The following is a 128,583-nucleotide window of genomic DNA, read 5'->3' on the forward strand; positions in this document are numbered from 1 at the left end:
TACAAGAAGTATACAGCGTGAATATCTACGGGTGTATGAAAGATGTATCTATCACAGCTGCGACTCAAAAACCTGTGCTACCCACGAATGAGAGCAACGCGCTGGTGTTTCTGCTACTTAATGTCTTCAATACTTTAGGCTGCATGCACTGTTTATTTCAAGCAAGATTATTCCTTACTTTTCCCCATGCTCATGCGTGTTTTGGAGACGCGCAGTTCCTCTGTTAGCTGGCGGGAGTATTGATTTCCTTTACACTTGGACTGGTGTCTTTCATAAGCCCGGGATTTCAATGTTTCCTCCGCGCTTTGTTTATGTTCCATTCGCCTTTGTTATTTTTTTTTTACTTTTCAACTGCATTCTGCGCCGACAGCTTTTTATCGATCCTCCATTGATCTATTTTCGTATCTCACAAGTCCTCTCGCATGCATCTCTTCCATCCCTTTTTCGGTGCGCATCTAGAGAGATGAGCTACCTCATCAACTCAGCCTTCTTCCTACCTTAGAAGATGCTGCATGCGGGAGACATTTTTCGCTGTCACTCAATTTATTACTACGCATTTGTTTATTTTACGAAGCTGGCCCAGCTGCTTTTGAAACTTCTCCGATGATTAGACGAATGAGCGGAATGATTCACACCTGAATGCCACGTAGAAGAACCAGTTTAGCAGAAGCCTCATCGATCTGCAAGACTCGCTGGTAGACCGTTTCTATAGAAGCCAATGCATACGGAGCGCCGAGACGGCGCTACTGCGCTTCATGGATGGAGTAATACAATCGTGCTACAGGAGTGCCTGCTCACGTGCGTGCATCGTTTTTCAAACACATTAGACCATTTTCGATCCCCCACTGCATACTTATCCTCACTAAAACTTGGAGTACGCTTAAGCTTCGCCCTTATAAGTGGAACGCGATAGCGTTGCTGGACGCCGTTGATGCCGACACAGACACCGTATTTTGTGCGACATGGGGCCCGATGAAAATTTAGAAAGGCTCGGTTTTCAACATTCCCCTCAATGTTGCCTAGAACCAAGGTGCAGCGAAACACTATCAGAATCGGAGGACGCTTAAGCTTAGCCTTTAAGAGTGGAACGCGATAGCCTTCAAAGACCCCTGGCGGCTCATCAGGCTTTTTTCTCGTATATTCAAATTACAATCCGACGCTATCGCGCCTGTACGTGAGTTGTGATCAAGTCGTACTTTACGATTTTTCTGACGGATTTTACTTTGAGAAATTCAATTTTTGTTCACTAACGCCTTGCGCCACGCGAAGAAAAAATGCCGAACCACATCAGCCCGGTCGGGGTGGTTCGGGATGATGTGGTTCGGCATGATTATTTCGCCGACAACGACGCCGACAACGACGCCGGATTTTCTGCGACACAGGGCCCTTAACGCTATCGCGTTAAAATGGCAGACAGTGTAGTAATAACCGATACGTGTGCTGCTTTCTAAATGATCATTGTCCCCGTTTCAACATTAAAAAACAATCTCTGTCTCATTAGGAACATAAAAGGATTGACCACTACTTGTAAAGAAAGTACAGAAATGAAGACTTTGCAAAAAAAAATTAAATTATGACGTTTTACGTGCCAATACAATTTCAGGCATGACAACTTTGGAGTTTCATTTTGCAGGACCAACTACGGTACCAAACAACTAGCATACTTAGGTCCCATCCTTCATAAGTGCACATCCTAGCACGATCACTATTATGCAGAACTTCAGATCATTGAACTGTTCTAAAAGTTCTATGAAAAAATATTTGCTTTCCCTTTCTGATTGCGACTGTGCTGATTAGTTTATTGTGTGCTTTACGTACAATTGTTTTTTAAAGTCAGTTTCATATTCTGCTTGTATATATTTATAAACATTTTTCTTAGACATATTACTCTGTTGGACCTAAACTGTTCTTACTTAGAAAGCTGTACAATGATACGGGTATTTAATGCAGGTTTGTTTAAATGTATGCTGCGTAAGTGTAATTCATGCTACTGGTATGTATATATACTATATTTTATGCTATGCTACCTCATTGTTGAACAATGACAAGGCCTTAGTCAGGCGGACAATGTTCTGCCTTTAGCCTCGCCATCCAAGACCTTCACTGTGTCTGAAACAGTGCTAAATAAATAAATAAAAGATCACGATATGATTATGAGGCACGCCGTATAGTGCCTTTCTCCGGATTAACGTTGACCACCTGGGGGATTTTTAACGTGCACCTAAATCTAAGCTCATGAGCGTTATTGCATTTCGGCCTCGAGCGCAGCGGCTTATCCACTAAGCTATATATCGGCGGGTAAGCCGACCTAACCATTCGGCGGCTTACTAGGCTTAGCAGGCGTTAGTATGTCATTTCTCGAGATCGACTGGTTTGCGCACTCCTCTAGGTTTGTTACGTTGCACTCACTTTCTGAGTGTTCCCAGATCGTACTCCTTTCCTCTCTCTACCATTTCCCCCTTTCTTTCTTTCTCGCCAAGTGCGCGGAAACCAAGCGGACCAACTAGTTTACAGCAAAACCTCGTTATAACGAAGTAGAAGGGGTGGAGGGGGTCAGAATTACTTCGTTATATTCATTAATTCACTGTATCTCATTACGTTATAATGAGGTTTGACTGTGTTGCATATGAACAATGCTTAAATGCCGAATAACCGGGAGACGGTAGCTAGTAAGCAGTAGACAACGTCAGTTGTAATAGACGGACAGCTTAGAAAAGAGAATCTTCGACAAAAGACAGATGTTTTGGTATTCGCAAAATTAGCAGCGATCCCCCGATGTAAAGTAAAAACCTTCCATATAGGGCTAATAGCCTCTGCACCCCGCATATTTTTACACCATCTCCTTCTCTACCACCTTAGCGATTTCTTATAAAGTAGTTTTATGGATGGACTAGAAAGAATTGGACATCTCGTATATGTAGCACAATCTTCTCACCATGGACATCTATGATTGTTACCTTTGTTTACAACTCTGTCCTTCTCGCGCTGCAACGAATCGGACGTCCACACGAGGCATCACGGCTATTATCATAAAAAAGTCAGTTTTGCCAAAAATGAGGATTATATGAGAAGGTCTAAACAGCCTGCGCAACGCGCTGGCCCCAGCATATTTTTCCCCGCAAGTATTTATCGAGAGAAGACTGTGCTTTGCAGGAATGGGAGAACAGCGTGCTGCAACACATATTCAAAATCTGTGTGAAATTGTTTAAAATGTCAAGATTCAACTCATCCACTTTGCTTGTAGGAGAGATAGGAAAATTCGCGCAACACACAAACGCCACGAAAAAAGAAAGGAAAAGAGAGTACACGGCAATAATATACAAGAAAACCAATAAATCAAAGCAGTCATTGTCACTTTTACACAACGATTCCGCAGGTGGCTGCGGTTGGTTTACCGGTTCCTTTTACTTCGTCATTACATCTTTGACCGAAACAGTGCTTCGGTAGGGGACAACGAACGGCAACCTCCCGTGGTCGATAATCAACGCAGCAGGTATATATATATATATATATATATATATATATATATATATATATATATATATACTGCATCATCCTTCACCGCATCCGCGGCCGACGAGTGGTTTCAGGTCGCTAATGGCACAGCCCTCTCTTCTCTTTCTCGGAGGACACCATCTGCACGTAATTGCAGCTCTCCTTCAAGAGGCGCCGTCGAGTCTCGAATCAAACGTATCCGAGCGTCGCCGGAACGCCAACAACACAAGCCAGCACCACGCAAGCGCCAATTCGCGGACAAACAACGCCGGAGGACAACAAACTGGGCACCGGCGCGCTCAGCCGAGCGCGGAGGACAACAAACCGCGCCGCGCGGTCAAGGTCAAGGTTTGTTCCTCGTTCCTACGTACATCCTACAGGGCGAGCACGAAACGGCAGTCGCGCAGCGAGCCATAACCGCGACTTATACCAACCAGCATGCGGGAGAAAGTCAACGACCAGCGCAAACGGAACGTCAATAAATGCTCGCACTCGGAACCCGCGCCGTCGGCAACAACGCGATTCCCCGGAACACGGAGATGGAAGGGGCAAGAAGAAATGATTGTCGGGAGCTAATTTTAGGTCGGGGATGCCCCAACGTGGTTCTTTCGCATGCGTGACGTGGCCCAGTCTGCACGCCAATAGTAGGTCGGGAAAACCCTCCATAACGCGAGGAGACTCGTGAAAGGGTGGTCCCTGCAAATTGTCGTTGCGTATAGACGGTCCTTCTCGACAGTGCGTGCTACGGACGGCGTGGCGAAGGCAGCTGGCTTCGAAAGGGGGCGCGGAAGTCCCCCGCGTATACGACTCTTCGCAACAGCATCATAACGCGTATACGCTTCGCTACCTGCCGCCTGGACATGCATAAAAAAAAAAAAAAAAAGAAGAAGACGCATGCGTAGTGGGTACCGAGGTTCTCGATATAATGGTGCGTGCTCTGCGAAACCTTCTTCTGGACTTCCACCTTGTTTCACTCTCTCTTAGCGTTCCCACATCTCCTCGTGTCCTCAGGGTGCGTCTAATGGGTCCAGTGAAAACGCCTTCATGCACAGCGCTGCTCGACGCCATGACCATCTGTGTCGTTTACTTAGAGAAAGAGAGGAGAAAAAAAAAAAAAAAACACGGCGGAAAGGGTTACTCGGCGGTTGACCAAACTAAGCTGACCCAGGTTTGTTTTGGTCTGGTGGGGGCCGAAACGTGCGCTGGTTAAGCAGACGGGTTATTTCCCAACGCGCTAGATAGTTAGTTGCAGTTAGTTGCACTAGATAATTAGTGTAATGACAGATGGTTACCTGAAGCACACGCTTTCGTTTTTTTCTCGCTCACTCTGTCTGCGATAACTGCGAAAGTTGGTGTCTAAAGTATGCTCCGCCGGCGAAAACGAGAAAGACGCATGGTCTGTGTGAGAACCAGGTAATTTTCCGCAGCGCCTTGCAGCTCTTCTTATAGCTAGGTAATTTCCAACATGGCAAAAAGCGAGCATTAAAACAAGTCTAGCGGCCCTCGTCACCTGCGCGTAAGCAAAACACTGAGGTTATCGCCTTCAGGAACGAGAGTAATGCAGTTACTACCCCTCCACCCCATCCCGCGCTGCTCTGTTGACTTTTTTAGGAAAGGCGCTTCTGCGCTTCTTGCGAGCCACCGGCCTATCTGACCGACTGTGATTAGAACGCTCTTCCGGCGTGTGCGATTTCTCTTTTGTGCTTTCATTTCTTTCTCTCTCTCTCTCTTTTTTCTAACCCCTATTTCCCTACCACAGATCAGGGTAGCAAACCGGATTCTAACATCTGGTTAACTTCCCTGCCTTCCTCACCATCTCTCTCTCTCTCTCTTAGGAAAGGTTTGTACCTATCTTGTCTCTCCTTCTGCTTCTCAAGGTAACAATTATGCGGTTATTTGCCCCATTGCCACGAATGTTGGAAGACCGGCATTAGCCAAGGTTAGACTACACTATGCATACACTGCGACGATGTTTGACAATTATACGGTATCTCGTCTGGTTCGACGTGTACTTTGGCGTCTGGTCCGGCTATACTGTATTCCCCCGTACAAGAACCGACGCTAAAACATATTTCCTATAAGCTATGTATTACGCTGTGTGTATACGTGTGACATACAAAAACATTCGCGTCACGGTGTTGCAGGTGAGAGGCAGTGGCTCAGGCCTACCTGTCCTCCTTTCTGCCATTAAAGTTCCCATCTGTCTCTCTACACGCATAGTATACTGATAGTCAACTTCTGCGGGCGACGCAGAATGCTAGTTTTCGAAAGCAGTGATGATTATTCCGTTACAGGCTGTCAACCAAGAGGGTCGAGTGATCCAGTGGGTTGCTGATGCCAGTAAGAAATCCATGGTCAACATTGTTTTAGTGAGCAGCGTTTACGCGGACGTCACACATTCGCTGCGATGACAAGCCGAAGCTCACTTTACGTTTTCCGTTATCGTTGAGCGAATGAGTAGTAAAACTCGGGTCAACACAGCGCGCTGACCGAGATGATTATCAGAGGATGCTATTATCGTTAATGAACGTTATCGTTGCTTGCTGCAAGCAGACCTAGCTTTGCAAATGCTGCCGTCAGCACTCCACCGAAGCGCCCACTTACCAAGTGCGGTAGACTGAAGCTCATCACAAAACATACAGTATAGTAACACAAGCTAAGACTAGTGGCTCGGGAAGTCCGCACCAGCGGCGTTAGGTGGCCATGGATGGCCCATGTATTTGTGCCTGTAGACACAGTCTTCCCTCGAGTCGCAGTTTAAAGCGTTAGTGAGAGAAAAGCGCTAGTAGTGTACCTGATGCTGCGGGCAGGCCAGCAACAAGTGCAATCTTGCAGATGCGAGTACCAGTAATCGTTTGCGCTGAAACACCGAGGGAGCTGGAGCACGAGCGTGGAGCGCCCAGGGCTGTCGACGAGCGATGGCTCAGCAGAGGTTTTCCAGTGCCCACCACCCCGCCGGCCAGTGTCTGATGCAGTTTTGATGGCCAGCTGGTGTAACGGTGCCATCGCGGATTTTGCTGTGGTTTGCTTTTCATTGTGAAGTGCGAATAAGAGTAACAGAGACGACATAGAAAGACCACAGTGGATAAAATATAACGTACTTATCGGTTTAGAGCGTTAAGCCCAAGCCTGCAGGCACAAAAGAGAAAGAGAGGGAGAGATGAGGGGGGGGGGGAGGGAGGTCTGGGAGAGACACGGTCCTGGTAAACCCCCTTTTGGGGGCCAAAGGCTGCTTTTTGAGCCCAGACAAGTGAGCGGACAAGCGCGAAAGATATACGAAAAAAAAAAAAAACCTCTAGCATAGTTTACTGTGACTCTCGAGTTTCATTATAGTTAGCACAGGCGAATAAAACCTTTCAGCGACTCGTGTATCGACCGTAGCTCGAGTTACGTTTTTTTTTCTCCAACTCATGTAAGCTTTTGTTCAATGCACGCAATGAGCTCACCCAAGGCTTGAGGAGGTGAGTTTTATGTCGCACTGTTTCCTGCTATAGGCTTGTATACGGCCAGGACAGTACGTCGAGGAAGCATCGTCTAATAAGACGACCGGCACAATGGTCATCACGGCGCAAACGCTGAACCTGGTCGCTGTTGCTGCTCTGTTCGCACGAATATGACTGATTTCCCTTGTAAAATATTTAGAGAAAGTGAATGGCGCGTGCAGCGGCAGCAAGGGGTCACGATGAGCATCCAGTTCAGCGTAGGAACGTGTATCAATCGTTGTTACCATACGCTACAACGAAGTCACTGTATTCTAAAGATAACGCAGCCGCGTTTACTGTACGCTTTCTCACGACGGAGGTCCGCTATTAACTTTTTTTTTTTTTGTCGACCGATACGAAGAGGTGTTGACGAGAAGTGCGCAGCTGAGACAGAGCGTCCGATATTCTGGATAACTTAAAATGACCGCGGACGCTGAAATCCGGGAACGAAGAAGGTTCGCCTGGCGGGGCCGTATAGACGGAGCCGCAGCAGTTGGAGGCTTCGATTGCCTTCTGAACGATCTCGCTGATGCAGGGACCGGGTGGCGATAAGGAGCACTTTGCCGAAAGGCCTTACGAGTTCAACGGGTGCGCGTGACGACAGCGCAAGATGTTGCTGATGACGTCACTCGTAAGGCTTCGAGTGCCTCCCTGTGACCTGGTGATGTGTGAACTACAAGGTTTGGGCTTGAGACTTGCCATTTCCGCATTCACGTTGCGCTATGGTGAATGAGCTCTTCGTGCTGTTCATTTCGTCTCATTCGGTTCGCCACCGCTCAACTGAGACGAATATGCCGCCATTGCTCTTGCAATGTGCTTGCGAAACGCCCTTTTCAGGCGTGAATTAAGTGCGTTTCTTTACCATTCACAAGTCGGTAACGCTTATGTGTGCATAAGGCCGCTGACAAAATTCTATGACCTTCACTCCAAAGCGTACTGGCCGTCTGTCAGCACGTCCAAACGTATAGCATGAGTATATTGTTATTATTGTTCCCAACACCACGGCGATAATACCACGGTCATGCGTGAAATAGTGAAGACCTGTTGAAATCCGCGATCTTCACAGGTTTCGCCGAGATAGGACTATGGAGGAGCCAGATGTGCTTTCAGAATGCACTGGCCGGTTTCGATGGCTCATGAAATTGCGAGAGCTAGATTAGTACTGCTAGTGCTATTTTAAAGGTGCCGGTAACAGTACCCCCGTGAGCCTTTTATAGGTGAGAGTGGTCAAGTGACGTTGCGCGGGGAGAATGGTTACACGACAGCTTGACTGTAATAGCAAACCATGTATAGCAAGGCAGAACAGAACACCAATAAGATATGGAAAATTTAAGTCGAGGCACATCCGTGACATTTCCTGAATACTGAGCTAACGTAGGTTAGCATGGCATGTATTGTTCACAACGAAAGTCAACAGAGAGCGGTAAATGTTGCGGGAAAGGCAGGGAGTTTAACTGAAAGAGAGGTGTCTCATCTTTTACCCTATATACTGAGACGAAACAAAGACGCATCCGCAGTTTGACTTTATAATCGATCAACTTTGCTGACACAATTAGCCGAGATTGCTGAATACACGAGAATGATAGAGAGAAAAAAAAATAGCAATGCGTTAACCTAATGACGAGCGCGAACCACCATGTCGTGTTAACGCCACCGGACAATGTAATGTCCTGTTGCAGTTACAACCTCTTATTAACATAAAGAAAGAAGTAAACCGAAGGTGCCTGGTCACAGACATTAAGTCTTGGGACTCTACATGAAATCGCCAAATAAGAAAACGGTTCACGGTCTCTTCCACACTCCGATTTACCTCCATATTAGCGCTGCTGGACGTACCATTTCAAATAACTACAGTTCTTTTTTTTTTCTTTTTTTTTCTTGCCGACAGATCTCGAGACTACGACAAAGAAAATTCCTAAAGACTCGGACTCAAATCTCTACGCTGCAGTATAGGACTACAAGGCGTCTGAATAGACATCCTTTATTTGGAATGTATCAATAAAAGCTGCGATATTAAGTGCGGTAACCTAAACAAGCGCGTTGTTTAAAAAAAGCTGAAGAAAAAAACAAGCACCCACATCCGATTCAAGGCGATTAGTCCCTGCAAAGCGAGGCGCGGAAAGGTCCACGCGTTCTGTGCGAGGCTCCATTTACGCCCTCTCCATCCCTGACCGCGCCGCTGTGCGCACGATCCCGTCATCCGTCGCGACGGTAGCTCGATGCAGCGACACGTTAACCTCCAAGGCGCGACCGCGCCGAGACGTCCCGGCACGTCGTAGTACACCGCAAGCCTTTCCTTTCCTTTTATTTTATTTTATTTTATTTATTGCCACGGGCAAAAACAGCTACTTCTTTCGACCAGTCATGCAAATTATCACAGCGTCGTAGGCCCTCATGTCGTACGCGAAAAGTTCCGGGCGCTAAAACGCGTCGAGACGCGTTTGCCCATGTCAAAAGAGAAACAAGGTATATAGTGCATGTACCCATGTCTGCATGCTACTGCTGACCGTCGCGCCCTCGCTTCATCTTTCTCTTTCTCTTTCTCTTTCCTTTTTTTTTTCTTTTTTTATTCTACTTCCACGCGGGCACTTCATCGAGGGTGAACCGTAAAAGGTTCTTGAGGAACGGGAAGAAAGAGAGAAAGATGGAAAATGTCGGAGCGAAACAAGAACAAAGAAAAATAAGGTCGGGGGCGCCGCGGAGACGAACTTTCCTTCGCGGAACTGCTGGTGCTACCGCGACGATGGACAGAAAAAAAAAAAGAAAGAAAGAAAGATCACAGAACTGCGAGATGAAGAGAGCAAAGTAAGCAAAAAAGAAAGAAAGAAAGATAGAGAGAGACGCGATAAAGCGGAGAAGAGTGTAGAGCCAAGCAACGTTGGTAGAAGACGTGCCTGGTGGGACCGTTTCCGCTACGCTTCGATGCGTCTCTCAACTCCGTCGCTCTCCGCGCGATGATCGCGTCGCGCAGGCCTCGCGCCATAACCGCGATCATCGAATGGCCGAAGCTCTGCGGCCGCTGGATGACGCCGTCGATGCGCTTCGATACTTTGGCGCCCACGCGATGGTGCTGTTAAAGCGGTAGCCAGAAAAAAAAAAGGAGATATACAGAAAGGACGGCATGTAAACAGGAGTGCTAGGTGTCGGTGACGAGGAGGCGAAAATCGAAAACTAATCGTGTCGGCGAGGCGGGGATGCTGTTCCCCATTAAAATGCAAATCGGCCCGGCTTTTGCTTTGGGCGAAGTGGGAGTCGAGTTGGGCGGCATCGCGTAGGAAGCGCGCATCTTGACATTCAAACTTGATATTAAAGATGGCGGTTTGGAGAGAAGAAGAGGCGTTCGATCGAAAAGTGTGAAATTCGGAACGATCAGGTTCAGGTGCCCACCTTCCATACCTGGAAAGAGGCGCCAAAGAGGAACGCCGAAGCGGCTTAGACCGCGAACCCTATATGAAATGTGTGTACGGGTAGAAACCTAATGCCAATATCATCATTATGGAATTTAGGAACTGCAACAGATTTTGATGAAACGTCTTAAAAAGGGTTACGTCATTATGGATTTGGTTCCGGAAGATTATTAACATCTTTTTGATTGGTTACGAAGGCGTACTGCGTCACGAGCGCTTGTTGTTGAACGAAAGAATGTCATAAGCAATGATAGCTAGAACATGTGACGCGCTTTTGGAGAAGGAGTTATGAAGAAAAGAGCGGATGCTGACAGAATACAGCGCTGAACGCTTGATCAAGACACTAAACGTGCCCATACGTCATTGCAGATGACAGTGCTTCGTCCAAGAAACCGACGACACTTTTTGCTTAATTAACCTCCGCACACACTGAAAACAGCTCTATGGAAATTAAACGCCTTTCGTACATCCAGTGTGCGTTGACCGTGCCTTTTTTGCCTGTCATTCGGAGATCATAACGACAGGCCCGTGACCAGCTTATCATCTTTAGTTTCCACTAAAGCCAGCATCCATCTCTCGGGCTTCTTTACGATCAAGAGCGGAATAGCTTGTGGGGGTCATTGCAAACGCTTTTTGTAGTGGGCTATAGTCTTCACCGGCTTTCAGGCCTTTTCAAGATATCCCGGATTGATGTAAGAACATTTGCATACTGGCGAACTTCAACCTTCGTTGGTGGAAGCAAGACAAAGAATTTCATTAAATGAGCGCGCGTACTTCAACGTAAGCTTTCTAAAAGAAGTTAACCTCCCTGCCTTTTCGTTATGACTTTCTCTCCCTCCCTCTCTCTCTCTCTCTCTCTCTTTCTAAAGGAAGTGAATAATTGCGAAGGGTGATCTACATCATAACAAGGTGAGGAGTGGTTTAGAATGTCTAGCTTGTATATCGCACTTACAAAAAAAAAAGGAAAAAATTAAGAAGACAGGGGGAAAGCGGGAGGGAAGCAGCAGAAAGCACATAAGCATTGCATTCCAAGTTTCCTCATCCAGTGGCATAATTTTTTCGTCAGGGATTCGTTTTCTGGGTGGCTACTGCAATAGCCCTTCTTCAAGCCACTTTACGTTCTCGAGATACATCCTGATGCATTAAGTTCATCTCTGCCTTTGACGGAAATTCTGAGCCAGAATACAGACTTCGCTCGCATGCCAAACAAACTAAAGAGAGAGAGAGAGAGAGAGAGAAAAGAAAGATCGGAGACTGAAAGCTGCTCACGCACAAGTGCTCCTTACGCGACCAGAATATTCAGCCCTGCCAGTGAAATTGACTTCCGGTACTGCAGAGTTCCTTCAGGAAATTTCACTGGGTTGTTGAAGTATAAGCCTTGGTCGCATACGTGAGACGCGATAGGACAAGAATGGCGGTTCGCAAATCGCTGGTGCCGGTATTAATTCAACGGCTTCGCGCCATTTCGACGATAGGGGTAATTTAGATGGCGTCGCGATACAGCGCAGCGCAGAGAAAGCTTTTCGTGGGAGCGCGCTCGATGTATTATTCCGTGGATCGGCCAATTATTTCTCGAAGGAGTCGCGTCCTAAGAGAGAACGGCGCGCTGAATCGGGACTTTTGTAATCGGGCGCGCGGACCTGCACTGGTGAGAGAACGTGCATCATTCGAGACTTGAGTGTTCGCCGGTGGAAGAAATAACGTACGAGGAGATCTGTATCCTAAATTGTGTTTTAAATGGAAGCGATCGGTGCTGTAGGACGATACGGAACAGTATCAAGGATCTAATAATTCCTGATGAGCTTGCTATGCTCTCGAGTAAAGCAACGAAATAGCACTTGGAAGCTAGCATTAGTTCATCCGAATACATCTTGCAATTGTAAGGCTTCGATCAAACGAAGATCAAGTGAAAGTGGAATTTTCTTTTGGTCGATGCTGAGCGAGAATCATAAGAAACCCGCATGGATTTCATTCTGAGAAAAATCGCGTGATATTCTTTTGTAATTTCGAGCCACACTCGGGGTGGATGACAATCTTGCTTCCTGTTATAAATTTTTCTCCTCTACATTGAGGGCTTCCGCCGGACTGATTTGCGATGTTATTTATTTATTTATTTATTTATTTATTTATTTATTTATTTATTTATTTATTTATTTATTTATTTATTTATTTATTTATTTATTTATTTATTTATTTATTTATTTATTTACAAAAAATGCAGAGAATTCGGCTTGAAGTATACCTTGTTCAGTCCTGAAACTATACACTTGCAAAAGAGACGGGGAGGTTAATGAATGATGATGATGTTGGGAGAAGGAGGTGCGTGTACACAAGTCCGTCACGTTATGGCAACTCTAATGCCGTGCGTCTAACCCAGTGGCTTGTAGATTGGCTAGAGCCGCTCGTGCAACCACGGCGCCGGTGTTGGCGTTAGGCCAAAAACCTAAAAGCGAGCTCATCAGATAGTGTTCGTGTGCTTCGAGTTGTCAATTAATTTGGCCTCGCCCTGCGGTCTGCTAGCCTCCTGGTTAGCTCATATGGTTCCCGTAGAACTGATTTGAAATATTGACTGAGAGTTCTTCCGGCATTCACTTTAGCGTGATGTTTCATTTTGCACCCGTCTAAATACAGGGTGATCCTTGTGAAGTGTTATGGAATTTTGAATAATCGCCTGTGGCAGATAGCATAATTCTTGTCCTTGAGCTGGATTATTCGAAGAGGCGGACATTACTAGCACGAGAAATTGAAACACATATTCAAGTAATAAAAAGAATAATTCAATGACCAACTTCTTAATTAATTACAGTACGGCATATATTGCGATTTACGAATTGTAGCCGGTGAGGTTGCAAGTCGTATCCACTTGAAGTGAATTTCCAGAAGGACACCAGTTTCGAAATATTACATCCCGAAGTGTGGAACAAAATACATGGGCGTTCCAGTTAATTTTTGTGCTTCAATGCATGAAACAGCGTTTTGTTAAAAAAGCGAAATGGAACAACGGTGCGTTTTTACGGCAAGTTTGATGGCGCATATTTCCAAATTGTCGTCGTTTTGGAAATTCATGCCAAGTGGATACACTTTGCAAACTCGCCGGCTACAATTCGTAAATTGAAATTCCTGCCGCAAGGTAATTAATTCGAAAGATAATTAGTGAATTTTAGTTAATTAGTTGAATACGTGTTTCGATTTCTTGAGCAAGTTATGTCCACCTCTCTGAATAATCCAGCTCAAAGGACTAGAATTACGTTATCTGCAACAGACAATTTTTTTTCAAATTTCCATAAAACTTAAAAATGATCACCCTGTTGGGGCGGGTCTCGTCTGGACACTATATAGCACCAGAGGCCCAACGCTCACTTGACACCCTCCATTGCAGCGATTCCTACATGATTTTTGTGTCTTTTATTGCGTAAAGCTCAAGTAAACGTACACTGTCCGCTAACATAATGGTTTTCCAGGAGGTGCTTTATAGATTACCAATGCGGTTACCTAACTTGAAAAAAGCAATAAATGGTCAAATAAAGAAGGAAAGAAAGAAAGAAGGAAAGAAAAAAAGAAAGAAAGAAAGCGCGTGTAATGCGGTATAAACAGCGTTTAAAACCATATAAAATCCCTCGAAGTCTAAATTCAGCTCATGGAAAAATCGGCGCGTGGTTCGGTAGGGTTCCCTCTACCTTAACCTGAAACTAATACTCGATTTTTTTTTCATTAACGATACCGGTCGACAAATAGACATTTAGGGTGGTGGTGGTCTCTTCTTCCAAATCAGAGCACGTCCTTCTCCTGGACGGGGCCCACATCTGCCGATGCAGCGCGCGTTTTTGCCCCGCCGACGGAATTCCTCGTCACTTCCTTGCGCCGGAGCCAGCGAGCGAAGGAATCACTGCAACTCGCATACTGATGCCCCGGCGCCCGTGCGCACCCTTGGACTGTCGCCGTGTTCTGTTTGCCCCCGAGACAAAGGGAATAAAAACGATATCGATCAATGCGCATTAAGACCGGTTCCGGTGGCAAAAGTGAAGAGGACACTGCGAAAGAGACACGACTGGCTGCTCCTGCTGCTTTCGTTGCTACTGCTGCTAATAAGTAATATATTATATATAAACCTTTCGCGCTAAATGTGTCGCTGAGGAAGAAGAGAAGTTGCGTGGTGGCAGTTGGTGAAAAACGCGAAGAAAGACAGAAAAGAAGAAGAACCGCCAGGCAACGCCCAGAACGGAGAGGAGGCGTTTTAATTTTAGCCGGAATCAGTAGTCCGAATGTGTCCTGAAAGGAAATCGATGAAATTCTTGCGCTATCGGGCTGTTTTTCGCTCTTCTCATTTCTTTTTTTTTATTTTACGGGCTTTCTGTAGCGCCCGCCCATGTCTTCGGAACGAGCTGACACGTGGGGATGATAGGAGAAGAAAAATTGAGACGCCCGCTTTCTTAGCGTAATTTCATTTGGTCTGTGGAGCTCGGCGTATGGGTTACTTTGTCTGTAAAGAAGGATCGTGCATCGATGCCGCAGGATACTAATAAAATGAAAGCAAGGAGATTTCTCTATTTGCTCGCCAAAGCCATTAATACTTGCCAATAGAGAGGACGGTTGCGGCGAAGTTACAGTATTGCAAAACTCGATAGATGGCCGTTCCTCTTTTTCGTTTTCCTTTTCATTTCTGTGAAACATACATCCCCAGTCGTACACAAGTACAACATCAAAAATGCTGGCGACTCGTTATTCTGAAAGCTGTGGCAACAAACTGAAGCCTCTAGATGTCCGTGCCACGTTTCAGAAATGGGAACGTTTGTGGTGTATACCACCCACTCGTCCTCAAGATCAACGACCTCGATGGGCCAAATAAATGTTTTCTCTCTCTCTCTCTCTCTCTAGGAATGTATACAAGCCTATAGTATAATATGCATTGTACTTTGTTCTAGACGGTGAATTCATGTTAAATTTTCGACGTGTTCTCAAACAAGTTTAAGCTCTTGATCTCAGCTTCGCAGTTAATGTAGTCTTTTCTCGAAAACGGGATAGTCACTGATGACTGCATTCGTTGAGAGTGTCTTGGAACGCCTATCTCATTTGCTCGCATAAGACAGTGAAAGCCGTGACATGTACTGTTACACATTCTTTCACATGTAATCAACGTGTTCTTGCGGGTTCACTTGTACGACGTTTGTTACACGTAATATGGAATAATGTTTAAATCACTCCACTGTGTCAGTCAGTGCGTCATTCGGCACCGTCAGAAATAATTTCTCATAAATCAGTCAAAATTGAGGGAACAGTGACCTCACCGTTCGTCGGCGCACAGGGCTCTGAAGGCGCTATATGATTTGCATTAGATAGACTGGTCTGCGTGATCGTCTTTGATCACGTGACATTTTCCTTGTGACCACGTGACACTTCTCCTTGCGCACATGTGTTCATTGGACGTTCCATTTTTCTCAGTCGTCTTTCTATTCCCTCCTCCCCCTTCCCCTGTGGAGCTAACCGGACGTCTTGCCGGTTAGCCTCCTACCTTTCCCTCCTCACATTCTCTCTTCTCTCTTACATCCAGGTGCCCTTGCACCTTTGCATCATGGTGTGCATGCACCATGATGCAAACGTGCAAGCACTGCGCCCTTGCACCTTCACTCTTGCAATATAATCATCATTATCATGACGATATCAAAACTGTCATAATATATTCACTAGATACAATATATTCACCTTAAACGAAGGGTTATGATTGTGGTGATGTGTGTTATTGGATGTTTGATTATAGACGCCGCTGGGCTTTACCGGTGCATATGGCGCCGGCACGAAGAATACATGGCAATAATGCCTCCCGGCTTGACGCATGCTAGATTGCCTCCCCGATATATATACTGCGGGATAATCGGCGCCAATATGGAGCAACGAGGAAAACAAGATCAATATCGCGAAGCACGCACTTCCGGCGAACAACATTTATTAGGAGCGTGTACCTACAAGCGAGCGACGGTATAACGTCCATGCGTATACAATGTGCTGACGGGAAATGGCATTTCTTTCTCGTGTTTTTTTCTTTTTTTTTCTGTAAGCTTAACCTGATTCCCATATGGTGTCGTTGTTTCTAACGACTTTGCTGAGGAAAAACAGAGAACGCCACGGTTGAATACCGTTTCCTTCTTTCCCCACCTTTTCACCCGCCAGGTTGACAAAGCGGCTATGGCGCTGCTAAGCGCGAGGTCGTGGGTGCGATTCCCAGCAGCAGCGGCCGCATTTCGATAGGGGTAGAAATGAAGAAAACACTCTTGCATTTGGCTGCACATTAAAGAAACCCAGGTGGTCGAAATAATCCGGAGTCCCTAACTACGGCTCGCCTCATAATCATATTGTTGCTTGGAAAATAAAACCCCACGTTTTTTTCCCTTTTGTTTTTATTTTTCTGTGGCAATTACATTGCTCAGGCCCTCCACTACTGTAAAAGAAAAAAAAACGCATTCTCATAACCCGTATATCCAATAACATCATATGACATACGGGAAAAACGTTTTTTAATACAGGATCATATATGTTTCACATCGCGTTATTGGATATGCGAGTTATGGAGCGTATAGGTTTTTTTTTTTTAATAGGTATATCCATACAGCCACAAAGACGTTGGCGTGAAATACCGCGTTTACGTTGTAAACTACTCAGGCTAACATTCTTTACTACTGCATCTGGCAAGATACCGTATAGGGGCCTATTATATATTTACTTTTGAAAAACTATGATTTATGGTGTTCGTGGATACGGGACGTTCCGGCGCCTAGAGATTTTCTCTTTATTTTTTGGTTCTTCGCGGTATAGGGACTAGAAGTACGAAGAGGGTCAACGGCGTGAACTGAAGTCGGCTGCGAAATTTCACTAAACCTATTTGCGACGCTCGAAAATACCACACGGGCACGAATCACGGTTATCATTGCGATGTTTGTATGATACCTAAAGTCGGATCGAAGCCACCCTGCGTCGATCGCGACGCACAAAGCGCACGAAACTCCTGTCCGCAAATTACAAACCGACAGTTGCTTGCCACGTGCACAAAGTCCGAAAAGAAACAAAAACAGAGGAGCCCCGTCGCCTCGAGGACGTAATTAAATTCGCTAACGCGGTTGCCTCACGGAGGACCGATCCGCGGGCCGAATTCTCCTGCGTCCCCCACGTCGTTGCTTCCAGCATCCGCTTCGCTGTTTCACGCGGCATCAGCGGCTAGATACATTCACGGCTTGCATCGTCGGGCACCTGGTGACGACGTCTCTGTTCTAAAACACCTGAGGCACCAGGTACACTCTCACAGCTACAGCTAAGCTTGAACATAGTGGGCCGATTCAGAGTTTGACGCCTAAAAAAAATTTGCCAGGCCAGGACGCTCGGTTGGCTTAGTAAAACTTCCAGGCGATGTGTCGTCGACCTGCGCGGCCGATAACGAAGTGTGGGTCCACTACACTGCTTGTGCCATCACGATAATTAGCAAATGTTTTCTAAAGCACTGCAGTGGCGAATAAAAAGAAAAAGGAAAAGCATGATCAAGTGACACACGTGCTTTCGGGTGTGGAAGGTCGGAAATGGGGGGTGTTCAATGGCAGGTCTATTTGATTACTTGAAAATGACGAGTATTTAGCCTTGTAGCTTCTGGAAACGTACTGTTATCTCGAAATTTGACACCAACTATTCCTGAATCGCATATGATTGAGAAACGTGCCAGTGTTCATATGCTAAATGATCAGAAGTCGAGCACCGGTTTATATCCGTCCTCGCAATCTGCGGCGAAACGCATTGTCCTGGCGACCACGACAATGTCTTTCTAGACGTTTGCCACGAAAAGTGATATTAGGCTTCAGGATTTCTATGCTAAGCGCGGCGTGCTTAATTTGTACGTTAGCTAGCTTCAGCCTCTAAGCTACAAAAGATCCACGGACTCGAAAATAAAGAAGTTACTGAAGATTAGGCTAATAATAAGTTTACCTCTGATTATACCACGAATTCTGGTGACCACCGACTCATAAATATTGCGTTGCCGGAAAAAAAAAAACATTCTTATCTCCACTGCGCCGCCTCCAAGAGGTTTTGTCACATTTTTAGCGGGCACATCCAGCTACAATAACTCTCTCGAGGTATATAGAATTGGAACCGTTCCAATGTGCCACCTTGGCGCTTTATCTGCACAAGAAACTTTGCTGTATCCAAACCATAGAATATGGATACTTAAATTAAGCAACAGACAATTAACCAATGCTCGCGTTTTTATTCTGTAAGCAGTGTGCCCCTATTAGCATTGCTTTGCATATTACGGTTCGATCGCCTCTTATCTTCAAGTTGCAGCTCGTGATTCCGGCTTTGAAAGTTTGGCTTTTCCTGCTGCATTTATTTAGCGCTCACCTTGGTTGTGCCGTTCCCGTTTATGTTATCATCAACAGACGCTGTGCTCTTTCTTAATCAAGAGTACATTTCCCTCCTCACCGCGCCTTCCTCATTAAACCATTGACCAGCTCCTGTCTCTTTCAAAAAAGTTTTCTTTGTGACTGCGGCCTACTAAATTCCGTCTGTTTTTCACGAAGTATGAGCTCAAAGCAACGTACAGCTGCACGAATATGGTCCATCCGCCTTCTTAATTTATTTTATTCTCGGGCTTAAATGGAAGCGTATAGATCTTTAAGAAAGATTGCAGATTTCCTCGCGGAAGAGGCCTGCCTGTGTGGAGATGAATCGCGCTTCGGTGTTGAAAGCGCACGCGGTGTATAATGAGATTCATTGCTTTGTGACTCAGAGAGCATGCAGAGAACGAAATCGCCACGTTGGAGAAACATACGCTGTCCGCGGAAAGCCCCCGTTCAAGAAAAAAAAAAGCAAGGATGAAATCAAGTAAAGAAGAAGCAAAAAAAGCACGATCGAGGATTTATATTTGACGCGAAATCGTATAACGTATGCGGATCAGTCGGATCGAGCACTCGGCGACTTGCGAGGCATTCAGCCTCACGTCAATGCAGTTTTCCTTCGAGTTTTTTTTTTTTATTTTAATATTATTTTGCTTTTCGTTTTCGACGGAGCATTGGGAAAGCAAGCGTACAGCCGTAAGCTTTCGCGCTCAGCGTTATAAAAGCAAGGGATATTTATACAGGCTACGCGCCATACATACACTTGCCTTCAAAAGAGAACGATCGACTTCAAAGAGCCTGCGTGCGAGCTGCTCCGACATGATATCGACAACATGAGTTCTATTTGATAGCCAGACATTGGGGTTCCGTGCTTCGGCGTTGTATGACACTGATCCATCTGTTTTCTTTCTTTTTTTTTTCGCTCTTTCGATGACTCGTTTGAAGTCAGAAAGTTGCACTTTCGGCCATAATGTGATGCATTGACGCGATAGCTGGCGCAATATCATACGCAGTAAGTCTTGGTACGGTTTCGTGTTGTATCGTTTGGAGTAAACGTTCGCAGATGCGCGAGAGCAATTTGTCTCGCGAAAAAAAAAAAAAAACGCTGAAACTTTCTTCAATTTGTTTGAAACCACACGGTATCAAAAACTTCTAGCATAGCACTTTGGGATTCCTACGACGGTCACTGGCGGACACCGGCGCCAGCGGCGGACATCAAAACGACTATAGGGGAGTGAGCCCATAGCAGCTATTGCTGTCAAACGAACGAACGAACGAACGAACGAACGAACGAACGAACGAACGAACGAACGAACGAACGAACGAACGAACGAACGAACGAACGAACGAACGAACGAACGAACGAACGAACGAACGAACGAACGAACGAGACGAACGGACGGACGGAAGGACGAACGAACTAAGAAAGGAAGGAATGTCATTTCGCATTCTTTTAAGTCGTCATCCAAAGGAATCGTCAGAATCAACCCACCGATCGACGTCGTCTTTGTCCTGCGACAAACAGCGCCGATGGTTTACCGCAGCCTGAGAAGCATCATCGTGTTTTGCTGTTTAGCGATAAGTATTCGACGACAAAAAGAGGGAAAGAACGCGGCGGCTTCGTGTTTTTCGAACTGAGCAAACAAGGACATCAATATAAGTATCCCAAGAACACCGACAAAGAAAACATTTGAACAGCACTTGATGCCGGCGCCCGCGCATAGCCGCAGGCTCGCTAGAAGAGAAGTGCGTGGCAAAGAAAAGAAGTAAAAAGAAAGAAAGAAAAGAAAGGTGAAAAGAGGGAGAAGAATAAGCCGACATGCATAACGGATGGATGCCGAGCGAGGTGGGCGTTTGCTAGAACGGACCGCGAACGCGGATAATCAAATCAGCCAGGCAGACTCGGTGGTCTGCTGCACGCGACAGACTGCAGGCCATGCAGTCTGCGCGTGTCCCGAATCTTTCTCTTAGCACCGCGTTTTTGTCTTTCAACAAGTATCTCGCTCTTTCTGTCGTAGTTACTTTTTTTCAAAACTGCTTGATTTTTCTCAATCCCTCCCCCCTCCCTCCTTTCCCATTTTACTCCGTATAGCCCTCATTTCTTTCTTTTGAGATACGAGTTCTCTTTCATGTCCTCATATCGGTTCAGTATTTCCGCCGTGTGTAGTGTGTACACTCCAGGGATGGAAACGCACCTATTTGCGAGGCTACAGCATTTAGACTCTCTTTGTTTTTCGTTCCGTTTTTCTTCTCTTTTTTATTTAGTTATTCATTTATTTATTTACTTTTTGAGCGAGGGGATCCACAGCGTTGTTTGTTTCGCCTTACCTTGAGTATCTGGCGGAGCTATTAGATCACAAGATGTTGCCCCAAATGTGGTCCGGGCGCTCTCGGAACGGTATCCTTATTGCGGCATCCTCCTCCATCATACACATTTGCGGCTGTTCCGCTTGGATCTCGTTAGAGGCGAAGTTCCGCCGCGGCTGAGGCCGGCCTGGGGTTCTTCGTCGGGCGGAGAGCCGGACTCTTCGTTCTGCTTGAGAAGATTCTTTCCAATCGTGACGTGAAAATTTAACTTCGCTATTTTTGAGTGTTTCCTGGATGTATCATAGAAGTTGTTGTTGTTGTTGTTGTTGTTGTTGTTGTTGTTGTTGTTGTTGTTTTTCGAAATTGCAGTGGCGCTTGAAGCGCGCAGCAGCCTAAAAGATATAGCGCATCATTATATGTGCTGTAGGACTGGTACTTTTTCGCGCAGTATAGGTAGAACACATTCGAAGCGACGCGCTCGAGCAACCTTCTATGGTGAGCAGCCGCTTATGGTTCTGCTTTCCTCTACCTCTATCCCTCCCTCTCTCTCTGTTTTATAGTGTCTTTTATTTCCTGCAGGCAGCTTCGTTTAGCTCGTTTTACCTGGCTTCTGGTTTATTCGTGTCTCGCGCGCTTCAGCGCGCAGGCAACGCTGCATTTATCGCTCGCCTTCCAGGCGACGTTGATATAAGATTGATATAAGATCAGCGTTAGACATCTTTTAAATACTGAAGATTGTCCATCCTATGTTTGAAATTTCTCTGCTTATAACATACAGTGAGGTTGTACTTTCCTTTTTTTCCCGTATATTTCCGGGAAATGTATTAGATAGCTTTCTTTTTCTTTTTGCTAACCTCGGATAAATTTTAAATGTCACATGTGAGAGATAGGACGAGTCTTCCTGAGGCACATTACTAAGCGAAGCAGACAATAATTTAATAAGAAATCACGGTAATCAGTCAGAGAATTAGTGAACGCATATTTTTGATGTTTGCTTCTGATGTATTTAAGCAGTTTTTTAACAAATACTGCATGTTTTATGCTGCGGTTTCCTATCGCATGTACTAGAAACAACGATCTCTGGTATGTTCCATAGTTCCGTAATAATTATAAAAACCAAACATTGCGCTAAAACTTACCAAGTATACTTAACCAGTGCAAGCCCACCATAAATTTCTCGTTACAAGAACTACACATCTACTTTGTAAACATAGAGTATTAGTATTGCTGTGTTCATGTTCCTAATATATACTTGGAATGCTTTTGGCCTGGTACTTACTAATTTTTAACAGCGGAGCTGTTTAAGCTTTTGGTTAGGTCGCGTAGTTCGAACAAAAAACTGCGCCTGGTGATGACGTCACCACGCGTTACCTAGCAACCACCTCGCGGAGCGGTGTGTGCTTCGTCTCCTCTCCGTGCCGTGCACATGTTGCCTTGACCAATGCCTCCTTTACTAGTAAAGGAGGCATTGCCTTGACATGGGACGTTAAGGAGAGTGAAGGAGAGCATGCGCGCGGCGGGCGCTATGCTCAAAAGAGAGAAAGAGAAAATGAGAGCGAGCGAGAGAGAAAGAAATTGTAGCAGCACCAACGAGGCAACGCGCAGAGCTGCTGCCGACGCCGCCCGCGTTTGCGCGCATTCGCGCCGAACGCAGGCGGTGTGCGTGACTGCAGCCGGCGCCTCTGGCGGCGGCTAGGCAGGTTTCGACCAGCCACATCCCGGCAAGTGTGCAGGCGCAGCTTGGTCGTGACGTCACCGGGGAGATAAAGCTCGGAGCCGCCGCGACGGCGGCAGAACTCTCGTTGACTCTGTGACGAGTACATGTACCCTTGACATGGGACGACCAAAGAAGATCCGGACACCCGAAGAAGCCGCTCATCTTGAAGGGCGTCGCGCGGCCAATAGAGAATCTGCGTGTCGGCGGCGAGCCGATTCGGAATACCGTGCCTAGCAGCACTTAGCATTTCCTAGCGAAATAGCTAAGAAATGCTAAGCCTAGTAAAACCTGGAAGAAGCTAGGTCGATCACCAGCTCGGCTGTTTACTCCAGCCTTGCAGCACTAGTGGAGGCTGCCCACATTCTTTCTAATGTTACTTCACGTCATTTGTACATTATTTGAAAATGGAGAATTCCATGTCGTACTAGAAGTGTTTTTCTAGCATATAAACACAAGGATCAATGTGCTTAGCGGTCAGCATATTTGTTGTCTGTGTTTTTGAATTTATGTACACTAACACCTGTCGTTTTTTCCATCTGCCTTGTAAGGTTTTCCCGGCCTTGTCAAGCTGCTGATAGCAGCTTTTAGCCAGCAAACCTCTCCAGGAAGCTTTTGTTCTTGCCATCTACCTTTTAAGGGTTTCCTGGCCTTGTCAAGCTGCTGATAGCAGCTTTTAGCCGGCAAACCTCTCCAGAAAGCTTTTTTGTTTTTTTTTTCTCCTCACTTTCTGGGAAATAAAGCGAATTGAATTTAATTGAGTATATATCTCGGAACTTGTGTGTGTGTGAGAGAGAGAGAGAAATAGAAGTAAGGAAAGGCAGGGAGTTTAACCAGACTCACGTCCGGTTTGCTACCCTGCACTGGGGGAAGGAAGTATGGGGATGAAAACTGGTGTGAGCTTCAAGAATTCCTTCGAAGTGGATATGCATGACTTGGGAACTAGTCTGGCTTCATTTGTAAAATACGATATCTTTTCTAATACGATTTGTCAGAATGGTAATAAGGGAATTGTCGTCAGTATTCAATTATTGACTTCAATGTTTCTGCAAGTATAGTGTCCGCTTCTTTGTGCGATCCAGCCCATCACTCACTTTCCCAAATACTCCTACAGCCATACATTTAAGTTCATTATTATCTCTCTCTCAAAGAATAGAATTGTGCTATCTGCAAGTGGTGATTTTTGAGAATCCTGTTGAGAAAATAAACCTGGTATCTACCACTGTTTGTTTATACTGCAGTGAATCCTAGCACACAGCAAGCTTTCTTAATATTATTGCTTAGATTCGGTCACTGTCGTCATAAATTAGAACAAACATCTTCACTAACATTTCAAAATACAGTTTGCTTCCCACGAAAATACTTGCCTTTTTTTTTAGTATTGTGTAAGTAAAAGAAACAGACATTGGGATAGCCGGGTTTTGGTAACGTTGCGAAAAAAAAAGAGAAAAAAAGGAATAGAGTTGTTTTATATTTAAAGACAAGCCAAGTGCTGTGTCACATGCCACCGGATGTCACTGTACCGCAATTTTAATGAAATTAACCCGCGCAGCCCGAAGCCGAAAGGACTCGACGACCCGTGATTGCATCCAGGCCGCGTTTTGTCAACTTTGCTTATTCACGACAAAGGGCGGAACAACGCGAGATGTGCGACCTCTGCCAACTTCTGTCACAGCCGCCAGCGTGCTAGCTGTCAATACTGTTTCGAGCCACTACGTATTTATTCTGTTGGCACGCCGCGTTTATACGTGCCCTTTCGAACTTCAATTCCATTTTGAAGTATATATGCAACGGGAGGAGAAGATATCAAGACTCACACTAGGTATACTTTCAAATGTTATTTGTAATCTAAACAATTAAAATCCTGCCCACACGCCGGTGATGGAGCACTTATACTCGGCCGCTGAGCGCTCATTCGTGCGCGGGTTCTATTTACGCTCGTGTAATTATATTTAAGCTCATGGTAAGAAATCCTAAGTGATTAAAATTTACAAAAAAAATTAAATTCTGTGGCTTTACGCGCAAGTGCCAAGTTCTGATTATGAAGAGAGAGAGCGAGATAAAAGGAAAGTAGGGATGTTAACCAGTGTCAAGGGTCCGGTTGGCTACCCTACGCTGGGGGAAGGGAGAAAGGGAAGAGAAAGAAGGCAGAGAGAGAGGGGCTGTGTGGGGGGTATAGAGACGTGCAAGGACAGTGCTACAGAGTCAAAGTAAGCACGCCATATACAGCGGGTGACTCCACAATAATTTTGACCGCCACGGGTTCCCTTAACAAGTGCAACTAAATCTAAGAACACGATCGCTTAGATCATTTCACGCCCATCGTAACGAGGCCGCCGCCACTGCGGTCGAACCGCCGATCTTGTACATGCTGCAGCAGCGCAGTGCCATAGTCACCGAGTTACCGCAGCGGGCGCATGGTTAAAATTTATTCGGAGCTTTCCACCGAGGCGTCTCTATAGAGCAGCCCACCTGCTGCATTGTCGCATTAAAAATCGAACCGGCGCGGTCGTTCGGGCACAAGAAGAACGACCCGACCGAGTTGCTGTGTCGAACGATCTTGTGAATCGGAATACGTTTTGTTATTTTCTTTTCTTTTTCACCACGTCGGGATTGCCGACATCGCCGACAGACGCTGACCACCGCGATTATTCTCGCAAACACCAACTCATGGCGACGCCATGCTCACGGGTGCACGCGCAATACAGAAGCTGCGGTGTTGCCGAATGACCACTCACGTGACATTACACGAACATGGTCCAAGGAAAGCGCAGCGGTCAAGGCTTAGTAAGCGAGCAGCGGAACCCCTCAACGGGGGACACAACTGCGTACCGCTGTAGGTAAGTCCACGTGTATACAGTACGTCGTGCTACCCTATACGGGGCCAGGGACGGCTTGTGAGCGCGTTTCGTCGAGATGCAAGTTCTTCCACGAGTTCTTGCAAGTTTCATGCAAGTTCTTTCATGAACCCTTATGCTTGAATATGTTGAGGAATTCGCTTCAACTTTATTAAACGTTATTTCGTTCCGCACGTCGCCTTTTCCTGCTCTTGAAAGGCCGCTCGCGAACCACCACGTGGCTGAAATCACTTGCCCGACATCGTTCTTCGAAAATGTGTCTTAGTTGGCTGAAAAATAATCAGCTTTTTTCACCGCGTCATTTTTCCCCCTTCTTTCTGTTTTTATGCACTTGCGAAATGGAGCTTTCTTGTAGTTTTCTGAATACCTGTGTTTCTGTTGCAACAACTGTACCCACCGCTTATGTAATACCCCTAGCAAAGGGGTCTTTAAGGAAATAAAACTGAACTGAACTGAACTGAACTTCCGTGAAGCCGAGTTGGCCGAGTCGCTTCAAGCATGATCCCTCACATTAGTTCAGTTATTGACCCCACACAATGCGCTGCATCACAGCTTGCGTCATCACGGGAATTTATAATATTAACGCTCGAAGAGGCGCTGCACATGGGAGCAAAGGCTAGACTTTGCTCTAATGTTTCTCATTCTATAGTATTGTTATCATTGTCGAAGCACACTGTACAGTCTACTGTTAAAGGGAATACCAAATTATATAATTTCGGAACTGATCACCACTAAGTTTTGACACGAAGTCCTCAACCACATTGCTTTAGATATTAGACCCATACCTAATGCGTCCCGTCAAGCACTTAATTTTATTTAATAATATACGTACACTCGGCCACTAAAGCTTCACGGGACTTGAGATTTGCGAAAAGGCTGAATTTCTGAAAAGGCACTGGCGCATAGCCCTAAATACAAAGTCTCCGTCACCGGCACAAAAAGCGATTCGTGCGTTTGATTGACTTCCCTGCCGTTCCTCTCCTTGCTCTCTCTCTCTCTCTTCAGCGTGCTGTAGTCTTTGTGACCTACACAGTGATATAATAAATTAGGTGTTGGTGTTATATATTCAATATTTATTACATCATTTTATGTAATTCATAATTTCACTTCTCTGAATTGCACCCACTCCTGCTTTTGCCGCCCCCAAGTGGGCTGCAGAATTTTGTAAAATAAATAATGAAAATAGAAGCGCCACGCCATAACAGAGCAGAAATTCACATTTGACGTGGAACACGTATCCCGTAAGCTTTTGTTGCCGAATGTACAATCGAGACGCGTTCGCGCTGTCGCCGTCGGCGGCGCCGTGCTGTCGCGGGTGCGACAGCGCACGCGCGGCCTGCGTCACGTGTTAGAGAACACACGATCTACTGCGCGAGCCATGCGCGAGCATGCTAAGGCTTAGCTAAGGCAAGCCGAAAAGGTTGAGGGCTTGAGGAGCACTTTCTTCCCGCGCGTCCTCTGTTGGAGGTCACATGACATACTGATGTTTATTGCCGCGTCACGGTTGAAATGGCGAAGGAAGTGGGTGTACGGAACCTTGGCTTCGGGACAAGCACGCGCATTCCCTGCTGTAGCCACTCCCCGTCACGTGATCAGCACCAGCATTTACAGCGTCATGGAGTGAAATCTATTCATGCGTGTCTTTAGACGGCGTGACACCACGCGTGTTTATTTAAACTGATCGAATGATGATGATGATGACGATGATGATCTCATAATGACTGTGGCTCTTACCCCCACTGGAGGATTGGCCAGTGTTTACCGTAATTTCATCATCATCTTCTTCTTCGTCATCATTTTCATGACCACTGCAAGAAGGCAGCTAGCTCCTAGCAATCTCCCTGCCTCGCACCAGCTTACCACATATTATGCCTGCAAACTAATACTGCCCTAATATCCACCAGCCTAACCTCGCGTTATAGTCTAACGCTTTGTTATCGCTGTGAATGCTTCGCCTTTCGGGCGAGACGGTGACATTTCTCGTGAAAAGTTTGGCACTTTGAAGTTACTGTCGGGTCGGCTACCAATTAGCTGTTCCCTTTAGCAGTGGACTGTTCTGTCCATGTCATGCCGTGTCTGCTTCGGTCCTTGGACACTTCGAACATCTCCCGGTTAAAATTACTGCGCTATCACCGCAGTAACGTTGCTGCTCATAAACGTTCTCCACGCTGGAAATGCGTGAGAAACACACATGATGTGGTCAGTGCACGAAAATATCTGCGTCGATCACGATAGACAAATATACTCGTAGACATCCTGTGTAAAAAAATAAAAGAGATAGAGAAGAAGAAAAAAAGGGAATAACGAAAGGAAGTAATAAAGACAAAGGAGACTTTCGTCAGTCATCAAACGTCGTTCCCCGGAGCGTTGACCGGAGTTCGAGAATGGCACCATTTGCCTTCGCCTCGCTTCAGACGTCCTGTATGCGCTTCCTCTAATCTTCTACTTCGGTTCGTGCACTGTATAACACTTATCCCGATTTCCAATGCAGGAATCCCTAATTACACGGATTTTTTTTTTGCCTTCGGCAAGAAGAGGGCGAACCGACCAACATGAGTTGCTGTTTTTTTTTTTTTTCGCATAGCAGCTATAGAGACAGTCGTCATTATTCCGGTTGCAAAAGATTCTGCCAATTTCTCTTTCTATGCCTTTGCGCCCGATCCCGATATGCAGTCGCTGTTCGTTATATTAGTCAGCCTCCGTATTGCGAAACACGGCGGAGCCTTGAACTTTTGTTGCTGATTACGCATTCGTTCCCTTGTGCAGTTCTCACTGCGTGGCCTCGTTTTTGTGATTCGGATACAACGGCAAAGTATAACGTGTAGAGCGGAGCTTTTCTGAAGACCGTCCGTGCAGCTTGTCGTTAATTGGGCTCGTACGCTCCGCACTCGTCATGACGAGAAAGGCACAGGAGGTGACGGTTTATAGCAAAAGTTCGTAGATTTTTAAATGCGTGAGCATTTCGGATGCCTACCCAACGAGGAAACATGTCCGTCTGTCACGTAAGAAGAATGCAATGGCTCATACACCCTTAAACAATGGCTTATACCCCCGCAAGCTAGCAAAAAATGCAATGGCTCATACCAGCGTAAGGCAGAAGTGCTACGATCGCTCAGCAAAGTGGAGCGAACTGTGCATACATTCATTTAAAACACCCATGCAACAAACAGAACAGCATACGTTTCAACGCATAACAAGCTCAAAACAAGCATCCGAACCATCAATATATAATAATGCAGCGCACATCCATCTCATCAATTGTCGTGGTGGTTTTGCAACAGCTTGGGTGGACATGCAGGTTGATACGGAGCGATAGGAGTTGATAAGGGTCGGATCATGTTCGATAAGGTTGATAACAACCGATAGGGGTTGATAAGGGTTTATACTGGTCGGATCAAATTTCATAACGTTGATAATGACACCGGACTGCGTGGAGATAAGCAGGTGGCGGAATGCTTACGTATACTCAGGCAACTCCCAGAGGAGCTTCTGCGCGAATTTTTTCTGATCTTTTTGTTTTGATAGCAGATTAAATGAGATTTAAATGATAGGTGTGCATCCATGCTTGTACACACACACACACACACACACACACACACACACACACACACGCACACGCACACGCACACGCACACACACACACACACACACACACACACACACACACACACACACACACACACACACACACAGGGATAGGCGGATGGGCTAGTAGGCGGACAGGCAGGCAGGCTGGCATACGTACTAAGGAATTACTGGCGGGAAATAGGAGGAATATATAACCAGGTATGATAGGCGCATGTTCCACTCGTGTCTTATTTTACATACAAATATTAAAATAGTCTGTGTGCGATAGTTTTCTGCATTGACAGGCTTCTGATTTATCTTTCGGATGTAATAACTTTCAGGCAGTTATTATCAGTACTTTGCGTTTGGTATATGATAACTGGGTCGCTTAATGAAGTGGGTACCATCCATCCTCCAGCGTGAAACGGAGTTCATACGTGTTTTGTATTTTGACGATGTTCTCGGACTGGGTACAAGGACCAAGAACACCATTATGCGTCTGGTTGAATCATACTTTCACAGCCCGATTGGCAACGTCGTCATCTACTTAAATCCTGTCATCTTAGCTCCACTGCGGTTCTACCAATGCCAATAATTTTGCAAGTAAGAGATTGACACAACAGGCTGGCTTAGTTCTACGCTTTCGCTTGCGTAACCTTTTCCCCACAGAACATGACTTGGCGTTTTTCGCCGCGTATTCGCGTACGTTCAAATTATGCTATATTACCGCGGATGTTATTAATGCATGCGGTACCACGTTTAGTCATTAGAAGTTCCGCGTAGCCTGCAAATGATTTCGCTCCAATTTTTTTAGGTTCTTAATGATTTACTTAACATGCTTAAATACACCATGGAGCTTAACTTCGTAAAAACCAAAATAACATTACATTTCGCCGCAGTTTAACATCCTTCAGCGGCTGCTTCCACGATAATTCGTGTATATACGAAAGAAGACAACACCCTTCGCCCTGACAATCACACGCTTAGCATGCGAGGCTCCAGCAGAATAGAGTTAACTATTAAGCCGCGCCCAGGGTCAGCCAAGTCGCGTCAGCTGCGTTAACACTCTGCAAACCACCGAATGACTGCATTCGCATAATTCCACCCAGACCTCTCTTCTGTGTAGTGTCTGCATGTGTGTGTGTGTGTGTGGGGGGGGGGGGGGGGGGGCATCTCTGTGTCCATATGTGCGCGTGGTGCGCGCTTTCAACATCGCGGGCGAGAACCACGAGCTTCAGATAAATAATACATTAGCTCTCCATCCCCCTGATCCGCATTCATTTGTTCGCTGACAGCGAAGAAGACGAACGCGACTGCGTCGCTGAAGTTCCTGTCGTCAGGACACATTGGCTTCGACGTGAAGTTAACATTGGAACCCATTGAGACACTCTATTTTTTTTTATCTCTCTCTCCCCACTTCCCCTTCCCTACGCTTCTCTTCGCGTTTATTTTCTGTGTATATCTTCAGATTGACTTCCGCAGCCATGTTTATTTTTATTCACTGCCCGCTAGCTTCCCGAGAGAATAACCAGCCTGCGGACGTTACAAGACGGTTACGGTAACACGGACAGGAGCTCATTAATAAACATGTCCCCCACCCCCTACCCCGGAATTTCTCGGTCTGGCTCGAGCAGGAAGACAGGGTGACGCGCGAAGCGCCGCCCGGGACCCCAGAAAGCGCCACGAACCATGAACGAGATTACGCCGCAGGTAGACGGCAACTGAAGAAGAAGAATTACATGAACAGGACACCGCGAGAAAATGAGATTATAAAGAAAATGAAGTGGGAAGGGGGGGGGGGGGGGAGTTGAAAAAGGAAGAAGAAGTGAAGGAAGAAGAAATACGAGAGACAGCGGTATACAGCGGGCAGACGCAGGGACCGTCGCAACGTACGGAGCTCTTCTAAACTAGAAGGGAAGGCAGCGGCGATGCTTGATTCGAATTCTGATTTAAGCTCCGCGCTCCCGCTTGAGCCAAAGCACATTCCCCCACCTCCTTTACTGCCTGCCAGACTTTTTCTTGTTCGACGACGCGGATTCGAACGAAATCTGACACGAATGCCTTCGATAGAGGACAGGTAAAGAGAAAGAAGTGAGGACGGAGAGGTATACAAGTTGAAGAATTAAAGCGCGCACGTCTGAGCTTTGCCGAATAAATGAGCGCGTAGAACTTCGTAGTTCTCGAAATATTTTTTTTTATAGTAGTGGTTGCCAACATCGTCGATGCGAGTATAGGGGCTGTTTCATTATGCCGAAGTTCCCTTATTTCTGTTTCAAAGCGTTTCTTTCTTTTCTTTCTTTCCTTACATTTTTAAATTCTACCCTGCGCCCCGCAAAATAATCCTGTACAACGACAGAAGCGCCGACGCACAATAGAAGCACGTCGGCGCCCGTAACGCTCCGCTTCCACCGTCTTTTAGCACATCTTCCCGCCGATGCATTTCCATTTTTTTATGTTTATTTCTTTACCTAGTCTATAAGTCAGATTTCAATTCCGTCTCGGAGCATCCCATCTTTCGCTGCTACACCTTTCGCACCAAGCTACGTTCAAACTCTTCCATTTCATGCTGGCTCCTTTACCTTCAAGCTCCCTTTTATTTTATCTCTATTTCTCTCTGTTTTTTTTTTTTTCTTCCTTTGCATTACCTTCAAACTCTCGGCGCAGAAAACCTTTTCTCTCTTCGGGACGATAACTCAGGAGCCACGGAACAGCACCATTACTGCGGGCAGAACGGCGGGAGCATCGCCTCAAACTGCTCGTCGGGCGTGTACGCCCAACAATACACAAAACGCCCACCCACCCACCAAACACACACTACCACACACACACACACACACACACACACACACACACACACACACACACACACACACACACACACACACACACACACACACACACACACACCCGTAGTATAGACGGCGGCCCCCGTCCCCAAAACAACACCGCCAGACATCACGCTTGTATACTTTCGATCTGTTTCGGTTCTTTAAAGCCTTCCCTTTTCACTCAGAGACACACACGCACACACAAACACAGTCAGCTTCTATACCACCGAAACCACCAGCACCGCCATCTCGGCGTTCGCCCGAGCGCGGCCGCGCTTTTTTTTTTTTTTTTAGTTTGTTGATGCCGTTGCGCCTTTCTGTTTCGACGCGTGCTTCTCGACGGAGGACGATAAGTCAACCAGTCTCTTTCTCCCTCTCCACAACGTTCTTCGTCGCCGTGAATCGAACTGGGACGAAATAGCGAAACGCTAGTCGAGCAGACAGCGCTAGCAAGGCTTCTTGAAGAAGGAGGAGGGTGGGAGGGGGGCGCGGGCAGTGTAAAAGGCCGAGTGAAAGATACCTGGGTATGAGAGAGAAAGGACCGCCGAAGGGAAAAGATATCGGGAAGGTTACGAGAAACGACGTCGAAACAAAACGTAACAACAACAACAACAACCAGGGGAGCGATCTTGCGCGCTTCTGGCGAACGAAAAGTGCCGCCGTTTTGCTCTGTTTTCTGGCCCAGCCGCAATTGCTTGCCAGAAAGGCTGCGCACAAACCCACACGGACGAGAATTTTTTATTTATTTTTTCCCTCGCGACCGTGCGTGCGTTTCCTTTGTTTCAGGGTTCATTTCGAACGACGGAGGGTGCGTGCGAAAAAGAAGGGAGCAGGCCAAAGGTAATATCGAGCTCGTTTTTTTTTTTTTTTTTTTTCTTTCATTATTCTTTGTTGTCTCTTCGGCTTCTTGATATTCGCCGGCGCATTTTCCCGCGTCCGTGGAGGGGGTACGCGGGATGAGATGAGACAGTGAGGCCCGGCGGCGTGCCCTCTTCTCTCGCTAAGAAGTGTCGGCGGCGTCGTCGCCGTCTTGCCCAGTGTGCGTGCGGGCTCAGTTTCGATTGGGCCCGAGCTTCGTGAGAAAGGGAAAAAAAAGCGAGATCGCCGATGGCGAAGCGAAAGGGTCGCGATGTGGCACCGTGGCGGAGAGGAGAGGGCGCGAGTCGGGGGTGAGAGAGAGGGAGTAGGTGGTTGAGAAAGAGAGAGGGAGAGGGCATAAGTGCCAGAGGGAAAGGGGAAGAGCGAGATAGAGGGCGAGAGCGTCGCCCAGGCGCGCATGCGTGGCGGCGGCGTGCGAGCGCGGCAGAGGACACCTCTTAAAAACAGGTGGACCTCGGCGGATGCTGGTCAATCGTCGCTCGGCAAGAGAAGCCGGCGCGCGCACGCTGCAAACACAAGTAGTACGCGTGGCCGAACAACCGGCAGTCGTTCTTCTTCATCGGAGGACCTGGGATACCCGGTGCCAGATCGGAGACCGTGAAAAGGACACGAGACACCGCCACGAGGGGTTACTTTTTTTAGGGGAGCGGGGGAGAAGGACAGTTTTTACACCTAAACCTTTTCTGTCCCGTGGACGACGAACTTCACTGCTGACACGTTCAAGTCGCTGACAGTTGTTCGTTCTTTTTTTGTTTCTTTTTTTGTTTTGTTCGCGGTTTTGTTCCACGACGTGCCAAGAAGAGACATCCACTGACCACCGCCTTGATCGACGCCTTTCTCTCGTCGCCTGAGACGCAAGAACAACATGGTAAGTGTCTCACTGATCTCTTCCTGCTCGCGCTGGTTTCGAGCGGCTGTTCATTGATACAAACGCGGGGAAAACGATGACACGTCGTGCAGCGCTCACGGAGGGCTGTACAAATCGGATAAGAACTTGGGTAACTATATGAAGTTTAGATTTCGCGGTCGTACACAATCTAGAGACAGCTTCTAATCCCATCTTCCACGTGCCCCGGTCCATCGATAAGTCGCCGCGGGGCCTATCATAGTCGCTGTCATTGTGATTGATGTGCGCAGAAGACGCTTAATGGTGTAACTAGCGCATTCAAGTTGACATCCCTTAGATGACGCGTACTATTGACAGCCTGATCTGGGTGTCAATATTTCGCATGCGAATGCAGCGCTACCATTCACGCGCACGCATAAATCTTTATCCAATGTCTACATGTTTCCTCTGGCGTGACTTATCGTTTTTTCCTCACCCGTGCTTTGTCTTTGCTTGTCTTGCGTCTCTGAAAGCGTCATTTTTTTCAATTGCGTAATACAATTTCAACCACTTGCAGGTGCGCAATACGAATAGGTCTAATTGATTGCGTGAGAATCTTTTGTAAGAGCACTCCGATAAGAACTGCCTTCCCTTATGAAAGTAAATTTAGCACGCATCTATAGTCAACCAGCTGCGTACAGGAAATAGCGAGCAAAAACGATTGTCTTCTGCGGGCTAACATATATCAAACAAACAAAATTAAAATAACGAGATGCACATTTTCTCAAGTCATCGAGGTTGTGCGGCCTGCGCGATATTCGGCTGAACTGCAGCCACTTGTCTGAGGTGTAAAAAAAAAAAAAATGCACGAGAACTACCTTTTAGAAGTATGCTAGACATGTGAGAATGCACAAGATAAAGTGAAAAGCAACGGATACACCGAAGTCATTGATCAGGTTAGAAAAACATGCGCGTTATACGCAGCGCCACCCTGTGGAGCAACATTTGAAACAAATAGACATCGTGTGAGAAAGAGAAACTGAATATTGCTCGCAAGAAAAGATGCGAAGACGAGCGTAACACTCGAGCAGGAACTTTGCTTTCTTTGCAAATGGAGCCCAATAGCAACAGGAAGTTGATATAAACGGTGTACAGTCATAAACATGCGAAGAAAAAAAGATGGAAGAAGAATAAAAGTTTACTCAAAGAAAGAGACACGACGCAGCACTGATTGCTAAAGTTTATTCACGAGTACGGAAATGCATACATACATCCACGTTGAGAAATAAGCACTGCTTCATTCTTCAAACCTTCTAGTTAAAGAAATATATTGCGTATTTAAGGGAAAGGGGTGGATGGCGCAGTTTGGACGAAAAAAAAAGTTAACAGATGAAAGAAGCTTGTGCCAGTCAAGCTATAGCAAACGGTAACGAACAAAACGTCAAGTTGTCTTTTTTTTTTTGGTGGGTAATGATGCAGTCGCAGTGCTGATTGGCAACATCGATCGCCCCAGCTTTCCGGACGTTACACGTTTCAATAATCCCCCTAATGACGCTGTCATTATTGCACAACTCATCGCCGTGTTCCTCCAGTCGGGCCCGAAATCCGCACTGCTAAGTCATAAGAGCGAAATAAACACTCCCGTACCACTCTGCACCTTTTACTTCTTTCTTTTTTTCTTCCTAGCTAGGTGTCAGCAAGTCGTTTAACGAGGCTGTAGTGAACACTCACGAGGACCCTCAGTTTAGGCAGCACAGTGCTGAAAATAAAGCGTCGTTCTACGAGCGGCACGTGCGATTACAATTCACTGCGCTTCGCGAAACATTTAGCCCCGCGCGAACATCTGTACTGCCCACTCAAACCTGTCCGGTCCCACTATAACTTTTTCTTCTTTTTGTTTCTGCAAAGCAAGCGCAAGTGCAGGGGAGCCGAGGTGGAGCCGAGCTGCCCACGAAACGCATCGATAATCTTGCGGAAAACGTCTTTCCATTACGCTCCTCTAAGTACGTGCTATTAGACTCGGAGCTGTCCTCCACGATGGTTATGAAGCCCGGTGCGGCACGCGCGGCATTTTCCCACGGGTTCAGCACCTGCAAGCTCCGAATCCTGTTTTTTTTTTCCTTTCCCTTTCTTCTTTACGTGCTTTACTATGCGTCCACGTCTCTGTCTCTCGTTTCTTTTTTGTTCCTTTTCCGTCAGGTTGAAAAAATAACATCTCTATTCGTTCTTGAGTACTTGAAAGAGATTCAAAAATAAATTTTACAAGGTGCGCCAAATTGAAAACGGGAAGTGAACCCCAGGAAAAAGGAAATGACTCTATTTGTTTCTCGGATAACCCCCGTCCAGTTTGTTATCGCTAACGCGCTCGCATATTGCTTCCTTTGCCGAGATTCTCGGGCGATTACGATCGTATGTAATTCGCTGGTAAAAACTGGGGAAAAATCGGGCGGCGTTATTCGCACTTCGCCCTGCTGTTTTTTTGTGGGCGTGCGCACAGAGACATTACTGGTGTGTCGTCTTTTTTTTTTGACGCAGAGCTTCTTGTTTTTATATATTTCTTTTTGATATAGCGCAGGATTTACAACGCTTAACAATGAGATGAGCTGTTGCTCTTATCTTCGGATACCAAATTTGCAGCCTAAACTGTCTTTCTTCCAAGTTGAAGATCTTGCCTAACGTACATCGTCAAAACGTCGTTATTTCCGAAGTTAAGGTGTAATCATTTGTGGCTGCGTCACACTCTGGTGCCACACTATTCACTTTTCATGGTTGTTCAGGATGCAGACCTGTCGCTGGTGAAGCCACGCCTACAGCAATACACCCATAATATTACGACAACCCTCCCTGTGAACAAAATTGTCAGGTCTCCTAAGCCAGCCTAACCGGTTTACTCTTTTTTTTCCTTCTATTTCTGCCTTTCTATATCACTTTCTGCCTATTACTCTCTGGTCCTGCCATGTAGCCAAATATACTCACTCTTTCCCGCGACGCCCGGACTGATCCAATTATTGCTCATCGCGCGTAAGGCCCTAAATGTAACTCGATTCCAGCACTGAGCGCAAAGTCCAAGATCTGGCTTAACTATGCGACTGTGTGCCGGGCGTAAGTGGGCGGAAGCACTTAACTGGTTTAAGTCACGTGCTTGCGGCCCTAGAGGTCTGTCACGCAACCTGAGCTACGCCGTTTAATACGTAGATGGTGCAGCAATGGCTTGAAACATGTAAGCGTTCATGCGCCATTTTAATTGTGTTTCATTCCCTTTCTTCTTTCTTCTCTCTCTCTCTCTCTCTTTTCGTTTTTCTCTTTTTTCTTTTTTTTTGGCGGCTTGTGCATTTCCGGTCCCACGTATTTGGCCCCAAGCCTTGGAAAGAGGGGAAAAAAAGCTACCTTTTCGCAAACTCAGTTGTGGAGGCACAACCTGATGCGTGCAAAAAAGTAAGAAACGCGCCCCACGCTTCGACCTTGTGTTTGTATCATTCCTCGTATACATTGAGGGGAAATTCATTTATAAAGCAGCGAATCACTGGCGGAGCCAAAGTGCTGGCAACCGTCCTGCACAAATAGGTCATTGAGGCCCCGCTGTTATCTTTTCTTTCCCGCTGATTATGGTGGGTTGTGTCAGAGTGCCAAACAGGAAGTCTCCTGAACCCCTTCGTATAAAGCGACAGAATGGTGCCCGCATAAGCTGGACGTCTTGCTTCACTGCTAAGCCACTCTTATGCGTGGAGAAGCCCACCTTTCGTTCCGTCTTTTTAGAAGCATCGGTTGCGACGGAAGATCCACATCACTGAGTGCTTGCCAAAAGCTCACTTGTCTTATCACAGAGCTGAATTAGTTTGAAGGATAGGGAGTACTGCTCTTCTCACCCTGCAGAGATGTGAATAATCGATTACGGCCATACAGACCAGGACTCATCAGACCAGTACTCATCAAAAGAGAGACAGGGAGAGTGGCGATTAGCTGATTCCTTATGCCTTTTCGGTTGTCTGGACTCTGTCATCAGGAAACAGACTTGTGTCGCACGCGGTTCAGCGCTGTATTCGCGAGAAGTCACTCATTTACATCGCAAGGGCCTACAACGCCGTACGCAACTATTTCAGATGTGAGGAAATAGCCATAGGCACACGTGTGTGTGTCGCTGTTAATCGCTGGGCGGACAACGAGATTCTCGTCGTGCTAATCTCAGCCGCTTAGACGACAAACCGTTCTCGGAAGATCGTGGGACTCTAGCCTATAGGTATTCATGTATGCACGTGGACATTATAGGGCGCTGCTGCATTTCTTGTGAGTAAATGGATTGTAGACTCGCCTGGGTATTTATGATAGAGAAAGTTCGTTTGATGTCGCACTCCCTATCTTTTCCTTCTTTCCCTTTCTTCGCTTGTCCAATCCCAGGGCAGGCTAATGGGCATGACTCGGTTGACTGTTCCACCATTTGCTTCTTCGTGTCTATCGATGAGTAACATTGCAGAACCGCTCACTAAAGAACTATTGTGAGTAAGAAACCGCCCTATACAGACCAACCTGTTTTTACTTGAGAGAGAGAAAGAGAGAGACGAAAAAGAATGAATGGCAGGGAGGTTCACCAAGACCTTGTCCGGTCGGCTACCATATGCTAGGGGGAATGGAGAAATAGAGGAAAAATGAGGTGAGCCGATCAATATGAACACGCTCACAGATGAATGTTTGCTGATATAGTCACAGGCGTTCGTATTATAGTCCATTCGCCCTTTAAAAAAAAACAAAAAACGATGTATATGACTTTCGTATTGCTCGTCGTCTCCGAAATGTCTGTTCAGTCTTATTTCCCGCCACATTTTTCCGCTAGACCCACAGCCCCCAAATTTTTTAAGGCTCAGTTTTCTCACCGCGCCATGCCCTGAAACAACCAATGCGTTTTGTCGGGCTTGCGTTTCTCGTGCGAACGCGCGCGAGCCGGTACACGCGCACATTTATGCGACGTATACAGTATACACACCGGACCCCCATTCTCCGCAGCTGCGACCCGAAGCTTGAAGAGCGTATTTGTCAGGATCACGTTTCGAGCGGAAGCTCGCGTTTTAGAGCTTGGCGGTATAGGGCGTTGTTTTCGGCCTTGCAAAACCTCATTCCGGCGTTGCTCATGGCTGTAAGTCGCATTCGCCCGCTGGTGCGTTTATTAAACAAAAACTAACCCGCGAGATCCGAATCCCGTGTATTACGTTCCATGGGGGCAAGCTGTTAGGATTCGGGGGCAAGACACAAGGCAGAACTGGTGAAACGGCCAATTCTGAGATCAACTTTCTCAACTGTATACGCTTTACGTGTCGCAAATAAAGGTCTTCGCGTATATATATATAACCAGCGACATACCGTGTTTTCTCGATTACAACGCGCTCGTTTCTTTCGCGATACAATTGATAAAATACGGCATGCGCGTTTTAATCGAGCACGATAACAAATCTGCAACATGTTAAGTCCAAATTGCACTCTCCAATCTCGAATCTCCCCTTCTGATTTCGGAGTCCGGGCTTTGCCGAACTTAAGGCGCCGGAAGTTTGTCATCACTGGACTGGGTGTCCGACGAATGATGCCTGGTCGACTGTGGCTAGGCTGCAATAAATCTTTGGTTTTTTTTTCTAAGTGAAGACAAATCACTATTTCTCTTTCATACCATGAAAATCTGGCCCAATTTCATTCGAGGATAGCGCTTTTTATTTCTTTATTTGTTTAATTTCTGGCTGGCAAAGATAGGATGCGCGTTACGGTCGAGTAAATGCAGTATGTGCGTCGCCGGGAGAAACGACGGGGCTTTGCGCAATCGAATAACAGCTATACTCTGGGCCGTTCTTGCGCCGTTGAGGTAGTAAGCCTTCTGGCGACAGTGGCAATAAGACGTCCGTGATAGCCCGTTCACCTTATATACTCCCTCTGAATGTTCGCGAGAGCGGGAAAAAGACGAGAGTTTTAGGCATTTGTTTCCGACGAATAGGAGTGCCGAACGCATGCGGTAACCCTAGAAGTATAGAATTCAGCACACCAACATGCTCTCGAAACCCGACTCGTCGTTCTCCTGAATGCACAAACCCATCGGCAAAGTTTAGCGTTATTCGGCCATGTATAGCGAGAGCTATATACAACAGCCGCTTCGTGACTTCTTTATAACGTTGCTGGTCGCAAGACGCATTGGAGGGGTGAACAACAGTCATAGCTGACTTCAACAGGACTTCAGGTTAGTTTAGCGTTGGGCTGTTGGTAGATGAGGTTAGGAACGAAACAGCGCTTCAATGAGGACGTCGCGCTGTCGAGCGTCGGGGGCCGTTCTTCGCACGCGTCTGATGCCAGCGCTTGTGAATTATGATTTTTTTTTTGTCCGCGAGTATTATGTCCCTGATGAGGCCCCTGTGTCTGGAAAAACTGTTTCTGGAAAGCTCGTAAATGAATAGTTGTATTTGTCATCACAATTGCACAGTATCCTAAACAAACGTTGTTTTAAATGCGCGTTCCAAAAAAAAAAAAATATGGAAAGGAATGCAGTTATACAAACGGAAATGTGTTGCGCTTGTCACCGCCAAGGAAAAAAAAAATTATACTTGATGTATCTTGACAGCCGCTGTTTTCTCGTCACTCTACGTTAGGTTCAGAAGTTTCAGTAGTAAAGTGACCTAAGCGCAACAAAATCTAGTGGCGCTATAAGAGCTTGTTCGCAAGCCACTCAACTTCCCACACAGAGCTGCACTTTTCATTTATGTTTTTTTTTTTCGCGCCTGTCAGCAAACACGACTTGCGCATTACAGGACAGCACCGCTTAGCGTTAATAAAAAATAAAAGCAAAGGAAAAGCCTCCATGAACGTCGCGGAGGCCAAAGCGTAACGGGCAAGTCAGGAAGCGCGATGCCGCCTACCTGCATGGTCAGCCCTGCGCGCTCAGACGCGGGCGCGCTTCCACGTTCGTTCGGTTCCGCTCTCTGCGTGCGCGCTGAGCCCACGCCTAACTTCGACTGTTCAAACATCGTGTTACACGTGCACGGGTGTTGCGGCGGGGTCGCCCCCCTCTCTTTGACACCGCGTGTATACTTGATCTTCTCGCTACGATGTAGCGATGCGCTCGCTCGAGAGGTTATGCGGAAGTGGCATGAGTCGGGAAGGCGGAAAACGCGCGCGCCGTTTGCTCTTGCTCGGACCTGCTCGCATTCGGCGCCGCAGCTAATGCACTTGTCACGAGGGCTCTTCTTTCGAGCGTGCTTGAGTCACTGCAGATCGAGAACTGACGCGTGGCCACGGTAACGAAGTTCAGGGTGCATTGTTGCGTTAAACGGAGTAATGGAAATTAGGAAGATTGCAGTCGTAGGGATGAAGTCGGCTGTCGAAGGACAGTGGTAACGAAAGACTGCTGGGAGAGGCATTAGCCATGCACTGCTCATAAATAGGATGGGGGTTAGGGTGATGGTGATGGTTATGGCACAGCCATGTTCAGGCCAGTGTGTACACTTGACTTGGAACCATGCTATATACGCGATTATGCTTTGATGGAAATAGAAGCATGATAGAAATATACAGCAAAGACTTACTTCGGCGAGGTTCGAAAGCACCAGTCTGACAGAGGTAACATTTCATTTTTTTGTAAGAAATTGTCTGAATAGTGTTGTTTATCCCGCTTTAGAAATCTACGTAGCTAAATCCCGTAATAGTTGTACTGCGGTGTGACCACTGTGTCATTTTGCTTTCTCTCTCTCTTATTATTTTTTTTGTTACGAGGCGATAACAATGTAATGATATTAGACTTCTTGTTGACAAACACAAGGCACTGAAAACCTTTTTTTTCGCAGCAACCAAGAATGTGTGTGTGTGTGTGTGTGTGTGTGTGTGTGTGTGTGTGTGTGTGTGTGTGTGTGTGTGTGTGTGTGTGTGTGTGTGTGTGTGTGTGTGTGTGTGTGTGTGTGTGTGTGTGTGTGTGTGTGTGTGTGTGTGTGTGTGTGTGTGTGTGTGTGTGTGTGTGTGTGTGTGTGTGTGTGTGCGCGAACGGTCTTGAATTGGCTGATTCGTTAGGATTGAGTAAGGAAGGCGAGCTCAAGATGGTGAAGGTTTTTCTTGGGGCGAGAAGTAGGTAGGGACGTACGAGAAGTAAACACGATAACAAGATGCTGGTGTCTGGTTAGTTACCCTTCTCCAGCGTAGATGGAATGGTGGCCAAAAGACAAGAGCGAAAAAAAAATCCGAGGACACCTAAGAACTTCTTGTGAGTTGTGAATGCGAAAGCATTAATGTCCAATTCAACGCCGGTGAGCGGTCCTTCGAGTTACGAACTCCACGGGGGCAAGCGAGCGCGTTGAGACGCTTGGCGCGTTATGATTTGGCCTTACCGAGGCGCAGTTAGAATGCAGGCGAGAGCTTGAGAGAGAGAGAGAGAGAGAGATTGTGGTTTGAAGAGGAAGAGGCGCTATTTTCTGCGAGAGCTTGCACGGACAAGGAACACGCGGATAGCACAGGCTTCCGAGAGAGAGAGAGGGTGACGTGGCGTCGCGGCGATGCCCTCTCCCCTCACCCAACCCCTGGTGTACAAGCGATGCAACATGTGCGGCTCCCACTCTGCTCCGTCGAGGCGTGCTCGTGACGTGGCGTCGCAACCAATGGAAATTTGCCTGCCATTTCGCTGCTGCAGACGACAGACGCCGTCTTCTTCCCTCTATGGGCCATTTGACGCTTTCGCATCAAAAAGAGTGCAATACGCATTTCGTATTTTTAATTCTTTATAAGAAACGTACGGCTACGACGCGCTGCACGCATTCTTCCGAATGTGATGATTGACCGCATAAAACTGCAGCGAAACTGGAGTATGCATGCGGCCGCGTCTTTGTTGGTTATCAGTACTCCAACCACATCGTCGCGGACTGTATAACTGAAAAGGTTTAATGCGTCTGTCTAGATAAGGTGAGGCAGTACGTGGAGATGAGAACGTGCTTTGATAGTGAATATGGACAACTCAGTAGTAGCAGCCAGCAATGCGAGAAAAAGTGCTAGATCGAGGCAGCCTAGGAATGTGGGGATCCGGGAACCTCCGCGCAAGATGGTGACTGCTTGCTTGCTCGCTTGAGTGCAAACATTCCATTCGTTTTGTTTTTCGCTTTTCTTGTTTTTCGATCGTCCGCTTGTCCCACCACACCATTTCCCTAGCACACTATACACGCTCAGAATTTTCTGTGGTTGACCTCGCCGTGTTTTGTACCTTAATTTCTTTAATCGTTGTTTCGCCATGATGGCTCTTTGAAAAGGTTAATTGCTCGCCTCTCTATAAGCAATTTGGTGCACCGAGCGATTCACTCTGTCTTCGAAACTGGCCGCATGTGTTGTTGGGCTAGGAGCAAAATGAAAAAGTCACTTCGTTCGAGATGAATTCGGGTTCCAAATTAGCTTTGTTCTCTCTCTCTCTGTCTGCCTATCCTCCTACTCAGGTTACCACTGCTATAACGAACACGCTGGTTATGCCTAAAGATTGTCATACTTTTTAACGAGCTGAACAGACAAGCTAATATGCTTGCTCCCATACAGCTTCACTATAGTTGACGAATATTTTGTGCTACGTTTTAAAACCGCTATGTTCGCACGAGGCAAAGAGCACACGATCGTCTCGCGCAAACCCTTATCATCGCATTGGCTGAAACTCGCTTCGGCTTCGCTCATTACGGGAGTCGCGACAGTCTCGCTGCGGTGTTGAGTAACCCGCATTTATGGAGGACGCGAACAGAAACCCTCCATCGCAAATTTCCAACAGTCATATCGAATCTCGGGGTTTGTTTAGCGGATCAAAGTCAGATATACGTATAGCACGTCCTACTTGGGCAGTTAAAATGAAAGATCTAAAAGGAGCGGGAGAGAGAGAGAGAGAAATCCTATTACTTGAGCAAGCGAGGCGTGCAGACATCGCCTTAGGTTCCGTCTCGGTAGTTCCGTGCAATGTGTCGAAAGCTGCGGCCATGTCCGATGCAGATAGCGGCAGGAATACCTGAATCACGCTGTTAATACGCTACCAAGCTCAATGTTCATCTCGCCCGTCCAGGTGTTTATTTGTTTCTACAGAGACACTACACGGCTGGTGGTTCGCAAGTCAGGCTGCGCGCCTGTAAAGTACAGCCTCCATTGACGACGAAGTATCATCCCGACGTTTATACGCGATGTGGGGACTACCTTATCGTGCGGATATCCGCGCAAAACACACCGCAAGCTCCCTCAGCTTTCGGCAATTGATTGCTGCTCCCAATTCACCCGCCCCAGCTTACAGAGATGTCGAGAGCGACGGTTACCTCGTCATGCGTTAACGAAATTCGTTTTGACAGTCGCGTCGGGCTTATGATTTCCGTTTTACCTTTCTTTCCTCGTCGAACTGTCTAGCCTTAGCCCTCAGTCTAGTGTGAACGTGCAGCGTATACGGGAACGAAGCAGAAGCCTTGCCTGGAACAGGAACACGTTCGCGACCGGTCAGATTGAACATTTTTTTTTTTTTACGTACGTCCCCGGAACCACCGCGAGTCGCAACGTTCTTGTCTCAACGTCACCGAGCATTAAACGAAGAGAAATTGGGGAGAGACGCACGGATTACGGCCAGCCGTATCGAAGAGCGAGATAAATTAGGAAGAAAACCTGTTTTGTCACCGAGCAGGGCCGGTCTCGGGCGCAATACAACCTTGACGCGACGCGCGAGATGGTATAAGACGACGACTGATGAATCTAGCAGGACTTGGGAAAGAAGAATGCGGTGGTTCGACGGCATAAGGACGAAGACGTAGAATAAGAAAAGAAATTCAAAGAAAACGTGAGAAATGCGCCTCGCGATGTGATCTCGATCCTACTCAATGCACAACCTACATTCGCGGCTGAGAGTCTCAAACGTATTTCTTTTCTCTCTCTCTCTCTTTCTGTCTGAAGTGCGCTTCGATACTGCGGTTCGCTTCTCGCGTAAGACTCGACGCGACAGTGTCAAGAATCGAAGCACGCGCACAGCGCCGGGAAAACCTCCCCTGCCTTGCTTGAGCGCCGAATCGTTGACGGCGCCGAATTCCGCACTTTTTTTTTTTTTGACAAGAAAAAAGAAACTGACAACGGTATCATTTCATTTTATTCCCCACATAACGCGCTTTTCTCTCTTTGTCTGTGCGCATCGAGTAAGGCTGCTGCGAGGAACATGGAACGGAATGACGATACCGAATTCAGGACGTGCGCGCGTTACGTGACCCGACCTCGCCTTTGACGAGTTTTCGTATCTCCTTCCGTTACGACAGAGTTCACAAATCGAGTTAACCTGCTGTCGCGGCAGTTTCGATATCGAAGCTAAGCCTGAACGTGAACACTCTCTGATACGTGCGTCGGCTTGTTGGAATAACACACGGCGTGCGGTCTTGCATAGAGCGCTTCGAAAATGGTAAACAAGAAAAAAAAAAGAAGAGAAGGCCCGTTACAGAGGATCTTCAGTCTGAAAGCTTCAACACTTGACGCTGCTTGGGCAATACTGCGAGTGTGCATCCGTGAGGACGCATTTATAATACATCAGCTGAAAAGTAAAGGCGTACGGAGCACGGTATATTTGTCTCCACACTACGCGCGAAGAAAAAAAGCTGTTTTGCCATGGTGGGGAAACTGAGAAATTCGCGTGCATCTGCACCGGGAAATAAACTTCATTGCTACCTCCACGTGCGTCACTCGCGAGTGCAAAAAAAAAACCACTTTCTTTCTCTTTCTCTTGTTTTCTTCCTTTTTATTTCTTACAACTTCCCAAGCATTACAATGTAAACGGAAATGTACTAGACATTCTTTTATGAAGTCCATGTGCCTTCCCTTACTTGCTCAGTTTTATTTATTTATTTCGTTAATTTAACTATTTTAGCATAGAAAGTTGAGTTTGATTTAGGAACTCTCCGAAGAACCCTTGATTGAGAACATGGGAGCAATTTTGCGGATTTTTGTTCATTGTCTCCAAACTATATACATAGATGTGGCTCACGTATACGTCGCAGAGACGTGGGACGTCGCTGACGGAAAAGTTTTCGGCCATCAGCTGAGACAGGTTTTCTATTGCTGCTGGGGCACCTTGGGAAAGGAAAAAAATGCCGCTGAGCTTGCTCAAAGTTGTAGAAAGAAATAAAAGAAGGAACAGAACTTAAACTGAAAGTTAGTGTTTTAAAATTCACCGTCAGAATGCTCAAAAAAAAAGGAAGAAAAATTTAATTTGTGCGCTTTCCCCAACATGTTTCAGGTTTCTTGGTTAGGTAAGCCCAAATCCGAAAGCGTAAGGTTGTCCTCGACAAATTTGCGCTTTCTGGCGCATAATTTATTACATGCACGTTTATCCTTGCTCAACGTGTCACCAGAACGCACAAGTTCTTTCTTACGCTTAACTTTTTTTTTTTACTCTCTACATCCTGTGCAAGGTTGCTGGGCTTTTTTTTTTTTTTTTTTGCACTGTTCTGTGACTTCGAGCGTGATTTACGCTCGCGACTAATGAACCGCCCCTTAACCAAGTTGCGCGGCTTAAAAAAAAAAAAAAAGCTGGGTTTAGTGGAGTACGACAAAAAAAAAAAAAGGAGAACGAGGCTATCTGCCCTCCACTCCGACAGTCCTAACGAGAACAAAAAAAAAAAAGAAGAAGAAGTAAATGGAAAAGTAAAAGTTGGTAGTGCGTCGAAGAATCGAAGGTCAGAGTAGATTCCAGGCCTGGCCTCCTATGGAACGGCTCTTCGGTCTCGCCAGATGCAGCCTCGTTTCGTGCCTACCCAATCTAACGGACTCCAATGGTAAACAGAAAGGAAGAAATGCGCGCGAAAACATCACTGCAAAGGACACCGAGCCCGCCGTGAGTGGAAAAAAAAAAAAGAGTTGAGGAGCAGTGGACGATCAATTGCCTAGGCAAGAGAGTGGGTCGTACAGACAGGACCGGCTGTTAGTCCACCCTGTATGCGCACAAATCCAAACCAACACGCGCTGCAAGCACAGACACCGTATCACGCGTGAATCGAATTCGGGTGGCTTTACCCCCGCGTGACGCCAAGAGGGAAAGAAAGGGACCCCCCCCCCCCCCCCCCTCGAAGTCTCTCCAAATTAACCTCGGGCTCTCTGGTCGCTGATGTTGGAGCCGGACCACGGGTACGAGTTCTTTGCTCGAAAGAGCAACAGAAACAAGGAACGAAAACGGAAGTATAGAGCGCAAGGCGAGTAGCTAGCTGTACGGGTGGTACGAAGGGGAAAAAAAAGAAAAGTAAAGGACAGAATTAGAGGAGCACATGGCCGCCGAAGTGCCCTGCATTTACGGTTCGCCTGAGCGAAGCGTTAAAAGAGGTCGACAGTTTGACCCGGCCAGCAGACTGCGAGAGAAGGCCGCGACGAACGTTCGAACCCTTTCCTTCTACTTCTTCTTCCTCTTCTTCTTCTTCTCCTTCGTGGGTAAACATGGGACTTTGGTCTCATGGAGCAGGACCGGAGCTGTTTGAGTGTGTGGTGTTCGTATGTTTGTGTGTCAGTTTTCAGCTGTTCGAACTCGGTGCGTTCGCCGCAGCCGTCGCTCCTCTCGGCAGCGTCACGTTCGGGCTGGTGGCTGGGGGCCGGCACCGCTGGGTTTTACGACGTTGTAAAATCGCCATAAGGGAATATAGCGTCTCAAAGCCCGGGGATGACGCTTAAATCACCGGAGAAAGGGGGACCGGCGGATAAACTATTACCGTTTAAGCCTGACGCGAGACCCGCGGAGAACGGACTGGACGCTTGAGAAGTGAACGACCGAGTGAATGAGTATGTTGTGTTGGCAAGCAGCTTTAGCTTTACGGGAAGGTGATGGCCCGGAACTGCTACGCCTACGTGTCTCGCGTGTTGTGCGTGTAAGTGGTCCGAAGCGAAATCGTAGCAAGTCCGCGAACCAGGCCAGGGAAGCAGCAAAGGCCAATGGCTACATGGACTGAGTAGGCCACCCGCCTTGAGTAAAGAAATGAAGCACTCTTTGTCATTGATTCTGGATTACTAAATGTTTATTATCTCTTTCTCTCTCTCTCTCTCTGTCTCCGCGTTCTCCGAAATCTTCAGTTGGATGTGTGGTACTGTATACTCTCCGTTCATATTTCCAAGGAGGTTATGTACTCCGAAAGAATCGCAGGTAAAACTTTGCACACACATGTAACGCCGCAGAACGTTCCAACGTGACGCTTAGCATGGGCTATATGTCCACGATGGATGGCATATTGGCAAAGTTGGCACAGCGAAGGTGATGAACTCTTGATACAAACTAGTAGGTTTTTGCATTGTTGGCTCTTCGTCTTCGTTTAGTCTTCGCTAAACCTTGGGCCATAGAGAATCGCGCGAATGCTTGCTCACAAGGTCTGCTGGTGAGCAAAGGTCGTAACGTAACTGTTTACGTCATGTTCTGTTGCGAAAGTACGAAGTAATTACGTGCGCTGCTTGAGTTACTGCGCGCCTCCATGACTAGGTCCTATTTCTGGCCGAATGTGCATGCAATTTTCAGCAGAAAGAATGAATATGAATGCGCTGCCGAAATGAAAGCTCGCAAGAGGCGCCCGAGTTCGAAGACCGCCGAGCTGTTAGCGCAAACTCGTGGACATCGGAAACTATACGAGTAGGCAGGCGTTGTGCCCCTTCTGGTGTCAGTTGCCAGCCTTGCTTCTCGCTTTTTCTTTCCTGTGTATATGTTTTCAAATCAAATAATAATAATAATAATAATAATAATAATAATAATAATAATAATAATAATAATAATAATAATAATAATAATAATAATATACAGCCACTAAATACTACAGCTGTAGGCAAAGCCACCGGAATGCACCAGTACATGATAACGAGATAGGCATTCATGGTCTACCATAGTATGTACCGAATATTGAACCTCATTACTGTTGCAGCGAGAGCAGGTTCGTAGGCGGGCAGACAAGCTTCCTTTGTCTTCTTGAAATACCAGGAGGCCGGCATTCATGTTTATGTGCATACTTACTCGGTCTGTTTCATGGCCATAACAGCGAACTTTCCTGCAGCCTATTTTCGCAATCTTTAGTGTCCTTTTTTTGTGCGAATTTGAGTATTCTCTACGTTCTCTGTGCTGCTGTGGTCTGGCGCTGTCGGCACTATATATATATATGAACGAATATAAATGCTTCATTCTAGGCAGGGTAATAGTAATAATTGACAGTTACGCGTCCCTGTCCGACATATGGCGTCCTCAAAGAGGGCAATGGGTTAACTTTCGAGCATCTTTGACTCTTTAGCGTATACCTAAATCTAACTGCATGGATGTTTCCGTATTACTCTCTGGTTGAAAAGCGAACATCACGGCCGGTAATTGAGCGCGCAACCTTTTGATCAGCAAAAGGAAAGTCACATTCATTCTCTAGCTTATCCGAGATAATTTAGTAGAGATAATGTTTTTTTTTCTTATGTCTTCTTCTTTTAAAAATAAAAACGCTTGTGAATGAGGTGCGCTCTTACGGCTCAATATAATTTGGCCAGTGCTTTAGTTCCACCTGCAATCACGCCATTTCGAGTGTTCCCACTACAGATACACGTTCTCTGTGAGTCTCCTTTCCCTGCCCACTGACTTTCTTTTAGGTTTAGCCTAATCCGATGGGAAGATCGACCACTCATGGAATAGAACACACTTTAGACTCTCCATTAAGGATAATCTCTGCACGAAACTACTATAGAGTTCTGCAGACTTGACCACTCGCTGAACCACCATAGGCAATGACGGCACTTCCGCGAGTGTTTGAGAGCCGCTGACCTGTGCGAACGTCTTTGACGCTGCTCGAGGACTCGTTCATCGCGTGTTCTCTTTCAGCATACTCCAATATTTTTTTTCATTTTCTCCCGCACAACTCGGTGGCTAGCAGGTCACTCTTGTCCTTAACGTCTTGACCCTTGTCTTAGATGTATGTCGCAAATGCACGTAGTGTTCACTGAAGCGCCCGCGGTAACCGGGACTACGGCTGCTCATTGCCTTTCTTAGAGGCACGAAGTTGATCAACCTCCGGTGACGCACCCTTGCTGACTACGTATGAGATGCCCAGGCTAAACAATTGCCAGCCAAGCACGCCAGGCTAAGCAGCGCGCGCTGCAACGCCACCATCCCCTCCCTCCCTCCCTCCCTCCCTCCCTGTCAACTTTCTGCCGTCTTGCTCTCTCTGTCCTCCCTCATTTTCCTCTTCTTCATCACTCCTCTCTCATTCTTCTCCAATGAAGGGTAGCAAACAGGGTGCAGTCCTGGTTATCCTCATCTATGCCTTTTCTTCTTTGTCTGACGCAACAGTATAGACGAAAGATTACAAAAGACTAAAACGAAGGACTAGGCAGACAAGAATATTTCAGAGCCTCCGTCAACAACCAAACGACCGAAGAAGAAAAAAAAAGAAAGGAAAAACTGTACACTAGAAGCAAAACAGGAGAAGAGAAAAGAACAAAGAAAATCAAAGTCCAATCTTGACTCATCGTGTCCTTCTAAACAGACGTGTCCAATCAGTGCTGGCCGTTCGCCAGTCTCTATACGCAGTCTACCTACCGTATGCTTGTTTTACGAAAGAATCTTTCCTTTTTCGCGTACGTCTAGCCTATAATGAAGTCTGCCCGAAATACCGTCAGAGAGCATAAGCCATTTCATTTTACTGCTGCTGTTTTATCGCTTCGTATACGTCTGCCATCGACGACAGGACATTTTTCATCGGGCACTGCCGAGAGGAACACGGGAACAATTGTCTCGAAAAGGAGCCGGAGCGGATATATTGACTCGAGAAGAAAGGAAGAAAAAATAGTGTAATGTCAAACTCGTAAGAGAGAAGCCCACTAAGCGGCTGATTAAGTGGTCGCCTCACCCCTCTGCGACCTTGCTGAAAGAGTCGGTTCAAGCCCGCAATTTGCGGCCGTCACTTTCTTTACCACGTAGAAGGCGAAAAAAATGGGGGGCAAGAAGTGGCTCTCGAGGGCAGAAGTTTTTTTACTCCACTTTCCGAAGTCCGAACATGTCTGCAGCCAAGATGTGTTCGAACTTCGTGTTGTTTCACAGCATGGAACAAGGAAAAACATTAGACGGAAATCGAGGAGCTAGAGTCGCCAACATCCCCAGACACATTACTAGAAGTAAGGTGGTGGAAGTCACGTGTCATTTTAAGCTTATAGTAACGGTTGCTAAGAAAACTGGTTGCTCTCTACGTCCGACATGATCTTGGGGCCTTAGTCGACGCGGCATAAAGTGCGGAGGAGGCACTCTGGGTTCAAAGATGAGAAAGGGCAGACAGAGAGAAAGAGGGACAAGCTCTCGAACCACACCTCATAATTTTGAGGTGAGGTCCGAGAAGGCTTCGTCAGTGAAGTGACGTCAGGGCTACTGCCGAGTTTTCTTTTTTGCCTTTTACTGTGTTTCGTAGCGACAGCTGTACATCAGAGTTGAGCCAAGTTGACCGCCAAACATCGATAACGATGCTGCATCTTGAACCTCGAATGCTCTGATCACAGCGTCGCTAAAAGAGTGCAGACAAAACTTACGACAGCGTTAACTATAGGACTTGACGTGACACAGCGCGTTGGAACTGCGTGAATCTCGGGTCCGCGACCTGTGGACGCCCAGAAGACGCAGCCTTGAACGTTTTCTGTTGTGCCGAAGAAAACGATAGGATCACATCCTTCGTGATTTTGTGCGCTCGCTTACTCTTAGCTTTCAGAAGTGTTTTGAGCTTAAATTGCCGTGCTTTCGTTGTGTCAAGATTGAGGCCCGATGCCGCAAATGCAATCCTACAATGACTGGTAGCACAAACAACTTTTTTTTAGCGTTTTCGTGTGGTTAAAGCGCTATCACCACAGTGGCGCATGCATCGTCTCTGCGACTATCCTGCTCATAACCGAGGCACATTTGTCCAGTCTATGAAGAATCTATAGATATTAATCTATAAAGTACACAAGCTCTGTACACATAACTTGGAAGGACTGTGTCTATAGACCACATACTCTACGTATGCCGTCTTTAGACTGTAACTTTGTATAAAGCTAAAATATTGGCTTTACATAGTCTATAGACTCGTGGCTTCATTAATCGGATGTTGTCGATAGTGTGTGCACATTTTAGAAATTAAATAGCAGTGAAGGCGCGCGAAGTAGGCTGTTAGATGCATCTATAGGACACATCTGAATCAATTGTAAAGGATTCAGGCCACTGTGCAGCGACAACAGCGGCAATTCCCCCGTGCGCCGCTATCCTATTGTTGAGCTGAATTTCAACTCTGAAAAAGCAACCCGACAAACACAACACACCCGCGCAATACTCAACAAAGAAGCAGGGGAATTCGATACACCTGTTCGCCGCCTCCCCCTATACGCTATTCTCCCGCGCCGCGACCGATCAAACTCGGGCAAGCACACTCGCAGGCACTTTTTTTTTATTACGTGTTACCGATACTTCTACCTAACGTATACCTCGAGTGGCTGTCATCTATAGCGCCAATCTCTCTGAGCGCGCACACGCTTTGTCCGGTCGTCGTTAATATTTGATACCCCCATTTGGTCGCTGTTTGCTATCTATCTATCTATCTATCTATCTATCTATCTATCTATCTATCTATCTATCTATCTATCTATCTATCTATCTATCTATCTATCTATCTATCTATCTATCTATCTATCTATCTATCTATCTATCTATCTATCTATCTATCTATCTATCTATCTATCTATCTATCTATCTATCTATCTATCTATCTATCTATCTATCTATCTATCTTATCTTCCGACCTCTACAACTCATTCCAGGATGAAAGGATCAGATTTTCGCGCCAGCTCCACCTGCTCCAACAGTTCAATAAAACGGTGACCGGTCAGAGATGAAAAAAATAAAAAGAAGAAAAGGCACATCCAGCACATCCAGAACTTCTTGTTCGTCGAGCGAAACTCCATGTTTGGGCCTGATTATTTGCTTCTCCCTACCAAGCCCTGGCCGCGTTCCCTGGTCTCTGGGCAAAAGACACGCGAGACGCATGCGCAGAATTTTTCTTTAAATAAACGAGCGAACAAACAAAATAAAAAAAATGGAAGTACCAAAACGTTCTGCTTTCGGCATAGTAAGTTAAGTACATCATATCTGCTCGTTTGAAGGATTCCGCCCGAAAACCGAGCCCGAGCGAAGTTTTATTCCCGCTTTCTCTTCAAACGCGCACCGCCTCAAAGGAGAAAGCTCCTCGCCCACCACGAGTTGAAAACGGCGGGTGCAGTGAGTCTCTATCGAATTACGGGGCAGGCTCTGTCCGCTCCTTTGTTTCCCGCTTACCTCGTTTCCTGCCCTTATCCCTTACACTTCCCCTTATCCCTTCTGCCGTATTTTCTTTACGCCAACTTTGGCGTTCCCTCCCTATTGTACTTCGACGCAAATGAACGGTTTTAGGCCTTTCCTTTCCAAGGAGGTTAGTTCTCTTTCACCCGTTCCGACCCCGCCAGTCTTTCGAACGGAAGGAGATTTGCCAAGCACCGGGAAAAAAAAGGGAGGGGGGACTAGGCTTTTACGTCCCAAGCAGTGGTTCCCCATAAAGCACCTCCCACCGCTCCCTAGCGGATTCCCGCTTTTTCCTTTCCTGTCTCGCTCTCTCTCGTCGCCAGCCCATTTGGTTTCGATACGGCTGTACACTAGAAACCCTAAAGTACACTCGCCTGCGTCTGCTTGGCTGCATTCTAGGGATAAAACAACCCCTTTTCCTTTCCAATCGCCTCAACTGTGTGCGTGTGTGTGTGCCTTGCACAAGGAGGCTTCGTTCCAGTACACGAGAAATGGCACGTCCCTTGAAAAGGTGCACCGTACACCCGGGTTCGCCTAATATTGGCCGCGCTAACGGTATCCCGTTTTCTTCTCAAGGCGAGGCAAAAGCACGGCAGTCGCTCGCGGACCCAAAGGAACGGCCGAAGTAATGCCACTAAAGGGCCATGGCCAATATCCCGGCTTTTAGGTGTACAGAAGAACATCGGGCGAGATCGCCGTCCGGAGAACGAAGAGGAAATAAGGGCGCAGTCTATGAGCTTTGGATAATACTGTATACCAGTTGGCCCGCGCATTTGGGCTCTGCGCCTTTTGCGAAGGTTACACAGTATCGTGTCACGAGAGTAAAAATAAAAAAGATACCCACGCAAAATTCGCAAGGCGATGGCTACGTACGACCTGCTCATAGGCTCCCAGCGGTTACCAAGATCCTGAAGTGGAACCATGATGGTATACCGTACAGCCTGTGTATGCCTGTAACCACAAGTAACGTACTTGCGACGTATTTTCTGGCGCTTAACCTATTTAAACTTTACTCCAATACTTTACTTCATCATCTTTACGAGTACTATACCCATTTAATCTAGTTTATGGGCGCTATTTCGTGCCGCTTTAAAGTAACAATGCGATGGGGAAATTTTATCTCACCAAAGGTCAACTGACCATTATGAACTATTAAATAACCACTAACCGCTATTTTCTTGGCCCCTGTTAACCTTGCTCCACTATACCTTATCGCATTGCCTGTACTAAAGTCAACAATGCCAAAATGCCGTTCGCAAGCTCTCATCTTTTGCCTATGAGACATAAAACAACCGGTAATTTATATCCTTGAAACTGTCCATCGTTAAGACAACATAGAGGCGACATCGAAGAGCCGTGGTATAGACAGAAACTCGGTGGCCTATGCTGAGAGAATGCACGTTTCCGCATAGCTTGTTGAGGACGTACGTAAATATTTACGCACAGTCCCCATATTACGGAGCCTCGCAAAAACACTACACGCGAGCGCCATGTTTTTTTGTTTTGTTTTTTCTGCGGTGCCAACAACAAAACTCAAAACTCTCACGGTATAACAACATGCGGTTGTCCTAACCTAACGCCGAAAGAGGGGCAAAAGCTCGACAAGATGGAAACATACTCACGCACGATATCTAGAACTATAGACGTTAGCTCGAGCTAGACCCACGAATTCAACAACGACAGCAAAATCCCATAATGCGAACACCTACCTATACGTGCCGTCTACTGGGAGTGCTTGCTTGTCATGCCACGACAAAAATGTCACTCCATCTTGCAATAGCTCTCACGGTAAAGTTTATTTTCTGTGCTTATTCTAACGGCACGTAGTCACTCCTCAAACCCCGGTAAAGGGAGGCTGGTGTACAAAGCGAAAGCTTCGACGCCTACGAGGACGCACGTGGTATGCTATGCGGGAACTCCTTCTAAGAACGCAACCCGAAAACTGGAAGCAGTTAGATAAAAAAATAATCATGAAAGTAAATAAATAAATAAATAAATAAATAAATAAATAAATAAATAAATAAATAAATAAATAAATAAATAAATAAAACACGAAACCGTGACTAGGGCGGACTGTGTCAAACTTTACTTCAACCTTGGTTCATTATCGCTTCAACCTTCTCGTTCTTTCTTGCCCATTTTGCACCTTTCGAACCTCGCTCCATGCAACGTTTCTTCGTTCGTGCTCATCAATTCCCCCGCGAATCTGCGTTTATCGCACAATACAGCGATATATACGCATCTGCTTTGTTCATTCGTTTCCACGCCTCGACGAATCAGCAGCGAAAAAAAAAAGAACAACGAGAAAAAATAGATATAGAATAAAAATAAAAAGAAACAACCGGGTGAACTGTCAGAAAAAAAAAGAGAAAGAAATAAATACCGAATATATAATGAATGAGAGACGGCAAAGAACTGGGAGGCAACGAAGCGTCGAACAGTGCCGAGAATCCCTAAAGTGCACACGGAAGAAAGGGATAAATCCCACATCCATCGCGTTTTCTTTCTTCACGTCTCTCTCGCTCTTCTGTCTCGGTGAGCTCGCAGTGCGCAAGTTTTCACGCTTAGATTCTTCTTTTTTTTCATCGCAAATTCAGGCGGAAGTGAAATTTAGAAAAGTCAACGAGTAAGGCGGAAGCAAACAACCACCGAGACGCGAAAGAGGCAAAAATCGAGGAGCTCCTGAGAAGATTAGCCGCCGAGTGTATGGTATAACGCTATAGAGAAGAGGCGAGGTGCTGCGCCACCTTTATTATTTTTTTTTCGGCACAGTGAGTGTCGAAGCCTTCGTCGCATGCACGATCAAAATAATCCCCGCCGTCGCGTCCGGGTCACCGTATGAGAAAAGGCAGCCTAAGTGGAGAATGCCCGGATTACCGTGTTCATTCGCCTATAGCAAGGCCGCAAACGTGCAGGTGGCCTGTCACTAAGTTACATAACTTATGGAATAATAGCGTCCCAGCCTTTTGTATAGCCTATTTATCACTGTACCTTGCCCATCTTGTTTGGGCCACGAGTCCTGCAGTATTAGGTAAATAAATTAATTAATAAACAGGAGTCAGGCGAAGTTTACGTAAATGAGGTAGTGTTTTCATAAGCTTCGTGTCAACTATCTGCTGGTACGCATTCTTATCTTTGTTTGCTCGTTTCATCTTTTTCTTTTTTCCTATTATCTGTATATATCCCTAGGCGAAAGGAAATAGCCGTCACCGCTATAAGAACAGTAAGCTTCGTTTCGTGTTTTCATTTCAATAAAACAGAAATTGTTCGTATATAGGTCGATCCCCATTTTTGAGAAAACGTGCAAAATGTTTTGAGCAGGCTAACCCTCGTTTTTACGGCGTATTGAGCGAAGTTTGCAGTTCAGCGTCGCAGAGCTGGCCTTGTCATCTGAACAAGACTTCTCACCGTCGTCGTCCTCTTCGTCAAAATTTATCTTGAGACACTTTATCATCATCGCCTTCCGCTTCTCTTGAAATGTACGCTGAAAGATGAAGCTGGTCCACCCTATTACGCTTGCTCACTGCGTACTGCAGTCGCAATTGCCAGCCAATCTTCTTTCGCAGTGATTAGTATAAGCTGACGCCCCGACACTTCGGATTGATTGATTGATTGATTGATTGATTGATTGATTGATTGATTTTTAACGTCTCCAAGCAGCCTCTAGGTTATCGGAGGCGGCGATGTCCGGCACTCTGGTAAAATACCTCTGTCTGCATTCACAAAATGTCGATAGGTAGAGCTGTTCGCAAAAATGTTCCAAAAGCCGGGTGAATTCATAATTTAAAAAAATGTTTACGCCAACTTAACACAACAAATTAACAACAGAAGGGTATAGACGTTTCGCCACCTGGGCAAGTGGAACCCGATCAGTGGCGACGGACGTCATATTATACTAAGGCGTCCCAGCCAATGGCGAACAGTTCCCACGAATGAAAAGAAAGCGTTGCGAATTCCGGCCTGAAGTTAAACGCATATGTAGGTCAACGTACACGGACGTTCTTGCGTTCCGCACTTTCGTGGGAAGATCAGAAGCAGCGGCAGGGAATCGAACCCGTAACCTCGTGCTCAGGAGCAAAACGATACGGCGATACTGAACCAACGCAGCGGGATATTGAACAATGTCCGCGGGTGAATGGAATCGTTGAAGCACGCATAGTATTCGAGTAAATGTGGTACATGCGGCGAGCAAGCGCCACGGAGGATCGGAGCATAAAGCCGCTGACGCTCGCACGGTTTCGCGGCACGCGGCGCGTGCGGTGCGACGCTAGAGGAGGGGGGCGGGGAGTTAGGAGCCGGCGTGGAAGAGCTATAAAGCGCGGAAAGGCGGAAGGCTTCGTTTCTCGCTTAATTAATCCGCCGGAAGGAAGTGCGTTAGGGTTGTGGCGCCAGCCTCTTGCGTTGTTCGAAAAAAAAAAAAAAAAAAAAGCGTGGTGGCGGTCGCCTCTTCCTTTTCGTTCCCTCAGGCCGTCGCCTCCGCCGTCAGCGGTGAAGGTGCAGTGACGTCACCGCTTCGCACCCTCCCTTCCACTCTCCGATGCTTCCCTAAGTCGCCTTGCTTTTTTCAACGCTCGGTGATTTCTATACTCTTTTTTGACTCCTCAGTTCAACACTTCCTCCCTTCTTCGCGAATCACTTCTTATCCTATTCCGTTTTCTTTCTTCCTGCTTTCCTCCCCCCCTCCCCAGTGTAGGGTAGCAAACGAGGTGCATGGTTAACGATCCTGCCTTTCCTTCTATCTCTCCCACTCTCTTCATTTATTTGTTTCTTTGACTCGGAATCGCTTGTCAACCAAAATGAAAACTCGAGTTTCAACTTTCTTTCTTCTCGTTTTTTATTTCTCCGACGTTCGATTTCCTGGTTCAATTTCCTTGTCCACTCTCTATTCCGACTGCTCTTTAATCCGTGCCAGCGTACAGGACTTGACGCCGTAAGAGTTCAATTACTTCCGTCGCACGGGTGGGCTCCGCGACACTGCCACCGGTGACCGAGACCAGCCCGAGTAATTTGGTACGACTCGTCGTTCCTTCTCTCGTTTTTAATATATATTCATATATTATTTTTCCCGTGGCACGGTGTCGGGCTAATTGCTGGAAAGACTTCTACGTAGATGGAAGCTGTCTTCTTCTCCGTGATTACCTTGTCTTGCAGGCGCCGCAGGCTGCAAGTTCATTCCTTACCGCTCTGTAGATTGAGCCTGTAAGAGATATATGCCAATAGTAAATAGAGTAGAAGTTAAAAGAAAAACGTATACTAGGAGATTAAGGAATAATGTTAGCCTTCAATTTCCCGTATAGCGGACGGTCGGGCTTGCCCACAGAGACATTATAGAAGCAGCCAGGTCACACTTTCGCGACGACGCAGAAAACAGTGGCACGCGTTTTTCTTGGCGGCACCTCGTCCGTGGTCTCGAGCGAATGTGTGACGCGAACGAAGATTCTGATTACGTGGCCATGCAGTATGCATGCATGGCAGCAAGATCTTTAGCACTGCTTATAGGTAAAACACGACCGATAGTGTAAATATGCAACTACAGAGGGAAATCCAACTTTGCAGTGGTTTCCTTGGTATTACTGTCTCCGGGAAACTGTTCCAACGGTGATGTTCAGAAAGAGCCGACGCTGACAAAGAGTGTCGAAAATAGAGTGCTGACAAGTCTAAACTAAAACTCCAACGCATTACGCCGCAAATTTTGGTCGTACGCATCTTTATTTGAACTGGTGCTAGCCATCTATATAGTATCTTCTAAATGTGTGGGACCCCGTTATTGCTTGGCTTTAATTCCGAAATTGGGACATGAATCCTAATGTGCATAACTGCATAGTTAATCAGCGAAACATTGTTAATTATACTCCGTCTCTGAAGTCGTTTGCGGCACTGTAGAAGCTACAGCGTTCCTTAGCCAATAGGAATGCCGAATGCACCTTGATATGCATGTGTTCATCCGCGCAGCGTCGTCTCCTCACCGCCACAGTAATTCGCGGCATACGAAGTTCATGCGCGAAGGTCCTACCATGTCACGTGTCGCTTTAACGTATCATATACCAAGCAAAAATGAAACTCCCTAATGCCACCAATGATTCGACAGTTATACGCCTGGAACTATATTCCACTGCGCAAGGATACTGCCTGTGTATACGCCTCGATCGTACCTTCGGCAGTGCTACAAACGACTTGCGAGATAAAGTACATGGCTAACGTTAACACTGCGATCTGTCGTGCGAGTAATGTCCACCTTGAAGAAATAATTAATCGTGACCGAACCACGCTATTTCCCCGCAAAATTTTAGTGGGTCCGGTTTTACAAATGAATGAAGTGTTGCGGTAGCCCAGTGGCTGTGACGGTCCGCTGATGAACTCGAGGTTCCGAGTTCGATCCCGGCAGTGACGGGTGCATTTCGATGGGGGTGAAATCCAAAACCGCTCGTGTACGTAGATTTAGGTGCACGTATCCAAGGTCGTCGAAGTTAATCCAGAGTCCCCCGCTGAGATGAGCCTCATCAGACGGCGTGATTTTGGCACGTGAAACCCCCGAATGAAATTTTTCTTTAACAAAGTTGGGCAACATCAGCACTCATAACCACGACATATAAACGCTACCCCCCCACCCTTAATTTAGTAGTCGAGTGTGGTTCGCATGCACTATTGTGTCCTTGTTCGCAAACCTGCCTACCGTGAACTGGATGTGCAGATCGCCAAATTGCAGGTGTTATACAAGCAGTATACGGTTCCCGTTCAGTGGTTGCGTATTTTAATGCTTTGCATAGATTTCACCATGCGCCTCGTGCGTTCTTTCTTTTTCTTTTTTTTTTTTGCATTTCGCCATCCAACCATCGTTCCAACTTTTTTAGCTTTTTCAATTGCCTTTATTTTGTCTTATTTCTGTCTCTCCGGCCTCGTAGCGTGCAGTTTCATTCCGTTTACGCAACACATCTTTTTTTTTTTCTTCTCCCCTTTCACTTCGTTCTGTGTGACAAACCACCGTTAAGCAAGCAGACATAGAGAGAAAATAACGGAGACAAAAATTCGTTCACCTTTACGAGTTTGTTGTCTCATTGAAACGCTAACTGAACTGCAAAGTTCAGTTAGCGTTTTCACTTTTTTTCACTTTCACTTTTTTGAAACTCTTTGACAAACGTTGCTTTCGTGTCGGCACGCCATTTCTCTCCCTCTTTCTCTCTAACGGTAAGCTGATAACAAAAGCAAAAATGAATGTGACTGCGATAACTCTTCCTAACAAGCACTCCACATAACTTCACAAGTGGAAAGGGGGGTGGGTGAGATGGGAGAGGGAGATGCCTCCGAGTTAACCTTTTCACAGAAATGCGTCTCTTATACTTTGTATAAAGCACCCGCCGTGCTGCTTCGTTTGCCAAAAGCAAGGATTTCGTGCATCTCTGCTGTGTTTCTTTTTTGTCTGCATTCGACAGCCTTCCCTCACTCAGTCGCCTTCTCCCATCTCTCTTATTCTCTTAGTTAAAGTATATACTACACCGACTTCGATATACAATATCCAAAAAGTGGGAGGGGGTGGAAGCTGCGCTCTTTTGAACTCTTCGGTCGCGCTCTTAAGCAACAGCAACCGGAGCGATCAATTTCACCGGCGCGCGCGCAGCTCGGCCTTTCCGTCAAAGCGAGAGGGCTGGTCAGTCCGCGTTCACGCGCGTTCATGTGTTCGCGTGCTCGGACAAAACGGCGGAGGCATCAGGCGATTGACTGGACACCGCCGTGGTATTGTTATTTTCGTTCTTTCTGTTCGTTGTGTGCTTGTTTCTTGTTCGACGTCATCAATCGCTGTGCCATTCGCGTTTTCTTTTTTTGATCTAGTGAGAAAAGAAGAACAAAGAACACACACACACCGAGAGAAGCAAGATCGATGGGTTGTGCACAATATCTCGACGTGCGTGAGCGCGCCTTGTGGCGTTCTGAGCGGCTGTCTTTGTTGCGAAATTCCTCTGCGCGGACACACTTCGAGAACGCCCAGTGGGGGTTAAAGAAAAAAACAAAACAAAAACAAAACAAAACGAAAAAAAATTTGATTTTGCGTTCTTCGTGCTTTTTTTTTTTTTCCTTTCTTCTTGTTCATCTTATCTCCAGACATTATAGCTCGTGGCCCGTTCTTTTTCTTCTTTTTTTTTTCAGAAGTGTTGTTTAATGAGGTGGAGAGCATCTCCTTTGTCATGCTCATTTCATTATACGGAGAATAAAAGAGGAGACTCAAAAGGACGTCGCGTGCCGCACTGTTCCCGGAGGAACGCGGCGGCAGCACCAGCAGCAGCTTTTGTCGCCCCGCCTGTTTGCTTATCTCTCGCCCCCCATCGGCGTAATAATAGATAGCGCGCGCTGTCACTTCCGCGGCGGCAACTTCATTCACTGCTGTATATACCCCCTGTCCATATTACCCTGCGTGCACTAACTCTCTCTCTCTCTCTCTCCCTTTTTAGCGTTAATTTATGCGTCATTCTGCATTTGCGTCCTCTCTGTGCGGCTAATGAAAGCGAAGGCGGCAATCGAAAGTACCACGCAGCTGCGCTCTCTTTCAAGTGCTGCACTAGCTCGTGAAGATCGCGTCGAGTGCAACACGATCAATTTTTTTTTTCGCTCCTGATTTTGCCTTATCAAAAGGAGAGAAACCGGGCTTGGCGGGAAAATAAGGAGAGAGGAGGCTTGCCCTCTTTGTTCAGTGCGCACAGGCGGTGAGGGGGTAGTGCTAATATCTACTGTAGAGGAGGCACCATCTGGACTCGCCCGTTGATCACATCGTCTTCTTCGTGTTAACCATTTGTCTTGAAGGAGCATGAAAGATGTATTAGTTCCTTTCGCGTTTGCGCTGAATCCGCTATGCGCTCGGACGCAACGCGCCGACTAGCCCGCTTGTCATTGTGAGCGATAGAACGCACGAGCGTAGCACTGGCTGAATTCGCAATAAGGTAGCTGCGCCGCGCCTTGTCTGCGTTAGCTGCCACTTCTGAAGTACGATTCATAACTCGGCATTCACAGCTGCCCTTGCTTGGTCTCTGACTCGTTAAATACACGTTTAAAGGAACCTCGATAATGGGCAAATAGACGGAAAGACAGGAAGGTTACAACCTCGATGATGTGTTCCTGTTTGGTACATGCTTCTCTTACCTGTTGGTGGCGGCATCCTGTCCGTCGGCAGCGCTAACGCTGATCTCCGATGTCATGAACTACGAAACCTTGAGCGGTTACTTCGATATACACGGCTTCACGAAAACTGAAATAGAGTCTCAAGTGTTCGAAAAGAGGCTGTTCTTCCGCCGATAGCGAACTTTATTTAGTAGGGTTTTATAAGTTTCTTGGCTTTCTATTCTCACTTAGTTTTGTGCGAGAGAAGATCTCTGTTTGATCTTTAGTGTTGCCGCAAGGAATGTCGGATAATACATTTACCCGGATTACACGTTCTATATTTCTCTGAGAAACGTGGCAACAAGGTTCTACTACACAGCATTTTGTTCAGTTCTGTTTACAAAACGTGTGCAAGGGAGTTCGCTGTACATTAAACAAACTTCTTAAAATACCAGACTGCATCCTTTTGCATCCTTAATTGTCTAACGAAGTAGAACACTTTGCCCTGCTTCTTGCTAGTCATTTTGTATAAGCACGGCAAAAAAAAAAGAGGGCAAAAAAAAAGAAAACTACATATACGGGAGGGCCTGGAAGAGTTAAAGGTCTCACAGCGTCTCCCACACACTTGCCGTAAAGTGTTCGTTTCCTGAGCCTTCTGCCCTGCGGCGGGAGACCGGCTATTTATCATCCCGAAAACGGTCCGTCGGGAACCGCTCCGCCCGCCGCGACACCCCTTATAGGTCCTCAACAAGTAAAAACTAATTTATTTCTCCGGCGGGCTCCCGCGGCAAGAGCGCCTCAAAGAACTTCGCGAGCTGTGAGAACGCGTTTTCCGGAACTTTATAAGGAAGGGGGGGGGGGGGGGGGGGGCATTGCTGTCTACGTTTATGGCAATGCATTTGTTTCCTTTTCTCTTTTTTGTCCTCGTTCTTCAGCAAAAGCGCGAGCACTTTAAAGGGAGGAGGATGATATCAAGGAAGTAAGGGCGGAAATAAAGATGGAAGGAGCAGTAGAAGTAAGGAACGAAGTCATTCCGCTTGGTTCTGAATGCAAACGTGTTCAGTTCGCTGTGCTGCTCACGTCATTGTTTGTCTGTTTTCTTGTTTGTTTGTTCCTTTTGTTCCGCATGGAGAGGTCTCGCGACAGAAGTCGTCGTTCCATTCGCCTAAGGGCCGTTGAGCGCGAGGAACGAGGATTTGTGCTCGCACTCGAAGTAAATTTTTTTTTTTTTTGCTCCTTCCGCTTCTTGAAACGGCGCATTGTCGTTCACCATCTCACTCGGCTATAGCTGTTTCCCGTACGAGTGAGTGGACGCGCGTTCGCGTTCCTGGTGGACATTGCTGTCGTTGACCGAAAAGCCCCCGCGGGAGAAAAGGGCGGGCTCGCGTAGTACACGGTAGGAGGCGGCCCGAGCGCGACTCAATTTTTATAGTGTAGTAATACGAACGCGCGTAGTTCGAATCTAATCCGTATAGATGGAAGGCTTTTCTGATCGGTGCCGTTTTGTATAGTACGCTGAGCGCAGCATCAAACGGTCTTGCAACGAAGGGTCGGCCCTCTTATGCCCTGGCATACTCGAGTTTTCCACGCCGTATAGCATGTCCCGGAAGCAAGCGGAGTGATTGAATATACGCGAAAACGCGTTAAGGAAGCAAGAAAATATGACGTGTTTTCGCCCTCTGGCTATGTTGAGCACCTGCTCCCTGCGCTTTGTCGTTTTCAAAACGGCAACATCCTTGGCGGATGCCCCTATCCCATTGACCGTGCGTTTTTCCGGTGCGATTAGGTTCTTTAGCATTCGTTGGTACGTTTACTTTTTGTCAGCAATGCGGCGAGCCCTTTGATGTAGTCTTTTATTTTTGAATTGCCATCATCGAGCGATCTCTTTTTTTATGTTGCTCTACTTGTAGCATGACACGTGGCGAGTTGTCGATATAGTTATTATAGAGCACTCGATCTTGTTGTGGAGTCAACGTGCTTCGCACTGACTTAGGGATCGGCCCGTCGCATTGCAGGCCATATAGAGGCTCATCAAGAAATGATATGCTATGTTCAATAAACCCGCACGTTCGCTTACAGACTTCTACGATGTTATGTATAGTCAGATATTAGTTTTCCAAAAACGGGCTGTCATTGAATGCCTTGTGCACACAGAGCGACGCGCAGTTTAAAAAACTAAATGTCAGAGCACGGTCTTTCGGCTCTCGCCAGTAATAATATTCGAAGAGCAGTTAATTTCATCTCGAATTACGCACGCGTAGTTGCCTCGACTCAAGCATAGACAAGGGGCGTACTTTGACCCGTCGAAGTACACGAGATTTCGAACCCTTCTGAAGAATGCTGCCCATCGAACAGCAAACCCGCCTACCCGAGCATCCTTCGTTTTATAAAGAGAAACTATCTCTATGAATTCAAATAACTCCTAAGCCGCTGAGCACACTCGCGAATTGTCTTATTCTTTCCTTTTCTATTATTTTTTGTTCATTTAGTCTTTAATAAGTACTCTAAATACTCGAACGTAGCCATATTATCCCTACTCTGTCGTCACAACTTGGCTATATAGCAGCTCGTCTACACTCTCCGGTTTTCTCTTGCGTGCCCTGGGGCTTACGCTACGGAAATGAGCGGCTGTGTCTGAATCAAGCTGAACAGCCACCGTCAGAATGAGCTAAACCCGCTTTCCTTTACCACACGCTTTAATATAGTTCTGCACAGCTACTGATAAAAAGCAAGATCGGGAATGCTGCTGGCCCGGAGCGTGTAAAAACGCTATAGCCCACAGGTAGTTGACTTTGTTTCTTCTTAAGAACGACTGACAACCTCAGTTCCGGCGTGTGGATCACTTTCGAGGATACGCGTTCACTTTCGCGAGACGTGATGGCCAGCGCGCGGCGTGTCACTGGAGCCACGGAAGTCCTTTCGATTGCCTAGCCCATCAAGGCGAACCAAAAAGTGACACTCCTAAAGAAAAAAAGTGATCCGTCGAGAATACGGCCCCCAACTCTGTAGCTTCGCTAAGCTATCTAGAACGCCAGCTTTCTCAACAGCACGAGCCGCGAAACTCCTGTGTTTGCACTGTCATTACGGCACCCGGCCCCGCCGCGGCACCCCACCAACGGGCTGGCCCTCAAGAGCGCCCACTCTAGAGGGCCGCGAGCGGCCACGCTATTCGTGGACGATGGAGTCTAACGGTCAAGCGAACGGGAAGCGGATCCGTTCGTTCCTCCCTTCCTTCCGGTTCCTCGTCACCACCATCCATTGCGGCGACGACGGTGACGGCCGACCCGACGCTCGGAGCAAGGGCACAATGGCATACAGTGTACGCACGTATACGCCGCCGTCTGCGTCGGAAACACACACGCACGTACAAAGAGACAGGCAGGCAGAGAGAGGTGGGGTGATCAGTATCGAATGCGCGCAGAGACGCAGGCGCGCTCTGTCTCTCTCTCTCTCTCGGGTTCTTCCGATTGTCTCTCCTCACACACCGGGCGGCGGCACGCGCCTCTCTTTCTCCGCGCACGGTTCCGCAAAGTGGCCCGGCGATGGGCAATCCGTCGCCGTGCGTCGGTTGCCGGGATCGGCGACGGTCATTCAGTATGTGTGACAACGCGAAGGGCCCATTGTCGTCTTGTCGTCTCATCCCTTCCCCGTATCTCGCTATGGAGAGATGATCGGAAAGGGACGAGCGAAAGAGACATCGGAGAGAAAAGAAAGTGTCCGGGTATAGAGAAGAAAACGAGAGGAGAAGCGAGATCGTATACGTATATAACGATGCCCAAGCCAGCGGCTGCGTTGTCGTCGTCCTTGGTGAGATGGTGTCAGTCGATACAGAGACTGCAGCGGCGGACGATCGAGTGCGCGCACCCGAAGGGAAGGTCTCGCTCCTCCTATTTGGTGGACGGAGACTGCGCCAGTTGTTTATCCTGTTGGTGGGGAGCAGTGTCGCGTGTGTATGTATCGTCGTAGCATGGCGTTCGAGCAGCCATGCATGCAGCACTGATGCGTTGGGGTGCGGAGGATATACGCGAACGGATCCTGTCCTCTCTCTCCCTCCTACGCGTGATGATGATGATGATGATGATGATGATGATGATGATGCATGATGATGGCATGATGCTGCTTTAATCTTTGTGGTGGGCAGACGTAGAGCTCGCGTCCTAGCAGTTTTAAGTTAGATCAAAACACATAAAGCAGAAATATAAAGAAAGACGAACCCAGGACAGTCGGCACTGACAAACGCGGGACAAAGAATGATGATGATGATGATGATGATGATGATGATGATGATGATGATGATTTATTGGCATCTCCTTTGAAACGGGGTGGTAACAAATGGTCCCCTAGCCTGCTTGAATTACTCAGGTATGCTGTACATGCTTTTCAGTCTACCATGTTTGTATACATCTCTTTAATTTTCTTTTTCTTCCTCGTATGTAGTGAGCGCGCCCTGGGGAGCGTTGACTATACTGGCTGTAATAACCAGCCTCCGCTGTCTCTACGTTACAAGTTTGAACTTTCTATACACCTTGGTTATTGCGTGGCCTATGTTGTTGTGGAAGAGACACTTGCGCAGAGCGGAATATGTCTACAAGGAGGCACACATGCACGCTCCTGTTGTTGTTGAAACACCTATCCACTTATAGGGTTAATCTTAGAGCACTTTCGTCAACGCTTGCGTATATTTTTTGCCAATGTATCCGAGTGTTGCTTCCTTCGGCTGTACATTTAGATTCGTATTGCGACTAGGTCCGATAGAACATTTGCGGGACGTCATTCTTCGTATCTGCTGCTACAGTTTCTATATAGATCCAAATAGATATATTGCATTGCGCCACGGTTATCGCAACCTGCCTCTCTCAAGCTCTGACCCTCGGAAAGTTTGGAGGACACGACGTGCATTCGCTGCGCTCACATTCAGAAACGGCGCCAGAAACGGAGCACGAAGCAAGGACGACGACAGACGGTGCGCTGACTTGAAATTTTCAAACTAGTCACAACAGTTTAGCCCACCAAGTCAGTACTTCTTAGCGAACCTTCGCGCAAAGGTAAACCCCCTTTAATTAAAGGTTGAAGACACGCAAATTTTTCCTAGCCATTTCGCGAACGAACAGAGCAACACAATTTAATCGTGCGTACAGTATTGATTCTTCCCTATACTGCGCCATTTCTCATGACCATTTCCTTGTGTACGCTGGTGTGTGCGCAAGCAGAAGCAGTGTCCCCAATTAATTAGAAAGATAGAGCGGGTTTCTTGTTAATATGCCTTTATTTTACGATTATACGCCCATTTCAAGCGGTTAACCGGACTAAACGTGTCCCAGGTGTGCTCGTTTGTCCGACACATTTTTTTTTTTTTTTTTGTTTCATAGGGATACAGTTCAGCTAGAAAGGGTATTCAAAGAAGACAGCGCTTTGGGAACAGTGATACGCGGACAGTATTCACCGCACCAAATGGCCCATTTCGCCACAAAGACTTAGCTTCGTAGCGCGTAATCTCTTCGTAATGACCGAGCAGGCATTCACCCCCTCTTTGTTGTCAGACGAACAAACGGTGTGATTCTAGCACTTCATATGCCTCATTAAACTCTTCCCGTGGTTACGCTTTCGCAATGTGGGCTCCTACAATTGTTTTCTTTCAAATACCTGCGAGCTCTCTACACACGAGAGTTAGGTCGGTGGTTTTATGTGAAAGTGAGCCCGCTTTGTAGTTGCTTACGGCGTCGTCACAATGTAAGTTTTCGTCTGAATGTTTTCTATATGAACTTGTTCAGAATAGTGGATCGAGCTCGCATGCGTACGGTATGGTACAGTCTTAACAAAAACACTTGAGCGGTATTAAAAGCAGCGTATCTTGTGCGGGTAATCCACTTCATAGAAAAACATTTAAAATAAGAAAGTGTTCGATATGACCCCTGGTACCACATAATTGCCGAAGTCGTCGTGCGAAAACAGAGCCGTAATCGGCACCGGAACGTTTACTTAGTGTTCACTTTAACAGTGGGCCATGCTGCACTTTTTGCGCAGTCATCAAAGTCCGCGTGTCCTCGAGTGGAACGTGAGCATGTTCCAAGGTCACGATGTAGGCCAGGTGATAACGAGTGGTGCGTGAATTTTAAATTCAGGAAGCATTCACTAATGGCTTCTTGTTATAAACAATCCACATGTTTCTAAACAAAGGAACATAGCGCAGGGGAAAAAATTGTGCAGGCAAAAAAAAATAATAAAAAGGCCAGATCAAGCGTTTGATTCCTCGACTGCGTGCGGCGCGGCAGAATATCTGTCATCGCAGAATGCAAGCGGCGAGCTCTGGGTGCATGTTAAATAAAACCGTAGGTATAGTCAAAATTAATTATTTGGAAGCAGCGCTGTATATGGGACACACAACAGGAACACGAACATGAACGATAAAGCACTTCGAACTACAATGCAGCACTGTTAGGCCAATAATGGTGCTACTCAAACTTGGGCCTTAGCGGAAATAATTCGCAACCCTCAACTACAACCCATGTGTTGCATCCTAAACTTTAAGCCAGATTAATGGGCCAATCACTCTGCACAAGTTGTAAACTGAAAAAAAAATGGCGTTTTGCGAGGCAACGCTAGAATTTTCAAAGGCAGATCATTTTCTTTTTTCTCTCACCTACGTATTTTGTTTGCTTACCGAATTTGCATATACAACTCTCACGTTTGTTCGCGATTACTGTCGACACTCGGGCAACGCGGCGGCAAATTGAAGACGAAGTTAGACAGATACAAGCTATATATATCCTCTGTCTTCGCACTTCGGGAATAGATGGTGCAACGGCGTTCCTTCCCATCGGATCTGTGAAATAAGCCTCGAGGTAGTTTTTCGTTTTCTGCCTCCTCTTAGTTTTTATTTCTTAAACGCACTTCTTTTTTAGAGCTGTTCAAGCACGAAGTTGCTGCCGCAGTAATTCAAATTTTTCTTTCTTCTCGTTTCCGCGTCGTCTAGCGGGAACACAAATTGGATAGAGCCCCCGAAGGGCGTGAACTGTGAAGTGAAGAAAAAAGCGGGAGGTAGGTGAGGGCTCGTACAAAACTCGTGCGAAAGCTCGCACAACGAGTTTGTTTTACCAGGGAGCGAGAATTCCTGCCCCCACCCCCACATACACACGCACCGAAGCAAAGCAATTTCGACACTCCCAGTATCGGAAACGCTGGCACGAGCAAAAAAAAAAAAGTATACTTTTATACAAAACAAAATTATACCTAACGTATACATCCCCACGGATGGAGAAATATAGGAACCCAAGAAGCGCATTCGCGACAAATCCTCCTCTCCCCCGCTCTTTCTCCGTTGCTTCGTACAATTGATTCATTTAGCTAGGCGAAGCGAAAGTTAAACAACACCATAGAATTGGCGAAATACGCAACACTTAAACGTATATATCTATATGCATGTGCAGTGCTGAAAGATAAGACTTGGCGCGTGCGTATACGTATGCGTACGCGTAAGACGCGACGGCCGCCTTAAAATTGTTTCGCCGAACCCTGCCAAATTCCGCATAAGAAACGAGCGAAGTGAACGGGAGCGAGAGAGAGAGAGGCGGGGAAGCAGGAAGGAAAAACGCAATAGTGGGCGCCAAATTGTTGTTATACGGACGGCATCGTTCGTCTCGGTTTGCTTTATCTAAACAAGCTGAAACGAAACAGCGCGCACGAAAAGCGCGTGGCGCAGCTTCGCGCCCTGTGTATACGGGGGAACGCATTTGCCTGCCGGCAATGTTGGCGTCTCCGCTAACAGTTTCGCCGGCTGCTTCGCCGCGCCACCATCTCAGGTTGCCCCCCTGCGAAATGGGCAAAGTCATTTGTACGACGACATCGCACCTCTCTCTCTCTCTCTCTCTCTCTCTCTGTTCTCATAGCGCTGCAGCTGGCCTCTATAACAAGCTCCTCACCTGGCTCCAATATTCGCCTTCGTTTGCGTCCGTTCTTCATTTCTTGTTCTTGTTCGTTAGTGAAATGGGGCAACCCACTCTGGAGGATCGGGCATGAATCGGGCGGAGAAATATAGTGTAATTCATATGACGTTTTTTTTTTCTTTTCTGTAACTCTTACTGCTTCTTCTTTGTTATCCGTTGCTCTACTATCGTATAGTATTGGAAACGTTTTCGCAAATTGAAGCTTTTTCATTCGGGAAGCGCTCGTGCGCGGGCGGGCTCACCAAGCGGCTTGCTGACAATCGCACTTCTTCCTTCGCAGGCGATCCCCCGGAGACTGGCCTTGCCCGTGGCGCTCATTTTGGCGGCAGCAGTGGCAGCCTGTCTGATCCCCTTGGCCGAGAGCAGTGAGTGTTGCGCGACACGCTTTGTTCTCTCCTTGCAGTCGTTCGCTGTTTTGTTTGTTTGTTTGTTTGTTTGTTTGTTTGTTTGTTTGTTTGTTTGTTTGTTTGTTTGTTTGTTTGTTTGTTTGTTTGTTTGTTTGTTTGTTTGTTCGTCTCTGGTGCAAATCATTGTGAGGTTCGCTGTGAAATCAAGTAAAGGGACACAGTTAGCCAGTAAACGAGGGAAAATGAGAGTTGGTGTGAGCGGGATGGTGAGCAAGCGGGACTGATGCATACGTTAATGAGCGTGTGTGCCGTATAGAGGTCACACGGATGATTGTATACTGCGCTATCTCTGTGAATGAGTGCCTCAAATGGAAAAGAGACAGAGAGAGAGAGAGAGAGAGAGGGGGGGGGGGTGCGCCATGTGTTCTAGCACTCTCCCCTTCAAGCAAGTTCAAGTTCATACATTATGACATATGCATGCTGCTTGTGCACTAATGCTCTGATCGTCAATATTTCAAAGGGGATCCAGATACCAGACAGGGGCCTCTCCGCAGGGGCCGCACTTCATAATTCAACATGGCTGCGTACTGCTGCGCCGGTGTCAGCGTAAAAAAAAAAGGGGGGGGGGGGGGGGGAGGGCAGGCACGCAAACGACGCAGCAGAGAATTTTTTAATTCGCTGCTGATTTATGCTCCGGAACATACAGTTCATTCCATGCACACCCAAGGAACTTCGCTCTACATGCCTAAAAATGTGGAATTTATGCATGCATTTCGCCATATAATCTCGTCCGGCAAAGCGAAATTCGCACGAAAGAAAGCGCGCCGCGCTTGCGGCCAGTTCTTACTGCGAGGCGGCCATGATGGCATTTCTTGCTCGCGTTAACGTAATGATGCAAGTCGTCGAGCGCAGTGCTTTGGTTTTGTTGCATTCTTTCGCCTCCCTACCCGTGTTCTGCCCCTCCCCCATCCGCCCTTGTTATTTTCAGTATCATTATTTTTGTTATGCTTGCATAGTCAAGGCTGATATGATTACCATTCGCCCCGCCTGGCTGTGTAGCTCAGGAAAAATTAAAAGCTTACGATGCATTTCGATGATTACCAGAGGGCGGGGTAATAAACTTTCTCTTTTTATTTTTTCTTCCGTCTTTTTTTATTGCTGCAGAAATACATCATTCGCGTTCATTAAACATCGATAACACTTGGAATGGAGGGTGTCTTGCACGCCATGCTTACGAACTGCTGCCCTCCCCCCCCCCCCCATTCCCTTCCCCGCTTTCCTCTCTCCACGCCCACCCACTTTTCTTCCTTTTTATTTATTATTTATTTATTTATTTATTTATTTAGTTTGATCAGCAGTTCTGCCGTGGTGCGCATTGGCGGAAGGTTAATAAAACACAGACCGTTAACTGTTTGAGCCTGAACAACGCTGGAGGCGACTGAAACAGCTTTTTGCCCGAGGCGACTTGCAGCTTCATGGACTATATAGTGAGAGGAAGATAAGGGCTACCGACAAATAATGACGGGCGTATCTTGATTGACCCAAGCACGCGAATGCGCAGGGCGCGCTTTCCTCTTTATGACGGTGATGCCCACTCTTGATAACAGCCTGCATGGTTATGGTTGACTTCGCTTGCGCGTCTAACCAAAGCACGGGACGCATAAATACTGCCTTCCTATCGGAAAGATCGATAGCCCCGAGTTCGCGGTGTCTGAGTGTACGTCGATGTGATCATGCATCTGCGCTTTCTCTTTCTCTCTCTCGCTTTTTTATTTTGTTATTACTTTTTTTTAATAAGAAGTGACGACGTTCTTCGTCGCACTGTAATTGACGCAGACATGTACATTTGGTATTCAGAGAGGCAATTCTCGGGCACTTGTGCCGACAGACGTCGGCGCCTGACGGTTCAGGAAACCATATTCCCCAGCATCCTCTATATAGCATCGCGCCTCCAGGACTATACATGCCTCAAACATTGCTCGACGGCGGTACTGTAATCACGCTCAGTATCTGGGCCTGGATTCACAAAAACGTTCTTACGGGCAAATCTATTCGTAAGAACCGATCGATGCCAGCCAATAGTAATATTGGACATAATGTTAGCTACGGTGGCCGGCTGATGACAAAGAGCACTTACGAACAGAAAGCTTTGTGAATTCGGCTCCTGTTCTATACGGACATTGCCGACATCAGCGGATGCCCCATGATACCCATTATAGGCCCTGATAAGTGTCCTCGTCTTGCGGCGTAGTGCGCACGCGCCGACGCCGGTCGACGCAGCAACGACAAATTCCGCTAGAAGCCATCACAGACAGCGTTAGCTTCCTTCAGTTCCGCTGGAATTCCTTGGAGCGGCAATTTATGTTAACCACCTAGAAGACGTTGTGAGAACGAGCGCGCTTAACATCCGGGCTGAGAAAGAGTGGCCTGATACGTGACCCATGCCACCGCGCATTGTACGGTCTCCATGATCGGTCCAGTTTTCGTCACGTCATCTCCGTGATCGGCCCAGCTTACTATTACGCTGACTCCGGGATCGGCCCAGTTAATTTACTCGTTGAGAAAGCGGCCGAGCAGATGCGCCTAATCCCATGAAGGAAGGCAAATAAAACTTATCTTTAATAAAGTAATCATGCGCTAGAAGGCGCGTATTTGTTGCAGTGAGGATATACAGTATAGAGGTGCCGTTTACTGCTTCTTTGCGAAATTCCGTACAGAACAGAGCCGGTCACCCGTACATTTGTAGAGGTAGTACAGACGGCTATACAAGGTAGATTCATTATACATATGTGTATATCACATCCAGTTTCTTAGCGCCAAATTTCTCAGGATATTAATGTAATTTTGGCGCCACATTTCATTTTCGTACGCGCCTTCCCACCACTTACGTTTTCTCTCTCAGCCCGCTAAGCGTATACATTGTACTCCAGAATCGCGAAGCAATGTCCACGCTACTCAAAGGTACGCCTCATTAATTTCAACCTTATCCTTCGCTACGACACGCAGTGAGAACGGAAGATGTATGCACAGCAAGCACGCGAAGCTAATCCAAGTACAATAGTGTACAAGCGACAAACTTTTAGTCTGGAGATATAACGTAATGATCAATGAGTATCCATTAGCCGAGGTATATAGGCCGGTCTTCGGTTGCAGGGAAGAAATACCGTGCAGTAGCAGCCAAAACTGAAGCTCATACCAATTAGTCAGGGACCGAACTGGCGAAGTTGTTTGCACGTGAGAACCAGACCGCTTTCGTTATGCGGCCATTCGTGACAACCGACTGTATATAAGGTGGTCATTGCACTGGTCCATGACGAACCTTTATCACGTGCAAAACAGCCTTTACCTCGGATTCGGCCTCGGACAAGCCGATTGCGCCATGAGAGCCAGCTATTGCTATCGAGGCGCTGCACAGATCTAGCGAGACAGCCAGAGCACGGTTTGCTTTGCCCAGGCCGAGACTGTCGCACTTCTTAAGCCGGTCCCTATGAAAGGAAAGATTTACGGCCGGGCGTTGGGCTTTCCCGAAGCCCGCGTGTAATAACAGCTAGGGGCAGCGTTTGACGACAGTCAAGAATGGCTTCCTCGCCGTACGGCCTTCAGTTCCCCTTCCCTTTCTCTCTCTCTCTCTTTCTTTCTTTCTTTCTTTCTTTTTTTTTTTTTGTTTCTTTGGGGTTTCTCGAGTAAATGGCCAGTCCACAACAGTAGCCACGAGAGATACAGAGAGAGGAAGCAACAACAACAACAGCGAACAACAGTAACAATGATACCGTGCAAAAAAGGAAAGCTTTGGCGTTGAAGGACGGACGCACTTCGGAGCGACTAGGAGTCCATTTCGGGCGGAGTTCTTATACGTTCGCGCTTTTATTTACGTACGACGAATGGTCTCGCCCCCGGGATGCGGACAGCATTCGTCGGCAACGGTCGCGAACGGTCGAAATTCGGCCTTCTTCTCCGGCTGCCTGCCACCAGCGCGCTCTCGGAATAGCCGTAGACTTTATCCGCGACCGCCGCAAGTCCACGAAAATGACTGCAGTCGATCGGCAGGAACAGACGAGAGTAAATAAAGTTGTGAAAAGGCAAATGGGGGGGGGGGGGGGGAAGCACAAGTATACAGCTCCACTGCTTGCTATTCTGTCGAGAAAGCTGTCGTATAGAGAGCGACTGGAGGCTGCAGTCCCAGGATAAAAGGTGTGGGGAAAGAATTGCTGGGTGGTGGTCAGAGTGCAGGGTGTGCGGGGCTTGGTTGGAGTGCTTTGAAACCCCCCCCAACCCACTCCCCCTTCCCCGTACACTTAAAACCGCTAGTGCCAGCAGGTTGGTGTGCGTGTTATCGAAAGTTGAACAACCTACTACAGCGCCTCTGCACCGCTCTAAGGGATGGAGGAACATAGTCCCCGAGAGACTGCTAGATATTTATAGACGCCGGCTGTATACGTCTGCGTTGCTACCCGGTCCCGTCTCGCACACGCACGCCCGAACGAAAATAGCGAGAATACCAGTCGTGGTGGCACTTAGAAGAACCTCGCCGCTTCTCGTAATCGAACGGGGAGACGATCGGAATGTTCGCCGAGTTCGCTTTCGTCTTCTTCATCGCTAGTTGTGACCCGCAGTCTTCGACACGTTCTCGATCTCTAGCAAAGCAATGCGAGGAGCAAAGACGACGCGAGACGACCTTGAAGCCGTGGCTTCAAGGAAGTCGGCTTCGACGCGAATCCTCGCATTATCGGGCCGCACCGATGGGGAATAGCAAAAGTGAGCGAGAGAGGAGGCATAAAAAAAAAAGAGAAGAAGAAGAAACTGGAGCGAAAAGCAAGAGACTGTCGACGCGGGCCGCTTCGCTTCCTAGTGGCGCGAATCGCATGATCTCGCTCAAGGCCTGCGCAGCCAGTTTTTTTCAAACGGATCGTGATCTGCAGTTTAGAACCGTACGCCAACGGTGTGCCCCCCTCACCCCTCCCCCTTTGCCCGTCCCGCGCACCCACTCTAACAAGCCTGCCCATCTGCTTGCGTTCTCTGCCTGTCTACACGCGTGCCTGTGGACTTTTTTTTTTTCTTTTTTTGAGAGTGCTGGCACCCTCATCGCCTCTTTCATTCCCCTCTACGCTCCTGAACTTACAATTCCAGTCTCGCTCAATTTTTTCTATAGCTTTCCCTCTCTTTTCTTTTTTTAACCTTCGCGACGTGTCTTCACGCCCGAAGCCGTATACTGCTTTTAAAACGTTCCCGCTTCTTTGCCCACTGGTCCACTGCACGAGTCACCGTCGATGACTTCCAGATTGCCGACGGAGGCCTCGCTGATTCGGACACCGCGTATCGAAGAGACCACGCAACGTTTTTTTTTTTTTAATTACAGGATTACGATATATGCAGCGTTTATGGGTGAGGGATTTAGTGTATCAAGCTGATATAGGCTGGGTCAGCCTAATTGTTACGCATCGCACGCGATGTCTGCCCGCTCGCCCGTGCTTGAGACATGTTCTTGCGAAAGCCACGGCACGTGTTGCGAGCTTATCGCGAAGAAAGCGGTCTAAACCAATGCAGCAGCGCTGTGCAAACGCGATCGTTAAGTGGCGTCCCCGTGTAACCAGACGGAGCACGCGGCCTTTGATTTTTTTATTATTTCAGTGGATGTCTGGGGTATACGCGTTTTCGATCAGTTCTTTCTTTTTTCTCTCTCTCTCTCTCTCTCTCTCTCTAGGGTTGAAACGAATCACGAGGTCAACTCGGTTTTCTGGCCCGATTTCCGCAGTAGCCGCAGCACGTTTCGTAATGCAGGCGCCACGCGGGTCAGTGACTGCGTGGTATACAATCAAGGACGTTAATCGAATCCTTCTTGTTCGCCACTTCTGTGCGTCGTCTTGGTGTGTACGCTGTTAAATAAGCCGTCGGCGAATAACACGTACTCGTGAAATGCAGGTATACGGAGAACGAGGAAAGTTTTTAAAACGAACTCGTATGATAAGGTCCTGCCTAGCACGAGCTCCTTAGTCCATCACTGAATAAATGCGCCACTTCTCGAGTGCACTATACACTGGTGACGTACCCGCGAAATATCAACTTTTACGCCTAACGAATAATACCAGCATCAAACAGATGCGACGTACATATATACTGCATGTAGTCCTTGTTTAGCGTCCCGCGCCCAGTGCCACATAAGGCGGAATTAATGAATGAATAAGTTTTATTCAAAGAGGGATGCCTTTGTGGCCCTACGCTAGGGCGCGGTAAGATGGGTAGGGTATACAGGCGGAATAAAACGGAGCCACAACCACGCACGCTATCTAGTATAAGAATTGTCATCAATGCGCCGTCTATATTATCGCGTATCCGCAACGGTCTGCCATACAGATGCTGCACGCGCGATATGTGCATTATCGCTTCCTGCCGCGTCCTCATGCATGAGGACGACCTCAACGCGACACGTCGTCTGTCTCCCTCGCGGCTAATTTACCTGATCGATGAGGCGTACCATGAGGATGCTTAGCCAGCGTTTACTAACAGGCTTTCTTTCATGCGACCACCGAGCCATAAAGAAAAGAAAATAGAAAAACGTGAGGTAGTCGTATAAGGGGAGCAGACGACGAAGGGACGTATAATCTCCGCAACAGCATCGCAGTCTCAGCAGACGCCGCGCTAAGCAGACGTACCATACGGGAGGGCGTCACAACCACGGCCAGAAAAAGGAAGGGTCGGGATGGCCCACCATCCCTTCATCTTCATCGCTATAAGTGTCAGAGCCGCGAATCCGCTCAGTTCCGGCCCATATCCCTAACTACAGGCGACAGAAGGCGGCGCCGAGCGCGCGATATCATCCGCGGGAAAGTCTGCTCCCCACCCCTTCTCCTCCTCCTCCTCCTTTTAAGGCACGCGGCATCTAGCGCGACGCTCTCGTCCCTAATTGCGAATGGCACGTGATTACCCCGGGGCCGCCCCCCTTACCACCGCCCGCTCGATCCAAAGCGCACGCGAGAGAGTTCCCGAGACGCTGTCGCTGAGAAGAGCGCGCAAAGAGCGAAGCGCCGTATATACGTACTATATATATACTCTTTGCCCATCACGACGCACGTTCCCCCTAGATCTCATTAGCGGTCGCGCGCGGCGGTTCCGGTAATGAGCCTTAGTTCCCTCCCTTCGACTTGGGCAAGGGAAAAAAAGGCCGCGACTTGTTATAGCATTGCCCGTCCGAGACGACATCGAAGACGACCGCGCGTGAGCGTCCGACGAATCCCGTTGCCGATGCTGATGCGTCGGTTCTCGCGCGCGCGGTTTGCGCGCACCATCGTCTCGATATTAGGAGAAGCCTGCACTATATGACTGGCTATCAAAATATAATAATATGTACCACATACCGCAGTGAATACCTGCTCTGTGCTCTTGAGCCCGGCATGAGTGGGCGGCCATGCGAAATTACGTAGTGTATACGCGAACTCCTTCGATGGATGCAGGAAGCACACACACCCATAGCCTGCTACTAAAGATTACGAGAGTACCGTGATATGGCGCATTCATACTGGTTCTCTTGAAGCTGCGACAGTGGCCTGTGTGTGTGTGTGTGTGTGTGTGTGTGTGTGTGTGTGTGTGTGTGTGTGTGTGTGTGTGTGTGTGTGTGTGTGTGTGTGTGTGTGTGTGTGTGTGTGTGTGTGTGTGTGTGTGTGTGTGTGTGTGTGTGGTGTGTGTGTGTGTGTGTGTGTGTGTGTGTGTGTGTGTGTGTGTGTTGTGTGTGTGTGTGTGTGTGTGTGTGTGTGTGTGTGTGTGTGTGTGTGTGTGTGTGTGTGTGTGTGTGTGTGTGTGTGGTGTGTGTGTGTGTGTGTGTGTGTCGCTGTGTGACCCATCGTGATCTGCATATTACTCCATATTACTGCTATAAGTCTTAAGCCGGGCTAACATATCCAGGCACTTCAGGCGAAAGTCAGGCGAAAGTCAGCTTCATCACCGTCATCGTCAGCCTATATTGATGTCCACTGCAGGACGACGGCCTCTCCCAGCGATCTCCAATAACATCTGTCTCGCGCTAGCTGATTACAACTTGCTCCTGCAAATTTACTAATTTCATCACCCCAACTAATTTTCTGCCGTCCTCGACTGCACTTCCCTTCCATTGGCACATATTCTGTAACTCTAATTGTCCACCGGTTTTATCTGCCCTTACACATTAAATGGCCTGCCCAGCTCCATTTTTCTGTCTTAATGTCAACTAAAACATCACCTATCCCCGTTTGCTCCCTAATCCACCCCGCTCTCTTCCTGTCTCTTAACGTTACGCCTAACCTTTTTCGTTCCATATCGCTTTTTGCGCGCTCCTTAACTTGTTCTCGAGCTTCTTTGTTAACCGCCAAGTTGACCTCCATGTTAGCACCGCTAGAATGCATTGATTGTAAACTTTTCTTTTCAGTGACAGCGGTAAGCTCCCAGTCAGGAATTGGTAATGCCTGCCGTAAACACTCTAACTCACTTCAATTTTTATTTCGCATCTCTCTCATCTCCCAGCTGCATGCATGCCCATTCATCTGCGCGCAACTCTCTGCGGCCTCGCGTTCGTCTGGCGGTTCCACGCGCGGCGGCTCAATTTTTGATGACGCACTCAGCTTCTCGATGGCTCCTCCGTACTCGCAACGGCGTGCTCCATATTTCTGCCGCTCAGCGAAGACGGATTTGGGGAGCAAGGAACACTCGTGAAAGGAATGCAGAAAGCAGAAATGAAGAAAGAGAAACGGAACGCACCCTGGGCAATTGAATTATCCCGTGCGGGGCCGCTCTGGCCGGTAAGGCGATTGATGAGTTAAATATGTAAGCCCTGAGAGAGGGGGGGGGGGGTATGTATACATGACGGATTCGCGTTACTTCCTTGCGCGGTAAGTGCAACTGACAGGCGAAGATTGAAGAAGGACGGGGAAAATAATCTGTTCCTATGAGACGTATTTTGCAGTAATGCTTGAGATATAGCTTAGCGACGTTATACGATACCGTATCGACTGAGAAGCCTATTACGTCCCGGTGCTTGCATTTCCCAGCAGATAATGCTATCGGAGCTCTTTCACCTGCTTGTCGAGGGAGTTCGAGTAGTGGGAGCGGAGGATTACGTTGAGGCCACTCGGGATTGTTTCAAGCTCTGTATCTTTAATAATGCCGAGAGGTCTATATAACTGTACTGATCTCACCCCGTTAGGAGATGAAGATTCCACGTTGGGATAAACGAGTTACCTCTGCGAGATGATCCGATATGATGCACTTGACTACTCGGAATTTGATTCCAGAATAGCTGACGCACCAGCTTCTACGCGTTACGGGCATATTTCGCTGGATCCTTGAATCTACTGGCCATAAATTAGAGATTGGGTGACTGCAATGATAGCTCTTGCGAAAAAAAAAAACAACCCAAAACGGTACTTTCCCAACTTACACTGCTGGTGCAAAATGTCGTGCTGTTAAAAAATAATGTTTGGAACAACTGATTATTGATGATTGATTGATTGATTGATTGATTGATTGATTGATTGATTGATTGTACAAATGTTTGCAACTTCTTTCTCCGACTTCTCCCCGCAATATTGTTCGAACGAGCCGATAGAAACGAATGCAGGTGCAGAAAAGAAGGCAAAATATATCGGCGCTTTAGCACGTACACGCTCGAATTAGTCACGAACTTTTTTGAAGCCTTGAGACACCTGCTGATTACAACAAGAAAAGGAAAGGAACGCTACAATATTAAAAAAAGAAGAAGAAAAGTTGCCAACAACTAAACGACATACTTTTATCCTTTAGACATTAAGATGAATGTAGTGGAATTGTTTAAATCGGTAACTAACGAACAACCAAGAAATCTGTTTTCTGTCTTAAGCAAGCTCCTCTTCTTATTTCTGTCTTTTTTTTTTCTCTCATCTCGCAGGAGCTCTGACAATCAAGAAGAGGGCTGCTTTTTACATCGCCAACGACACCGGTAAGTGATCCTGTTCTCTTTTTTTTATATATACATTTTACGTAGGGGGTGTCAAGAACGATACAAGGAAAAAAAATTTAAAAGAAAACACTGCATGCTCACTAAATAATACGTGTTCCAGCAGAAAAAAAAAACATACTAAGCAGGAAAGGGATGCAAAAACGCGGATATGCACTTAAGGCCTCTTCTGAAAGCGTCCACCACGCCGCCCGCCAACGTGAATTACAATCTCGAAACCTAAGCCGAAATTGCTGTTGCACTTTAGCCTTACCGCCACTCCCTCCTCCACCATCAAGTGTTGCCTCGGCTGCGTTTGCGAGCTGAAAGCACTTGAGGCGAGATGCCACTACGAATTTGTAGCTTATACTTGATCGAGATCTTCCGTTATGCAGTTATTCGTATTTTTTAAACCGCTGGAAACAGGATAACGTCCCCTCGCTTTTTCCTTAAACGTGTGCACGTTTTTCTGCGGTAACGACGGAACTTGACCCCACCGTGGTTACACGAAGCTGCAGCGATGTCCGCACCCTCTGCTTACCGCACGCTGTTTTGCCATGCGAACGGTACACAATGCTCGCGTACACCAGAATGCACGTTTGTTTCTTTGACCTTTTTATAGGTACACTGGATTTCCTGCAGCGTGTTTTTTTTTAGATATGTAGGTTAGGGCTAATCGGGATCTGCTTCACAAACTGAGAGATTAACAGTAGCACCAGCTGGAGTCCTTCAGACATAGTAGCGCGCTCGAAGCTATTCTATCTTACCCACGGGGATAACTTGGGATGTTTACACAAATGTAGGAGTCTCCCCTTGTCGAAACGTTGGCTCCAAACTGACGCTTATCTTGTTCGCACACAGCTAATTAATTCAAGTATCCGTCTTTTTTTTTATTAGTAGCATACAATGTGCGATAATATGGAGCACTGACATTACAGATTCCGCTGCTATACAGTACCTTGTGCAGACTAAACGCGTGAATACACATGGTAACGTAATAGGAAAAGACACCATCAGGCAAACGTGATTAATGCAACTGCAGTAATGAAACAAGCGCACGTTTCTGTTTAAGGAATAAAGTAAAGGGCACAGGCACCAACAGGTACAGGCAAAAAATAAATAAAGCACTGATATGTTCTTTACAAAAGAGATAACGAATACAAAACGATAAGCAACTCAGTAAAGCACCGCTATAGTCTGATATATATCAAAGCTTTCACGGCGCTTCCTATTGCCTGATGGGTTCAAGAGTATAACCTTCGTTGCCGACCCCTGAATTAAGTTTCAAAAGCACACACGTAGCGCTGCTTTCTAAAGCCTGTTGACTCGCCGAATTTCGCAGCTTTGTGCTTACACAGCATGATCTCATCAAGGAATCCCAAAATATGTCGCCTACAATCTCGATAAGAAGGGAGAAGGAAAGAAGAAAAAAACAACGCGAGGGCAAGCAAGATGACTGAATACTGTCCGCATTATCAAAGCTATATAGACGAAGCACGGAACAAAAAAGAGGACGTCATCGTGAAGGGCAAAGGTGGTCGCCGAACCGTTATACGCACTGCCTCGGTCCCGCGCGGCTCGTTAAGGGCGTGACCATAAGGAAATAGAGTTCGTCAGGCCTTATTACTGGACGGGACGGCGGAGGAAAGAGCGGGACTCCTTATCGCTTGCTGTTTCTTATTTCCCCATTTCGCTGGGTGTGTCTACTAGAACAACAGCGACGTCGCTTCGGTCGCCGCGTGTGCTGGACTGATCGAAACGCGGGAAACGGAAAGAGAAGAGTATCGACACGTGCGTATACGGAGGAGGGGGAAGCGAAAGGCAGAGAAGGGAGCTGCCTCCGAGGAGGCCGCAACGACTTCCTTCCGGACAACGCTGACGAGTGCCAGTCACGAATGGGCGCGCGCGCGCTGAGTGCTGAGGTAGTCTATCGACTTTAGCGATATGTATTTTTCCTGTTTCTCATGCGAGAAAAGTTAGTGCAGAGCCTAGCGCAAACATTTTCGTTGTTGTTTATCGCATGGTGGTAAGCTGGAAGGCAGGTAGCTTTAAACGAGGCTGAAGAACGGGGGATTCTCCGGAGGGGTGGAGTCGCTAAAGGTACTTGAATCTTCAGCATCTGATAAATCAGGTGAAAGGAAAAAAAGTAGAACTACAAAGCAAAAGAATAACAGTAACCTCATAAACGTACGATGCGAGCGCCAACAAAAGCCGTCAAAGGGAACGGGCCAATCCAGATATTTATATTTTGCAAAAAAATCGACCAGTAAGAAAGAAGCATCGCAATCGTGGCCTGAATGCGCGAGAATTAAATCAAATAAGAACTGCTGTCAGCACCCCGTGGAGTTTTGCCGACTGCCGCGAAAGCTCAAAGCATTGATTGATTGATTGATTGATTGATTGATTGATTGATTGATTGGAAATATTGGCAACAAGTATAGAGTATACGTCCGCGTTCTTCACAACGTTAAATTGCTTTATCACTGATGAGCGATGATGCTAAATGATTTGACTTCTTATTGCTGCAAGCATAAGAATCATGCCTGCAGCTTTCCGTCCCATAATATATGTGTTTCGCACTTATCAATTAAACGCAAGTTAATATTAGGTGGTGCCTGTTTCGTCCGCGCTTTGTACTATCCCGCCGCTGCTGCACCGTTATTACAATGTTGCGCTCGAAGAAGTGTAATATATGATGACTAAGGTGTAGTACGGATGCAAGATGTAATCGTTATGCTGCCCACTGCAAAATACAAATAAAAAAGACCCGAGTGCGTACGAGTACCGGCCCGGTAGCGCCAAGGACAAAACGCGAATTGCTCGGAATATCCGCTCTGCTGCAACTTTCTAATGCCTTCGTTAACTCCGTGCACAACTATGATTTACGGCATGAGTGATCACTCTTGGATTGCGTTATGCATGTGGCTAAGTTTTAGCAGTTAGCTAACCTAAACCCCAGAGCGACGAAATAGCAGTAGAACCAGTATTCCGGCTTTTTAACTTGCTTTTTCGGCGATTTATGGGCACGGAAGTGTCTAGAGGATCTGCAGTTTCCTCATTGCGTTTGTTCTGTCGTTGCACTCCTGAGTGCAATTAATGAATGGCCGCGAAGTAGCTAGTAGTAGTTGTTTAATGAGTACACGCAAATGGAGACATAGGCTACTTTATAACCATTAAAAAAAAACGTGGACAAGTGTTTTCTATGTTTTCTCTGCGCACAGCGCGTGCCTATATTTTTCCGTTGTCGTGTTCTTGTGTAGCTCTGCGCTCAAAGCCTTCCACGGACACCCTGTAAGCGGCTATTCCGAGACACAGTTCGGATTAGAAATTATATATCACGAAGCGATAACCCATTAGCGAAATTATATATAATGCTAGAGAATATGGTGGTGTAAAGGTATCGAGATTAGTAACAGTCGGTAATGCACTATTCTAAAATGCGAAGGTGGAATACATTTGAGTAGATCTGGCTTGAATTTCTGCGCATGGCGCGCAGAAAGTGTTCAGAGTGACTTCCCGATACCGTGGAAAGTGCGGCGTGGCGTCTATAATGCCATGCAAAATCCTCAAACTGCGGCAAGCACTTTTCCGCCTCATCGTTAATTATTGTTTCCATATTTAAAAATGTCCTTACTGAGTCTGAATCTTGTATAACCTTTCGTGGGGCACTACAATCTTGGTGTCTGAGTTCCCGCTTGTAAAGTACCTTTTACTTATTTTGACTTCGCACTACCGCGAAGGGAGAATATGAAGATGAAATTCGAGGAGCATGCGGCCTACCCACAAGACCTTCCGGTTTGCTAACCTACAAAAGGGGAAAGGGCAGATAGTGATTCAAGCATCAGAAGACTTTGTAAATGAACCTGCGCACTGTGAACAATGTGACGCAGTCGAAGACCAGCGAAAGACGTTCGTTCTCCCATTTGGCTTTTCCTTCGCCCGCCTCGACAACCAAACCGCTGTGAGAGAAACTATAATAATGGGGTTGTTGGCGAGGCTAAATGCAGTTTCCAGTACACGCCGATTTACTTCGCTCGCAAAAGAGTGCCGCGGGGTTCGGACTACAGTCCTTGAAGAGGACCGTTGGCCGTGGAATTGCACAGTATTGTCTCTTCTATATTCCTTCGTACTACGTGATTCTCCTGGAGAGATGTTGGCATTCACAGGGACACTCGTAGTGACCAGTCCTTTCTGCACAGTCGTAGCTACTCTTTATACTCTTTCTTTCTTCGCATTTCTTAGTCCAGAGTGCTTAATCCAGATGGTGCCTGAAGCCGGTCTCTCATTCATTTCATATTTCGTATATCATTTCATAGGCCCACAAGAGCGTTGCGTAAGGGGAGATATACAGAAATATAGCGACTATGAAAACATAAAATACGTATATATACTACACAAATAATTTCAGGCAAGCAAACCAGACTGCAGGTGAATATTGGTCTGCAACATTTTGTAATATAAACAATATGCAACAAGAAAGTACAATAATACGTGTACTTCAATTACTATAAATCAAATCTGCCTTTCGCATTGAAGCAAATCTGTCTGTGAGAGCTATTGAAACACTTGTGAACTCCATAATCTTGCTGCTAGACAAAAATTCTGCCCCCCCCCCCCCCCAAAAAAAAAAAAAAAGAAAATCAAACATATGAGGTCACTATCACCGATCTCGGAGCCAAGATATAACGTTCCGCTCACGCACGCGGTAAACAGCAGACGGGTGCGAAAACATACCTGGTTAAATTTCTGCAGTGCACGCCTGGCGCTGCAATCTCGAATTACCTAAGTAAATAAGAATAAGTGTACACGCAGACGTCCATTTACGTTTCTTATCACGCTCTTAATACTCTTCTTGTTTGTTTTTCTTTTCTTTTTTTCTCTCTTTCTCTCCTTTTTGCAAAGCACGTAAAAGACGAAATTAAGGTTCAGCGAGCAAAAAAAGTAACGACAGTAGCCAGCACCGCCTCAACCTGTCTTTATCGCACTTTACGACGCGGGAAACACGGAATTCCATAAGGCAAGCGTGCGCATTCCTGTCGTGGACACCGACACGAGATGGAAAGCACGAAGAAGACTGAGTAAAAGTACAGAAAAGGAACGAAGTGGAACGGTGGCAATAAGACAAGCTTCGTGGAGGCACTGTTTCAAGGTTTTCGTTTTCCTGCATCGGTTTGTTTTGTTATCTTTAACAACTCAGCGGCGCATGCTGGGAGATGTGGCTCGGCTCCCGTTTATAGGCCCCCCAAGTTTCACAGTGCCACGTAGAGCATGTGCAGAATGGGAGTAACAACATCTGGCTCAGCGCAGAAAGTCCTATAGTCCTCGAGAATTGTGTTTATTGCAGCTATAAAGAATGAAAAAGATCATCCCGCGGCGCAAGCTTTATACGCAGTTGTGACGCCGCTGGCGAACCCTCGGGTGAAATTCTCATCGCGCAGTGACGCAGTGGTTTTGTATACAGTAAAACATCGTTATAAAGAAGTTGAAGGGGGAGCGAGAGGCTCGTTACGTCCGTCACTTCGTTATGTCCATTGTTTCATCTACTGAACTACGGATCTTTGTGAGGATTTCAAGGGGAATTTCACTTTACTTCGTTATATTCATAATTTTTATATCCCGTTTCGCTATAGCGAGGTTTGACTGTAGCGCGCTTTGTAGATGGCGTGCGAGTGAGCGTCGATCGACGGCAGCGTGACCGTACGTTTTACTGCTATTCGAGACACTTTCGCGTTTCGCCGTATTGGTGAATTCGCCATCTCGTCATCTCTGATTGGATCTTAGGGCGGCGGCTACGTCTCCCCATGTTGACTGAAAGCTCCAACATGGCGGAATTCGACAACGCGGCGGGCGGTATTTGACCGCTTCCAAACTATAGCGCCATTCGGCCAGGCTATGCCTATTCACGCACGAGTACTTTAGACAACGCGTATAGTATGCAAGATCAACCTGTCCCAACGGCAGGTAACTTATATGCATCTTCGCGAGAGGCCACCAACCTCATCAGCTCACAATATGCTGTATACCTGCGCATGCATTCCGGTTTTACTAATAGTTCTTACGTCCATAAATCTTTCTTAAAAGTTTAGCCAAAGGGCGACCGGTAGCCGCGCACACGTGCAACTCATTAATTTTACTCCTCGCTTGGCATTCCAGATCGAAGTTAAAGAATGCGCTGCATGCAGCACATGTCTGACGCTAGGTAGAGGTTCATGCTTAAACATACAAGTACGTTTGAAAACGGGAAACGCAGATTGTCTTCATGCAGATTTTTGGCGTATACGCGTTCGAATGAATTCCTACTTTCTTCGATTGTTGTCATATAATACAGCGTTCACACCTATATATATATATATATATATATATATATATATATATATATATATATGTAATGCCGAACATTAGCAAAGTAGGGTTAACTGAGGTCTAACTGGAGAAGTTCGAAGCAGTATGCCTCTGGTTACACCATTTCCCTTCTATGCAAAAAAAAAACTAAGACAAGTTTATTTTAATATAAATGAATAAATAATCATAACAAAAAGAACACTTTAGCACACGCAGACACTCACACATACTCACATACGTACACATTGCCAATTTCCGCAGCGTTGCGAGTTTGTAGAAAGAGAGATAGAGCGAGAGAAAGCGCAAATACGTCGTTCAAATAATGCACAGTGTACAAAGGTCTGCGTGACACGGCCGTCGTATTCATTCAATTTCGATTCGAACACGCGTTCTTTAGTCAGTAGCGGCGCCTTCGTTAATCCGACGCGCTTTTCCCATCGCATCGATAATCAAAATACCAAGCTTAGCCTTTGTAGCGTCAGTGTATGTTTTATAATAAAACAAGGGATCGCAATAATCCGTAAGCTGTATACGTTGTCTGTGCATTGCGTGAGAAAATGTTCGTACAACTGAACATGGCCTCGGCGATTGCATTCGAGGGCTGATCGCTTGCTCAGGAGAGCGCAGCTGCGTAAGAAACAGCAGTCGATCGCACGCTGGAATTTTGAGAAAAAAAACAAACAAACAGACGAAGCGCTTGCACGCAGCATTCCAGCTTTTGGATCACACCCGCCGGTTACGTATAGAAAGAAAGAAATAGCTAGCATACTAGAGCTAACCTAACCTATATCGAGGTCGATCTGACTCGCATATATATAAAGGCGAGAACTGTGTGGCGAAAGTTCTTTCCCGATTTCTAAAGCGTCGATCGCGAAGTGCTCACGTCCCACTATAGCTTTACCGAATGCTGCCTGTGAGCAACAAGCATACAAAAAAAAGGATAAAACAAAAGACCAAACCTCAAGTGTGGGTGGGACTGCAAATCGTACTTCGAAGTGCTAGAAAGTTAAGAAAGAATGATGACGTGCGTGTGAGTGTGCGCCTGAACGAAAACGGGAGCCTTCAACTTCAAAGACTTCCAAGGACAGTGTATCTTTTCTTTTGCTTCTCTTTTTTTCAATGTCAAGAATTATGTTCGCGGATTAAACTTCGCTTGCCAGCATATTTTCTCGCACGCATCTCTTTTTTTTTCTTTTCTTTCTTTCTCTCTTTCTTTATGAAGTAAAACTAAGGGGTAACTTGTCCAGGTCTCAAAAAGCTGCAGCGAGGCACACTGAAAAACGTGCCTGGGCAGCTAATACGTACGTCATCATTTTTTTTTACTTCCTTTTTTTCAGAATGTGAAACCAAAAAGGCGCGAGATATCGTGCACTGGCACAGAGTCCGGAAATTACATTCTCCAGGTCTAATTTCTTTCTTTGTTTTTGGCCTTCTATATTGAAAAAAAAAAGATACGATATCTATAGTTGGCTCAGAGCGATTGCGTCAGGACTGCCTTCGTTACATCTCAGTTTCCGTAGACCGCGCTTGCATGTGCGCCGCATCTAAATTTAAAAAAAAAAAGAAAGACGCTACGTTGAGAATTGGCAACTTGCTCCATTTCGATTGAGGGCGCCTGAAGTATTTGATTGCGCCAAATTGGCTGACGGTGGAACAGTTCAAACTTGGGCGGCTAGAAGAAATCGGAATGTGTTATTGCAACAAGCCTGCAGAAGATACATGCTGTACGCGAGCGTAAAGGAACCACTTTTTTTTTTCTCGAAACACGTTCGTATGCGAACCGCTATCTTTTGGGAATGGTTGCCACTTGGACGCTATTGTCGTGAAGTGAATCGAAGGGTATTTTATATGAGCTGAAATGCGCAAGTTAAATCTTTTTGTATTCGCCTCAAAGTGGTGAACAGCACATTTTGGCAAATTCATCGGAAGCGAGCTTTACGCTGAATCTTTCTCATAAAAAGGACGTTAATTTGACACGGAATCGAGAACACGTGTCCCGCCAAAGCTAAGGTGTTTTTTTTTTTCTCTGTCGTATTCGTTCACGCAACCTTTTAACGAAAAGCTTGCATACATAAGCAAAATACACACTTTTCTTCTGATATTGTTTTTATTTTAATGCGGGGGGAATTAAGTCTACAAGGAAGCTATTGGAATGATATTTCCTCTACGAAATAATTTCTCTCTTGTTCTCTCTCTCTCTCTTTCTCTATCACCGGCCTCAGAATGAGCAGCGCAGCCGATTCGTAAGAAATCATTTATGCGTGATGCTGAGCTCGCATTTACGTATGCATGCTTGTTGGAATGACAGTACTCTTGGTAAGATTTACCAAAGCGGTTACCGAAATTGTCGTTTCAAAACCTTTGTCAATAGCTGTCCCGAAAACAGTACTCATCTCTATAGTTCAGCACAACCGGAATGCGGAAATCAACACATTGAGCACAGTGTTCTGTCTGTAAAAGCGTACGTCACGAGCACGTGAATGATTAAAAAAAAGTGCCTATTAACTTTCCTTTCCAAGTTGCTTGGCACAGGCTATGTACCTGCGTCTCTCGAAATCATTAATTAATGACTTGTTCGGCGCCGCTCGGCCGAATGTGCTTTTAAATCGCTCTTCGCGATTTTTTTTTTAAATCTCTTGGCAGGCTGTCACTGTCATACACGTACTTTCCGTTCCAAACAAGTGCGCTTCTTGCTGTAGGCGGCAAGCAGTACTTTCTGGCAATAAAAATTTCCGCAGATCGTCCTCCAGCTTCGGTGTGCCATGTTATTGCTTTGTTTTACGATTATTCTTTAAAGCAGCCAATAACACCTGTGCCCGGAATAACGACGCTATTATTATATGCCAACATCAGCCCCATTGACTGCAATTAAAAACATCACTCTAAGTGTTACGTTGTTTCGTTATTGCACGTTTTATTCGTGCGCTTGCGATACATTTTTTTCCCGATGCTCTAGCGCTGATGGTACGACGCGCTTAAAGTCATTTTGACGGGGTCGTTTCGGACCGCGCAATAATTAGCGAAGGAAGCAATTTTCTCTAATGATCCTCGGCCGTTATACGGCGGATCTAATGCACTATGTTGTGTGACGTGATTTCCTAACTACACGGCTGTGGTTGTACTACATTAATGAATCATTAATCAAACTTGATTAAAATTAAATCAGAATTTAATCTCGCGCCAGCGCTTTGACACGTAGATACACGTGCCTGAGCGTTAGCTTCGAGGGCATTACCTAGTATAAGAAATAATTGCTTCGAGTCGCGCCATTAAATGAACTTTTTCTCTGGCTTTAATTCTCCAGTTACTTTGCTGATGTTTGGCTATTAAGGAGATAGATAGATAGATAGATAGATAGATAGATAGATAGATAGATAGATAGATAGATAGATAGATAGATAGATAGATAGATAGATAGATAGATAGATAGATAGATAGATAGATAGATAGATAGATAGATAGATAGATAGATAGATAGATAGATAGATAGATAGATAGATAGATAGATAGATAGATAGATAGATAGATAGATTAAAAGCGGTTTACGGAGGAATACAGTAGACGTAAAGGTAACACATTTGTGTTTTTGTTTCACTACTAAAGTTATGTGCAGCACTTATTTTCGCGGTATAGTGCAACATTACTTATATATATGTATAACTTTCAACCTAGATAATAAAAATTAGCGCGGAATCAGAATTTCAGGGGAGCCTGCGGTCGACACCGAAACGAGTGTGATAAGTATTAACCAGAGAGTGCTGTTATATTGCCCCGTCATCATATACAGTTGCCTTACGAGACGACAAATCTTCAAAACTCCCCGAGCCTATAGTGAGCCGCGAAACTCATTACAGCGATCGCGTTACACGATGTCGTCCCAAATCAGTCCGTAAATATATATATATATATATATATATATATATATATATATATATATATATATATATATATATATATATATTCTTTCGCTATCAATGACGAAATCTGCACGACAGTGCCGTTGCACATAAGCACGCTGTCAGTACACACACACAATTTAAGCAACGAAGCGAGCATTCGGGATCGAAGCGTCTTGCGAGAGTTCTCTCCTCCGACACGCCGCTAACGAGCGAGTCTGGCTGAACCGAGGCGGAACGAGGCGGCATGCAGACGCTTCGCGACAAACCGTCGTCTACTCGTTCGTCGACGTATGATGAGCGAGGTGCCGGCCATGAGGCGACTGCGGTGCTGCGTAATGCCTATAATTTTGGGGGCCGCTAATATACACCGCCACACTTCACCGTCGTCAGCATTCCCGCCCTCCTCTAAGCGATTGGAGGGTTAAAATATTGGGAATCGTCTCTTCTCTCCGCCTCTCTCTCTCTCTCTCTCTCTCGGGAATTGAAAACAAAAGATAACAATAATGCGTTCTTATACTGACGAGTGGAATGCGAGTATGGGATTGGAAATATCGATCGGTCTGTCTCCGGGTTCATTCCACGGCTCTCGAGCCACACACACTCCATCTGCGGGAGCGATCAGGCGGAGAGGGAGTGGAGGGGAGAGGAGATTTTTGGCGCAAAAGACAAACGCCAACGCCCGCACGCGTGCCTATACGAAGTCGAGGAGAGAAATCAGAGTTCGGGAGAATAATAGACTGCATACTGCACATTAGGGGAGCAGCTCAGAAGCGCATCGGTGTGGGCTTATAACTGGAAGAAGGAAGAAAAAATCGCGCAATTACGTCTAATTGGAATGAAGAACAAAATAATATGAGAAGCGGGCGTCTGGCCGACTAGTGCGGGAGTGTGTACATGAGCAATATATACGTTTGAAACGCTGTCAGCAATCTCAATTTTGTAGAATTCGCGGAGCCACGTCAAGTCAAGCGTTCGAAATCGCTGATTGTGGTGTACTCGTACATACACGGCGCATCTTTCCACACTGCGCGTCCGATACATGTCTTTTTTGCTATTGAACGCTTATCGAGTTGAAGACAGGACTGAATTCCGTTTATATAGAGAGTAGTATGTGTATTCGGGAACTCCGTCGGAGTTCCCGTTTTGGGAATATTCGGGATTCTGTATTCTGTATTCTGTATTCGGGAACTCCGTATTCGGGAGTTCTGCGTGCTCGCACTTACTGATGCGCGTGGGTACGTAGCATATATATATATATATATTTAGATGCCGCGAGACGAGACTCGACGAGAAGATGTCGACGATCGCGTGATATAGGGCCTCGCTATACTCTCGTTCTCTCTCCCATCTCCCTGCTTCTCTGGCAGCTCCTCACACGTTTCGGTGCCGTCCCGTTAATGTCTCTTTTCAACGCCTCTCGTCGTCCCCTTCCTTGTCGTCCTAGGGAGCTAGACAGATTGACTGAACGGGCAAGTAGAACGACAGCAGCGAAACGCAGTGAGCAGCGCAAACTTCGGTCTCCTCGGCGCGCCGATTGCTTCACGTCTTCTCTTCCTTCGATCAACTTCGATCTTCCATGCCTTTTTTTTTTTTCCTGTCTGTCGTTTCTTGATAACGTATACACAGTGAGCTGGCGGCGGCATGCTCGCGAATGTCACGGGAACGTCGTTCCACGTGTCCCGTGCGACATCGTCTCCCTCTCCTTCTTCCTTCGCAACACCTCTCTCTCTCTCTCTTTCTCTCACCGTCCTTCCACGTTTTCTGATATGCATATCCGGAAGAGCCCACCAAATTGAAGCGTCGGGAAAATCGCGCTGGCGTCGACAGATTCTTTTTTGCCACCGCTGCCTTTTTTTTTTTTTTTCTCGGCGCGCGACGCTCGTGCCTGGAATATAAACTGCGAGAGAAGTGGCTAGAATCAAAAAAGAAAAAAGTGCGACGGAGAGAGAGAGAAAATCGAATGAAGAAAACTCCTGGTGCCCAGTGGATGTGACGATTGGGAAATTTTATTCGCGTTACTTCTTCTTTCTGTCTTTTTTTTTTCTGTATCTGCTTCGGTAATATTATGCTGCGCTATTTAAAGTGAGAGGCAAAGTTACTTGCGGACGCAGTTTTTTTTTTTTCCCTGCTTTCTTTTCCCTCGTCTTACTTTTTATTCTTTTTTCCTGACACGGGACTTCACATAGAGTCTAATGCCTGCTTAATGATTTAGAACGGCGATACTTGTGAGCCGTGGCTTAGGATGACACGAGCCACTCGCGAAGGAATGTTCTCGCCGAGAGCTTCGCTTAACGCGTCGTGGCACGGCGCTCTCCTTGCTGTTGCGTGTCGCGTGTGATTTGAGGACGGCGCGCGCCAGCGCTGAAAATGTACGGCGTTCGGCCTACTCTCCTGAGCTGGGATAGCGTATATGGCCTTTGCAAGGGTAGAAAGAAAAGAACAGATGAGCCGGATCTTGTCAAGTTTCGACAGAAAGACTGCTTTGATCTAACGAAAATGAGCGTTATTCGCCACTAATTATAGGGCCACCACCGTCAGCCCGCCAGTCCTGTTGCCTGCACTGCAAATGTAAGCAGGGAGGGTAAAGCTGGAAATACGTACTCTCCCTCTTTGTAAAAAAAATGTTAGAAAAAGAAAAGAAAGCTTCCCGCATAATGCTGTGACTGAAATTACTTTCACAAGCAACTCTAGGTCCTTCTTTCGCGTGGGTGCCACTAAAGCAATTCTATCTATCTATCTATCTATCTATCTATCTATCTATCTATCTATCTATCTATCTATCTATCTATCTATCTATCTATCTATCTATCTATCTATCTATCTATCTATCTATCTATCTATCTATCTATCTATCTATCTATCTATCTAATTGGCCCGAGAATAGAATATAAAAATAGAATAGAAAAGGACGAAACGAAAGCCACAGCACGCCTCCCCCCCCCCCCCCCCCCCCCCGCCCTTCGCCGTCTTTTAACCCTTTCAAGCCCATAGCACGTAGGTGCAAAAAAAGCGCCAAGCTTAGTACACTGCTTTATGAGCTATCAGAGCTGTCACGAAACTTAACACGACTATACATTTTCCATTGAAATATTTTGCTCCTTACGACTCCTTTCAACCGGGCTTCGTTGAATGCACAGGCACTCATTACGGATATACGCGGCATGTCCGGATAAGTTTCTAGGCACCTAATTAAAGGGCCGCGTATCTGATCTAGCCGTACGATCCTGTCCCTTTTGCCCCAGTAGATGTACTAACATTATCCCTGATAAGCCTCCCAACACTTTCGATAAAAGGCAGTGAATACCTTCCGTGAAGTCCATTAACGAGATTTTTTTCTCTGGTAGCTGAAGAGACAGACAGCGTTAGATTGACGTGTTCCAGGGCTACAAGTGCTCTTTGTCTTGTTTTTCTTACCTTTTTTTTCGGGTAAGTGAAGTGGGGCGGCTCTCTTTTATGGTCCATGGCATATTTTAGGCTTCCTAAGATCTTGTTTAAAACTATGAAGCGCGTGGGGGGGGGGGGGGGGGGGGGGTACTTTCAACTTGAACTTGTCGAAACTGTCTTCCTTTCACGGGCAGAGCCTGTGTCGAGAGCATCTTTTGAAGCTTGCGCCCACTCAGTTTTAGCGAGCACCTCCACTTCGGTGCACTTACTTCTACAGAGCAAAAGCTCGCAATACGGTAGCAAAGTGCGTGTGACCAATTTCTTTTTGTGTGTGCGTGTGTGTTTTTCTCGTTGTTTTTGTATTTCTTTAAATTATTTCAAGTTCACTTTGACTGCAGTAAGAACAACGACACTCTCGAGACGAGAATCAGTCCGCGTGTGCTCGCATTTAAACTAAGAGATGTGATGTTTAACGTGCACTTAGTCTGAGCGTGCACTTATAAGAACACGTGATCCCCAGTGCATTGATCTCGACAGCTGCCCCAACTGTGAGGTGCGCTAAAATGTGCTGCAAAAAAAAAAAAAAAAAAAAAGCGTAGTGCAACTGTGCACTTGGGGTACACTAAATTTACAACATACGCTGAGGAATCGTGTTCGCAGAATATTTTCGTAAGACAAAATTTCAGCATCGTGCTTTTTAGCCCTATATATATTAAGTTCTGAGAAGCACTTACGCAAATCGCTTGAGCAAATTATAGCCCAGACAAATTCACGTAAAGCCCAGCGCGGGAAACCATTACAGACGGAAAAGCTTGCAGCAAATTGTAACTTAAACAAGGTAACGACAAAGCAAATGCAACATTCGTTATTTCCAGAAGCATTTTTTCCGACCGAATGAACCTCCGTAGTTCTATGAACTTAAGAAATATATAACTGATAGGCTATAAAGTTTGAAAAATGATGCAACGTCGCCAGCGTACCTTTAGATCTTTCATTTTTACATTGTTCTCCGCGGAAAGCCGCAAGAAACATAAGCCGAGCGTAGCCCGCAGTATCTCCGACAATATTTTTAAAATGCTTTCACAGCTGATGTTTACTTATTTTGTTGTTCATTTATTCGGTAACTATATGGCTAAGAGAGGCTTTGGACGTCCAAAAGAAAGGCAATGGTGACTAACGTAGTCACGGGAAAAAAAGTCAGTATGGTAGAAAATGCACAAAAAAAAAACAGGAAACATTCAAATTTATCTTCCAGCGCGCACTTCATAGTTTTAGGCAACTATGAACGCTGCGGGCTTCGTGGTTTGTAACGGACTCTACCAAACAAACAACCAAGCAAACTGAAAAGGCCTGGCTCTGGTAAAAAAACACTATAGCTTAAAGAGTTTGAAAGGAGCAAGCTTGCAGATCGCTGGCATTCAAATCATACCGCTCGCCTTGTGGGAGAAGCTGGGAACTCCTTCAAGAGATTTTCGGCGCAAAACTTAATTCGCTCTTTCTTCAGCAAAAGGGAGGTAGTGAACACAATTTTACTCTTTATAGAGTTGGAGCAGATTTCCATTGCACTTTCATCTAAGGGGGTGCTTTTATTTCGTTTTCTTTTTTTTTTTTCGTCCATGCAGTCTTGAGAAAATCTCACTGCATTCCCCGCAATTTATCGTGTTCATGTGATATAATTTTTTTCTTCTTCTTCAAATCGTCCTACCCGTGCTTTATGCTGAAAACGACTATGGTATCTATAAAAAGAAAGTTACAAAACACCCAAGCTGACGACCAAGAAAATAAAAGGGACCACTATATTGTCCTACCTGGCTCCCCTCAGTAGTTACATGAGAGAGAGAGAGTGAGAGAAAATAAAGAATCTTGTGGTGTGAAGCAAAACGTCACCTAAAAACTTAATTATGAACTGCGCATATATTACGGTGCATAATCTCCTTGCCGAAAATGTGAAATGAAGCGAAGCTTGAAGCGGACGGAATGTAGGCGCGAGCCAGGTTTGCGTGCCGGCAGAAACCAACGAAAATGACGCGAAAATATCAAATATCCGAATCGTACAGCAAAATTATACGAGAAACCGTATTCCTTTCTTTCTTTCTTTCTTTCTTTCTTTCTTTCTTTCTTTCTTTCTTTCTTTCTTTCTTTCTTTCTTTCTTTCTTTCTTTCTTTCTTTCTTTCACCTTTTGTAACAGTCTATACTGTAGGTGCAGCGATATGGAATTCCTCGTCAAGATCGCACCACAAGCGCTGTCCAGATTGCCGACTTGTTTTTCGCCGTTCTGTACTTTATATATAATTTTTTCTATGGGGGAACAGAACTTCACGCATTTTGTGAAATGTTTGAGTTTTGTTTTCGGCGCTCGCTCTCTGCCGCCGCCGCCTCACATGTGATAACATCGTGGTAGAATTCTTTAGTAGAGAAATATATTTAAGGATAAAAAAAATTAAATTAAGGGGCGGGGGAAGCAGATAGGGGGGGGGGGGGGGGGGGGATAGGCGCAGACTTTTTTTTTTTTTTAAGGAAACGTAAGAAAAATGAAATAACTGACAGGATAGACCGGATGAAGAGGCGAGAAGTGCGACGCGAAAGTGGAGAAAGAATAGGGTATATGCAAATGTAAGCGAGCTATAGGACCGCGCTCTCTTTTTTACGTTTGTTTTCTCGTGTTTTCTTTTTTGTGCATTTTATTTTCTAGCCGTGTTATCTGTAGTGCGCAGCATGGTATACAACAGCACGCCTGAAGCGTTGTAATGGAAAAATTGCGCTCGCGAGTGAACGCGACAACAACAGAACGATCATTGCGACGCCTTAATAACGGCTGCGCTCGGATTGAGCCTGCTTCGAATCGCGAGTGAAAGCGCATTTTCTTCGCCGGGTTGCTTATGTTTACTATATTTTATTTGTTTGCTCATTTGTGTACGTCGCGATCGTATGTTGAACGAAATTTGTTTCAGTTACACTGCGTATCGCGCGCGATGTAGTACGTATATTTCGATTTTGGGAACTTCGTACCGGTTTCGGCAACTTGTATCGAGAAGTCATATTGCTTTGCGGCGTCTGACGGAGAGTAGATTGCTGAAGAGACGGCTATAATAAATAATATTTGGAGTATACTGTGCGTGGCTTGTTATACAGAATACGGGTCTCTTTAAACGGAATGCGGTCAGGATAAGGTAAGCAAAAAAAAAAGATAAAGAAAAAAAACCAGATAAGACAACTTGAGCTTTATGCGCGCAAGTAAAGAGGCAAATAAACGACAAACGGTGACAATAGGCTTTTTTTTTCACTTTTTCGATTCCACGTATCATCCTCCCACGAGCTTCTCATTGCTGAAAAGAAAGTGGGTATCAAAAAACAAGAACTGAAATTTTCTCAACTCTCCACTGAAGGAAGTTTCTGCATAGCATATGCGGTGTATGTGTGCGAAATAATTTTCATCTATATGCTGCTAGACGCGATCCAGGGTTATCGTCGTAGTTCAGTTTACTGGTATATTTTTTGCCGCGTTTTAATAATTGATAAAAAGAAATGACTGACAAAAACGGGCAACAGAACAACATGGCTATCCGAACGTCGTCAATATTAAACTAAGGCGGCGAACGAGGAGGACAATAAGAAAATAAAGGGACAATAAAAAAATGGAACAAGTTTGGAATAAACATCGAATATTTCGTGCAAACGAGAGCGGCGTCAGTAAACCTGCTGAATAGCGGCTGAGACTGAAAACGACAGTTCAGCCAACTTTCGAAAGCGTCGAAGCGTCAGACAGTGTTGCGCGAGTGCTGCAGCGCAGAAACGGACAACGCATCTTGTCCCTCGTAAAGCGACTTCGAAACACTCTGCAAAAGATGGTAACGAAAGGGGGAGAGCTACGCAGTGGAACAATCCTAACAACGACGCGAACGTGAGCAGACATGTAACAAATACAAACTGTATAACAAGTCGCGCGATGTGGAGGACGATTCGCGAAGCGAATAACGATCCGTTAGCAATTCTAAAGTTATGTTATCAGTCGCGGAACCAGAACCCGGATGACACCCTGAGGTGAGTCATGTGTCGGAGAAGGTGGCGGCTGATCGCGATGAAACGGGAGCGGAGTGTCGTGCGCCTTTACCGCAGCAGCTGCCTGCCTTCGAGCACGCACGATCCTTGACTCGTGGCTTCGCAAACGTTGCCAGCCAATTTTTTGTTCTTCTTCTTGTTTCTAATTCTCTCCGTATTCAGTATCTCGGGGGAAAAAATCTCGGATACATTGGCATTCACAACCCGGCGCACACCTCGACGCTCCCATCCCCCCCAACGGGTTCTCGGTAATTTTTCCGCGCCTTATACTCTACGCTTTACGCGAAGCCCGCTACGAAGCGGTATACCTGTCCGACGAAGAAGCGATACATATCAGATGAAAGAGGGCGGTTGCATCGGGATCAAGGTTTTCTCGGTTAGTCTCCGTTGATCGTGGCCTGCTTAGCGGATGCGCTCTTGCCGAGGTCGACACGCCGTTATTCTATGCAAAACGCGGCGCGGCCAGCGAACGCTGTAAGCGCAAGAGAGATGGTGCGCGCGCCGACCAGCAAGTGTGCCGCTTCGTATAGCGCGCCACGCGACAACAGCTTCGCGCCGTAGGTTTATGCAAAACGACTTCGGTGGAGGCGGCGGCGGCGACGCTCAGTCGCCGAACGAGAAACCTTCGATGCGTGCCTTGATGCCCATGGTTCCGGCATTGTCTCGCGCATCCGTCGCCTTCTCGCGATAACCGGGGCACATTAATGAGCGTGCTCTGCGATTGCAGAGCGATTATAAAGTCTGATCACTGGCGACTGTGTTGAGAGAGTTTGAACGGAGGAATAGAGAGCATTTTTTTTCTCGATTCGCTGTTGCGCATTAGTGATGAACCATTGCCCTATAGCTATTCGTCGATCACTTCATTGCGACCGCGACCTTAATCCCTGTGCCGGTTAAGAAAGACCCGTCCATATGACCTATACCGTAATTCTGTGCGACCATATGGGTTCATAAGGGAATATACGGGGGTTTATACAGCAACGCATGAGACGATATGTAATTAGGGGTGCGGAGTGTTGGTGCTTTCTACTACGTTCTGCAGTGTTTGCATCAAGATCGACGATATTTCGCGCCCCACCACAGGAACTGCAGTATTGGCCGATTCCAAGAAATTCAAACCATGAGCCGAGTCCGAGAGAAAATGTAACCTATGCATGTGTTACATGTTTAAAGGTTTATCGCTAGCTGTAAGCAAAGAGTAAACCTAGAGTGTAGATACTTTTTGAATGGGGCCCCGGAGGTTTTAACGCCTCAAAGAAATAGCGTCAACGCCACTGCGCACGTGCCAGAGGCAAAGAGAGTTTAGCGTTTCCCGAAAATAGCGGAATGTGGTACAAGCTCTGGCCTTGTATACATTCGACCTCAGTCCTCGTTAACCTGCAGCTATAAAAAGCAATGAACGGTGTCGGAGGCTTTCGCTCTCACTCATTTCATGTAAAAACAAGGGTAATCGAGCGATAAGTAATTATTGTATCTTATATCGGCCGCCAGGCCTAACACAAACGCATCTAGTTGCTAGGAGGAGGTCCGTGTCGTTGCTAGGTCGGCCAGACGAGTTTAAAATGACGCAATTATACATGAACACTGTACATTAGTACGTAGATGTGTCATTGTTGATGAAACACGTATCAGGAGAGCAATTATCTTGCTGTGCTTCAGATTACGGTTTGTTGAAGCTTCCGTTTTCGCTCGTCGGAGCGCTGCAAGAGCATGACGCGAAGGCCGTGTGCGCAAAGCTCTTTGGGGCCGCAGAGATAGGGGCCCCTATTCGAACACTTTCTAATAACTACAGCAGAAGTCTTTCCCCAAATATATTTTGCACGGATGGTGTGGATCGCTGTGCAATCCGCTGTGGTGCTGCTATATTATTGTTCTGTTCGAATTATGTGATCTTGCTGACAATGTTTGTCTCATGTGTGCAATCTTACTGCTTTTGGTTGGCTCTCTCTTGAATGAAACACCTTTCAAATAACCCCTTCCTCTCCTTCCCTTTCCTGTCTGTGGTATCGTTGGCTAACTTTTCGTACTGAGCCGCGGCCACCGTGAACTCGTGCGGACAATGTACACCTTCGAGCTCTGTATCGCTCCTCTGTGCTTTGGCCCGTTCGCCAACATGCTGGCCTGGTGCACTAATCACGCACTTCGATCACCGCTTGTGGTCGCCAGATGTTTGGACGCCGCTTTTGTGAGCCGTTTGGTGGAGGCGTGCGGGTGTGCTGACTCGCTTGTCCGCGTGCTGATGCTGCTTCTACTGTTGCTGCTGGAGTTGTCAGCGGCCCAGCTAACCCGGCGGCCTGGCTCGACGGTGACGTCCTCGTTCGCACAAGGCTTCGCCGGAAACGCTTTGCGCATCGCTGCTGCCAAACAACGCTGTCGTCGTTTGACACGTCTTGTCGCCCTGATCTGTGTGTGATTACAGGCGGAGCCGGCGACGACTCTGCCGGCGACAGCGGCGCTTCCTTGGGAGCTGGCGACGCTACGACGAAGAGTGACGGTCAGGAAACCGCCGCGGGCACCGGCTCTGCTGATGCAGGCGCTGGAGCAACCACGACGCCAGCGACGACCGCCAGCAACAGCGTGGAAGGCGGCAACGTCAAGGGAACGTATTTATTGCACAGCGACCATCCGCAAGTCGTCGTAACTGGCGTTATATTCGATGTCGAAGAAAACGAGGCTATACCGAAGAAACCAGATCAAGGCAAAGACGTAGACCTATTCGGCTCCCCACAAACTACCCCGAAACCCAGTGACGACGGCGACCACGCAGCCGCCACGGAGGCCCCCTCGACGACGACCACGACTCCCAGTGGTGGATCCGCTGAAGGATCGGCTGGTGGGTCTTCTGACGGAGCGGCTGGCGGGTCGTCTGATGGAGCGGCTGGCGGATCTTCTGATGGAGCGGCTGGCGGAACGTCTGATGGCGCGGCTGGTGGATCAGATGGTGGATCAGACGGTGGAGCGGCTAGCGGATCAGATGGTGGAGCGGCTGGCGGATCAGATGGTGGCGCGGCTGGCGGATCAGATGGTGGCGCGGCTGGCGGATCAGATGGTGGCGCGGCTGGCGGATCGTCTGATGGAGCGGCTGGCGGATCGTCTGATGGAGCGGCTGGCGGATCGTCTGATGGAGCGGCTGGCGGATCGTCTGATGGAGCGGCTGGCGGATCGTCTGATGGAGCGGCTGGCGGATCGTCTGATGGAGCTGCTGGCGGATCGTCTGATGGAGCGGCTGGCGGATCGTCTGATGGAGCGGCTGGCGGATCGTCTGATGGAGCGGCGGGCGGATCAACTGATGGACTACAGGCGGACACTCCCAGCAATGGCGACCACGATGCATCCACAGAGGCACCCGCTACTACGACAGCAGGGCACAGTGACGGGCCGGCTGACGTTCCGCAAGCGGACGCTCCCAGCTATAGCGACCACGATGCAACCACGCAAGCACCCGCTACGACAACGGCAGGACACGGTGACGAAAGCCCGGATGCTTCTGGAGGTAGCGGCGTTTTCGGCGGCTTCGGTGGCAGCACTGACGCCCCGGAGGACAAGACGGGTAACATCGAACGAGAGGAGATGACGACCACTACCTCCCAGCCCCCGGCCGATTGCGACGACTGCGCTGGAGACAGCACGACGACGGCGTCACCTCACGACGACACGACCCCGGAAGACCACGGCAATGGTGGTGGCAATGGTGGGGACGAGCACGGTGATGAAGCCACGACCACGACCACCGAGTCATCCGCAGGTGGAGGTCACGACGACGGCGGTTCCAGTGGAGAGGGTGGCGCTGATGGCTCCGGAGGTCACGACGATGGTGGAAACGGCGGTGGCTCGGACGGTGCCGGAGGTCATGACGATGGTGGAAACGGCGGTGGCTCGGACGGTGCCGGAGGTCATGACGATGGTGGAAACGGCGGTGGCTCGGACGGTGCCGGAGGTCATGACGATGGTGGAAACGGCGGTGGCTCGGACGGTGCCGGAGGTCATGACGATGGTGGAAACGGCGGTGGCTCGGACGGTGCCGGAGGTCATGACGATGGTGGCTCCAGTGGAGGAGGCGACCACGGAGATGGAGGTCACGGAGATGGAGGTCACGGCGATGGAGGACACGGTGATGCTGGTGGCGAAGGATCTCACCATCATCACGATTACGGAGGCCGGGTGCCCCCGTCCATAGAGCAGCTTCTTGCCGAACTCAGTCCGGACACGAGGAGGCAATACGAGATGGACCACGGGAAGAGTCCTGACACTAAATGAGTGGCGACAGGGAAATAGTTGATCCGCGAGACGTAAGCTTAAAAGTTCCGGTGCTCCTGCGTCGCTCTATGAGCTGACATGTGTGTTAAGTGACACCGGTATTTCCTCCCTCAATGTTTGTGTTGAAAAGCGTGAGATAAGGCAGCTACAACGTTTGAAAGATAATCATATTTTATGTAACAACACGAATCCAGTGCTCGATGCATTTTCTCGGCTCATTCCTCCCTATAGTGTCTCGCTTTGTTTTTTTTTTTTTCTGCTAGAGCCCATAGCCGGCTGACGTGGTTTATGTCGGTGTTCATTGTCAGTCATGGCGTCTTTAAGCACTAAGTCAACTGTCTGCCAGTTACATAGGTGATTCGATGACGCATCGGATCTTTAAAGCATTTCCTGTAGTAACCACGTACTTGGCGAACGTCACAGGTACTGTTGTTTGTTGTTAAGCAAAACAGCACTGAAGTATTGACCATACAGAAAAATGTACACATTTATCAATAATGAAGTGTTGTTGACACATGAATCTCTCGTTGAGTTTTTTTGTTTGATACGTCGTGTAACTCTTTCATCAATAAAGAGAGTTAACGATTTTAAAAGGTCTGTTATTTCGTGACTGCCCTTTTGCACGAAGACTCTCACGCATGACTTTTTTTCTGTTTGTCCAGATTGACGTGTTTTTATTTACATGCACTTAACTAAGTGCCTGTCACTACAAGTGAAAAACGTTATTTCTAGAGAACCTAAAAAGTCGCAAATTAGGTCGCACCTAGACACTGTTTGAAACGCAGCAAAAGCTACTATGTTATTCAAACATGACCAAATGCTCCGGGAGTAGCCTAGGTCCAACAGTTCTCTGGACCTGGGCTGTTCCCGGAATGGCTAGCCTGGTGTGTTCGACTATTACTGAAAACAGGTTCTGCAAACATGTACTTCTCCTACAAAAAAAAGGTCGTTGTTCAGATAGTACCTCTGTAAAATAGTGTAGTGAAAGTGGGCTGGAAGCCTCATCCATGCAAAAGTTGAAAAGAAGGCGTGCTGTACCCAAGAAAAGACGGTAAATATTTTTTTTTGTCGCTAGGCCCTCAGCTTCCTGAGTGGTTGCTAAGACTTGATGCAACTTCTCCCTTTGCGCTGCTCACCGAACAACATACTGCAACGACGCTATACGAAACGTTGGTCAAAGTGAAAACGAAGCTGCCTGCTTGTCGCTGAACAGTGTGTTTCGGCGGAAAAAGAAACAAAGGAGAGAGAAAAAAGAACAAACAAGAGCGATACAGGTAAACAGCAATGAGTACACAATACTCTCAATTGTGTACACTCTTTCCTAACCAGTTTTCTGTGTGTTCTCTTTCTGTGTCCCTGGTTACCGAGTTAGCGCATCCTCTCTTCAACCACTACCTCCTTTTGTCCCAACAACTCCCTCTCCCGGAGAGACCACCAACCCTCCTCAACCTCCCCACCTGCTTTTCCAACCCCTGTCTCCGATGCTCGAAGGTAAGCACTCCGAGCCTGCACTTATTTCTCTCTGTACTAACCCCATAACCCCGAGCGCAAGAAAAACACGCTCGAGCGCCGAGAGGCGACGAGCAGGTGATTGTGAAAACACACGGAGCACCGGAGTGCAGTGAAGACAAGGCTGTGCATCAGCGCGTTGCACGAACCGTTCTTTTTTTTTTTTTTTTTTTTGAAGTAGAGCACCATTGAGTAGCGAAGTTCCCCTGCATCCGCATGATTTACATATGCAAATATATTCGAGAGCTGAAATTTCTTCCACATTCAGTGCACGAGATCACTTACCGCTGGCATTGTAAGAATTATCTCGGTGTCAACTAGGGCGCTGCATCCTTGCAGTCATAGTTTTTTTCGTGTTTCTCGGTTTTTTTTTTTTTTTTGCTCCTAAAGAGCAGTTTGTGAACTTTCTTTTGACTAGGTTCCGGTAATTATGGCGTATTTTAACATTTTCTTGACATCGTAAACCTATTCTCTCTATTTTTATTGTTTTATTTGCAACATTTGGCATTATTTTGCAGTCTTTTTAATTTATCGCAGTGTGATCTATTCCGCCCCCCCCCCCCCCCCAACCCACGGGATGGGCACATACTCATCCCGTGGGCATGTGCCACATTTTTAAGGACTCAGCATCGATATCAACCTCTACAATATCCGAATTCGTAAGAATGCTTCAACAACGTAGTCATTCATACTATACGGTCGAAACGCCAAATGCTTTTAAAATGCGTTCAAAGATTGATACGAAGGCTTCCTGTGGTTTAGGGTTGAAACACTTCCTGAAATTTTTTATTCAATGTTTTTGGTGTACAATAGCCACCCACTGTATAGGTGCAGCTGGCGGGCATTTTATTTTTGTAAGTCTTCACCGTAGTCTTTCTCTGGGGGAGGATGTCTTTATTTGGGGAATACAGGATGGGGCAGGGCCATTGCACCTTTCGTCACCTAGGCCTGGGGTCCGTAACCTAAGGACCCAGTGAGTTGTATAAATTGTGCTGCTCCAGCATTTACAGTGGACATTCACCCTCTGTTGTGGCCCCTGTTCAGGAACGAGTTATACTCGATAAAGGATAGTACTAAGAGCTCCCAAGCTACCAACGAACCGGACAGGCAGTTATACGCGTTGGTGAGTGGGTGATAAGATGGTACGCCACTATACTGCAAGTTCTACATCAGGAGGACGTTCACATTTTATTTAAATAAATGTATCTGCTTCAGGGCGAGAATCACAAAAAAAAACAACAACTTTACAGTTGTTTCCACTGGACGAGAAACATGCGTGCAGTTTGACGAAGAAAAAAAAATGGCCACGAGGAATGAAGGAAGCGTTCCCCTCTCCCACCTGTAGTAGTAAAGTCGACAACAAATTTACGTACCATAGTGTGACGGCTATATTACTGTCTGTTCCTCATTCAGTGATAAATTGGACTGCATCGGTATTTAAGCTAGGACGCAATGACCTCCACTGACCGCCTTTTTTATTTGTTTATCTTATAAAGGACCGTGCTTACGGTGATGTTCCGTGACGGAGCAAGGAGGCTGCTCGGGTGCATCCCATATTGTTATTGGACGACTATCCATTACTCCTCTTTCCACAGCAATGCACAGACCTCGTAACCGATTCTGCAACTCCTCGTTGAGTTTCTCGTTGCAAACGACTTGAAACGAACGAAAAGCAGCGCTCACAAGAAGACGATGGCAGCGGCCGAAAAGAGACCACAGGGCTGTATGTGGTGTGGTCTCTGCCTCCGTCGCCATCTCCATGTGTGCGCTGTCCTGTTTGTTCAAAATGCACCCACAAGATCACGCATCCACTTTACCGACCGGAAACAGAGCTGCCCTCTCTCTCTCAACTATGGTCATTTACTTCAGACAAAAAAAAAAAAAACTTAAGCTGTAAAAAAAAAAAACTAACGCAGCAGAATGATGCAACGTAAGTAATGGGAAGTGAGCACGGCAAGGTCTGAGCAGCACTGAATTATTCTTCCTAAAGTATCACAAACCAACGCGCACTGCTATCAAGCAACCTTGCGAAACGTTGACAGCGAGTCTTGCTTCTTTCGATCTTTTTTTTTTTTCTTTTCTCGCAACACCGTAATCATAATCTTCAGGTGAACGCCGGCGCATCTTTTAGTTCACTTGTTTGCTTCCGCTGTATCTTTCCCCCTCAAGAACGAGCCTGTTTGCCCCGCAAAACCTCGCGACCACTACAGAACTCGAGATGGCCTGTTTCATCTTCGCTGGTTGCCCCTCAAGAAATGAGCACGCCGCATGCTTGCGAGCTCAGAAGTGAAACCTATGTTTGGACTTTCTTGGAAGGTAACCTCAAACGCGCAACACCGAAAAGAAAGAAACGAAAAAAAAGAAAGACGAGTACCGAACATTCAAAAGAAAAAAATAATAACATGAGCGTACAATGTTTCGGTGCGGGTCACCCGACAGAACCTTATATTCTCCATCCTACAAGAAGAAACGGGCAACCTCTCTTCTTTCTTGTTGACCCTTACTCCTGGAACAATAACAAAGTCAGAAGAGACAGAGGTGTGCGCGAAAGCTTGGAGGTTGTTGCGCGCACACAAACGCGCAGTAGTCGGTTGTTTGCTCCTGACACTGTAGGCTTACCCGCACGCAACCTGGGCTTGCGGCGAAGCCGACGCAATCTTTGCATCCCGGATGAGCTAGTTCACCGAGACATACGCAAGCAGCTGGTAATGACCGTGAGCTGGATATCGCTGTTCTCTTTTCTCTTTCTTCTTTTTGATTTTTTTCTTGTGCGTGTTTGTCTCTTAACCGTACGTTTGCTCGACACGAGACGCAAAATGAAAATTGAATGGTGGCTCAGACTTTGACGACAATGGGCGTCGAAAGGGACGTTACGCCATCGCCTCGCTAGACATTGAAGGCACCGTTGAGCATTCTAGAACCGATGAGAAATATAAAAAAGGAACAAATGTATCAAAGAAATAAATCTTTGTCGGAACGCAGAGCCATATTTTCGAAAGCCATAACTATACCTTACTATCAACGAGATTTCCAGCGTGGTGTAATATATTATGCATGCAGCCTGGTGTGTGCCTTAAGTAAGAAGAGTGTGGTGTTCGCTTTCTATATAGTTTGTTTGCGAACACGCTTAAGCTTTCTGGTTTCGCCTCCCGTTTCTAGCGATTTGTTTTGTGCGCGTCATAGGAACGGCTGCCGTGACGCATTTGCCTTTATGTAGAAACCGTACTCGTACAAGATAAAAAGGAAGCCGCGAGATCTCGACATAACGAGGCAGTTATCTCTGCCGATGCCTCGCAACGGGCTAAAAAAGCAAGAACAAGTAGTACAAGAGCGTCCCACCTCTATGCAAAAAAAAAGAAAGAAAGAAAAGAAGGCGAGAAAGAAGACTGAAAGAAACAAAGAAATGAGAGACAAATTGCTAAATAAAGAACAAACGTTGTGAAACTTAGGGCACTCGAGACTTTCTTTTTTCTTATCTGAACAAAATTAAAACAAGCAAGAATAAATTATAAATGCTTATTATATATTTCAGTGAAAAACTATATAGCTTTCTATCTTTTCTTTTCTTTTTTTTAAGTCAAGTGTGTACGTAAGTCTCCTAACCACACAGCTAAGTACAGGACGCGGTAGGCGTACCAGTGAACAAAATAAGTGGTAATTAAATACGTGTCAGCGGTACCCTGATATTTATGCAATGCGATTTTGTTAATTTGACCCACATAGTCGTTTCTCGCGTCCCTTGAGTTCGCTGGTACTATGACGTAATTCTACCGGAGCTGTTGAAGATCGCGCTACAGTCGCTATAACGTTTTCTCCCTTCCTCTCTTTTTTTTCTCTCTCTCTATAGATTGCACTAGGAGATTAATGAAATGCACGATGGCCGTCACTGCCGTGCAGAGGCGGTGGGCGAGCCCGTTTCCCTTAATCTCAATTCGCACAATCGTTATTCTTTGTTAGCGAGAGCCATTAATTCCACGCGTTCTCTCGTGCAGTGCGTTGCTTCCAAACAAGCTTGATTATTTTCCGAGTGCCGCAGTAGTGGACCTTCTTTCTTAGTGATTTTCCTTTCTTTCGCTCTTTCTCTGAAAGGAGTTTAGGAAGAATAATACGAAGTTAACGCCTTAACGAAGACGTATTCCTCGCGCACGATCGGCCTGGTTCCCGGTCGCTCACAGGGAAACCTGAGCTAACGCTGCAACTACGGCTGTCGCAATTTGCCTCGTGAAAAGACACGCCAGGCTCTTGTGCAGCTTCGGTTATTTAGTTTACCTTTAGTCTCACTTAGCGTATCCTTTTATGCAGTGGCTTAACTTAAGCGATACTAAGCAGCGGCAACATGGAACGAAATTTTTCGACGCGCTTTCAGTACGGTGGTGCCGTGCATCAGGAGCCTCCGTTTCGCGTCGCACGATGACCGTGGTCTAAATAACTACGGATGTAATTTCTTCGGTGTGGCTACTGTAGCTTTATGCGTGGGTACGCACTTCAGTCATGAAGTTGGCGAATGTATTGCAAGGTACAGAACTAACGCACCTAAAATACGCTGGAAATGCATTGCATGCTATGGTCGATCAAGTTATGGTTTCAGCATGTACAGGGTCGACCACATCTAAGGTGAACACCTCATTAGTATTCAAGCCGGTAAAACTACAGCGTTTATTCTACTTCACGAGTGAAATGTTCGTTATACGATGTGTAATCATGGTGTAGATAAACACAATAATGATTTTTCGAATTATGTACTGAACATCCGCTTCTATGATGTCTTGAATTCTAATGAGGTGTTCACCTTGATGTGGTCGACCCTGTACGTACGCACCTTCCACCTTTTGAAACCTGCTGAAGCTTCGAAGTTTTCAGAAGGAATGAGTGTGAGCTAGGCGTTTTGAAGATACGTTCACGGCATGCGCGGAGGTATCAGCGAAATCAGCGTCATCTATCCCTTCCAACCCTTTATGTAACCCGCATAACTGGTGGCAAAGCATACTTGTTGGAAGAACCCAGCACCTTATTATGTACTCTCATTAACTACTGCGTTTTCACAAATGGATCCCACGTTGAGGTGGAATGCACACTTGGCTGGAGAGACGGACGTAGAAGTTCGTCTCTCCAGAAGGAAAGGTACGGCCCATTTGTGAACGAAGCGCAGGTATAGAAACACAAAAAAGTAAGACGATCAATATTAACTGGAAACGTAAAGGGACAAAAGCGCGAAAAACGGAAAAGTGCGGACTTCCATTAGACGCAAGCCAAACGAAGTGCATTAACGTAGGAGCACAGCTTCGTCAGTATTATACTTACGGTGTGACGAAAAAGTACATTCAGGTTTAGGTCACTTAGAGTTCTTTCTGTCGAAATTCATGCTTCGTCACCTTCAAGTGGCAACGACATCGTGTACTTTCTGTCACACGATGCTAATTACACTTTCTTTTTCTCTCCGTCTCTCTCTCTCTCTCTCTACCCTTCCTCACCAACCCCCTCATCTCTCCTTCCAAACCCACGCGCGCTTCCTTCAATCGACCAGTGTGCAACGTCGATGGCGTGCTCTACCGGAGCGGCGACCCCATCCCCACGGAGGACCCGTGCGAAACATGCAAGTGCCGTCCACCTGGTTTCGCCTGCACGCTCCGCGAGTGCGAGGTGAGGCCCAACTGCAAGGCTGTCCGCCGAGAGGGTCAGTGCTGCCCGGAGTACCACTGCGGTGAGTCAGCTGCGTTTGCTTTTCACAAACACGCGCTCACACGCCGCTTCTCTGAAACGACGTCAATAAAAGGCGGTTTCGAGGGGGAAAAAAAAGATATCGTGCATATATATCCTCGGGCGGACATTGTTTTGCTCGCGTATGATGTCAGCGGCGTCGAACGCGCCTCTGCGTTCACTTCTTTCTTTCTTTCTTTCTTTCTTTCTTTCTTTCTTTCTTTCTTTCTTTCTTTCTTTCTTTCTTTCTTTCTTTCTTTCTTTCTGTTTTCATTGGCAGTGCGTTATTCAGGGAGATTACTACTGGCAAAGTCAATTTCGTCTTTTTATTTCTCTTTTTTTTTTTTTACCGTTCTGTATTGTCTGAGGAGCGAAAGAGCGTTCAGCTCGGAACAAACTGAACATGCCTAACAACGCCTGCGCTTCCCAGGAACCAGGCGTTCAATACGTTTCGGCGCTTTTTTTTCCTATATCGCTTTCGCTCTTCTATTTCGTACCATTACTGACAGTACTTTAATGGATTCGCAGAACACGGCGCCCGCTCGATAACATCAGGATGCATACCGCTGTCTGTAAACGTGTACAGCTCCGGCTGCTCTTACCAACTCTGCCGTTTGCATAACGCATTGCTGCAGGCGTTCACACGTTTTACGCTGCAGCCTTGCAATTAACGGATAAGCTGACACTAGGAGTTCTAAATAAAAAATGTATTGGCTATTTTAAAGCATTCATCCCCGTTGACAAGTTATATAAACAGCGGTGCGCACTTATTCTGATGCAATCCGAGGCATGCTTTATAAGGCATTTTTAAACGGGCCTAGTAGACCAGAAGATGAATACAATTTCAAGAAAGTAGCACTTCAGTGTCAACTACCACCTTAATTTGGTGTATTAGCCGCATTTATTTATTTATTTATTTATTTATTTATTTATTTATTTATTTATTTATTTATTTATTTATTTATTTATTTATTTATTTATTTATTTATTTATTTATTTATTTATTCTGGTAGCAGGCGGGATAGGAAACGCGCCAGCATTTCACTGTGCCGGTATAGGATTATTTTGCTCGTTATTATATTGGTTTCTTTTGCATTGCTGCCGTAAAATAAAGATCCTGCGCCAGCGGATAATTGTATAGCAATACTTTCCTACAGCCACTGTGCTTTCGTTTCTGTGCCCTTCGTCCATCATGATCCAGTCAAAAGTTTCGACACTCGTCTGAGCATTTCACATTAACACAAAGTTCCTCCCAGTAGACACGGCAGTGGCACACCTTAAAGCTATAGCTACGCCAGCTAGCCTGAGAGAGGCTATAACCGCGCGATAAACAAGACTTATACGCAACTGCTGAAGTACCTGAACATGCGGCAACTTCCAACTAAATCTTGCTATTCTATCAGGTCCTGGCCTATAACAATGTTTTCAACTCACGAGCCAACTCAGTCAGATGAAAGTAATGTTCTTGATCGAGCTCACATTTACGCACCTACTTCTTCTTTACTAAAACCCCTTGAAACGTGACGCGTTATTAAAAAAAAACGCTCGTTCGATTATGTGTAGGTGCTCATTATCACTGTAATGCCCAACGTGTCATTTACGCTACAACGAGTTTGATCCCTAATCAAACTCAGGCGCATAGCCCGCAGTAGCGTCTTTGATAAGCTGAAGCGAACTTTCAACTGCGGATGGTTAAGCGGACCAATTACTAAATAAATGATTACTACACTAATTAGGTTAGAACTCAAATAATGTTGGATTGCTTTTTTCTGCACCCATGTACACCATCCTTGACAATAAATAGAGGTGAGCGAGTTGTTCTAATTTTCCTCCACGTGGAACTGTGTTTGAAAATTGCAGGCGGTTTCAGAATGCCGGGGCGGTTAGGGTTAATCCACGGCTCTCAACGTTGCAGTGTCTGTCAAAGGCACAGATGTTGCTTTGGAGCATAAAACCGAATCAATGAATCAATCTCGACGCTAAGCTCACTTGTATCACGTGGTATCGCGCAGGCTGCGAGCAGGACGGCCAGTTCTACAAGGATGGTGAAGTGGTTCCCAGCCCGCAGAGCCCGTGCTACGTGTGCTACTGCCAGGGCAGCTCCATCAGCTGCTCCCTGGTCGCTTGCCAGTTCCGAGGCGACTGTGAGCCGCGATACGTGGACGGCGAGTGCTGCCCGCGCTACGACCACTGCCCGCCCACAGGTACGGGAAGGGGCATTTGCTTTAATATTCCACACTCGTCGAACAATGCGTGTGTCAGGCTGGAGCCAGCGTTTTAGACAAAGGGACTCGCATTCGTCAAGCCAGCAACTGGCCCCTTGTCGAAAGGGTGGCGTGTGTGTTCCTTCCAATTTCAATGTCTTTTTATTGTGTGCGTGTGTGTGTGCGACAGGGTTATTAATGTATGACCAGTGCACAATTGCGCTGTGTCTATAGCGTGGTAGTTCGAGCCATGTGTTCGTGACTGTGTGTGCTTATGTTTTTCCTGTGTGTGTTTCCTTCGCTGTCGAACATGGTGTGTGGTGTGTGTGTGTGTGTGTGTGTGTGTGTGTGTGTGTGTGTGTGTGTGTGTGTGTGTGTGTGTGTGTGTGTGTGTGTTATATGGCTGCGAGTCGTTCAAATCACTCTGCGTAGAAGGCTTTGTGCGCACGAGCTGTGGGTCCGCGGATACTATACGGAAAACGGAGAGTCTTAGCTCAGCCTCGAATAACGCAACGTTCGCTGAGATTTGAACCCGGTTTCTTCGGGTTTGAGAGCCAAAGCTTTAAGCGCTCGCCTACGGTGCCAGAGTAGCTCTGCGGTGGAAATAATAGATGCTTGTATGTGTATTCTTCCGGATAATGATGACAGTGCTGCATGTATTGCTGTGGGTCTGAGCTATTGCAGTTCATGTTTTAGTCGTATACGTGTAGCTTTCATCAAAAGATTATAGGACTGCGTTCTCCGCCTCATGACGATGGCAAAAGAACGAACAGGGTGTCAACGCCGGAACGAATAAGCAAAGGAAGACAAGGAACCATGAAGTGTATTAGAAAATAATATTCCGGAGGATCATTAACAGATCTGCCAGAGGAACAGCGTGCACTCAGGTGCTTCAATGTTATTACATTATATGACCCAGCTGTGCATAGGAGCTGCGCTACTTTCTTTTTTTCTGGCTTGCTGCTATACCAGAGGATACGATCATAGCGAGATCGACGGATAAATCATGAATGCCACTGAGCAACTAGGAAGACATATTTGGTTTCTTTTTGTGCTGCCCGCACGAAAATGCATGTTATTCTGGTGTATTCCCTGCAAGATCACGTCTGTCGCTCCTGGACTCGGCTTCACTTATCAGAATCTGCGAGTAAACTGTGCGGTCTCTAATACGATCGACTCCGAACAATTTCTTTTTAAAACCCGCCTCTGAAACTTGTGATCGTGTACAAAAGAGCATCAGACGAGCACGACATCTCGAACGAAATGCGAAGAGATTAGAAAAAAGAAGGTAATTACAAAGAAACTAGTGAAATTCACCGTGAGAGAATGCAAGGGTCGCACTGAAAGTGTGAGCAAATTTCCGTGTACGCATAAAGCTGAAACAGTGTGCATGATGCCGTAGCTCATTGCACGTAGCTGTACTGCTACCCTTACAGAGTCTGGCATGAAAAGGGGCTGTACTGTGATGTGCTATAGCTGCGCCTTGTGAGCACACGACGCCAATATCGGGCACCTGTCCTCTCAGTTACTGAAAGAGAGCAACTCTCCAGTCGAGATGAAGCGGCTCCACGCGTCTGGCTCTCCGCTTTATATTCTAAGAAAACTGATACAGACCATCAGATCGCAGTATAGTACCAGCTGCTCCGATAGACAGTCACTTCTTCAAGCAATTTTCTAATTCATTTTTTTACTAAAGGTATGTCGAAAATTTAATTCTGGCATTTTACGTGCCAAAACCACGATATGATCACGAGGCACGCCGTAGTGAGGGACAACGGCTTAATTTTGACCTCCTGAGGTTCTTTAACGTGTACCCAATGCCCGGCACACGGGTGTTCTTGCATTTCGCTACCATCGAATTGCGGCCGCCGCGGGCGGGTTTTGATCTCGTGACCTCGGGCGCTACACCAAAGCCACTACGTCACCATGATGCGTGAGAAGGTATTTCTCTCAGTCTATGCCACATTCGAGTTCGTCCCACACAATCACTTTTCTGTGAGTGTCTCTGAGTTGTATTGTGACATCCTCTGTAATCGAATCAGAAAAAAAAAACTCAAGTACGCTTTTAAACCAGCCGGGATAGATTGAACAGCTAAGACAGCTCCACTGTTGCTCTATTTTATTTCGATCTTACCTGTCGAGATGCATTAGTTCAAGAAATACTCACTGAGCGTCTTATTTTGCTCCAATAATCGCAGAGGACCCATTGAGCACCACAACCGTCCAACTGCCATGGTCGCCCTTCACGAGCCCGCGCACGACGGGCAGGTTCTTCACCACGCGGTTCCAACCGACGACGATTCCCGGTGCCGGCCTGTCCACCCACGTTCCTGGTGGAAGCACGAAACATGGCGTTACGCGCTTCGAACCGACGGCCGTTCCTGGTGCTGGCTTGTCCAGCCGTGCTCCCGGTGGAATCACGAAGGATGGTGTGCTGATTACACGGACCGCCTTCCCAACGTCCACTGAGTCTACGAGAACCACTGAGCGTATCAACCCGGAGCAGACTGCTTTCCCCAGCTCGCTGTACGACGACTTGTCTTCCCCGCAACCTGTTCCTGACGTCACCAACCCTGTGAAGAGGTATACGACTCACCTGCCACCACCAGAAGAAACACAAGCCACCGCCGGCGCTGCAGGCGGAGCGCAGAGCACCGACTCCGTGAAGCCACTGGACGCTGCCGTGCAGAGTCAGGACGTTGATGACAAGCTCAAGTCGACAGTGGGCAAGGACGCTACTGAAACCTCTGTTGCAGTCGGCGGCAACAATGAAGGGTCTCGCACCGTCACACGGCACATTCTCCCTGCAACCATTGTGCCTGGTGCAGCAGTTCCCGTGGTTCCAGCCGTGCTCCCAGAAGCGGGACCAGTTGTGATCGCCAACGTTCCTGTTCACCCAGTGGTCACAACTGTCGGGCTCGGAACTGTTCAGCCGACCGTCACCGGAACTGTGTTGCATGTTACTGGAGATGTCGGGGCGACACAGGGCACCGGGTTACCAGGAACAGCAGCAGCGGGTGGAGCCCTCGCCACGTCTGCCGGCACCGTTGTAGGAGGAGCTGAGCATTCTGGAACTGCCCTTGTTGATCAAACCAACCAGGGCGCTGCGGTCGACACTGCTGCAACCACGAGTGCTTCAGTCGGAGACGCTACACACACCCTGGCAGGTGGCGACGCCACAACTCACGACGGCGCTTCCTCTCCAACAGTCACTGCTACTTCCGAGCTGACCAACGGTGCTTCCACCACAGGTGCAGTAACGGATGCTTCATCAGTAACAGCAGCAACCAACAACGGTGCAACCGCTGACACTCACGTTGACACTACCGCTATGGGTGACGTTCAGGCTAGTGGTGATAGCACGAGCCACACAGACGTTGCGCTGGACAGCCACTCTGGCGGAATGGACCACACTGATGCCACTTCTGGCATGCCTACTGGCAGCGGAATTCAAGTAATGGTGACAGCAGGCGGCCAGACCGATGGGGCCGATCACACTACACCGGAAACCGTTACTGCTTCGCAGACACTGAGCCCAGACGCTGCATCCTCCTCTTCGAAGGAAACCACTGTCACTTCGGGCTCAACTGACGCTACCAGCACCATAGCAGGAAACGTCCCAGACGCGACTGCCACTCACATGGCGGAAGCCGGTACAGCTGAAGCCACCGATCTCTCTTCTGGCACTGACGCTAGTAGCACGGCTGGACATCAAAGCGACGCCCATGCTGGGGACACTGCAACCACAGGCAGCGATTCTACTCCTCCACTCATGCTAGCCGATGCCGCCCCTCCATCGGCTTCTGGTGACTCCTCTGCGGCAAGTTCGACCGATTCTACACCAGGCACGACTGCTGGCGACGCAGCCTCTGCAGTGACTTCGGGTGATGCTGCTCCAGCAACGACTTCCGGTGACGCTGCTCCAGCAACGACTTCCGGTGATGCTGCTCCAGCAACGGCTTCCGGTGACGCTGCTCCAGCAACGGCTTCCGGTGAGGCTTCCGGTGACGCTGCTCCAGCAACGACTTCCGGTGACGCTGCTCCAGCAGCGGCTTCCGGTGACGCTGCTCCAGCAACGACTTCCGGCGACGCTGCTGCAGCAACGACTTCCGGTGACGCTGCTCCAGCAACGACTTCCGGTGACGCTGCTCCAGCAACGACTTCCGGTGACGCTGCTCCAGCAACGACTTCCGGTGACGCTGCTCCAGCAACGACTTCCGGTGACGCTGCTCCAGCAACGACTTCTGGTGACGCCGCCCCAGCAACGACTTCCGGTGACGCCGCCCCAGCAACGACTTCCGGTGACGCCGCCCCAGCAACGACTTCCGGTGACGCCGCCCCAGCAACGACTTCCGGTGACGCTGCCCCGGCAACGACTTCCGGTGACGCTGCCCCGGCAACGACTTCCGGTGACGCTGCCCCGGCAACGACTTCCGGTGACGCTGCCCCGGCAACGACTTCTGGTGATGCTTTCCCTGCAACGACTTCCGGTGACGCTGCCCCTGCACTTACTTTGGGCGAGGCCGCCTCTGCGCCTGCCTTGGGTGATGCTGCCACTACACCGGCTTCCAGTGAATCTACCACCGCAACCAGCACTGGAGACTCCGCGCCAGTAACCGCAACCGGTGATTCCGCCCCAGTGACATCGGGTGATTCTACACTTGCAACGGGTACTGGTGAATCTAGCCCAGAAACTACAACTGGTAACTCAGCCACGTCAAACACAGCCGAGGTTTCGGTCTCGGCAGCAACTGCTGGTGACTCTGCATCTGGAAACGGAGACATCAACCCTACTTCCGGCCTTGCCAACTCACCTGATGTTACTACAGGAAGCATTTCTGCTGTTGGGCACGATGATTCGGCGACACCGACTACTGTGACAAGCGTTGCTGATCATGCCAGTGAAACCACCCCCACGTCGACCTCAGGTTCCGATGCCAGCAGTGAACCTGCTCCTGCTTCTACAGAAAGCTCTACTGGGAGCGCAGGCGCTGATTCAACAAAGGGCGACGCTACAACTACTGCTAGTCCTAGTTCAGGTATGGAACCCGGCCCAGCAACGTTTGAAGGCCGAGGCTCCGTTCAAGACGGAGAAGTTGGTTCCGGTTCTAGTGATGCCACACCAGTTCCCCCTGCGTCTTCGGAATTGACTACGCCAGCAGCTGGTCCTTCCCCTTCCCTCACTGAAGAAAAAGCTATCGAACAAGATAGCAGCAGCGAATCAAGTGCTATGAAACCAGCAGAAGAAGGAGCCGGCCAAACAACGACCACGGCAGGATTAGCGGTACCAGAGGCTGGTTCGGCCACTACGGGAGCTGAATCAGTGACGCCATCATCAACCGAGGCGGTGGCTTCCGGAGAAAGCCAACCAAGCACGCCAGCTCCAGCTGCAGAGGAACATCCTCTCGGTGATGAGCCTCACCACGACGAAGGCGCGGTCGAGAGTACCGAGGCTCCCAAGAAGGAAGACGAGCCAGCTACTGACGCTCCCGCCTCTGCACCCGTTGACGAGCACCCACAGGGTGACGCCCCAGTTGTTCCCGAAGTCAAGACTGAAGAAAACGAAGCTGTGCCACCCAAGGACAGCAATGAATCCGGCGCGCCGCAGCGGGAAGAGAAATCGAACGACGTCTCAGACAGCGCGGGCCACGATGACTCAACCACACCAGCAGATCAAGGACCGACACCCGATGCTTTCGGAGCCGGCAGTGGAGCCGACAGCACATCATCTGCGGCGCCAAAGAGTGAGGACACCACCATGTCTGAAAACGTAGAACGTGAACAGCATCCAGGAGGAGAACCAGATGCTACAACCACACAGCCACAGGAAACGCCCACAACTACGGCCGAAGCACCGCACCATGACGAGGACGATGACTCCGGCAGAACGCCAGTCACTGAGACGCCAATTGTGCCGGAGGAGGCGCACACAGTATCACCAGACAACGAAGGAGAGAAACCCGAAGCGTCCACTGAGCCCCCTCAGAACGATGCACCTCCACATGACGAGGCAACTCCAGGTGACAGCGCTGCGCCACACGACAACGGAGCGGCTCCGGGTACCACTGCCCCAGCCGAAGGAGCGAGCGGTGGGGATTTGCCGCCCGTTGGTGCTGCTCCCGCGGCGCCAGAACCAGCCCCAGAACCAGCCCCAGAACCAGCCCAGAACCAGCCCAGAACCAGCACCACAACCTGCACCACAACCTGCACCAGCGCCAAAGCCAAGTGGTAGCAATGGAGGCGGCGCTCACGGCCACGAGCACAAACCACATGTACACCACGATTACGGAGGAAGGGTTCCTCCCACGATTGAACAGCTTCTGGCACAGCTGAGCCCGGACACAAGGCGGCAGTACGAGCTGGACCACGGGATTATTTCCAAGCCGTCCGGTGAAGAGCCACCCGCGCACGGAGGCGACGAAGGTGCTCATGGCGGCAGCGATGCCGAAGCTCCCGCCGGTGGCGCCCCCATGCCTTCACCAGGCGAGTCTGAGCACGAGCAGCCACCAACCACAGAAGGCCCGGCAGTCGACTCAGATGCTTCCGGTTCCGACAGCGACGTCCTGGGCGCGAGGCCTCCGAAGTCGGAAGACGAAGGCGGCTCAAAGCCGGCCGACGGTGACCACGCCACTCCGGCCTCCAACTCTGGTGACAACCAGCCAGATGCCACGACGCCCTCGTCGGGAGACGCCAATGGAGTTTCGGCGGGAGCTGGGCACGATGGTGATGATGCTTCCGCTTCTGGAGACGGAGCCCACGGCGCAGGTGGCGATGAGGATACGAAGACTAACGAGGTTACCGACGCTCCCAAGGCCACCGAATTCCCAACTCGTTACACAACGACACCGGCGCCTGCTCCTGCCGGCGGCGATGACCACCACGATGACGGCACGACAGAAGCGGCGCCTTCAGCTGCCGCGGGAGCTGATGCGAGTGGCAGCTCCAACGGACACAAGGACGAACCTTGCGGTGACGGCGCCGCTGCCAAATCGCAAGACACCACCGAATCCAGGACGCACGATCCAATCGTCCAGTTGGTGAAGGCTGGCATTCCTGACTTGCACCTCGACGGTGCCGAGCCCCACAGAGACCGAAGGCGCTCTGAGCGGCGGGCTCACTGAGGCGACTAGGAGAGGTATGCCCCGAGTTGTCCGATACTCTCCGTTGTGAATCTCCCTGTGGTGTGGCGCGTGATAACTGACGCTGCTGTCAGATGGAGAAGAAAATGTATTGATAATGTAAGGGCATGATGGTTAAATTTGAACCGTAAACTGTGCTCTGAGCGATGAATTGGAGCTTCATACTTAGCAATAACTTAACCCCGCTGTGATCCCCATCATTTAGGAAAAATGCCACTAGGAATGTTAAAGGTGTCATCGAGTGCAGTACTATGCGCGGAACATTTCCGAGCCTTAAACTGCGAGCGACTTTGTCCGCAGTCCAACTGCAGGCATCGTGAGGGCGTTCGTTCGTTCTCTCTAGAAGTACTTCTGTAGTCAAAGGCCCACATTCGGTTACGGAGATTTACAACGAACAATACCTGGCAACTCACGGCGATGCCTCGCACATCCAGGCACTGTGATGCGCACATCATCGGCGCCCTGAGTGTCGTCCATCCAATGTACATACTCGCTGGGGGTGCGGGTCATAAGCTGGGGGAACAAGCCGAGGCGCCACATGTGCGTCTTGGCGTGGTGGCAGCTACAATTCTGCATCGCAGAAAGATGACACGCCAGCAGTAAGGAAAAATTGAGGGAGTGTAAAACGTAAGTCCATTTTTTTTTTACATACACTCACGAATAATGGAAGCTTATGCTACAAAACGAACTTAAAAAAAAGGAAATTCATGCGGTTAAGCCGTTACCTTAGCGATGATTTTGCACGCATGATCCCAACATTGGACTGCACTAAATCAACGACAGCTACGTACCGAGCGCTGAGCATCCACATAGCTCATGTATATGAAATGCGCATCGCTGCCGCTTTTTTACTGACAGTAGGCGGCGCTCCGATATCGATAATCAGGAGAAGAAAAAAAAAATAAGTGTAGCTGCAAGTTGAAGAATCTGGCATTGCGAAATTGATGAAGAAGCTATGTGGTACGCAGTCGTGCTGGAATCGGCTAGCTTTACTGCAAGTATATTGCTCAGTTCTCCGCAGCGGATGAACTACTGCATCGGCGTATCCTACTTAAGATAAGCAGGGTGCAAATGTACTACGTGAGAGTGAATGAGCCGAGTGAAACATGCCTTAACGCCAAGTGCAATTGACGAGATAGACCAGCGCGGGGCTTAGCTCAATGCGACGGGAGGCGGCACGACGTCTTTCTGCGGTGAATCGCTTTGGGGCACAGTCGGGGGGTCTGGAGGCATCCTGTGTCTACACTTTTCATCTGTTATTATTTTTTCCCTTTTATTATTATTATTATATTATTATTATTATTGTTTTACATGGTTCAATCATCCACTGTTCAGCGAGGCTGGTTATGTATTATTGGTGTGCTGTTGCCAATAAACACCTTTCTGAACGGTTTTGTTAAAAAAAAAGCAAGTGTGTCTTGTGTTCACTTCTTCTTGGTGGTTGATCCGTGATGCAAGATACGATTGCCGAACAATCATGTTGGGTAGTAATATTACAACAGAATCTAGAACAATGAAATATATAAGCAGTGCGGGCTCATAACAATACACATCGCGAAGAAGCGAAGACTTTGGCCCTTGCCCTAACCGCCCGCTCTCCAAACGAAACAAACTTCAGCAGCAAATGCTACGAAAAATAGCCAGCCCATCTCTGAATTCGGTTTTAGCTTGTTTAACAGATAAGCAGGGCCCCGCAAGACTGCATAAACGTGCGTTATATAAAAGGCGGTACACAAAAAAAAAGACAACGGAAGCTCACTACAGAAACATACGTTTCGTAAAACTAACGCTTAGCTTGGACACCTTCACTAATAATGAAGGCAGTACAACTGCAGCGGTCGTTTGGCTTTATTGGGAGAAAGCAGTCATCTACGCATGATCTACGGGTCTTCCTGCCATCCATCAGCTGTAATCAATTGTGGAACACAAAGTAGGTGACCTCCTTAAGAAAACTACAAACTGTGTGATGTGCGAAGAGCGCTCACGAAGCCGGAGAGCGATGCCCGGCGCACGCAACGTAAGTAAATGATTTATTTAGACCATGGCATTTTGACCAGTACCGGGAGATAACGGGAAATTTAACTGATTGCTGCAGAGAGGAAGTAAAAATAACAAGGAGAACAAAAAAGAAAAATCAGAAACAGCTGCGTAACAAAAAGGCGCAAGAACATGAACAGCATAGAGATATTTACGCCCGTGGTGTGGGACCATATACCCACTCTGTTCCACACCACGTGGGTGTGTACATTACACAATGAAGAACATCACAACATGAACAATACAAAGGAACAATGGGAGGCACTGCTGTTCAGCCTGGCACTTGAAGACCAGCTCAGGCTGGTCCGAAGGGCAGAGACGATGGCAAGGCCCAGCTGGACCATGGACTAGGGGCCCCGACCATTTGCGCCGCCCCGCCTTCAGGGGCAACACAACTTCTATAAGTGCAAATAAAGTTTATTCTCTATCTCTCTACACCTGTCTGTGCAATACACGTGAACGGCTTGTATTGGCAGAGCCGGGGGAAGCTATGCCATTATGTAAGTGTCCACTAATTGGGACTGCTCATTACGGCGCGTACTGATTGTATAAAACAGGAAGCCGCTAGGGCAGGCACGAATCGTCACCGCTGACTCTCAAGCTTTATACACTGAGCTCGCGCTGAGATGGACAGTCCACTTGGTGGACACTTACAGAAATACCTCCCCTGCAAAGGGAATGTGATGGCCTGACTTCTGTCCTTCTCGGCTTCACGTTGGCGTATTTTCCTGATTTGGAACGACTAGGCCCGCGCCAGTCTACAAACGTGCCCCGATACCAACGCACCACCTTACCACGATACCAACGTATACCAACGTACCACAAAATTGGCTATCGAGTGTGGCGAGCCGACGAGTGAAGGTAAGGATTCACAAAAACCAGCATCCACTGTCTGCGAAATCTGCTAGTTCCGCACCGCGAGTCCAAACGCGCGAAAATAAAGGTTAATGTGACTATATATTTAAAAAATTCTGTTTTATTTTGATAACTTCCGAATATCGAAAATTATTAACAACCACGTGTATATTATATTCCAACCCTCTTCAATGACCCCAACAACCGCCAGGAGAGCATAGTCACTGAAACCGAATCTATATCCGGCTTTCCTACACCTGGTTATATGAGGAAGCGTACACAACCAACTTGCAGGACAAATTGCAAATGTCAGCAAGCTAATCACCAAAACCTAACCCAGCAGTTCACGTTCGTGACGTTCAGAGTTGACTTCGCTCGAATACAATCTCTGTGCTTTACGCTCTGCGAGTTGAGTAATAATCTCGAGTCGGTCTGGTTCCCCGGCCACATGGGCGCAGTCTGTCCTGAACTTGCCAACGTTAACGAGACGGCGCACTCCGCTGCACGCGACATAATTGACCGTTACGAAACAGCCGTCGTGGTTGACGCAGACAGGGACAGGCTTACGAGCTACCTTGAAATAATTAAGGCTTTCTATCCGGCGCGACGAAGTTTCACTCCGCCTAACAACAAGTTATGCAGAGCCCAAGCTACCACCTGGCGGATGCTACAGACTGACACTTACTCACACTCGCATGCGTGTCATAGATTCGACCCTGCGATCTATCCCGACAGCACCAGCAAGGTCTGCGGTATAGAACCTGCTACGCTAAAACGCATGCTCTGGGAATGTGCGGCAAAGACTAAAGGCATTAATCCCGATATTCTCTCGGTGAGCTTGGCCGACGCGCTGCCCAGCTCCAAGCTCGCCGACCAAATCTGGGCCGTCCAGTATAGCCCGCGAAGCGGCGACTAGGCAAGGCGTGGACGTCCCGACGTGGGAAACCTGAGCCCGGGTCATCAACCTGCAGGACACTCAATAAAAGTTTTTACCAACCAACCAAATGAGTACTTGTGAATACGGATCTCAAATTAAAACAGACCAATATATGTTTTCGCAAGGTCTCCGAATAAAAATGGTTACCCTCGCACCCTGCAAAAAAAACAAAATAATAATAATAAATAATTAAAGAAAAGAAAAAAGAACGAAATTCGTCGTGGCATACACAGCCTTTGTCAGAAAAGTTCCCTGACTGAACACGTATAAAATAATTTGTTCAATCTTAGAAAGCTACAACTAACAACTTACGTACTAATGACTCGAGGCCTTGTCAAAATGCTTCCCTACAACATGTGTTCACTGCTTTCACCGTTTCCGGTAGTCGTGGAAGCGAGCAGAGAAAGCGTCATTTTGGATGATCTTCAGTAACTTTAGACACAGAAGTTTGGTTTGCTGGCACATCTTCGTGACGCTTCCCTTTCAGTGGCCATTTCACACGAGAATAAAAAACGGCATCAGATGACGATAGGTTGGGTGAATATGGGGCATGTAGTAGTGCAGGAATCATGGTGTCTGGCCAGATAGATATATGCCATATCTGAACATGAGCATTCCTGGATCAATACAGCAGTGTGGGGTTTGGGGTTGTCATGCAACAAGAACCACTGTCTAGGTGACGACAATCAGGACGGCGCTGACGAATTTTCAGGCGGAAGCGTTTTAGCTCTTTAATGTAGAAATTCTGGTTCATTATTTATGATTCAGGCAGATATACATGGCGCACCAAGCCTCCAGCATTAAAAATGGGATCAAAATTGCCTTTGTTTTCAATAGTTGTCACTTCACTTTTTTCGAGATAAACCGAGACCTCGATACTTGTTCGCTTTTCAAACAGAAAGCTCGCCTTCGCGCATAGCATTCGCCGCCAGCGCTTCCCGGTAAAGATTACGGTTACACAAGCTGCAGTCGCCGAAAAGCGTCAGAAGCAGTCAGGGATCTTTGAATGCTATCATGTTCCACTCTTAAAGGCGATGCTTAAGCGTCCTCCAAGTTTTTTTTAGAGGGTCATGCTGGTAGCACCAATCTTTATCTCCGGCAATGGTGCCCAAGCGTAGGATCTATTCTGGCCATTTTCAAAAGATCAGCAGCAATTGTACGCCTAATTTCTTTCTGATGTCTATCAGGCGCAGTTCTACAGAGACACTGCTCAGCAGTAGGCCAAACTGGAGGTCGTCAACAGAAACGACATGAGCGTGATCACAGCGGTCCCTCGCTTCACACAGATTTCCATACTGCAAGAGCGCGCTCAGCTTAACACCAAATCATAGCTGGGGACACAGCGTGAACAAGGCAGGATAATAAAAGCACACCACGATTCTGCGGTAGCTGCACTTAAGTTCCATACCTCGGAACGACCTCTGCCGACTACGGCGAAAGATTGCCTTCTCCTATGGTGTTATACATCCGTCCCCACAAACTAAATTGCGAGACTTCCCCGACATCAGCATCGAGTTATACTAGTTAGACTACCGTCTCTTAGGGTCGCTGTGTCGTGCCCGCAGATACGACGATTTCCTCGCTGAGAGGACGAGTTGCCTTCGTGAGCCCATCTGACCCAACAATTCGATCTTATCCCACCTAGAGACAGAAACGCCCGCTCCTTTACTACTTGAATTGCAAGTCATACACGTGACTGCTTCGTTCCCCATAGCCTTACCTGGGTGCAAGCAGTATCTCTTCGGAGGCTTCAGCTGAAGTGACCTTACACCATCCGCTACCTGGCTTGGGGATCGACAAAAGTCGATCAAGGAACGCGTCCCGAGTGCTCGGCACCTGTGGAAACGTCAGATGCTCAACATGTGCTTTGGCTGTACCCTGGAACGACCAGACTCAATATATTAGGGAAAGGCTGGACTGATCCAAACCTGATGTACCTAAAAACTACACCCGTTGGATGACGGACAGTAAGTTTGCAAATACATTGCTGCAGTTCCTCATCGATGCAGAATTACAATCTTTCATTTGATTTTCCTTTATTTCCAATATGCCTTGCTGCAAATCCCCAAAAATAAAATAAAGAAGCATTAAACATGAAATAACAGGTATAAAATTAATAAAAGATTGTTAATATAAATAGCACTATATCTTAGAACTGCACTTCTCAATGCACTCAGCGCTCACAATTTTACGTATCGATGCTGCTGTTCTTTTGTTGTTGTTGTTTTTCTTTTTTCTTTTCTTTTTCTTTTTGCACTGACATAAGTCTTCTTCTTTGTCATTATGCACCCTGCACATGTTTTGTACTTCCTAATACAAGTGTTAAAACGTCCTAGAGACATTAAAATAACCTTCTTGGAGCGCCCGACGCGTTATTGCCACAGCGCACTATCATCGTGTTTGCAAAACCCATACGAACCTTTAGAATTCCTGGAATCATTGGCCGTCAAGACGCACATTATACATGCCATCTTTTATTAAACTTATTATCTATGTTTAATTCGCAGGTTCTCTGAGCAGCTACTATTTGCGCTGCAAGTTTTGTTCCTTCACATCACCTGAGCCTTACAAGTACCCAAATGCTCGAGGCAAAAATAGACGGCTGAAGCAGACAGCCGTCTATTTTGTCGTGTATGAAAAATTACTGTCGGCATAAGTAATTTCATTTTATGCTGCTGATGATGATGATTTATTGACATCCCCTTTGAAACGGGGTGGTGACAAATAGTCACCTAACCGGGCTTAGTTTAATCAGATATATGCTTCTCATTCTAGGATTTTTGTATACATGTCGTTAATCTTCTTTCTCTTCCTCAAAACTTAGCAAGTGGCGGTCTTAGCCCCATCCGTCGCGTTAGCTCGGTGGCAATGGCGTTTCTCTGCTAGGTTAGAGGTTGTAGGTTTGATCCCGCAAAAAAAAAAAAAAAAAAGAAAAAAAGAAACCACCTACACCGCTCGGTGGGTGCGTGTTAGGGAACATCGGGTGGTCAAAAGTAATCCGCAGTCCCCCACTCCGGCGTGTCTCGTAATCAGATCGTGGGTCTGACACGTAAAACGCCAGATTTTTTTTTTCTTTTTTTTTTTACGATCGTAGCGCGAACATACGCATGCTATTATAGCTAGCCTCACGCGAAGATGAAACCCCTCCGTAAGACAATTGGCAGGTTGTAACTAGCAGAAAACAACAATCCTATAGTTGCAGAGTGGCGGGGTACCTACGTTCCATTGTTTTCTCACGTGAGATCCCGTGTATTGCCGTTACAGTTGCGGTATTTTCCGTGTTGCTCTCAAACGTCACGGCAGTGTCCCCGCTTCTCATGAAAGCATCAACCATTGCCTCAAAACACGCACGCACGCGCGCGCCAGGGCAGGCGTAGAGAGAGAGAGAGAGAGAGAGAGAGAGAAAATGATTTAAATGAAAGGCAGGGAGGTTAACCAGGACTGAGCCCGGTTGGCTACCCTACACTGGGGGAAGGGCAGGCGTAAAAGCAACTACATGTGAAGCAGGCCGGTCGGTGAGCCGCTAGGAGGGAGGTAAAGAGCAAAACGATGACGCAGATCACTGGACTTATGCAAACGCAACGGCCGTTAATTTCATCGCATATGCGTCCGTCTTGCTGACATTTTAAGCACATGCAATTTTCAAAACTGTTGGGATGAGTGTATTCGATAAAGCGGGAAAGGGGGAGGAGTGAACTGTTTTCAGGTGATCTGCGACCTGGGGGTCGCCAGCTGTCAACCCCCCTGCAGCAGCACCAGCGCTGTTTAGTCACATAGGCGAGTGCCAGTTTGCACGAAGAAGAAGAAGAAGAAGAAGAAACAAACGCAGGGTAAGCCTTATCAAACCCAGTTCTGACTGCTTCTCCAGATTATAAGCACCTGATATTTCCCTGGCGTAGCGAATCCTGTAACACAAAGATGCTTGAGGTCTCTCTCACCAAATTACGTTGCCGTATACCCTCCCTAAATTTCTACTTACACAGGTCGGGTTTGGTTCCCTCCCCCCTCTGCCCGTTTTGTAATGAGGAAGAGACGATACACCACTTTCTTCTATCTTGTCGCCGCTTTACTGCGGCAAGAAAACGATTGTTGGAAATACCTTTTCGAAGGCTTGGCCTGGACTTAACAGAACCTAATATTCTTTCGTTCGGGGCGTCCACTTTGGGATTCAGCCACAGGGATGCTTGCTTCGCCGTCCAAACGTTCCTTACAGACTCCAAACGAATACCCTGCTAAATTCTATCCTTTTCTTTTTTTTTTGTACTTTCAAATTTCTGATTACTCATTCGATATGACTTTCTTGATTTACTTTAACATATAACTCTACGCTGTTGAATACTAATTTCATAGATATTCGGAAATGTATCCTCAATATTAATTTGGAATAATCCACCCATTTCTTGGCCAATCCCCCTCCGTGGGTAGGAGCCACAGGCGTGATAGGCTACAACAACAAGCCTACAGCTTGTTCAAGGATCACAGCGAGCAAGCAAGTTAGCCGGTTAGAGAAGTGTCATGTCATCTCCTGGGGATCGTCATTTCGACCAGCAGAACGCAGCATCGCCGAAAGAGCAGCATGGAACGGCCACAGGTTTGCTATATCACCCTTTTCGCATATATAGGCCTCCGCAAGGAGCATCCCCGCGGCCCCGCGCGCTCGTTCTCGGTCTCTAGCCATGATACACGTGTTATAGCATTATTGAACCCAATGTGCCAGCCGTGGTAGCTCTATTAGCTGCAATTCGTGCACAGATCTTTCGGTATGTATCGATGGGGGCGACAACTTACATGTGACGCTTTGTCCAACTGCAACGAGTTGCTTTTTTTTTTTTTTTTGGCTTTGTGTGTGCGTGTGTGTGTGCGTGCGCGTGTATGTGTGTGTATGTGCGTGTGTGTGTGTGTCCTCGTTGAAGAAGATACAAAGGAAGACTGAATGTTGATTATTATGTCGTTAGTCGTTAGCCATCTTAGCATCGTATGTCATGCAATAATAACTCCCTGACTGCAATAATAACTCCATGTGTCCTCCCTGACTCAAGTTTACGCCGCGAGATGGCGCCACCAACGTATCAGTAGCTGCCGCGCCTGGCCGAGACGTTCGGTTTCCAACTTCCTCGTGCTTGTCGCCACGGGGCGTTTCGGTATGGTCCCTAGAATATTGGCTAGTCTGCCGTCCGCCGACGGGATTGAGGACTGTTTCCGAATGACGGTGGCGGTGGCGCTGCGAGCAGTCCTCATGCTAGGGCGCGGCGCTCGGCCGCCCGGCTGCATGTGGGCGAAGCGCGCTCGCATTCGGCGTAGTTTAGCCATATTTATTTATTAATGATTTTGTGTCGCATTAAAGCAACATTTGTTACGGTTGTGATGAGATGTTTTAGCCGCGTAACGTGGCATTCATTCGCGAAGACTTTTTGCTGAGCCGCATCGCAAGCATGCCTGTGGAGTGAGGATACGACTATTCTACCTTGCTCGCTGACTGCCTCAGAGCCAAATGAAAATAAAAAAAAAATGACAACTTTGTTTAGATAATTTTTTTAGCACAAGCAACAATGAAATAATAGAAAGCCCTTTCCTCTGAACGCAAAGCGACTGCTCAGCCTTGAACAGGTTGAGCACTGACTTTATTTATTCATGCTGTACTGCCAACTGCCATTTGGTAGTTATGGCCGGAGTGGTTGAAAGTAAAAAAAAATGAGGTAGAGGTGTGCAATTTGGCATAGTAGAGGGTAAAAAAAAATCAAACGTCAAGCTCGTTCAAAACCTATACAAGACAAAGAGAAAGCACTTCCAGAGAGTGACCACTTCTTAAGAGTGAGCGAAAACAAACTATAAAAATAAGCATAAAGAACCTTTAGAAAACAATGTAAACAAATTACAGCACACAACAACCGATGAATTGGCAAGAGGTTCGTGAATAAGACGAAAAATTATTGAAAAA

General features: G+C 47.2%; 2 protein-coding genes across 2 annotated transcripts; both read left to right on the forward strand.

Annotated features, from left to right (window-relative positions):
- The first annotated feature begins 33,346 nt into the window (after window positions 1-33,346).
- Window positions 33,347-118,036, forward strand: LOC119446158 (mucin-19-like). The gene is made up of 6 exons (XM_037710514.2): window positions 33,347-33,777; window positions 70,322-70,406; window positions 80,278-80,328; window positions 109,301-109,477; window positions 111,486-111,677; window positions 113,876-118,036. Exons 1-6 carry the CDS (start codon window positions 33,775-33,777, stop codon window positions 117,907-117,909), a joined length of 4,542 nt encoding a protein of 1,513 aa, XP_037566442.1. The 5' UTR covers window positions 33,347-33,774; the 3' UTR covers window positions 117,910-118,036.
- Window positions 118,037-118,147: 111 nt separating this feature from the next.
- Window positions 118,148-118,798, forward strand: LOC119445056 (mucin-1-like). Its single transcript, XM_037709383.1, has one exon. The coding sequence runs from the start codon at window positions 118,148-118,150 to the stop codon at window positions 118,796-118,798; it is 651 nt and encodes a 216-aa protein (XP_037565311.1).
- Window positions 118,799-128,583: the final 9,785 nt, after the last annotated feature.

This window comes from Dermacentor silvarum, chromosome 3 (assembly GCF_013339745.2).
Source record: "Dermacentor silvarum isolate Dsil-2018 chromosome 3, BIME_Dsil_1.4, whole genome shotgun sequence".
NCBI lineage: Eukaryota > Metazoa > Arthropoda > Arachnida > Ixodida > Ixodidae > Dermacentor > Dermacentor silvarum.

Bases quoted from the DNA above. Each gene is read 5' to 3' on its own strand.
- LOC119446158 (XM_037710514.2), top strand. The intron at 70,407-80,277 runs GTGAGTGTTGCG...CTCATCTCGCAG, and splicing joins GATCCCCTTGGCCGAGAGCA to GAGCTCTGACAATCAAGAAG. The intron at 80,329-109,300 runs GTAAGTGATCCT...TCAATCGACCAG, and splicing joins TTACATCGCCAACGACACCG to TGTGCAACGTCGATGGCGTG.
- LOC119445056 (XM_037709383.1), top strand. From the start codon at position 118,148: ATGCCTTCACCAGGCGAGTCTGAGCACGAGCAGCCACCAACCACAGAA.